The following is a 144,179-nucleotide window of genomic DNA, read 5'->3' on the forward strand; positions in this document are numbered from 1 at the left end:
AGGTATGCATACTTCTTCCATCGAGCTACTACTTATTCATTATCTTGGCAAATCCCTTGTTCACATAAATATCCACTTACGGAGCCATGTTTACAAATGTTTGGGTAGATTTGCTCGCATTAGTGGCCCTTGGAACCCTCGGTAGAATTTTTCCAAAAACAGATTCGAAAAAACGCTTCATTCTCACCCCTCTTTGCTTTAATTTATCTATCAAACACAGTCAGCGTAACTACCAAACTGTCGTAAATCGACTACAATTGATTTCCTTCCTCCATATGTTATCGACAGGACAGAACCAGAGAGCGGATAAAAACGAAATCAGATGCCCCCGATAACGAGGGAATAGAAACGTCATTACACGGAATTGAAAAGGCGCAGACAAACTACTGCTGCTGTTCATTCCCAGCGGCGGGTCCTCTGCTGCTATATTTCGAACTAGGTACTTTTTGACCTTTTCTCTACGGGAGATTTTGCACCATCGGGTCGCTCCCATCCGTTCCGTTCCGTGACCCTACGTTACGTAACGATCGAGATAGTTGTCAGATTGCAGCTTCCAGCATTTTTGTTTTTGTTTTCGGGGATTCAGCAATTCCGTGATGGTAAATTAGAATATTTTCACGAGTGTTTCATCGGAATAAAAAAAACAGAGGATATATTTTTGCCTGTATCAAGCAAAAATATGACACTCTGTTGACAGGCGTGCCTCATTGACATTGTTGTTGAGATGATTGACAGTTTAGCACGGCTGGATGTCGATTTTTGCACAACTGACTGGCACCAAGGAGGAAGTAAATCATCACAGTAACTATAATGGGAAACGCTTTGGGAAATGCGAAATTGGAAAAAAATGCCAATTGATCGGGAAGCGAACCAAAACATAGCAACAGAATTGATGCAAAGAATTTATCTTTTGTCATCTTTGTAAACGGACCTGGTCAATATATTGTCAATATGATGACGTTCGAGAGCATACTGACAGCTGACATAGCCGACGTTGATGAACAAGTCAAAATTTTCTGATTTCCGCGCATCAATATCATGACATTTCATATAAAGGCATGTTATTGAGGTTTTACCTCACGAGCTTCGAAATTTCATGGCCAGATTTGCAAGCGTGTCTGTGAATGTGTAGACATTTTGTTTTTCTAAGTCTTCTTTGCGATTGCAATTGACCTTAACAAACTTCTGAAATTCTAGGAAATATAAATGAACGCATTTGATTTGGAAAACTGAAATGAAAACTTTTAATAACAAAATGTGGTACTTTTCGCAATACAAATCAAAACCTCGTAAAGTAAGCTGACAAAAAGATGTTGAGCTTGAGCTTGAGCTTGGGAAAACCGTACATTTCGTAGTCACTCTCCGTGATTGGCCTGAACAAGCGAAATTGTACAAAGAACACACTGTATGACACTTGGGGGTAGCAAACCATTCTCATTGTGCATGTTTCGGTGATTCGAACTTTGGATAGTCAATAACGACGCCGGACACGTCGTTACATCTGCCGGGCGAAGGGTAGAAATGTTAGTATGATAATCGCCGCCCGAAGGCCAGAAGGGTCGCCTCTATAGTGTGATTATCACGATTATCACGAAAGGGATAGTTGTTAGTGGAGAAAGGTAAGAATCAGGATTCTCTGAGGTAAGTAATGCGGTTATGCAAACGCGAACTATCGACCACTCGATGAAACCAACATCCGAACACCTCATGTGTTATAGCACGCGGCAAAGATTATGTTTAGGTAGGATGGTAGAGCGTTTCCTAACCCCTTTATAACAAAACACCACTCCCGCATCTCTCTAGCTTCTTCCATCCTCCATTAACCGGTAGAGCAGCACCGAAGCTGTAATAGCCGCATCTCTACACTTAGCTTCTTGTTCTTCAATGGCACTAACGTTCCTAGAGGAAATTCGCCGTCTCAACGTAGTATTACTTGCGTCATTTTTATTAGTACTTAGTTAAGATTTCTATGCCAAATAACACGCCTTGAATGCATTCTGAGTGGCAAGCTCTAGAATACGCGTGATCACAGTGCAAGTCGGAGGAAATTTCTTTGACGAAAAATTCCCCCGACCAGAACGGGAATCGAACCCGAACACCCGGCATGTTAGTTATGACGCTAACCACTCGGCCACGGGTGCACCTCTACACTTAGCCCTACAGCTGAATATGTAGTTCGATAGTCCATCCAAAAAGCCAGAATCTGGTAAGGAAGTAAACACTATTGAACACTATAAATTCCTCAAACATCCAATTATTTGAATTACTATTACTTATCGTGCGTACTTTTCATTGAAATCACCACGGCGGAGAGTTAACTATGGGAAGCCTGAGAAGGTAACCGAGAGAAATCTTCTCAAACCAACAGGACTGGCTATATATTCCGTTATTCATCGCATTCATACGTACTATGTACCGAAATTGCGTCGGCCGAGTTATTTTTAGAAAACCTGAGTAGGTAACCGAGAGAACATGTGTAAAACCCATAAGTCCGAAAATATATATCGTTATTCATCACGCACATTCTTTATCTCTATTTTTGAAAAACCTAAGAAGGTAACCGAAAGAACTCATCTAAAATCAATAGGAACGGCAATATGTTCCGTTAATTATCGAGCGTACTCTTTATCAAACTACAACCGCGATGGCGGGAAGTAATCAATGAATTGAAAAAAAAAAAAGGAATTCATGAATTAAATTATAATTCATGACAAATAATTTCTTTAACAAATAATTTAAGAATTATAGAAACACGAGTTTCAAGAACTAGACGATGGGGGCCTTCGTAGCCTAATTGGTTGCGTGTCCGCTACTAAGCGAACGATCATGAACTCATAACTCAGGGCCCCTCAACTGACCATCTTTGTGTGTTATTCTAGCTACTACGTCCATGCAACAATCATCATGTGACGGTAATCCCAGTTCCTTACCGCTCACATTACGATCTGCTGCATCGGTAATTGGTGCTATTTCTAACACAACAATGGAAGCCTCATATCAACAGTCCCGCTGTGAACAGTCCAACTGTGAACATTCGAACAATAGGAATATTCTAACGCCGAAAAAGGCGGCATGTGTTGTGTATCGATAGAATTCGAATACTCGGCATGTGTTGTGTATCGATAGAATTTTAATACTCTTAGGCCTAAACAGCTACTGTGTAACAGATAAAAACAAAATCAAATGTTTATCGATGGATAGGTATCTTACGCTTAAAAAAAATGGCTACAGTGTAATATACAACAATAGTTATCTTAAGATAAAAAATGTATGCGAAAAAATTCGGCTCTGTTACAACTGAGTTGCTAAATGAGCCTAATAAACAGATGGGATAAAAAAACACTAGACGATGAAACATTTAAATAATTAAACAATTAAAGAACCAACAGAAATCCCTCCACTCTTCCCCCCTCAAAGCTCCGGCCACCCAAACGAACCACCAAACCACACGCCTAGCTACAAAAACGAATTCAAGAATGAAACCACCACAACCACAGCACTACTCTCCCAGCCGACGACAGGAAGAACCAGAGTAACACGGAAGCAGTGCTATCCAACCCTCATGGATCTTCAGGACCCGCCCCAACACCAATTCTATCCAATACCACATCCAAATCACAAAAGTAATCCTAAGGAAACCTACAAGAATATATTGAAACGAAGAAAACATATCTCATCATGCCTTTCATTCCTCTCGTGGTGATATCATCACTGCAGTACGCAAAAGGTCTTAACCGGTCGGACTAAAGTAGGAAGATTATTTGCAGTTTGCACCATTAAAATAAATAAAATTATACGAATTCACTGCTACAGAGAACACAAACACAACAAAACACTACTGAACACCATAACACACACTTCGACACCATGTATTCAAATACGTTTCGGAACGAGCTCCCTGAATTAATTGGAATGAATTGGATTGTACACACGCGACGAAGAGAGAAATATCACATCGCGTAACCGAAAGTGCGTCGATGAAGAGAACCAGTCTCCAGAAAACACACGTTGCACTGCGCTTGAGTTCAATTTTTATCAGCGCGCGTTCATAACAAACACGTATTCTCTCTTGGTACGAAGAGCGCCGAACTCAGAAACGAGTGAACCCAAAATCAGCACGGCGCAGAATTCAGATACTAAGCATCCCTTCTCACTTGTGTGATGACCGCCTCATTCTCTGCACACACATAAACATCAAATTCTAGCGCCCGATTTGTCTTCGCTTGTTCTAGGCTAAGCATAAAAACAACAGCGCGCCCCCATACCAATTGCCCAACAGAGAAAGCAAAGCAGACAAACCAGATTCGAGCGCGGTTTAAAATTGGATATATACACCGGTGTAAGGATACGGTGCTGTAAGGATGTTAGAACTTTAAGGCGAACGGTGCTGGCAACAAAACATTTCAACTTTATTTCGGTGCGCGTTGATTCGTCCGGGCGCAGGTGTGCGCAAGGAGTGAGAGTTCAACAAAAAGTTGCACATCAGCACCGCGTTGCATTCCGAAGACTGAAGAGAACAATGCGAAAACGAGAGCGCGACGATTAAGAGCACACCGAGCAGAGAGAAATCTCAATTCTCTGCCATACAAATGAAACACAAATTTCTGCGTTACTCGAGAATTAATCAAGCAAATGAAATCAAATTTTGCATGTGAAGTTTTTAGTGTACAATAAATGTTTCTATGATGGTTAGACTCTCCACCCCTCTATCTAAGAGGGGGCTGCCATACAAATGAAACACAAATTTCTGAATTACTCGAGAATTAATCAAGCAAACGAAACCAAATTTGGCATGTGGAGGTTTTAGGATGCAATAAATGTTTCTATGGTGGTTAGACACTCATCCTGCTCTCTAAGGCTGGCCGTTTATGTGGTGAATACACTCCTCCCCCCCTCTCTAAAAGGGGCTGTCATACAAACGAAACACAAACTTCTGAGAATAGTATAGATAATAGTATGCCTTTTTGAAAACTAATTTCGTATCCAGATGTTATAAGGTGAATATAAGCTATTAATTATACATAGTCTTCTTCATAGAGTAAAATTATTTACTTACAGATAACATCATCTGCATATATTTTCGCAAATTAAAAAAAGATTGGCATCTCTGGAACTGAAAGGAACAACCTGTGTTTGTGAAGCGAGTATTATGATGAGTTTTTGAGAAAAAAAAGAACTTTAGAATGAAAATTAACATTTCCGAATCAAATTAGTAATTTGTGTAAATGAAAACTTTTTTTCAGCAAGTGGTGAAAAAATCCGATACAAAAATCGTGTATGAAATTGATGTTATATTGTAATTATAAGTTTTAATAGGAATACCGAAAAATATATAGGAAATAAGTTAAGTTAGAGTCAGGACTACGTGCTTCGGGTAATTAAATAACACCATATTGAAATCTTCATTCAAATTTTATCAATTTAAAATTACCTTTGAGTCTTCGAATCTGATGGAGAATGTTTTCGTTCCCAAACTCGAATGTCGCCACTAGTCATCTCGCATACTTTCGCAGTCCCGGATTGATGACACTATTGACCGTGTAAGGTGGCAAAATATTGATTAAATTTAGATCAGATGTCGAAAGCCTGGCTGTCAAAATATTGAAGACAATTTTGTCAATAATTATAAAATAAGGTGTAAGGTGCCCAGCAGATTCTACGAGTGACGCTTCCACGATAGCACCCAATTCGACTAAAATTAGCCACATCAACGGCTCGCAGCTTGCTGCGTGCGGTCATTCGCACGGACCACTGACCGATGCGTTACGACCCACCGGACAGGGATACTGCTTGTTTAAGGATATCTTTGGAACCCACCTCGGTCCGGAGTCAACCCAGCGTGACGATGTGAGCTACAATTTTCTCGTCAATTTTCACGCACACTCACCGGTCTCTCTCTCTCATTCGGAGGGGGCGTTCTCTCGGGGCGTATATACCAATTTCCCCCCATTGACCTTAACGAGACTTCAATTGAGCGCAGTAACTAACTGGAACAAAGTGAAGCCAAAAGGGCTGTGCAGACGATACAGAAGGTGCCAAGGGAATAAAACGTTACATTCGTAATTATAGCCTTCGTCGGGCCCCGTAAACGGGAACAATTTCTCCGAGGCGTCGGGCAAAAAAACCCTGCTGATCGGTGCACAAAACTGTCAGCAGGATTCGGCACCGCTTGAGCACACGGAGCACATATTCCCGCGGTGAGCGCTGATTTTGTTTGATTAAAAAGTTATTAGGCGGAATTTCGGAATGGCAAAGGGTACGCGCGGATACGCTGGCCACCAACGGAGCGACAGCGCCGCCGGCGCAGATGTTGATTTCTGCTTCTCTACGTGACGATAGATGAGTGAGAATTGTTTCTGATTCAGAAGTGGAATTGTGGAAATGAGCCAGATCGGTGCTGAAGGATAACGGAGGAGAGAATATTAAAGCAATAATAAACAAACATCGCTTCAGACATTACAGAGACGTGAATGCTATAAACGAGGACTAGTTTTAAACGATTCACAACAATTTCTCGGCGCTTTATTGCTCACGATCGACTGATGCACCTTCCCCATTCTCGAGCCCGGCATAACATAAATCATCATCTGTTCCTAATGATCATGTTTAACATTTGACATGATGCTAGACGCTTCTTCCTCTTGCCCATGCCATCCCATCGTGTGTGTAGGATGGATAAGCTTCGAATAAGTTCGGCGCAGTTCAAAAACGAATGTTGTACACTTTGTCTTACTCGAATCCATTGTGGCAACAGTTGTTTACAGTTGTTAGGAAATAAAGTTGTTATGATGAACTGAGAAGGGTGTTCGAACGAAAACAGTTTAATGACATTTGTTTTGGTTCAGAAGAACCTTTTTTTATTTTACAGCGTAAAAACAACAAATATAACTCACTTCCACACAAAAGTTTATTGCAAAACGGTAACTTCACATGCGTCGGGTATTTCCAGTTGACTTGTTGAAAAAATATTTATAAAGCGCTCATTTTGATGTTGTTAAAAATAGCGTTACCAAAATATTCGATGAAATAAAAAATCTAACTTTCTTATCTTTATAGATAGAGGTAGATATAGTTCAACAATGTTTTAGCCAAAGTTTTGTTCTATCTCTTGAAATATCCGATATAGCGCTTTTTTCTAAGTTGCATTAGGGTCACCATGAAAAAAAAACATTTTTGTTGCTCTTTTATATTGCAAATTTGACATGCAGACTGTCTTCAGAAAACTTTCTGAGCTTAGTGAGACAAACAATCTGCGAATTAAAACTTGTCAATATCGCAACTCTACTCAAAATTATTGATATTTCTTCCCAAAAAGCACGCTCTCTTCATTCGCTTGTCATTCTTTGTGGGGCAAACATTAAAAATGTTCGTTAACGGCATTTGAAAGAGCATGCTTGGAGGGTTGTGTCCGAAATACAACCGCATAAGTTGACGTAAGATTCCGTTGGGCTGTCGATTTTGGATATGTTTGAAGAATTACATCGTTAAACTCTTTGATAATGATCTGGTGGCCTCCTGAAAAGGGCCGTTTTGTTTGGTTGTTCACCCCACCAGTGTTTACCGAGTGATGATGACAGAAGGATGGTAAACAGTCGTTGGATGGTGCGTATCAGATAAAAGATACCGAAGTGGAACGAAATATGATGAAAAACGCCCTCTGTGATCTCAGACGAGATGTCTCCTGTGTTATGTATGTATGAAATAAAGAAAAAAAACTCACCAATGTAATATAAGATAATTACCAATACCGAACACAATTATCAATTTTCTCATCAGTAAAAACATGTTACTTTAATATAGAGAAAACATATTTGAAATGAAAAAGATATTTTTTTAATAATTTTTACTTTCTGAGTGTTTATTCAACCTAATGCGAATTTTATTTGGACTAACAACACTTAATACTATAAGTATAGCAATCACTTTTTCTAATATTGCTTAACTTTTCCAATTTTTCTCGCCGTATAAACATTCCTTGTGTGAAAATGAACACAACAAAACAGACAGCTTAAACCAAACGACCCGTTCTCGAGCGGGAACATACCTTGGTGCGCTTATTCATGAAAATTTAAATAAATCGTTTTTTTAACACTTTTAACACAACTGCGACCATATATAATTTTACACTTACACTTGGGCCAAATTTTTCACAATACACGATCGCTCATTGATATGAAATTTCACGAAGCAACCAACATTAAAGTTCCAAATTTGAATTGTATTTGCTAAAATAAATCGTATCACTCACCTTACTTGCAATATAAAAATGCCCCCGACTTTCATATATTTGCAATGTCAATTTCCCCCAGGCAGCTTGATTTTGATGTCTCTGTTAGGGAACACATTTCGGTGGGAGCAAAAGCTCTCCCTACTTTTATGTATCTGCAATGCCGAATTCCCCCAGGCAGCTTGGTTTCGATGTCTCTGTTAGGGACCCGCCGCATGTGTCGTCAATTTCGACCAATCAGAAGTGGGTATTTCCGTTAGAATAGTGGTTGAGATTTTTAAATTGTTCGATAGTTAGTTTCATGACATATTGGGTTGGGGAGAAAGAAATGTCGTATTTCTGATCGAAATTTGACGCTTCATTTAACATACTTAAAATTAACCAATTTAAGTCAAATATGCGCCGTTTTGTTCGCAAATTTGTTGCCATTTAGAAGGCAACTTCATTATCCCCCCCTTGTAAACCCCCCACCCACTCCTTATTTGCAAAAAACTCAGACAGCCAGTTTTCGCAAGCCTCTTTTGAGGTCAACTTAGTATCACCAAGAGCGTTTTGCATGGACCGGAAGAGATGATAATCACTTGAAGCCAGGTTCGGACTATACGGTGGGTGTAATAGGACATCCCCCCGAGCTCCCGTTGCTTCTGGCGGGTCATCAAAGATGTGTGAGGCCGAGCGTTGTCCTGGTGGAAAACAATACCATTCCTATTGATCGTGTCTGGCCGCTTCTGGTCAATCGCCTGCTTCAAACGGTCAAGCTGCTCACAGTAGAGAACCGAGTTGACAGTCTGGCCATAGTTGAGCAGCTCATAGTGGATGATTCCCTTCCAATCCCACCAAACACACAGCAAAACCTTCCTGGCCGTCAATCCGGGCTTGGCGATGGTTTGGGCCGGCTCACCGCGCTTCGACCACGACTTTTTTCGCTTTAGGTTGTCGTACGTGATCCACTTTTCGTCACCAGTCACCATCTTCTTCGAAAATGGGTCGAGTTCGTTCCGTTTGAGCAGTGCATCGCAGGCGTTGATTCGGTCTTAAAGATTTTTTGCGTCAACTCGTGTGGCACCCATACATCCAGCTATTTTTGGAATCTAATCTTCTGCAAATGGTTCCAAGCGGTTTTATGGTATATACCCAGTTCCTGGCCAATCGAGTGAGTGCTTACATGCCGGTCTACTTGGATGATTTCAACAATTTTATCGGTTTCCACGACGATTGGCCTACCAGTACGGGGTGTATCTTCGACAGCCACTACACCAAAACGAAATTGCCTCCGACTTGCACTGTGTTCACGCGTATTCTAGAGCTTGCCACTCAGAATGCATTCAAGGCGTGTTATTTTGCATAGAAATCTCAACTAAGTACTAAAAAAATGACGCAAGTAATACTACGTTGAGACGGCGAAGTTCCTCTAGGAACGCTAGTGCCATTTAAGAAGAAGAAGAAGAAGAAGAAGAAGTTATTCGATTACTAAAAACACGTAATCCTGACGCTCACTCAACCATTTGGCTAAATATGTCCAAATATTTCGAAACATTCACAAAAACTCACCATAATATGAAATCATCATCAGACACAATTTTGGTTTAATATAATTTCAAAATGTGCGAGAAAACGTATTACTCTATTACATAGAATACATATTCGGCACGAACAAATTATTTTCATTTATAGTTTTTATTTTAAAAGTGTGTTCTTTTCATTCTGAGATGGTGCAACAAGAAGTCAGTCCTGTAACCGCGAAAATGAGGACGAAACGCTTGCAGCGTAAAACTTATTGAATTCAACCCATTACTGCCCAGGTGTACAAGAACTTGATCCAAATGGCATGAAACTTTCTAGTCCATCTAGGTTTGTTCCGAAACGGGGGGGAAACGGGTCCCGAAACGGGGTTTGGAGTTCTTTGGAAGTTGAGATATCTGACGTATAAAATTTCATACGCTGAAAATAGAAATCATTTGAATATCGAACAAAACGGTTTTATTTCATAAAATTCAACTTCAATTTCTCCTTTTAGCAGTGAGTACTTATTTGTCTCTGTGGTGATTAGTCCAACAAATTCTGCGTCAAATAGGTAATGGAACATTCGAACGGCAGACCATTTATGTTTCGAGTTTCAAGTTTTTTTTGCGACTCCATTAAACTCGAACTTTGCAAGCTTCAATACACAACAAAACAACAAAAATGGCAGATAAAATGACACTGACACAAAAAACACTTTTAAATTGTCATGTGGTATCATTTAAAATGCGCTAAACACTTTAGTTTCATCAAAAACAGTTTTACAAAAACGGGCATTTTTGCGTATTAAATTTCATACGCTGGTCACTAATGGATTGATGAACACGGTGACGAATATGTAATAAAGTATCAATGTGTACAATCGGATTGATTCACTTTTGTATAATTTTAAGATGGCTGCAGATTGCTTTTGCCATTTTGATCCACCTAATAGTGTACTAAGTATCTTGATCTACACCAATTTGAGAGTTTGACAGTTATATTCATTTATAATTTATCTTGTCTTTTGTATTTAGTGGTCTTCATATAAAGCGGTACGAATGGTGTGATTTGTGCTAATTCTGAGTTTCTTATAGCGCGGTTTCCATATAACGCGGTACGTACTCACCGCGTACACTTTTAAATACACTTTTTCAGGTGGTACCTGGAGGACAACAAATCACTATCCAGGAGCACTCGTCTCGACTTACTACATCCATGTGACATCAACCGCCAACTTCATCTGCTGCAAATTATATGCAGTACGTATATAAATAACAGGTTGGAAGTATATGCACAAAACTTCAAACCATCGAATAGACAGAAGCTAACGAAACTCGTTCTCTTCGAAGGCTGCTGAGCAAGTCTCAGGTTTTTTTTCCTCCGATTAGATGTTCAATTCCATTGTCAATCAATTTATTTCCTGAATTAAAATAATTTCATGTGCAAAAAGAAGTCTAAAACATTGAATTAAATCGTGTATCTTTCAAAATAAAGCAAAATATTTCAAGAAAACAGTTGAGACGTTTGGTTGGGAAGTACTTTCGTATGTAGTTGACTCACCAGTCTTAGCTCCATCCGATTACTACCTATTAGCATCTATGGAACGTGCTCTTTCTGAGCAGTACGTCACTGCTAGGGAAAACGATGGAAAATGGCTCGGTGATCGGTATGCTTACAAAGAGGAACATTTTTTTTCGTGTGGCATCCACGAATGATTACTTTGAGCGAACTAGTGGTTGGAGTGGTAAATTTCTGTACCATAAACGTCCGTTTTACTATATGAAAAAATCCAGTCCTTCATTTCAAGTCCTGATAAAGATCCTAATAACTGTCTAATCAACATAAAACGTTCGAAAAGCACAATAAACTGTCAGTCTTCGGAATACATATCATCTTCAAATTCTTTGGAAATTGCTGAAATAGATATCTCTTTCTTCCAACTATTAGAAATAAATCGCAACTTTACTAAAATCAAGCTTCTCTTTGATTTTCGCTGTTTCAAAAATTCCTCGAAAATCCTGCATCCTCGTCAAAGCACACACGAAGAGTCAGTGCCTGTTAGAGCTCCGGCTATTTATTCCTTAATTTTATAGCCCCATCAAAGGAAGGGACCGCCAAAGGCGCAAGAAACAAAATATTTGCCAGCGGCAGCAGCAACATCGTAAATGTATAATAATTTCTAATCCGACTATTCTTCTACGACCCATCCTTCTTCCCCGGATCCTGTACATACTGTCGAAGAAGCACCTACAAAGTTTGCTTATTTTCCGGGGGTTTATTGTTGTCCGTAAATCTGATCTTGGAGGAAAAGAAAGAAAGCAAGCAACAAGAAAAACACAAACTGAAAGAGACCCGTGAAATGACAATAAATCTCATTGTCGAAGAATTTTAATTTAACAAACACTCATCGCCGTCATCGTTTTCGTCCGACGGTGTCTCTATACGGGTAATAAATCTGATACAAGGTAACACATAGAACGAGAGAAGGGCTTTTCTGGGCTTCCGAAATGACGATGACGATCAAGATGTTTTTCGAAATTGGGCAAACAACTGGTCCAGCCATCATCGAAGAAGGAGAAGAAGCTGCGCGCAAACAAAAGGACAGAAATGACACGTTCTTTCAGCTTGCCCGAATTTCGCCTTGACGCACGGCCCCGCTCCGTGTGGAAGGTCGTAAGAATTAGATTAATGGATCAATTTTCGAGAGCTCTTCTATTCAAAATATTTTCAACTCGAGACTATTTATACACAGCGAATGAATGGTGTGTGGACCCTTTTGACTTCAACGGCTGCGCCTTTGACAATGCTAGGAGAGCTGGAAGCTGGCGAACGATCGAAAACAAAACGACGACGAAAGGATAGAGCGCGTCTCAATGAGCCTGAGTGGATTGGAAATTATCCCGTCATAAATCAGCAGTACATGAGTTATGCCCTGGACATAAATTTCGGCAGCTTAGAGAAGAGGGATGGGTAATTCGTTCGCAGAACCCGGTGATCGCTGAGGTGTTACAATGTAGATGTAATGACTCCCTCAAATTACCGAGGCGCAATTATCAAAAATGTGTTCAAATTATCCATAAACATCACATACGAGATCACTATCGGCGAAACGTGTAAATATAATATCAATTAGCTGCCGGAACATGGTATGCACCCGTCTACCCATCTTGTTGTCCATTTGCGAACGCGCCCCCGTTGAGTGCCCATGGAGTCACGTTTCCGGAACGATTGTCGTTTTACTCTACCTTAGTAGCGCTACCTTCTAGCGCTCTATACTACACCATTCTTCTGTATCACGCTACGATGGGCCGTTTAATTGACGCTTAAAGACCATCGCGCGCCGCGTCAACCGTCGTTCGCGTCAGCCTGCGTCACTCTTCCTCGCACCCCACGGGTTTACGCAGTTCGTAACTCGTGGGAGATGTCACGTTCCATCAAGCGTGTAACTGCTGCTTGTGCCACCCATGATCAACACGGCACTACATGAGAGTACTTTGATGGAAAGAAAATGAAGAAAAAAAACTAACATGTACAAATGTGATGAAAAATAAAGCAAACGACTGATGAATAAATTAGTTGAAAAACAAAAGTCAGCAGCTTAGAATGGAACAGCCCGAAAGAAAAAAAAAATCACCGGGAAAAAACCGAAAGTGATTGAAACGTAAGCTTTCCACGGATTATAAAGATTCCGATAGCGATACCAAATTATCCCTAATGAGGGGAAAATTTAAAAAAAAACGCTTGTGAGTGCTCACGAGAAAAAAATCACCATAAAAGAGTGTACACACGTGACTGTCAATGAGTTGATGAGTGATGTGATGAAGGTGGCGGAGGGCTGCTGCGTTTAACCGTTCCACGAAACGGGTGAACGCGTGGCACACTCTCAGCAGGTCGTGATGAGAGCGAGTCCCGCGTTTTGCTGCTGTACCGTCTTTGTTTACATTGCTGCACGTCGCTTTGTTTTGTTATGCCCCATCTAGATTGTCTTTTGTCTTGACTGTTTTTTGGGTTGTGTGTTGAAGAGCCGTCATCGGTCGCCTTGTAGTTATTGTAGTCGGGTGATTAAGATATGCTAAAGAGGATATTTTTTGAGACCGTTAATTGATTGATCATATATGCACTCGGTCGGGTGCGACTGGAGGGAGTGTTTATTGATAGCGCTTGCGTGCGCCGACAACGACGATGACATTAGTCAGGTAGATAAGATGTACATTAGGGTGCCAATGAAAATGGTGATCTCGAATTTCAAAAAGTTACCCCATAAAAAATGTTCACCGCCTCGAAAAAACACCCTATGCAGAATTTCAGCTCAATCGGACTTAACACGTTCGTCGCCCAAAGCGACTTCTCTGAGTTTCTAGCGGAACCCAACTTGCGGATAAATTATTAAATGAAGATCAAACTTAGTTTATGCGCATCTTTTACATGGTCTAGCAATATTTTATTTGATTTCAAGACGAATTGACAACAATAACACACGCCAAAGTGATATTATATGGGTTTCGCAAAAAGCTGCAGTGAAAACCATCCGCACTATAAATTATAATGATATGGTTATGATTTTATTATTTTTCTACATATTCGAAAGTTTCACTTAGGTGCCTATTCTATCGAATTCGGTTTAAAAATCCCATTCAATTTGAGCGAGGAATGTGTCACCCATATCTGGGTGACGGGGCGACGAAAGTTTTAAGGGAGAGTGGAACAAATCAGTCAAAGTTTGAGTTTTTTGAAAATTGAAAAATCACCCAATGGGGGAGTAGAGTAATTCGTTTTTCGAGGAAAAAAAGGGTTTTCGAAAAAAAAGTCAAAAAAAAAATGCATGAAAGAGATCTCGAGATCTACTGTCATCTCGAAAAAAAAATTTGTGTCAAAAATCGACACTCTGGGACACTTTTTTTTCGGAACACGAGACGAAAGGTATGGTTTTGGGTGCCAATAAAAACAGTTAACTCGATTTTTCATCCGGAACTTGCTGCGAAATGTTGATTTGCACAATAATATACCTTATGCAAAATACTAGCTCATTCGAACTTCATTCATTAGTATCACAGACATTAAAATTTGCCTTTTTTGAAAACCGAAAAATCACCGAAAATCGGGGTTCTCAAAAAATATTTTTGATGCCAAATGTCTGAAAATTTTATCACTCGTTGAGATTGACTGTTATCTCGAAAAAAATATGCCAAAAAAAATTCTTTTGTACTTGGTCGTTTTCCCGTCTGAAATGTTGATTTTTCACAAAAAAAAACTTTTTTTTAGATAACTGTAAATCTCGTTTTCAAAAAACTCAAATTTTAACGCCAGCGACACTAAAAAATGAAGTCCAAATGAGTTAATATCTTGCATAGGGTATATTATCGTGCAAATCAACATTTCGCAGCATGTTCTGAATGAAAAATCGAGTTAACTGTTTTTACTGACACCCAAAACCAGGGATGCCAGGTTTGAAGACATGTCGTCATTTTGAAGACATTTGACTTACTGTGAAGACATTCGATTTTGTGTAGACATTTCAGTATAATAACGTATATGAATTTTTGAGAGATATTATTTCCATAAATTTTCATCTAAAGGGTGTGTCACATCAAATTGCATCACGGAAAAAACACTGTAGAAATTCGCCCAGTAGACCGATCCTTTTGAAAATTTTAGACAGTAAAATAAAAACTATTAAACAACTTTTGCCATTTTCTTTTTATTCATACTTCGAGCCCAAGCCCGTATGCTCGCACCTTCCTCTTTACCCCGTCCATAAGGTTCTGTACAACGTCAGGTTGTAGTTTTTTTTGAACAGAAATCCATTTTCTCTTGAAGTCCGCCTCCGATTTGACAACTTTTGGGTTCTTCCGGAGGGCTTGCTTCATAATCGCCCAATATTTCTCTATTGGGCGAAGCTCCGGCGCGTTTGGCGGGTTAATTTCCTTTGGCACGAAGGTGACCCCGTTGGCTTCGTACTACTCCAACACGTCCTTTGAATAGTGGCACGAAGCGAGATCCGGCCAGAAGATGGTCGGGCCCTCGTGCTGCTTCAATAGTGGTAGTAAGCGCTTCTGTAGGCACTCCTTATGGTAAACCTGCCCGTTTACCGTGCCGGTCATCACGAAGGGGGCGCTCCGCTTTCCGCAAGAGCAGATCGCTTGCCACACCATGTAATTTTTGGCAAACTTGGATAGTTTCTGCTTGCGAATCACCTCCGGAACGCTGAATTTGTCCTCTACGGAGAAGAACAACAGGCCCGGCAGCTGACGAAAGTCCGCTTTGACGTAGGTTTCGTCGTCCATTACCAGGCAATGCGGCTTCGTCAGCATTTCGGTGTACAGCTTCCGGGTTCGCGTCTTCCCCACCATGTTTTGCTCTTCGTGGCGGTTAGGAGCCTTCTGAACCTTGTATGTACGCAGGCCCTCCCGCTGCTTGGTCCGCTGGACGAATGAACTTGACAAATTCAGCTTATTGGTGACATCCCGGACCGAACTTCTCGGATCACGTCTAAACTGCTTAACTACGCGCTTGTTATCTTTTTCACTGACGGAGCATCCATTTTTGCCGTTTTGCCGAGGTCATTCACTCGCTTTTTTCAAACTTTTCCAAGCAGAAAGTCCACAAGTATATAGAATGGATCCAACAACAAAGTGACTTTTACTTAAAATTCTGGAGAACTTTAAGCGATCTGATTACATTTTGTCTATAGAAGACATTAGTTCATTTGCACTAGAAAATTCGAATGATTGTGACATTGTATTTTTATTAATTTGAACCTACATTATACAATAGATTAACCTAGATTTTTTAAACGACCACTTCACAAAACGAAGGTTTTCCGGTTACATACCGTTTCAATAATCAGTTTTATGGATATGGTTTGAGTTACAACCAAAACTTCAAAGCTGAAATAAACAAAATGTTATCACAGTTATCACAGTTCGATTTTTGCGGAAAAATTGGGGCGATATTCACTCAATCAACGAATATCAGGCTAATTATCATTTCTAAACTCATGAAATTTAGTTCGCAGTTGTGAAATATATTCATTGTTCATATTGCAATTTGATTGGAATTATTGAATTTATTGAAATAAACTTCAAAACCTCAAGGCAAGTTTAGAGAAATGCGCTTCATAACAATGTCAGTTGAAATAAACATTGAATAAGCTATAAAACTTTTTCCAAATGTAAGCTATGAATTTTAATTTTTTTTTTCGATATGACTGTGAAGACATTCGAAGGGATTTTTTCGTACCATGTGAAGACATTTGAAAAAATCACCTGGCATCCCTGCCCAAAGCCATACCTTTCGTCTCGTGTTCCGAAATAAATCCCAGTCTATATTAATATATATTAAAAAATGAAATTCATTTTTCTCAAATTTATTTAGAACGATAATTATATTAATAGTCCATACAACTACCAACAAGACTCCCATACATCGGAAGAAGGGCACTGTTACGGGGAAAAAGTTTTTTTGACAGGTAAGCGGTCATTTTACCTATTTTATATATGTTTCTATTATGCATCGATATAACGTACAATTCTGTACAACGTATGATTTTGAAAGTGAAATGTACGTTATACCGAAATTGCCCTGTATTTGTAATAAATAAATTTAATACTTTATAGAAAATAAATGAGTTTTTTTTTCATGCCAACAAAACAGATTACAACGAATATTTTCGATGGTACAGATTATTAAAAGAAAATGTGCAGATGCAAAGATTTTTCGACAAAAAACTCGTCCGTCCTCAAATCAGTGGTTATTCCAGCGAAAGCCATCACAGATGCGGGATGAGTGTCGTCTGATATTCCCCACAAATGACCTATGCGAGAAAACTTCTGTATCGAGCGAGCCAGCCCTCTGCAATAGCTTAGTTTTTTCTGCAGTTTATTCGAAGTCAACTTCAGCTGTCCATCTTTCCGAATGCAGTCTTTACTTACTAGCTTCAATATCACCATATCATTCGTTTCAAGGCGAGTGTCAGGAACTGCTGGGAAATATTATTCTCGACCAACGTTTGCTCTGCCTGAGGTAGAACAGTTTCCATCCGATGCGAAGGCTCCCAGTTTCCGCAAAACATTATCTTTCCTCGTCTCCCATCCACTGTTGGTAATCCTTGCGGCGCCCATCCCCGTCGGCAGTGGTAAGCAGATTAGAACGGATCCCAATGATTTGATTGTTGACTTTACGTCATATTGAGATATCATTTCCGTGCTTTCGATGCCCCCGGCACAACCGGGCCCAGAAGAAGACAGAGGCAGTAAAACTGTTACCTTATTTGAGCGGATTATGTTCGGATCATTGAAATTCATAGCGCAGTGAGAATTCATTTTCGAAGTTTTATTATTTTTTGAGTGGGTTTTAGTGTGTGTCTATTCACGTGTAAGTGTATCTATGTGTGTGCACACAACAATAGGCATATATTCTCGCGGCGGTTGCTATAATTTACCGTACATCTGTTAATTAAAAATTATCATTATTTTGCTTCTCCGCTCGCGCGCACTTAAAGCCCTACGAAAATAGTTAGGAATCAACAGTTCTCGGCCCGTACTCTGCCAGCCAGGTGTGGTTTAGAGGACTTAATCGTATCCGTTAAAATCGCGATTAGTTTAGTTATATTTTGTGTGCAACTCGTTTACACTGTTCGCTTTGCCAACGACCATTTCATCTCACTAAACTTTTTTCTTGTCTTTCATTTGCTTGCTCTGTTATGTTTTATTATATCCGATTTTTCATTCTTTCATGAAGATTGTTCGAAGGCACTTTAAATCTGTGTTTTGCGTTGTGATTTTTGTTTCATTGTTTCCTATATAAATAATGCATCAAGCTTTCCTGTTTTGTTTTGTCTATTTCTCAATGATATCGGATTTTACTTTGGAGTGAAGATCACTTTGTTTCCCTATCGCTTATCTAGATGAACGGTTGATGATCTCGGGTGAGGATGCGCGTGAATGTATGTGTGTGTGGGTGTATTTACAGTTAGTTTGGCTCTCTAGATTCTAGATTCTAGAGTCTAGAAGTAGCAAAAGCCCATAGAAGATGCGATGATCTCTTTGCTAATTTGTTTGCCAATTTTATTTTTAGAATAAATATTGTCATTGTCCTGATTTTTTTTTGTTTTTGATGAGAAATTATTATCATTGTTTTAATGTGTTTTATCTTGTATACATTTGCGTGGTGTTCTGTTTTTCTCTATGTGTGCTCGCGTATAATTAGGCAATAGAGTAAGAGATATTTTATTTACATTGAGGCTTAGTACTGTCATGTTCGAACAAAAATTGTTAGCTGGAACATAGGGTAGAGGGAATACTATGAACATAAAATGTTTCTACAAAACAATATGTTAAAACTTCCGATATAATTCTTGTGTCGTGTTCTAAACAAGTTGCAAAACAAATCCAACTGGGGAAGACAACAGAAATAATGTGTATGCTGATTTGAAACAAAACAAAAACATCTACAAACTAAAACGGATTTGTACGATTTGTGGGTCTATTAGAATCAATAATGCTGATTGGGTTTGACTTGACAGAACGTGAAGGCAGTTATTTCATTAACTTTTTGCGTGTTAATGTTTGCACCACTATACAAATAAGGTTCCCGTTTTACCTGTGCATACAATGCTTTAGTTTTATTTGCATGCATGTAAGCTATAATTCATATCATAGTAGGCTGCGAGTGAATGAAGCTGATTTCCAATTGCACCATGACGAAGTAGCAGCGTATTCGTGATTTTTCCCACGCGCAAATGTCGACATTTCAGTTCTGAAATGACAGTCTGTACACTGAGACGAACGACAACGGCCAACGACGCGTAAGCTTTACAGCTTCTCGAGGACTGGTAGTCCGAAGTACATTCTTTCCCAGCAAGAACATCCATAAAGCCATATGGAGATCACCTGACCAATGAACGGCAAACCCAATTAATCCCGTTCTAGTCGATGAACGGTTTTTCTCAGACATCACCGACGTATGCACCTACCGAGGTACGGATATCAACTCAGACCACTATCTAGTAGCGATCTGTATGCGCTCGAAACTTTCGACTGTTTATCAGATGCGACAGAGCCGCTCTTAGCGTCTCGACATCAAGTGAAAGACTACGCGCAACATCTCGACGCGACACTTCCCACGGTAGAGGAGTTAGGTCCAACGCCTCTTGAAGATGGTTGGTGCAGAATTCGCACAGCCATCAGGGAGCCCACGATGAATACACTAAGAGTGGAGGCACTGATCGCCAGAAAAGTCTGGTATTATGGGGAATGCGAGGCAGCGGTGGCGGAGAAAAATCGTATTTGGATGAACTATCTGAGGGCCCGTACTTTACAAAATACAGACGGACATGGAACGACATGACCACGATTTTGTGACGAAAAAGGCGCCAGAAGGAGGATCGTGATCATTAACAGCTGGAACAGTTGTTCCGTGTCAATGAAACGTGGAAGTTCTACGCGAAGGCGATGTGGTCGACAGATGGAAGCAGTACTTCGACGAGTACCTAAAAGGCGATGCAACAAGCAAAAACGGAAATGTAACTGACCTGAATGAGCCAGTAACAGATGACGGTGTACTAGCCCCCGATCTCCGTGAGATACAGTGTAAGATTGTAAGGCTTAAATACAACAAAGCCACCGGTAAAGACATCCTACCAGGAGAGCTCTACAAACATGGTACAGAAACACTTGCTAGAGCACTGTAATGGGTTATTTCCAAGATCTGGGAGGAGGAAAAATTACCCCATCTACAAGAAAGGCGACAAGCTGGAATGCTGCAACTATCGAGCTTGAGGTAGTAGACGGGTTCGTGTATTTGGAATCGCTGGTGACCGCCGACAACAACACCAGCAAGGAGAGCTGTAGACGCACTCAAAGTGGAAATCATGCCTACTTTTCACTCCGGAAGACCCTGAGATCCAAATGGATACACCACCGCATGAAGTTGAAGCTGTACAAAACACTTATTAGATCGATGACTCTCTATGGGCTTGAAACGACCACATTGCTCGCTGAGGACCTTAACGCAAATGGTATCCCCAGTTTCCCCAACACAGTCCTCTAAACCTAGATGCCTGTAGAAATCGGCATTGCAAATGCATGCAATTCGGGGAAATTTTTATTGCCACCAGGATGTGTTTTCCTAACACAGACTTGAAAACCAAGGTGCCTGGGGGAGTCGGCATTGCAGATGCTATAGATCAGCGCTACTCAACCTTTTTTTCAGAGAGGCCACAAACACGTGTTAAACGTGATACCGCATCACACAAAAAAATGAAAAGAGGCACGACCGCATTGTGAACATAGGATTACAAGATTATATCCGGCGAAAAACAAACATTATAGAAATTCAAAAATGAAACTATTTAGTTCAAACGTTTGGTAGCATTTGGATGGCCGATGAATGAATTTACTTTCACAGAGTATGGGGCGCGAAAGCGATACATCGCCAATATGAACAGATTTTCAAATTAACTTTCAAGATTAGCATGTAGTTTTGTACTATTACATTTATAAAGCTCCAAAGAACACTCAGAACGGCAACAACCGCGTCGACATCAACCGTTGCGGGAAAAATTCTATTCCCCTTCATTTCCCCCCGAAGAACGCAGGTTTCACCGCTCAAAAATACCTTACTCACATTCGGTTTGAAAAGCGCTGCACTTTGATGCAATGACGCAAATGAAGGAAAGTATGCTCGAATTCACGCAAAATAATTGACCGATTTGAAGAAGTCACCAATAAGTCATCTACAATTTATCAATCATCCTGCTAGAGTACTGATGGTAACGGCAGCAAGGCTTCCCAAATAGTCTTTCACAAGGCCAAGTGTTTAGTATAGTTTTCCAAATGTTTTTTTCAAGACTAGAGACGAATGAACTGAGAAAGTCTGAGAGTCTGAGAAAACCTCTATAATCAGGAACATCATTACTACACTCTGTACAACTTCTGTACTTCTGTATAAGACCAGGTGATGATCTTGCTGCTTTGTGTCTTTGTAAACAAACAACGCGGTTCATTCTTTTTAATATTTCTCTTCTACTTTGCCTCTGCCCTTCCGTGCAAGCTCTGTACTATATTTACTTCGTGCATATTCTGACATTGCATTCTGAAGCAAAATATTTTGCATGTCCGTTCAACGAATAGAGATAGAAACTGAGACTGAAAATAGAAACTGAGGTTGACCAGGGCAAGTACAATAGTCATAGTGTTTTCTCGACCATCCGACGACATGCATCGACCGCTGACCAATCTGGACTTCGATGGACTTCCAAGGATACTTATAAATATTCATAATTTCACCAGTATTTCAAGTCTTTAGTGATTTCAATAGTTTGCTTTCAAATGTGTTTTTGAGCCATAAAAATAGTTTTTGGGTCAATAGGTTACAAGCATCACTCACACACCTTTCATTTTTCGAAAACTCTTGTCATACCACTTCGTTCAGCCGGCTAAGAGGTATTAACGCTCAATTCCTTGCATCCCAAACGTAACGCTTTCGTTTTCGAAATTTTTAGCTTACATCCCAGTACAGACGCAGAAATGATATAGTGCAAAAATACAGAAACACTTCTCGCCACACGGCATGAAAATCAACGCGGTGCCTCCACCGCGTAAAATTGCACCAATTTGTGCGATATATATATTTTCGTACTTCGTATCGGGAAAAACAGCTGTGTCTGACATCAAAATTGATAAAAACAGCTGTCCGCTAGCTGGAGCAAGACTATGACCTCAAAAATGATGAGCATGATTTGAATAATAGAGGCTTCAAAATGTCTCGGTGCATTCTCCTCTAGCTGTGTTTGTTATTTCTATTTCATAAAAATGTGCCAAGTTTTCTTATTTGTCACAATTACTGAAAGGTAATGAAAATGAATGTGAAACAGGTAACTTCTGAGGTTTTCGTCATTGTTACAATCACAAAATACTATAAAATAAAGTAACACTCGATGGGACAACCTGAAGAGTCCGTGAGGTCACATGCCGCATGAGTATAACTGGTTGGCTTAGTAATCATTTGTTTGTATTGATTATTGATTGTTGGTTATTGATTGAATAAAACAATCGTGCAGGACTCGTACTGACGAACCTAAGTAAACTAGAAGATTAATATGAAATAGGATGTGCCATGTAATCACTTTGGGCCGCATTATTTTAAGCCCGAGAAGAATATTCGCGAGGCATACTGACATAAATTTCATATTTATATTGTTCTCTCGAGAACAAGAATGAATTATGAACCACCCATTTTCAGAAATAGTTGAAAAACCACGCAAACCCATCTGCCTTTTCCAAGACCACCAAAACGTTCGACTAATGAGGTTTTTGAAAAATTTCGATGCATTCAAAAATAATATTCGAAGGAGTCAAAGCGAATTCATTTTTATATTTTCTCCCGAGAAGAGTAATGTGGCATGATGTTTTGAATTATAGAGGCTTTCTCAGACATTCAGACTTTCTTAGTTCACTCGCTTCCAGCCGTGAAAAACACCAAATTGGAAATCGAATCTGAACCCTCAGCTACAAGAATGGCCGCTAGCTGGATGACTAATAAATCGTGAATGATTTACTAGTAACTTTTTCCGGTCGATCAATAATTATCGTGAATTCGAACATTGTTTCCGGAATTAAAGCGGTGTCATAGTGTAGCGCATTTCAAGCCAGATCTTAAGAACGAATTTTCCAGCAGTGAGGGCTGAAAGCGGTTGTTGTCGACGCCGCCATCACACAACGGTGTTCTGACTGTTTTTGGAGCGTTGTTTTTGGGGGCGTTGGAATTGTACTTTAGCTAAGAGACCCACGTATTTTTTAAAAAATCGCCATTGCTCAATGGTGCAAACATTATCACGCATACGGTATACTCAGCTTTGCGGAATGATTACGGGTTGAGTGAACCACGGCCAGTGGAAACCAATGATGGGAAAAGGCGCAGTAATACTGGACAAATAAAGATCAACATTACCACCGAAGGATCACTGCGAAACACATCTTACATAAATTTTGTTTTCTATTGGTGTAAATGCACTTTTGCACTTGCTGAGACGACTTGCAAACGTCTCGGTATACTGCTATTTTGATCACGATTCACTTCCGCTCTCGGAAGATAGGATACCAAGATGGGATATGGGCTCAAACAGGAAGCACTCTCGGAACAAAAAAAAAACAGGGAAAAAATTAATCACAATTGTGTCTCACGTTTTCTTAAAGCGTTAAGTAAATCACCGTTTTGGATTGGCGCGATCGCTTCGCCTAGGATTGAGCTTGAAAGGAGGATCGCATTGATTCGAATTTTTCATCAATTGTCTGTTTTTTGTTCATATCGTTAAAATGTATCTTTAAAATTAATTTTATTAGGAGCGTTTTTTTCTAATTTTTTGTTTGTTGTAATTAAAATGTTCAGTCTTATTATTAATCATCTGTATCCAAGTAAATGTGTATTTTCGCGTTTAAAATTATCATTACGTTCGCTAGTAGCTTGATAAAAACAAAATAGGGTTAAAATTAAAATTATACAAAATTATTTTTGCTTGATTTTTCTTTAATAAATTAGTGACGTTAGTGGTGTGTATTTTTAAATAAGTCCTAAATTGATCGCACGGCGGCGGTTTTCTCATTTGCATCGCTCTCGATTGCACAAAATTGTAGAATTTCAAAACTCTGTCTCACGATTGAAGCACAAACAACTTGCAAAATGAGATTTAAATGAATAAAAAAACGCAAATAAACAACTGTCGCTTACCTCGTTGCTGGTGCTGCCATTTCTCACAGATCGACCATCAGATTTTGCAGCTGCTGAAGGTTGGTCCCAATCTTGGCGTTCTCGGGCAGGGTCCGTATCCTGAGCAGCCACGTTTTGCACTCCATACATTTGCTTACGCGTTCCTCGCGACTCACGTCGACGCCAATGGTACAGGCACCCCACGGGTCGGTATTTTCGCGAATCACCGGCAGGAAGGTCGTCAGGATCACACGCAACGTATCGCAGGCACGGGTGCAGTGGCTGGAACGAAACGAAACGAAACGACGTTGAATAAATCAATTTCAAAATGGCTGCGCCCTGAGAGTCCCCATTCGAAACATGCTAATAAAGCACTTTTGTGCCAACCCTCGAGAGAGATGATGATGAGATGGCAACAAATAATAACAGTGCCCCGGCCAACCCCTCGTCAGTTTCGAGTGTAATAGATATCCTCTTCTATTCTGCCTAAATTCAACTATAGCAGGAAAAAAAATTAATAATCTCCCATCACCACTCGAGAAAATCTCGCACGCTTCTTTTTTTTGTTAACCGTGCCTACTTCGATACTTCCATGAATGAACGAGACTCACAATCCTCACGAGAGGCGCACAGTCCTTCAGTCGCTCGAAGCGCGTTGACTGTTAGTAACAATATAAACAAGCAGCTTTCGCACCCGGCACTCTACTCTGTACTTGGGCCCCACTATGTATTGCTACTCGCTACTTTATTGACACTCTCCCTCTTCTCCGCCCGTGTTTTGCCCGATTGGGTTCCGTTTTTTTTAACAGGCGAAATGATGTGGCACGACGAATGAGGAAATTCGAAAACAGGAATAACAAAACATACAAAATAGATCATAATCGCATCAAAAGTGCCCGTTTTTCTTTCCTCTGAAACGAATCGTATCGAATGTCGGAATTACGCGCTCTTCCCGATAGAGAGAGAGAGAGAGAGAGAAAGTGTTTCATACGGAAGGATCAAAGAAAATGCGTTCGGAATAAATAAAATTGGAATGTGATTGGAGATGTAAACAGAAATTAAAGGAATAGTCAACCGGGAATACACTAATTGCGAAGCGGAAAGAGTATTGGGTTTTCCTAAAAGTTATAGTTTTCAGCAATAATATATTTTTATTTCGGTAATAGGGTAAATGATCTTGGTTTGCCCGATTTGGGGTGTTTTTACGCAACTAGTAAATGCAAATCTATTTTTCTTCATGAAAATCACATATAATTGATACGAGTTTGGGTTTCTTGAAAAGCCCAAAGTCTCTAGTTGCTAATGCTACCATAAGGTGTTGAAATTGTTAATTTTTTTATGTTTTTTCAACGTTTTCCTCAAAGAGAAATTATGATCATGGTTTGACCACCTCTGATCATGGTTTGCCGGTTTTAGAAATCACCATTTTTGAATGAAAACATTCGAATTCTCAAGTAGATGTTGCATTTATCAATGCTTTAGTTTACTGTCATCATATTGATCCATTCATAATTTACGCTTTCTTCAGAATATTGCCTTTTCTTGAGCATTTTAAAAGTGTTACCCTCAAAACACTCAACACAGAGAAACTTTATTTCTGCTATGCGCGAAGGACACAATAAACAAACTGCAGCGCGTCAAGCGGTTGTCATAGAAATCATGTGGACAAAACAACATTATTGAATTCTCATGATCATAATAGAGTTCATCAAAATGCATTAATTTAATGGTTTAGCTATGTAAATCTGAAATGGTGTGCAAGCATGATGTTTACAATATTTGTAAGTTTTATAATCCAGAAAAGGTCTAAATAAGTGCCAAATAATCATCTCGTGATCGATTAAAAGTAAGCTCAATGAAGGGCACATTGACACCAATAGAAGGTGGATTTTATAATCCTTTAAAACATGTGATTCCGTAGAAATATGCTATAAAACTACTGTAAATCATGAAAAAGACAATTTTATTTATATGTTTTGAAACATTCGAATACCTGATTTGATGAAGGTGCTCTGAAGTAGAGCATTCAAAAAAGTGGACAAACTATGATCATATGGACAATCTAAAATCATTTACCTTAGTACAACATGAAATGAAAATTACAGGACCTAGAGGAACCATCATTTTTCGAGATCCACAGTTTAGACTAGGGGTTTCTAAATGGTGCTCCACGAAGTTATAGCAAATACTCTCACTTGAAAACCCACCATGAAAAAAACCGGAAGTGGGTTATATCTATGGTATAACCGCAAGATGACGTAGGACTATCGTTGATTTAGAGATCATTTGTATGAAGTTGAATCTGAATTCATTCTGAATGAATGAATATTTGGAGAACTTCGAAAACGAGAGCGTTACGTTGGAGGCACAAGGTTTTATGCATCCAATATTGGATACGGAAATATCCTACTGATGGGGAAGAATAATCTTCAGAAGCTATCCTACTGATTGCGATTGATTGAAAAATCACAAAAACCTAATGTATTTGGTCACAGTGTTACATGGATAGAAAACATTAAAATAAACTCTTTCACATGAATGTAATTTTAAATTCCCAGAGTAACTGGCAGATTATTTTCAGTAACGATTAGATATTTCCACATTTTCCTCGATACTGGAAGCCCACCAGTGGTTAATGCTAACTCGATAACCATCTGTTAATAGCACTTGATTGAAACATATTTGGTCACAGTGTTACATGGATAGAAAACATTCAAATAAACTCTTTCACATGAATGTATTTTTAAATTCCTAGAGGAACTGGCAGATTATTTTCCGGATCTTTCTCGATCCAAACGGAAAGAATTCCGTGCGTGTATGTGTGTGTGTAGCGGCTGCTTCGAGATCTTCCCGGGGAACCGTTTGTAGCATCACTCTCCTCCTGATGGATTCCCTTCTGGCCTAAGGTGCACAAACAGGCTCTTGGTGGCACCGTTCATCCGCGCTTTCATGATAAATGAAGAGCTTCACCACAACAGCGACAACATGCTCCAATCGCTGTTCAATTAGAACTGAGTGGATTTCCGAGCGGCGCTCGCTTATATACCGATTGGTGATTTCAATAGCCTATTTTGAAAGCAAATTTAAGACTATTGAAACAAGTTTTTGGATCAGAAAGTAACAAGTATAGAACGCGTAGACATTTTATCTTTCGAATGAAGTGTTTATCATACCATTTCGTTCAGTTGTTTAGGAGCTATTAACACTCAAAATCTCGGTCTCCGGCGTAACGCTTTCGTTTTCAAAACATTGATATTTCACCCCGGTATAGAAATGAAAGACGTAGTCCTACGTCAAAATCTTTAATTGAATTTCACATGGCATATAAAGGTAGCAGATCAGATGTCATGTAATTACGATGCGCATCCAAAATAGATCTGTTCCGATTGCGTACATATTTTGTTTTTGAGAACGTGCTCCTTCAAATACTTTTACTATAAAAAGACGGGTGGGTAATGTCGTGGAAATAACCGGAGAGACGTGGAACCTTCTCACTTCCTTCCTCCACTTTTCATTCGGGGGAATTATCCAGAGAACGGACGATGTATACATCTATATCTCTCGATCGACTTACTCCATTTTATCTATGCATTCTTCATAATACAGAACGCTTTTACTGAGCGGGGCGAGCAATGGACACAGCAACAACATTCACAAATCAACTCTCAACGTCAATACATCAAGCTGATCGGAGCGTGAATGGATGCTGTATCGTCTTCTCTTATATATGCATCACGCTTCGAAGCAAGGTGATTCTCTATATGGGAATGTAGTTGCTATGCCCATTTTCGCGCCGCTCAGAGAATCATGTCAAACTCTGACCACTCATCATGCTGTTTGGCTGAATGTTGTATCTTCCACCCTGCTCTTATAGTTTAATGTTTTCTGTATTGACAAAACATTGTGTTCATGGTGAAATATCTTTATTTCGTGTTTACACCTCATTTTTAGTCGTATATCGCGTTATCCGCGATTTTCGTTATTCGCTGTTGAATGGAATGGAGAAATGATGCTTGTTGCATCAGAAAACATGTACGAGTAAAATCGATCTCTTTCTTCGTTACATTGTTCACTTATTTTACTATTTCCACTGTATATGTCGCGGATCAAAACATACGAGGGGATCTTTTCTCTTTACTTTTGTATTCTCTGTCAAAGTCCATCCATTAATTGAAGAGATATTAACGCTCAAAATCTTTCACTTTTTTCCACCCGAAACTTTGAAATAGGTTCCTATACTGAAAGGTTAGACGTAGTCCCACGTCAAAAAGTGCTACACCATTAAAAAAAATCTGAAAATCCCTGGTTTCGATGCAGATTCCGGTCACTGGAAAAGCTCCTCAAGTTTAGAAACAAATAATAATAGCTAGGGACAAGATTTTGAATACAAAACTTAAAAAATTTCACCAGCCTTCTGTTCGTTATTGGAACGGCTTCTGTCCACTTCCAATAATTCGGCAGACTACCGATTGAAGTTATTGTAAATTTATGGGAAATTGAATTGTACAGGAAATCGGGGTTTTCAAAAAAAATTTTTTTTTTATCAAATGTCTTCAAATTGCATGAATTGCGCTCAACACTATATAAAAAAGGCAATAGGTTATGAAATGTGACCTTTCCAACGAGCATAAGTTTGGAATTGATACTTTCAAATCTCTCTACAGCCATCTACAGAGAAAATAATGGATGCCATGGCCCCAAGCTCAAATATGCAACGGACGGAAAAATGTAACTGACAAGCTCCTCGACCCTGATCTATTCATATATAGGTAGAACACGAAAAACTCAAGCACAGAAATCTTGTTAGAGTAGAATTCCATTTTTGAAAAATTGAAATAATTGAAACTTATATTTATAGTAAGTCTATTGTTTTAACATCGTTTGTTACCATAGCCCAATTCTCGAACTTTTCTCCGATTATGGCTCATCATTCTTTGCATTCTTTGGCAGTGAAATTATATTTGTACAACTCCGTCTCGCCACACCAGCTCCGAGGTATTGACCGAATATCATTTCTTAGAACCCACCGTGAAGCCATCATTGTACCACTGTTCGGACGGATTTGAATAGTGACAATTTGCCAGGTCAGGCCAATTTGTATTTCGAAACTTCTCAAACAAGTCAGATACTTTCAGATTGCAAAACTTCAGCCATTTCCGCTGTTTTTCTATGTTCCATTTTAAAAAATCCACAACTTTCGAACGAGGTTAAGAGTCAGCAGCCTTTGCTCTTCTGTCATTTCCGGGTATCCTGTCGATGGTCGATACACTTCGTCAGGTTGAGATAGTGGGGGTATGATTGAATTACACTTAAGCATTGTTGATTTTATGCGTTATCACAGTGAGATAATGGTGGTGATGGAACAAATATCTAATCATATCAGGCCGCAGTGTGTCAGCGACGAGAAAGATGATGCCGCGGTAGATGTTGTTCTGGGTCTGATCTTCTTGAAAAAGAAGAAGTTTCGCGATATACATCCAGTGCAGTGCGCGTACTAACAAATACGAAACAGAAAGTGAGATACGAGCAGCTTGTGTATTGTCCTCGCGAGGGCGGGAATGAATCAATGAAATCTTGAATCAACCATTTCTAGCTACATCTACAAAACCACGCGCGCATTAGCCACCTTCAAAACCACCAGTCATTTTTGAATTTCGACGTATTCTAAAATAATATTCGAAGTGATGAACAAGGTAATGAATATAAAATGTATAACATAATATAAAATAATTCCATAGTCCTACGTCAATAATGCGGTCGTAGTATTCAGAACACGACCTATTTTTTGTTCAAATAATTTAATCCATATTTCAGAAACCAACAAACAATTATTTGTTTTTAGGCTCTTCTACCTTTGGTTCTTCTGTCGAGACGCATAAATCAATCGTCGGATTTGCTCAAATTTTGTTCTGGTCATAGATTTCCTTCTAATTGGTGCACCTCATTTCTGACTATGATGAATTTATTGTTTGTCTCTTAAACTCCCCGATCATACAAAATCAATAATCAAGTTTCGAACTTCTAAAAGGTGCATTTCGATTTTTCAAAATGAAAAAGCGTTCAGCAAAATAACTTGTTTGGAGAATTTAGCTGTCGTGAAAGAGACCTTGTGTACTTCAAAAATGAAAGATTTTCTAAGATTTTTTTTCATTTCAGATGAAGGTTTACATCTGCCAATATCTATAATTATGTTCGTTGACATCCTCGCTAGATGAGAATACGCTTCAATACAAAACTAAATAATACTATCACTCGAAAAACATCCGGAAAATTCAGTGACAGAAACAAGTCGTCATTGGAAAACTTTTTTTTCGAGTAATTCTAATGACAGGAAACGTCTTCCAATCGTTTGATCAAACATAGTATTTTATCAGCTTCAAGTAAACTACGTAATATGGGTAAACGACGTCATTAAATTTTATACGGACAGTAATACAAGTCGAGTCCCTATTAAATAGATTTACATACTAAACAACTTTCAGCCGTGTACATACCCTCTGTATTCAATAAACATACGACAACTCAACGCCTCATACCAACCTTTCTTCAAACATTTCGCACAGCGGGTATCCCCCTTCGAAAAATCTAACATCAAAATAAATATCCAAATCCACTATTCGACTCGGGGGTGGTGTCACGCGGGGCCGAGGGGGTTAACAGCATAAAAGCTTCATTGGAATTAACAACAAACTCTTGTACTCTATCCTTCTTGCGCAGCAGTTTCCCTCCCTTCACTACGAACCCGTGACATATGATGACCGAAAATAATAGCTGAGAACTGAACGTATACACAAAACATACATGTACAAGCAACATCAACCCCTCGGTAAATAGCAGGACCGAACATAAGCCAACATAAGCTCCGCCCAAACCACGGAAAATCGAGATGCGGCGCGAGTAAATAGCGCTGCTGTGAGATCGAACCAACGAGGGGAAGAAATACATTTATTCTTCCGTTCGCGCATACGGTGATGGAAGGGAATGCGACACGTCGTATATAAGGTAGCAGATTGTGAGACCTGTTATTAAAAATAGAAACTCTCGAAGCGTAAGACGCAATCAGGCATGAAAACTAGTTCCGGAAGAGAAAACGTATTGGGGAACTACGAGAGGGGTTATATGGCGCCATCATATACACATTGCCTATGACCGTGCGGGATCGAGGGAGAATTATCCTTTTGTATTTTTTTTCTCGCTATGTTTTGATCGAATGGACCGACTGGCTTCCGTATTTTTGATGAAAATTAACGGGAACATCGCGGAACTGTATGCAGTTTAGTGTACATTCGAAAAACATTAGTAATCTATTTAAATAAAAATGTATGGCCAAATGTGTTGCTAAGTGCGAAACCCGAAGAAGGAATCGTCCGATTTGAGCCATCTTTATTTTGATGTATTCGTCTCTACCCGTAGATCAATGTTATGGAGAGACAAATAGGAAAAAATTCGGAAATATGTTTTAAAATTACATCATGATAAGCGTTGTCGGTCCATTCGATGTTTGCGCTATCGAAGTTGATCTTAGTTTGAAGGTGGAAATGGATTTTCAGGCGGAATAACGCATTCCTAAAGTTCTAAAGAATTCATATCGAAACAATAGTTTTAGGCGGGACGTCAGCTAGTTATTCATAAATCCACCTAGAATAAAAAATGACGGAAAGTCCGATAAGTGAGACCTTGGGTATATCGTTAGTTGTTCATATAAATTAGATCGGATGCCAGTGAAAGTGAATCTAAACATCTACAAGATGATATAAAAATCTCGTGTCACGGTGTTTGTTACCGAAATGGCTCGACCGATTTTTTTGATGAAATTATGCACAAAAAACGTGGTATGCATGAGAATATATTGTGAACTATATACGATACCGCTAGGATACCGATCAATAAATATTGAATACCGAATAGAGTGCCTCTATGCAGAAAAAAATCTGAATATTTTTTTCTTAATAAAGCTTTAAACATTACATATAACCATACATTGGAACCCCTATAACCTTCAAATAATTGATCCGTCGGTCATTTTTCAAACATAACGAATTTATTTACGTTGTTAAATGACAGGTTTAGCGCCCCGCTACATCGAACTTTCATCCACACATTCGCAAGTAACCTCACTTCGTCTGAAGTCAAGCATATCGCCGGCGAGCTGGAAGTATTTTTGAATGAGCACAACGAATTATTGAAATACTTCAAATCACACTTGCTCGGTTTACAAAATGACAATCACGTTATTGTTATCAACTCTGATGAAACATCTGCTGGAGAGCACGTATCTACATTCAGTGCGCAAGCATTACTAATATCATAGAAGGTGTCTGCACAATGACGCGAGAAATAGTGATTCGAAGGAAAAACAATAATCTAGAATTCATAGTCGACGCACATTGTTTATACGATTCTCTCCATGTTTTTCAATAGTACTAACGTTCCCAACGTTCGCCTTCTCATTAGTATTAACCGCATCATTTTTAGTAGCACTTAGTTGAGATTTCTATACCAAACAATACGTCTTCAATGTATTCTGAGTGGAAAGCTCTAGAATGTGTGTGACCACAACGCCAAAGTCAAAAGAAATATCTTTGACGAAAAATGCCCGGCCGTTCTGAAAGAACAAGATGAATATTGCACAAATATTAGACAACGTGATCCTGCCATTGGTACTCCATTCATTATGAACATCATTACTCATTTTTAAAATAAAATTTATGAATAAAGGGTGTGTCACATCAAATTGCATCACGGAAAAAATGCTGTAGAAATTCGCCCAGTAGACCGATCCTTTTGAAAATTTTAGACAGTAAAATAAAAACTATTAAACAACTTTTGCCATTTTCTTTTTATTCATACTTCGAGCCCAAGCCCGTATGCTCGCACCTTCCTCTTTACCCCGTCCATAAGGTTCTGTACAACGTCAGGTTGTAGTTTTTTTTTGAACAGAAATCCATTTTCCCTTGAAGTCCGCCTCCGATTTGACAACTTTTGGGTTCTTCCGGAGGGCCTGCTTCATAATCGCCCAATATTTCTCTATTGGGCGAAGCTCCGGCGGGTTGGGCGGGTTCATTTCCTTTGGTACGAAGGTGACCCCGTTGGCTTCGTACCACTCCAACACGTCCTGTGAAAAGTGGCACGAAGCGAGATCCGGCCAGAAGATGGTCGGGCCCTCGTGCTGCTTCAATAGTGGTAGTAAGCGCTTCTGTAGGCACTCCTTAAGGTAAACCTGCCCGTTTACCGTGCCGATCATCACGAAGGGGGCGCTCCGCTTTCCGCAAGAGCAGATCGCTTGCCACACCATGTACTTTTTGGCAAACTTGGATAGTTTCTGCTTGCGAATCTCCTCCGGAACGCTGAATTTGTCCTCTGCGGAGAAGAACAACAGGTCCGGCAGCTGACGAAAGTCCGCTTTGACGTAGGTTTTGTCGTCCATTACCAGGCAATGCGGCTTCGTCAGCATTTCGGTGTACAGCTTCCGGGCTCGCGTCTTCCCCACCATGTTTTGCCTTTCGTCGCGGTTAGGAGCCTTCTGAACCTTGTATGTATGCAGGCCCTCCCGCTGCTTGGTCCGCTGAACGAATGAACTTGACAAATTCAGCTTATTGGCGACATCCCGGACCGAACCGTTTTAGTACTCTGCTGACCGTGGATTGGACGATTCCCAGCATCTTACCGATGTCCCGATGTGACAACTCCGGATTCTCGAAATGAGTGCACAGGATTTATTCACGACGCTCTTTTTCGTTCGACGACATTTTTCCAAATGTACGAAAAATTGACAGTGAAGCATGGCCAACGTGATCTATACACTCTTATCTGATTATAAGCGAAAGCTGAAGATATAATTCCTAAAAATTGAATTTCTACAGCGTTTTTTCCGTGATGTAATTTGATGTGACACACCCTTTAGCTATATCAGACGAATAAAACAAAGGAGTGCGCTCGATGGATTTTATGTGTATCATATGCCATTATATGATGTTGTAAGCTGTGCCAACAATTCATGGTCGACATGTACGCGAATGTAGAGAGCGAACGACTGCGACTGCGCCTGCGACCTAATCAACATAAGTGGCGTGAGGAAGAATACATTCACTTGGGAAACGCTATCATGAACAACGTCGACACAGCGTCTGAGTAAAAATTGTCGGAAAGGATTGCAATTTTGTATTTTGTAATCCGTTCGACACAAATCCAATCGGTTTGTGCTAATGTGACAACCTTACAACGCAATTCAACATAGACAACATGTAGCTCCGTGTTCCATTTATGTGAAGCAAAAATGCAAAATGGATATTCGGGAAGGACGCTTTTAAAGCTGATTTTTTTATGAAAAATTAATTCTACATATCAAATTCAATGTGAAAAGGCAACAAAGTTTCTGCAAATTATGGGAAAAAAACCTTGAAAAAAATTGAGTCTGACGATGATTTTACGTTATGAATATATAGAATTGATAGACAAAACAGTTAAGTTAGGGGCTGGACTATGTATTCTACATCGAGTGATAAATTTCCATTCAAATTTTCCATGCCTTCGGATCTGCCAATCTGATGGAATGTTAACTCGGATGATAAACGTCAAATTAAATCATTCGGATGATTTAATTTGACGTTTATTTTGCGTTGTCACATTGACATGGAACGATTGAACTTGAGTTGAACGGATTTCAGAATGCAAAAGTGGTTAAGTAGTACCATATTCGTCTCAGCATCCAAACATTCAATACTCATATTAATGTTGAGTTCTGAAAATTGGTGTAGAGCAATTAATGCATTTAATAGTCCGTGCATAACGAAAGCAATATGGATGTGTTTAAGTACCGATGTGAAAACTCCTAGAATGAATGACGACGAAATAATGTGGTTCCAAATGTTGTTGGATATTGGAGTTGTCTGGTGTATCGTTGGTTTCCAATTCATGAACGGGACCCGGCAGCAATAAATTTAGCCGTCCATCTTGAAAATGGCAAGCGCATATTTTCCACCAACGAGACAACGTTTGAAGGAAATGAATATCGATTTTATTTATTTCATTTTACTACTTTACGACCCAAATATGTTACTTTTTTCTGTCTTTACATTTAACTTTTCATAGATCGAACATGTCTGTTGCTGGACTAATTGAAAAACATTGAGTCAAGAAACATCATACAAACTTCCCTTCAATTCGATTCATTCGTTCTCATTAAATTAATTTTATAGATCATGAAAACATTTATTTAACACCCAAAATATTCACTAGAAATAATTTCTATGGCAGAACAACGTTTCCCGGGTCAGCTAGTCAGTACTATAAAAACAAAAAAAATAGAATTTGTTAGACGAACTGACGTAAGTTTTTGGATTTGTGTGATGTTAGAACGAATAAATTTTCATCATCACAAATATGGATTTTTTGTTTTATTCTTTACTAATGCAATTACAGTGCACTATGTGTTAGAAATAGAAAAGGAGGGCTGTTTATGACTGCGTGTTGCTGAATGGCGGACGAGATGCTAAGAAGCAATTTAAAGGCGACTTTCTTGTCTTTTTTTTCCTTGACCTGCTCGTGAGGCACTCAGGCTCCCTATTTTTGATAAATCCTATTCAATAAAGGTGATTGAGGTTCGTTTCATGATCGCAGTTCATTTTTTCCTTCAATACACGACTGGTTTGACGACCGTTCTTCTTCAAAAGTGATTCGAGACGTTCTTCATCAAATTCAGAATGCCTTCCGCTACGGAGTGTGGTTAGCGACGTCAAAGTCGCAATTTTATTAACTTTGCAAATCATTAACGTACTGTAGACTCGCCTATGACACCTTCTCCATACACGTCGCAAATGTCCCGGGCTGCTTTGGCAGCTTTTTAACCTCGATGTATTCCATTTCTAAGCCGCAAAACTAATAAAAAATTAAATAACTAAAAAATACAATTAACATAGTTTTGTAGAAAGAGTTCTATCGAGTGAATACATACCCTCTGGCAAAGGGTATAACTGTATTCTACTAGTCAATCGCTTTCATTTGATATCCATATTGATGGGGTTCTGAGAAAATATATAATCCGCTATTTTATAGTGGCCGACATCTTGGATTTGCATTTTTCATAAATAACTGTGTTCTACTAGTCAAGCCCTTTCATTTGATACCCATATTGGCTATTCAGTATGGAATTATTATACAAATTATTCAAAATTTCCGATAATCAAAAATAAAATACTCCGGATAATCGAGTCCGACTTTCGAGTACTTCGTTACACTACTGACTGTTCATTCGTGTTGATGGTAAGCTATCTAAACCAAGCCTTTTTGAGAAAATTCTCCCCAAACCATAAAAGTTCTATCTCCAAAACTGTGGGTCCAAAAACTAATGTGGAAGCTAATCCCATGAGCAGGGCCCGAAATCTTCGAAGGTGAAAAATGAAGACCGACTCTACTATCCATAGCTTCGCTTCGACTAGAACTTTTCGGCAGTCACCCACAATAAAAAGTGACTTGACTAGCGTTGACTAGCGAGGATGACTGTCGAACTAGTCCAATCAGTGGTTGTTTCAACTGACTCGAATAATGAATACAAATCTGCCTCTTCATTCAACTGACTTCAAACTCCATCAGGAAATCCCCCATTACGCCATTCACTGTCTGGAATCCTATCACTTGTCTTACCAGTTTGGCTGTTAGACTCTCACTGCGGAGCTGTGTGCAATCTCTTACTACACATCGGCATATACAGTATATAATGCAGGGTGACATACAGTAGTTATGTCGTGTCCCACACATCCCCCTTTTTCTCTAGAGAAAATAAAACAATTTGAAAAAAAGCTATACATTATACATTACAAAGTAAAATCATTAGGAGAAATCAAAGTCTGCATTGAAAATTTATGCTGACGACACAAACCGATAGTTTCCGCCCTGATGTAAAATTTTGTCGCTCAAGGAAACCATCCCTGGCCGAACCTATGGGATTAGATAATTCTGGACCTGGACCTTCTTGGTCTGCGTAGCATGACGCCTCACATGATGACCCCCCAGAATTACAAAGGATCAAGCTGCCGTTTCGTTCATGCATCACAGTAAAACGCATCGCGCTGAACCTACTTTCACCTCTATATCGGAAACGGAGTTCAACGATAACTATGTCTCCCGGTTTAACCTTACTCGCCTTTGCACCACGGCGAATATCCTCTCGTTGTTTGAGGAGGAGTTTAGTCTCACGATTTCTTGCATCCAGTAGCCGTTCATCGTGTTCTGATTTACCATAACTTAAAAGTGACAACCAACGCTTAATTTTGCGACCATTTAACACTTCTTCCGGAGATATTTTGGTTACACTGTGATCTGCAATCTGCAATTCTTTCTGGTAGCTTGTTTCTGTTGGAAATGCAGTATACATGGCTTTGTTTACAACTTTCATAAAGCATTCTACCAGCCCATTCTGCTGGAGCTAGAAAGGTGTCGAGAATATGGTTTGAATGCCACGCTCCGAGCAATATTTAACGTAATCTTCGTCATTGAATGGCAGTTTGTAATCTGACTTCATCGCCCTTGGGAAACCCTCCCTGTCAAAAATAGAATCCAATACTGCTCTCCTGTGCTCAAATTTTGTTGACTTCACCGGTCGCGCTATAGTGTACCTGGATCTAAGATATATGATAACCATAATGGATATTCCCCCTAGTTTTATGTATGGTCCGTTGAAATCAAGAGCGGTAGTTCTCTATACGACTTTTGGGGCAAATGCTCTTTGCATGGGAGCACTCATCTCAGGCCACCATACACGCTTACGAAAAATGCTTTTCATCTTAGCTTCAAGTGGATTCCTACATAAGCTACCTTCAGCGCTTTTTCACGAAGTACTGAGGAATAACAGCACAACCTTTCTTCATTATGAATCCACCGATAAAGACAAGATCGTCCGCTTCTGACTTGAATTAGGACGAACTTTTTGTGTGTGTTTCCATGGCACGGATTACACCCGTCAGAGTATCGTCTTGCTCTGTGTTCTCACGGATTCCCTCCTCAGTGAGGAATTCGCTCTCGAACGGTTCTAAGTGGCAAATTTCCCATGCACTGACCTCTTCATTGAATGCGTCATCATCTCCACAATATAGCCGCGACGAAGGGTCCGCTATATTGCCCATCCCTTTTATGTACTCAATGTCATAGTTGTACGGGCTAAGGCGTAGAGCCCATTCAGCGGCTCTTGTCAATGCTTGTTTCGGCTCTTTACGCGATTTATTGAAAATGATGGTCATTCTGCCCACACTGTGTTCAAAGCTTTCCACTGGTTTTGGGCATACTTTTCCACATGTTGATTTTTTCGTTCGAATGTGGCGTTCGAGTAATAGAAAATGAATCGTTTGTTTCTCAATGAGTGTCTACTTCCTACTGTTCAATATGATATTACGCCGAATTAACTTAACCATGAGCTAACAAGAAAAATAATAATAGACGTCACGATATGAAAAGTAGCTATGGCAGCGCGTGCTATCACGCACCCTACACTCGCAAACTTTTCCATCTGCTCCACCTATTCCTGTTCATGGACACTGTGTAATGGTGGCTCGCAGAAAATAATTCACACATTATACTTGTATCATTAAACCATTACACAAACTGTTATAAAGCAACCGTCATACGTATATGTATATTTTATTCAACACCATTACATACGGCCATAGTTCGTTTGTATCAGTTCCATATTCCTTCTTATAATATGCAACATGCCCTCATGTACATTACGTTATACAAATACTAATAAATGAACCAAATGGATCGTCTAATAACTCCGTGCTTGCTGTTCTTTTCTTTCTGCTGCAGATAATACATCACTTCTGCGGTACTCTCAACTCGCTATGTGTTTACGTTGGACTCCTCTCATGCACACAGTTCTTTTTTCCAATACTTTGGTATGCGGTTCTCACAACGCGCTTTGTGGGCTATGCTTGCGCACAAATTTTTCTAACCTTTTGTTATGCGGTTCTCTCAACGCGCATTTACAAAATTTAGGCCAAATTTTTTATCTTTGCGGTTCTCCCAACACGCTTTGTGTTCTTCTCAAGCACACATCTCTCTAATCTTTGTTATGCGATACTCTCAACGCGCATTCACAGAAATGTAATGCAATTGTTTTATGCGGTCCTCTCAACACGCTTTGTGGGCTTTTCTCATGCACACATTTTTTTTGCCTTTTTCTATGCTGTCCTCCAACGCGCATAGACCTGAATCACAACAAACAATGTTTTTTTTTGCGGTTCTCTCAACGCGCAATGTTTTCTCTCACTTTTTTGTTTTCACAAGGCACATTGTTTCGATTCGCAATGGAGGATTTCCTTTCTTCCTGAATATCCAATATATGTGGTTAATTTAAATGCTGCAAATTATCAGCAGCAAAACCTACCACGGTCGCCAAATGTGTGACATCAAACTCCATCGGGAAATCCCCCATTACGCCATTCACTGTCTGGAATCCTATCACTTGTCTTACCAGTTTGGCTGTTAGACTCTCACTGCGGAGCTGTGTGCAATCTCTTACTACACATCGGCATATACAGTATATAATGCAGGGTGACATACAGTAGTTATGACGTGTCCCACACATAACTGACGACGGATATAGTCATTCAGATAGCCAGCTGACTATCCTCAGTTGACTATGACTATTCAGAGCCCTGCCCATGAGTTTCACTTTTCAGGACGACTTCTCTGATAAAAAGAAATTCAAGATAGATAACTTTTCATCAACACGAATACACAGTCAGGAATGCAACGAAGTACTACAGAATCATTTAGTGCTGTTTTTACATCAAAAACAATGTGATAATTGCGTATTTGGTATCAATTCATAAAATCCTTCAGCTTCAGATTCTGGACTAGTCAGCTTGTTTACCAGATCAAAACCTTATCAAGGACTTATGAGGAGTGATCGTACGAATAGTAGATACAGCTTACCACCAGTATGAGTGATTTAAAGAGCTTAAACGAGCAGTATCTTCTGCGTAGAACGAAACACTCACTGCAACATGGCGCAGCTGTTTGGAAATCACCCCGAATGGGATATTTGAACTGATTGAGAACTAAATATGACCTACGAATTAGAAAATTATTGTAATTCATGGGAAATTGGCGTTAATTTTGTGTAGGAGTGAGAGTTTTTTGAATGTTTCGCGCCTGAACACAACAATAAAGTTCGAATGGCCAGGTTCATAAATGAAGATAGATATTATATCCTACACCATACAGCATTCAATTCAACCGACTTCTTACATATATCTGGAAACTCAGAAAAAATGAGTGCTTCTGTAGTTGTGAAATGCAGTGTATAGGCGACATCCGCGCGATGATCTGTCGTCTATAGACGACATCAGAGTGATACTGCACATCGAACACACCAGTGCAATATGCACACTTTTCGGCGCAATGCTCCGTTCAGCGGCATTACTCCAACGGAGCACACTGCCGTAGCAAAAGGGTTAATGATATCACGTCCTCTTTAAAAACTGTCTGGGGATGCATTCGCCTTGCACGGCAACTATGTCAGAAAAGTCCGGTACAACTGTACTGAATCTCAGGCCTCAGGAAATCTCAGGGAAATGAAGAAGCAAATGAACTTGCAATATGCGGCTCAAGCTCACGCTAACAAGACTTCAACACCTTGATGAGGCTGTTCTAGGGCTCAAAGAGGTTTGGTTTTTGTCGATCAGGATTATAAATTACATTAGACAGATTGTTCCTGATTGGCACCTATCTCTATATATAGCTTTCAGTCGATTCCTCCATCAATAAGCAGTAGATCATTTTGAAGCGTAGTAGAAAAAAAACCCAGACAGCTTCCATAGGTTTGAAAAATAAAACGTAAAGTGGCTGAATGAAATGAGTGGTGTTTGGAGACAGACAGCCCAAAATAATGCGTCGATCTTTACAGAATTTAACCGTAGCCGTTCAGCGTATTGTGCCACGTTGATTTTAAGTATCTCTTCACAAATTGGATGACCTGCGACGGCCATATCTTCTAGCCAACTCATGATCTCACGCTCTTAGGCGGCTATCGAAACAGTGGGTTTTCCAGCAGCATCTCTGCGATTAACTATGTTTTTTTTTGTTCTATCGTACAGCGTAGAAACAGGAATGTTCTACATCCTTAGAGGCGAATGAACTGAAAAGTTTAAAGCCTCTTTAATCCAACATCATCATCATCTACATCCTTGCTGCAGCTCGAAGACCCTCTATCCTTTCGGTTTACGACCTTTTCCATAGATTTACTTCAGAAAACCGATTTAGTAATTGTCGCTTTAAAAAATCAATTTTTGACCGTAATTTTCTGTAAATGCTTAAAATTATAAACGTCAAAACGGTACTAACATCCTAATAAAATTGAATGCTATACCCATCTAATGCCAATAACAGCCTTACAACTCTCCGCTATTTTCAATTGTAATACAATCTTCGCATTTTATCCATAATCAAAGTTCTAGAGCATTTAAATTTCGTTTCCATGCAATAATAACTCTCGGATGAGCACCAGAGCTGCGATTTGTCGTGAGAATCAAGTGATGGTACTCACACAAAGATAATCAACAAATTTTGTACGACGATTATCTTTGGTGACCATCTCAAAGCCAGTTCAATAGTGTGAGAAGAGTATTATCACAACACTAACACATGGTGAGCTTCTACTTGACAGTAGAAATCCGAGCTCTTTGGTGAGTGTCATGTTGCTGAAATGTCAGAATAGTGCGACACTCAAAAGTCTAGCTGATGGTTTGGTGTTTGGCGATATTCACAACATTCGCCTCTTTGTGTTCGTTCTTTTCGGCCAGGGATGCCAGATGTGAATATACAGTTTCATTTGAAATACAATTTGAAGAATATTGTATTTTCAGGCATGTATTTTCTTTTCATCTTTTCAGATGGCCTTAATGTTTTTAGTGGCACTTCGCCGACTCTACGTATTATTACACGTGTCATTTGTATTAGTACTTAGTTTGTGGAATAACACGCCTTGATTATCCCCTCTATTGCGGATCCCGATCGGGTTTGAAATTAGCAAAATGATGCATTTTGAAACCCGTTCGACTTCGATTTTTTTTTTACCAAATTTGTTTCTCATCGTTGCAACGATGCTAAATTTGTAGACATATTTTACTGATGTTTGATGTCCTGCCTATCCTGTTGCAGACTTATATTTTCAGTTGCAAGCTGCAGTGATATGGCATTTCTACTCTTTATTTACTTTAGAGGTGATGACATTTACTTTGACAAAGGCCAACACGAAAACAACAAGTCACCAAGTATTTTTGTATACATTGTACATCAAATATTTTTGTGTACAATGGCTCTCTGGGTTGACCGCTACCGACCGCGCCAGCTATCCAAACTGGACTACCACAAAACGCAAGTTACGTATCTGATCAATCTTTGCTACCAGGGAGACTTCCCGCATGTTCTACGGCCCTTCCAGGCCAGTAACAAAACTCGCATCATGTGTCTGCCGCGGAAACTTTACCAACCGGGCGCGGAACGGCTACGCAATGAGATAATGAATTTCACAACGCCCTCGAACCAGAAGGTGGAAATCAGGAGCATCAGCAGTAATTACCACATCGAGTTGAATTCATCGGTTGCCGTGATATATAACAGGGTGGTCGTGTCGAATTTGATCAAGCAAATTGATCCCAGTGGGTAGAGGGAATATGAGACTCGTCTTGTCCGAAGTGGATTAGCTGATCAAAGATACCCAGGATGCGCTGAGAAGAACCATTGAAAAGAATGTGTCTACGTGCAGATTGATTTTGTGCGCCAATTCTACTTCGCGGGCTATTCCCGCGGTTAGGAGTCGTTGCTTGAGTAAGAGTGCCGGCTCTATCTTAGGAGGATATTCTTAAAATTTTGTATGTAAGATTGTCATTTGTTTGTTTCTTGAATGTAACAACACTATTTGCATTTCAGCACATTCCTTCGGAGCTAACGAAAAGAATTACGCTATCCTCATGCTGGAAGCTTACAAGGTACAACTGTAACCGTTCACGGTCAACTATTAGGTGCCGTAAATCGACAGGCAAATATTCCTTCGAGAAACCGCCAATCAGATTGTCCTCGAACAAAGTCCACAGAAGCTGGAAGTGGTGACGAAACAGCTATACGAACTGCTATCCCAAGGCGTTCTATCGAATGTTATAATCTGTGGATTGGTACCGAATCTGGTTAAAAATTGCGACGAGTCTGAAGACGCAAACGTTGAATTTTGCCGGGTACTATGAACACCGGATGCAGCAAGGAAGCAAACATATATTCCATCTGGAATTGTTCGTGGCGCAGTTAATGGCACGGTATAAGAAGTTTCTCAATAAAGCCTCAATGCAAGTGGATGATTTTTAAGCGATTCTTTGAGATCGCAATTTTCTTTCGTTTTATGAAAAAATAAAATTTTTGTGTTCATCACACGTTTATTAACTAAACTTCAATAGTTCTGGTAATGATTAACTCAAAATAAAATAAACACGCATTGTCGGTTTTCAATCGGATCGTTTTCATGATTCGCAAAATAATTATGAAATGGTAAATTTATCAATATACTTAAATACTATTTCATTCAAAAACCATTATGCTGCACCATGTTCATTTGAAAATTATATTTAATGTAACTTTTAAAATCATGACACCATAATATTTTTTATTATATATGTCTGTTCATTTTAACTATATGAAATAAATATTCGCTCGATTAATCGAATACTGAAAGACAATTGTTCGAATGAATCGAATATTGGCCCCACTATTAATCGATAATCGAATAAACGAAAAATTTAGACATCTCTAACAACAATAACAACTTCTACTTCAACAAACGAATCTAAACAACCGTCGCGATTGTCAAAAATGATTGGAACTGTCTGATCACTCACATTTCTACTACCATCATACGCCACAACCACCGCTCTCGTAACGTAAAGTTGTAAACAGAGCGATCGGCAGTGAGAGGCATTGGAACCAACCGTCATTTGGTTAGGTGTCAGAAACAAAATAGTGAGTATCACTACTGAATATTTGGATCTCACGTGCCGTGAGAGGAATTGAGTGACTATGGTCAGCTTTTTTGTGACATTGACGGTGATGGATTGCAGCTCTGATGAGCACATACATCTTTAACACCCGTTAAAACATCTGCCAGTCTCATATTTTCCCCTTTTTTCCAATACCCATATCAAAATCAACACGCGAAACAAATGACAAGATAATTAGCTCAAAATGATTTTGCATGCAAACCACTTATGTCTATACGATAGTGTCATCCCCTCCTGGATTAAGAGTACTTACAATTTGAATTCGCTCTGCAGCAGATCGTAGATTTTTGGCAACAGCAGAACGCACATGTCCAACGTGAATTGTGAGCTGCAAGCGAAATAACAACCATTAGCGCACATCTGCAAACCATCATCGTCAATAACACTTACGACTTCTCCAGTATCGCACCGAGCAGGTCGACCAATATGTTCTGATCGTTCATCCGCACGGCCACCTTGAGTGCCGTGTTGACATCCCCCGACTGGGTATAGTTGCGAATTGCCGACAGCAGTGCCGTCCGGTTGCAGAGCGCCTGGAAGATACTGTCGTGCTCGTTCATCAGCAATCGTATCTCGAAATCCTCGTTGAAACTTATACCGATTCCGACCCCGCCTCCGCCGCCACCGCCACCTCCTCCATCATCGTGCGAGTACCGAATAAGCGGATGATGGTGATTGGTAATCGACGCAGGTGGTGGAACCGAAGGAGCAGGCATCATAATGGCATCCCTTCCGATTTCATCAGCGATTCCGACGTGGGTTAAATTGTGACTGCTACCCACCCTGCTGCTGTTCACACTATGGCCACCGCCACCGCCTTCATTATGATAAATCACACCCATCCGACTCATGGCCGCGCTGCTGCTGTTGTGATCGGTGCTCCCGGTGTTGCGCTGCCGCCGCAGATCCAGCGAGGTTTTCGACCGGACCGGCTTGGTGACGATCTCCACCTTGACGTTGGCGTTGTGTTGGGTATGGGTACTGTGCCGGTTGGTGGCGTTCTTCATGTTGTTGATTTGTGCTGTGCTTTCGCTCTTGCGGATCTTGCTGCTGAGCGAGCTGTTGTTACGTATCGGAGAGCTGCCCCGGCTGATGGGCTTCTTGAATGTGACCTACAAAAAACGAAACCAGAGAAAAATGGGTAATCCAGGGTGGCAACTCAACCAGGAAAACCGGGAAAACCAGGAAATAGCCAGGAATTTTGACGTAGGACTACGTCTTACATTATGGGTGCCAAATCAGAAAACAGGTCACGTTTTTATGAAATAAAGTTAACGTTAATAACTATTTTTGCTGCGAACGGATTTTAACGTTTTGCACACCAATTGAATCGGAATTTTTTTTGATTTGCTATACATTACAATCCCATAGTCTGTACATGGTTTAAATTGATGAAAATTGGAAACATTCCCATTTCCCCATTCATTTGCTGTCCATTTGTATGCTTTCCCTAACAAAGCTGCCAATAACACGCAACGGGCCGCTAGAATAGAAACAACAAAGGGGTATAGCGAAAAGAGAATATTTGCGTAGTAAAATCCAGCCTTGCATAGTAAGTAAGCTGTCGGTTGCGGTATAAATATTGCATCTCCTCTGTGGAAAATTCTCAGAATCTTTCTGTGCCCGAAACAACAAATGTCGTTTATTTTGCTCGTTTTGTGTTTTATGTTTTCCCTCGAGCTGTAAACGCTAGCGAATATTACACTTGAAGCACATCTGCGATTTTTCATAAACGGCCATTCTCGCAATGTTTCATTTTTATCGCTGACGGTTTTCGCGCCAACCCGTCTATGGGATTGGCATGACCCTCTCAGAACTTAATGAAACTTTCTGGGCGTGAAGACCTTACCTAATTAAGCAACTTGGCATACAGGGTAACTTCGATATAACGTACATTTTACTTTCAAAATTGTACGTTGTATCGAAATGTACGTTATATCGAAGCATAATAAAGAACTCTGAAACGTAACTTATATTACTTTATTGTGTTGCTGTTTGAATAAGGTTGATGAATAAAATCAATAGGAAGACGAAGCCAACTTTTTTTCTCATGATGTTTCCCTTCGTTCTGTTGATTGAAGTTTGATTCATTTAGAATCCGGAATCACAAAACAGTAGTATTTCGGGATTGGTTAAAGTTACAACACAAGCTTTGGTATCAAAATACAGATAATCTATTGTTCTTTCAGAAAAAAAATATTTAAAAAAATATTTTTTTAGACTTTGATCATGTGTACGTTATATCGAGGTAAAATGTACGTTATATCGAGGGTACGTTATATCGAAGTTTACCTGTACTTACATACTTGGCGAAAATTCTAGACTGACATATGGAAAGTGCTAAATATTTTTGGTAATTTTTTTTTTACTCGAAAATGGTAAGTTCTACAAAAAAAAAGATCAATGGAAGTGTTTTAGGAAAATTATTGAATATTCCGAAAAAAAATACTGAAAAAATATTCTTTTAAATTATGCACTGAAAAAAATCGATTTCAAAAACTAAAAGTCGATTTTCTTAAAATGGTCATCTCAGATTTTGGTGAAATGATAGGTAAATTGTAGATAAATATGTGCCCTACAACGCTTCCATGCATCGCAACTTGTGCATATTTAAGGCAAAAAAGTTTTCCTAACAAAAATTTTTTCAAGATATTTTCTTGAAAACTTTCATTTTTTTTTGTACAGCAATACAAAAAATGAATAACAGGTAGAAACGGATTTATGGTGACCCTTGGATGCTAAAGTACAGCTTTCAGCTTGTTTTTGTAGTCAAATACAATATGTTTCAATTCAGAGAACAACGACAACTCTTAAACAATAGCCATCTGCCAGAAACATCTTGATCGGTCGGTCTGGTATCGAATAGTTGTTGTAGATTCAGGTATCTATTAAGAGTCACTGTAAGTCACTGTAGATATGATAATAAATGGATTGTAGAGATACCTAACGGATGAGTAAAATGGCTCTGCAGTTGTTTGAACATTATCAATCATAACCGGCAGCAAATATAAAGTGAAGGATAATAAATAGCATTATTTTGTTTCTGCGTAATCATCAGAATTCAACTAAGAAAAGTGTGTGAGTCAAGTCGTGATCTCTAGGATTTGCAAGGATTAAAAATGCAGTGCTAGTATTAACAACCCCGAGTGTAACCGTAATAAAATACGTCGGCTAACAGAAATAGGACAATACAAACACAATGCGAATTTGTTAATCTTGTTGCACAATAGGTGTGTTCCAAAGAAAAAACGACGTACAGATGAGGATAAAACTAACCAAAATATTGCTTTTTGCTTGCTTTTTCAGGCGGAAAACCGACCAAGTGCTAAAAAAACATTTTTTTTTTGATAAAAAAAAATCCTGCTTCGCACTCTGTTTCTCTAATTTTTTTTGTCGAGTGTATATCGGAAATAGTCAGAAGAGTTTACCACGGCAGCACTGTACATCAAACTTTGTTAAATTATAAGAGCTTTCTAGTAAAAGTATACAAAAAAATATCGAAGGGGGGGGGGGGGGTGTTTTGAGATATATACGTTTCTAATAATAAATTATATTTTTGAGTAAGATTTTGACGTAGGACTACGTCTTTCATTTCTATACCGGGGTGTAAATCCAACGCTTCGAAAACGAAAGTGTTACGCCGGAGAACGAGATTTTGAGCGTTAATAGCTCCTAAACAACTGAATGAAATGGTATGATAAACACTTCATTCGAAAGATAAAATGTCTACGCGTTATATATATTTTGATCCAAAAACTTGTTTCAATAGCCTTGAAATTGCTTTCAAAATAGGCTATTGAAATCACCAATCGGTATATAAGCGAGCGCCGCTCAGAAATCCACTCAATTATGATTGAACAGCGATTGGAGCATGTTGTCGCTGTTGTGGTGAAGCTAACTTCGTTCATCATGAAAGCGCTGATGAACGATGTCACCAAGAGCCTTTTTGTGCACCTTAGGCCAGAAGTGAATCCGCCGGGAGGAGAATGATGCCACTGAAAAGGCGACCAACAAAGTAACAGCATCGAAAACTGGTTCCGCTTGAGGCATCGAGGCAGCCGCCATACACATACACCCGCGTAACTCTTTTCGTTTGGTGGTTATCGAGCATCGAGATCCGGAAAGATGTCATCGTTGTTGAAAAATAATCTGCAAGGGGTACTCCCCTTGGAATTTTAACGTTTCTATATAATACTGCGATCAAATGCATTTCGTTTTGTGATTTTTCAATCAAGTGCGATTGACAGGAAAGCTTCTGAACATTATTCTTCCCCATCAATACAATATTTTCGTATTCAATATTGGATGCATAAAACCTTGTGCCTACAACGTAACGCTCTCGTTTTCGAAGTCCCCCAAATATTTATTATTCATTCATTCAGAATTAATTCAGATTCAACTTCAAACAAATGATCACTAAATCAACGATAGTCCTCCGTCAACCTTGCGGTTATACCACAGATATAACCCACTTCCTGTTTTTTAACAGTGCATTTGAAAAGTTATTTTTCCTGAATCGTTCATTGATTTCCAACAATTTGTCGAACTTCATATTTTAATCAGACATCTGGATTTCGAGTTACCATTTTTTGAAAGAAAGACCAATGATTTTGATTACGTCCTTTTCAAAAATCAGTCGTAATTTAGATTGATCATATGATAATGAAAATTGTGTTTTTGGGAAGCTTCCATCATAATTCCAAATTTTAAAAAAGGTCGGAGAAGGTCGAGTCAAATTCTGCTGTATTTTGGCTGATTTGGCGTGGAATTGCTCTATATCTAATAACTATTGCCATCACGATGTGTTTGCAATCAATTTCATTTTCAACCGTTGTGTAGAAGTAGAAATCAACTGTGGTACATGAGCTGGCTGATTGTTTCTATAATTGAACATTTGTATAGTTCTATATCGCATTGGCAGTGCGGCCAGATCATATAATTGTAATCTATTGTAAACTATTAGTATGATGAGTAATAATGGATCACTATACCAACATGTAGTCTTTCAACCACCTTACGATTGTGTGTCGATTCTAGTGGTTAACTATAATTCAAGAAGGAAATTTCAACAAATGGTTTACCTGCTCATCCTGCGATAGTTTGTTCAGTTCAAGCGTACTCCTGGAGGTTGATATCCGCCTGGACAGGCTGTTGATGGTTGCTGTCCTGACGGAGGCAATATTCGGTTGGGAAGGGCGCCTCTGCTGCAGATTGGTAGTGGTGGCAATTTCAGTTTTCTGTCTCACAACCGTCGTTTTCGATGTGGAAACCGTGCTGCTGCTGTTGCTGTTGCTGCTATTAGTGCCGGATATCGTCAGCTTTGGGGCGTAATCCGGAGGTTGAGCATTTTTCACGGGGAAATCTTCTTTCTCCGCATCGGAGGGTGTGTTTTTGCAGGGGTAGAAATCCAGATCGCTCGAATAGCCCGTCGAGCTGCTAATATTATACATCTTCATCTCTTCCTTGACCAAATAGTTGCTGTTATTGAGCGGACCCTGATTTGTTGCTGGCATCGGAGCGACGGAAGGAGGTACAGGATAGGGTTCGTAATTTGGCATTTTGTTCCCATTGCTAGTGCTAAAATCAAACGCTTTCTGCTCCGTCATCATAGTGGACTCTTCTTCGTCGATCATTTCAATGCTTAAATTTGGGGACAAGCCTCCGTTGGTATTTTCCTCCAAAGTATCTCCCGATTGCGATCGGTCACCGATTGATAGTCTCACTTTGCCGCTCCCGCGGCTGAAACTCTTTCTCGAGCTTTGATGGTGATTGAAAGGCTGATTTTGGGGATTGTAGAACGGCTTCACAAGGTTTAGGTTAAACGCATGTATTGCCACATTCCGATTCTCGTATGTGCCACAAATCAGCTTCTTCCCAGCGGTAATCATGTCCCCCAAATTAGTCCACGTCGAATCTATGTGATCAAATTCCTGATCCGGTTCCCAGCCGATAACCGAAATACCGGCAGACGTCCCCACGAATAAACTCGATCCACCCTCATCGAAAGCGATACATTTAACCGTATGTCCTTTCGAATGCGTTTTGTCGGCCCTCGAAATGAGTTGCTTCTTCTCCAAATCGTACAAATCAACGCTCCCGTCGTTCCTGCCGGCTGCCATCAGCAAATCGGACGGATGATACTGAACACAGATGGCTGGCGATTCGCGCTCGGTGAACTCCATGAACTGCTTGCTCATGCGGATATCCCAGATGATGACGCATCCTTCAGTGCCAGCTGAAGCGATCCACAGCCCATCGGGGGAAAACTTTACCGAGTTGACGTGCGAAATGTGCCCCCGGTATCGCTTGATACACACACTCTGCCGAACGTCCCACAGCCGGATCGAGGTGTCGTGGCTCCCGGAGACCACATACTCACTGTACGGATGGAAATCCAACGTCCGAACCGTCTTCATGTGCCCGAAAAAGGTCGTGCATTCCGTGTCCGAGTTCAGATCCCAGCGCTTGACGACGCCCGTGTCGTCCGCCGAGTAGACGTAGTCATCCGAGTAAGCAAACTTCACACATTCCACCGGGGCGTTGTGTCCTGTGAGGGTCTGAAACAAGATTCGCAATGGCAACACATTTTGACTTCATAAATTTCTCTTCGACTCACCATAAAACATTCTTTACTTCCGAACGTCCACAAATTGACATTCCGATCCTGACCGCCAGTGACCAGAACTCGTCCAGTTTCGCCGATATCCAGGCATGTCACCTTGTTGCTGTGGGCTTGGATGTCATCTGAAACGTAACCACGAATAGTAAAATGTGCGTTAGATCATGACGGATTTAAATCACAACAGACAGGCAGACAGCGCGTAAAGCAGAGCGACAGCAAATATTTGAAATCCCGTGTGCGGTATTTTTAGCACAGAGTTGTGTTTTTGAACCAATTCTGCATGCATCCAGCCAAGCGTTTCTCGTACGCTAATTAAGACATTTTTGCATGTTCACACTTTCACTCTCAAGGTTCCCGCGTGATTCGCAATGTAGAGAAAAAACTTAACTGGTGCAAACCAGATTTCGATGGAAACTATGTAGCATCAGAAAAACAGAACTCGATAAAACTAATATGTACAGGAAATGGGAAGTCCTGGGTCTGAACTAACAAATTTTTTTTTTTAAAACCGATCTCCGTTAAGATTGGTATCATTTCAAAAAGCTTTTTTCCATAATAAAGCTTGATTCATTTAGAATCCGGAATCATAAAACCGGTTGTATCTGGGAATTAGTTAAAAGTACAAAAAAAAGTTTTTATACGAAAATGCAGATAATTTATTGTTCTTTTCAGAAAATAAAGTTAATCCGTTACTGTTTTAATGATGATTTTTTTTGCTTCTCTTCGGATAGCCTCTATCAAAGTTTGGACTCTCTTTTGGTCAACCTCAGCAGCCATTTTATTCTTTCATGTCAGCAGCATCCCGTGTCACTTTAACACCCTTCTACAATTTCCGCCTGACAATTTCCCAATATTTTTCCATTGGGCGGAACTGGTGGCAATTGGGAGAATTGATGTTTTTTTTCTCAACGTAATCGACCTCATTGTCACGATACCACTGAAGCACCTAACGACTGTACCGACCTTTGCGAGCCTTAATAAACGTAAGGGGACATTTCTGTAGGCATTTTTCCCCACTTTCGAGTCCTTTGTTTTGTTTTTGACGAGAACCTTGAATCTCTGTCCACAGCTGCAAAACCCTTGCCAAATCAAGAATCTTTTGGCAAATTTATCAGCGAAAACGAACTTAAATTTGCTGGGGACATCTCTTCTAACAGTGCCACTATAGAATTTCAGGCTTTGGAGCTGTCAAAAATTCATCTTCACGTGCGTTTCGTCAACCATCAGCATGCATCTTTCGTACTTCGCTAAAACCTTGTTGCATAACCTTCGAGCGCGTCTTTCGGCCACCAGAAAGACACGGGGATTACGATAATCTTCTCGCATACGGATTCTTCTGATGATACTTTGGTTATAGTTGTGTTTTTTTTTGCGCTGGTTTGCCTAAATTGTTCTCAATACCTTCAAGTTCCACTACGACGCATCTTCTGATCCATCCGAAAAACAATTGTACGTTCACGGAAACTTGTCAGCACATCATGCACGATCGATTTAGCCACTATCAGCGATTTCGCGATTTCAGTCAGTGACACAAATTATCAAAATTTATTCACAGATGGAGAATTTAACTGCTTCCCAGTGTCGGATGAGTTCTCTTCTGTTGAAACTCAACATCATATCTGTCATAATGAGTATAACACAAGAGTCGAGACGCGTGAATAAATTTCGGAAAGCCTACATTCAGGCACTTTCCTTACTGTCAATCATTTCAGATGATTATCACGAAAGCCAAATTGATCTTCATCGCTTGCATAGAATTTTCATTGAGAACGTGTTTTATTTCCATATTTAGAAAAAGGACCAGGGATCCGGAAAAGGCAACATTATAAGTTTCGTCGAGCATTGACTGTTGTGCAGCGGTGAGCGGTTGAGCGGCCAGAATAATATCGGAATACGATATTCGTGTTCCGATTGCCATTCTTCTGCTTTTGAAGCCATTTCACCCAAAACCCATATCGTAAGGGTTTCTATCATTGCTGGTCATTTAGAACCAGTATCATTAAAAAGGATATCGAAACAAGATTAGGTTAATTTCCCGTTCGTCTATTATTTTCACCCATTGCCCATATGATTGGGGGTGTACGTCGTTTCCGGAGAGTCGTGAGAAAACATAGTCTAAGATTTATACTTTACAAGTTGCATAAGTCACCAATAACAAGAATTTTATGTGATGAATGGGCCTTCCCTTAGTATTAATCGATTTTACTCTCGATTTGTTGACCAGGGTGTCGACTCAAAACTCAAAAAAGAATTCCCTGAAATTCCCTTATTTTCCAGTAATTTTTCAGAAAAAATCCAGATGCATACCAGCAATCAAATTATCTACTAGTTCTGTACTTATAGTTTTTAAAACATTTTGTCAGCTTAAACGATGAAATGTTCGAAGGCCCGTTCGGATCAATTTCACGAGACTGCAAAACCTCCTTTCCTCCAACTATCCTTGTCTTCTAGATAAAGAGAATGAGAATTTCGAGATCGACATTTATATTGATCTCCAAAGTGAAACATAGCATCATAAACTTGTCGCATAGCACAACCGTTTCAGTGCCACAGTCAAGAGCTTCTCGAATCGTTTTCCAGCCAATTTTTGATCGGAATCAATGACGAAAACCAGTAACTTCCCTTCGCATACCAGACGAAATTACAGGATTTGTCTGTCATAAAATGTTGACGAGTTTTTTGTATCCATCCATCATTGGTTGCACCATGTGAAATATTGTGGATTGCACCTAAATTCAAAAGCTTTTCTTCTCCATTTTGAAACTCCAGGCTCCCCTTCTCCTCTTCATCTCAAAATCTGACATTCAGATCTATTTGCAACCTCTTAGTACACTCCTTCAAAGAATCGTCGAAACATACGATAATGTATAGCTTGAAAATTGACTATGAAAATTGCCAAAAATCCATTCTTTCGCTTCAGTTAACAGTTAGGAAAGAATGCCAGAAAAATTTATGACTCTAACGTAACGTGCGTAAGCAGAAAACGCATACATATCTGCCAACTGCCAGCAGAAACAGCGCGAATGTAGAAGCCTTCTGAAGAACTAACTTCACCTACTGATAAAACCAAACTACATACTGAAAAACCTACGGAGAGTCAAACTAGTCAAATACATTTTTTGTATCATTGTCTTTCTGATTACTGCAGTAATCAAAATTATAATCGTCGGAATTGCATTTTTTCCAGATTGGTGACGAAATTCCCTGACATTTTATAAATTCCCTGATATTCCCTGATTTTCAAGGTAGTCGACACCCTGTTGACGTTGAATTTTATGCTTTGATTAGTGAAAAGTGATCTTTGCAGTGATCTTCAATTCGGCTTCATTTCCGTCATGATATTCGCGACGAGTCGAACGACTCGGAAGTACAATTGAGGGGCTCAAAATGGAAGGGGTGTAAGTGACATAATCGATTTCTTTACATCGACTCTCTCTTTTGGTCATAACTTAGCTGCAAACGCATTCCCAGCCGTGCTTGAGTTCATTGCATCTGGCATTTTTTTACTTACATCAATTCTTAGAATACCAAGACTTGCGCGAATTGAATGTCACGTCGTGAAGCGACTCTCAAATAATCCCAATCTTCTCAATTCAGATTCTTGCCTATCTCCATTCACCGGAAAACCCACAGATTATATCCAACATCTATTCTCTCCTACTGTTTTGCAGCTGCCGAGAGTTTCATCACTCGTAGTGATAAAAATCATTCTTGATTCTAGTCCACTCCAGCTGACTGGTAGTTCTGAGACTCAAGATTTATTTGTTCAACGCAGGTCCTTTTCACCTCTGGATTCTCCTAGCCGTGAATGTTGAACCGACATCCGATTTTTTCCACGCCTCGTTGTTGTTGTTTTGAATTATAGAGACCTTGATGTGTATAACAGTCATTCGTCTCTTTTCACCCTGCTACACACCCAGAACCACTCAAAGTTGAACGCGACTTGTAGATAATAACTTTTTTTAGTTACGCTGGTACATAGTACCAGGCTGCAAGCGTAAATATTGATTATATTATCAAATGTACTAAATCAGTTTCCCCTTTTTTGGGAAATGGAGAGTATCTTTCTTTCCGTGTGTCGTTTTCCAAAACGATATCTAGGCCACCGGTTAAGCCGTACCTCCTTCGTAGGTCCGCAGTTCGCCTGCATTCCGTTAGAATATGCCCCACTGTTTGCCGGTTGATGCATTGATTCTACGAAACTGCAAGTCTCTTTCCCGATTTCATTCAGCCTCCCAAAGAGAATGGAATTGTTCGCCCTTCGAATGAGGTTCTTATCATGTATACTCATACTGGTAATGGAGCCTCTCCGCCATTCGTTAGCAAGCCGATCGGCTTTCTCGTTCCCTGGGATCCTGGTGTGACCTGGAATCCAACATAGAGTCGCATCAATACCCCTCAGCTGCTCTCCAAATTATTGAATGATGAACAAACTACGACGCTATTGGCATCGGTGATGCTCTCTAATGCCAACTTAATAACTTAAGGGCCTCTCACATCACCGCTTGCACTTTCTGGGGGTTATCCCTAGCCATAACGTGCCGTTTTATTCTCCAAGTAATACTAGGAACGACGGCATCGTAGGCTCTGGTAGAGCAACGACTTAACCGCATTGGACGAGGCAGTATCTCACCTGCTGGGTTTGATATTTTTGCCTGGTCCTTACCTCGTAAGAGGTAACAAGCAATAGGTTGGCTGGACACTCTTCCCACCTAATTAATGCATGAACCTCTGCACGCACACCATCTCAAATGACGGTTCACCTATTTCAGCTAATAGACTTTTAATAGAATTACTATAAAATACACCCATGATTATGCGTATTCCGCTGTTATAAGCTAATCCAAGCATCTTGAAATAATTCTCCGCTTTACTTGTGACGACGATACCATACACTAATTGGAAATTATCCAGTTTTTGAAAATACTCAAGAGAGAGTCTGTCTGTCTGAGAGTGGGCTGTCTTTCACCTTTTCTTTAATAGCTTTTAGAACGTTCAGATCTTTCTGTTTATCATTTTCGCATTGAGCTTGCAATTCAAGTTTCTATCGATCAAGACACCGAGGAGTTTAGAGTATATCCTTCGGGAATGGATTTGTCATTCATAAATATCGGAGCTTGTTGAGCACAAGCGATGAAACTCGGAGTCCCCATGATTGAACAATTAACTCAATCTGCTCAAAAAAGTATTCCACAAAAGCCTTAGCATCAGTTTTGCCTAATATCCAACAAGTTTGTCTTGTCTGATAAAAGTATCAAGCCATAACAGAGATGAAAATCCGAACCGAACGCACAATTCCGTTAAGAACGCAATATAAACAAAACGAGTTGCGCATTATTTCCTCTCAACTAGCTATCCGCGTCTTATATTACCCTATGCTCCCCTGCGCTAATCTGCTGCTTTGCAGATGATATTGAAGACATAAGCAAAGATCGCAGCATTAACTCGAGAGGAAAGAAGAGAGCGTGAGTGGAGCGGTGCAGTGCGGCGAGTACGGAAGCAGGGAAGGTCGTGTGGCTAATAGTGGCTCACGCTCTCAGCTGTGTCCAGAATGACATTTTTCAGGAGCACTGCCTACAAATGTGCTTCCAAAGCAACACCAAACAGCTCGTCCCGACCGCAGATACCCATATCCGATGGCTGAAATGAGAATCTCATTCTCCCCACACTCGCCACAGACTTACAGATTTTCGATGATGTCTTTCGGGCTGCTAAGGCCATAATCCACTCCGCAGACAGCACACAGATGATAGATGGCAGGCTAATATAACAATAGCTAAATTGACGATCACTTTTGAGGCGGTGCGATTCCCTTAGATCTGCCCGTGAGGTTTCCTCTTCCTCATTCGGGGAGCCGGTGCGATAAAACTACAGCGCGAACACTAGGTTTTCCTTGGCAGGAAAATTTTCACTCCGCTCCCGAGACAGACTTTTTATTTTATTTGATTTCCTATAGTAGCAGTCTACTGCTCGTAATACTTCGTTTTCTTGTCTCGCTTTGCTTATTGTGTCCAACGATTTCTGACAGTTGTTGCAGCAAAGGGGACTCAGATCTCAATATCGCTCGCAAATCATCGCACGGTGAGTCGACATTGGGAGTGTTTATTTGGTTCGTGCACTCAGAATATGATAAATTTGGTCGAACGAAATGCGCGAGCTTATTTTTATTGTATTCCTTCAAACAAGTCTGTATAAACAAAGTAACACCAGAAACGTTAATGCACTAGTGATATCGAAATCGGCATTTAGTAAAACATGCTTATGAAAAACTCAACGAAGTATGTCGCGTAGGAACGTAGGAATGTCTTCGATTGTGACATTGATTTTTATGTTAAGTTTGACTATGCAAATGTTTATAAATTCAATCCTTTCAAGACTGCAAATGGTTGTTGTCTTTATAAGGGCTGTGTATTAACGAACGTGTCATAATTAACGGGATTAAATTGAAAAACTTCTCTGTACAATTTCATCAAGTTCATACAATGTTTTTCTGAGGTGTGAAACAATTAGACAGATAATGCTCTTCATCTTCAATATTCCTCAAGATTTCCGGAACCCTCGTCATAATGGTCTGGACAACATTGAGGACCACTTTTTTCGCACATCTGGTGATACGGGATTTCAGTTGCCGAGCTGTAATGGCTATGATTCAATTGGCCGCGTCTAAGATACGTTTGGGGGGTTGTGTTTTGGACTGTCAATCAGTCTTTGCATAATGGTACATCCCTATGGTGCTTTTTTTACAAAAGCAGCCATTTTCGGCAAACAGTTCTCCCTTTAGCCACCTCCAATTTCAGGTGCTGTCCAAGCACCCGAAAGCCGCGCTCTCTTCATCGCAAACAAACGAAAACACACTTAGCACGAGCAACTCCCACAAAGAGGAGAATAAAACCACACACAGCCGTTTATTTCTCACTAGTGCGTGTGGCGGGACACAAATTTAGTCCCGCTACTTATATGAACAGGTATACTTCAAATGTCGCAACTCTCTCGTAGCTTTTGAAAAAGCCATTTTTTCTCAATTAGGTTCTAGACCATTGAGCAAAATTCTAAAATGTAATGTACAAATGACATCTTTTATACTCTCGCCCAGTAAAATGTGCATTGTGTCTGGTTATGTCGTAATATCTTCCTTCCATGTTTCAATTCATGGATAGTTTGAATTAGCGTGTTTTTCATGGAAATGCTGTCTTAGAACTTGTGTATTGTAAGGAAATTTTCAGAAAAAAACTAGATAATAATTGAAGAGGTTAAAAGCGTTGTAAAATAATTTACAAAGGTATCAGCTGTAGAATAAAATAGAGCTTAAGTGACGAACCAGCTAAATGAGTTGAAAATCACTATAATACAGATAAAAAAAAATAAATAAAATAGAGTTTAAGATATTATAATTACAAGAGTAGCATAACGAAAAAAACACAATGAACCTGCGAAGATCTCCCTGTGAAACAGAAGTCACTGTATACCAGAAGACAACAGACTTCAGATTTTAGGCGAGAAATTGGTTTCTCTACAAATTAGGGTTGAGAGGAAAGTGTCTCTCACTTGAGCAAGAACTTGAGGAAACTAAAGCTAGATTGATTGAATACTTAGAACGATGACTATCATTTGCTGATGGTTAAATGGTTGACGGTCGATGGTCATCTCTTATTTGGTGTGACTGATCATATACAATATATATACAATACACAAGTTGTTCTTTGCTTGAATATCTTTGAATACGAAAAATCAACTTACACAACGTCTAACATAAGATGACAGCGACAATGCTCTATAATGGTCGATTCATTATATGGGGAAACAGTCTTCGAGGTGAACTCATTGTCATTTGCTGTCGTTGATCATGGCAAACCTCTTAATACATATTTGAATGCAAAAGTATACTTATTGCAAGTTTCGCTTTCGAAAATCAGATCTAATTTATTAAGTATTCTAGTCTAGAAATTTCGAAAAAATCAAAAAAAAATCCTTCATATTTTTGTGGTTGGGCATTCAATAATATACCCTAGAAAAAGTTTATCGATAATCCTATTATTTACCGAGTTAGAGCCATTTTAGTGATGCGAAATCTAACCTGGAACGGCCATAACAATGAACTTCAAACGCGTTTTTCTCGAAACTAGATTTTTCAAACTGGCGTTGCCGATATCTCAAGTTCTACTGAACCGATTCATGTCGAATTTATATGGATACAATCTGCAGACATCTCTCTATCGCATGAACCTCTGATGTTTGATATTTTAATAATATATTTAATGAAATTTAATTATATTTTGATAATGATAATGATATTTTTAAAATTTTACTATTTTTAAAAAATCGGTAAACGTTTTAAACCACATTTTGTTTTTCGAACGGCCGCCATTTTGTCAAAGAAGATGTTTTTTACTTGTCCGAGGTTCATTCGATAGCGGCATCTTTACTGATTCATAGCGAATTCGTTTCTAAAACTGAGTCAGTGCCAAACTGACTCTGTAATAAAAAAAAATGTTTTCACTTTCACGAATGCGGTGGTTAGTTGGTGTGCATTATATAGTCTGATTTGTTTATATTCGCGACGACAAATGTAGAGTGTCGATGTCTGGTGGCGATATTAGTGCTTGGGATGTAAATTATTTTCTATCAGATCAGAAGGGCAAAGTGCAGTGTAAAAATATAAAAGTTTGAGTGAAAATTTTTACTTTGTATTGTTTGATTACCTAACACATGTAGTCCTGACACTTACTTAACCATTTGTCGATGCATTTCTTGTTTGTTCCGCAAATAATTACTATTATAATATAAAATCATCATCAGACACAGTTTTCGTTCAATGTTTTTGCGATTTCGGAAAAAAACCCTCTTATTTCATCACATAAAATAAATATTCGATACGTTAAAGTAATTTTTCATCCATAATTTTGATTTTGAAAGCATGTTTATTTCTCCTGAACATCCATAATAATTTTCGCACAAGAAGCATAATGCCGTCTACGCGAATATACTCCCAGAATTCGAATCCGAATTGGATTACGATTCTAATAATACAAAAGTAAAAGCAGCAGGTTTTCCATTTTCATAGTCTTTATTTTTAGATTTTCCAAAACAATACTCGGAACTTGACAGTCCAGTATAGTTGTATTGGTGAATCCGAGTGCCAACCCGAGAAACATCTCATTGCCAAACTAACAGCTTTCGGGGCAAACTAGTGCGAAACTGAGTGAATAAAAAAACGTTTTGACAGCAGTTAGTGTGGAGTTGAAACTGAACAAAAACGTATTCGCTATCAGAATCTGTTCGATTTTTTTGGTTCAGATAAGGGCTGGAGGGCTGGAATTGTGTACGTCATGGCACAACTTTTTTTAACTCTCTTACTTCATCTGCTCTTAACTGTTCTAGTAATGAATAGTTTTTCTCCGTTCAATTTTTGTTTTATTGTTAAGATAAATGAACAAATAGTGATATAATGGATAGTACAAATATTCTTTATTTTACTTTTATGGAGCTCGAAAAAACGTCCAAAATTCGTGTCGCTACACTAAAATACCCCCTTAAGACGAGCAAAAGATTGTCAAGAGAAATTCCTTGTTGTAATCTGCTATTATTGAGCTGGATAATGAGAAATATAAACAGACTGTTCCGATTTATTGAAAGTTACAGCTAGAAGAGAATATTTCTCAGTTAAAGAATAGTATGTATGCCAGGAATACCAACATATTAAGGTGATACTCTTGATCATTTTCTTATTATATACTGTTGATAGGTCCAGGATACTTGCCCGATCGCACACCGTCAATGCCTAATTAGCTGCAAAATGACTCTTTAGCACAAAAATTTCATTTGTGTCTATATAACCATTGTTGGTAAGATATGGGACAAATGAACAGTTGTCCAATTAAAACAACCGTCATCCCAGAATGTCTATTCGCTTTTAAGTTGAATTTTTGTTTTCATCTACTGTTGATTGGCATTTCTTGAAGTATTTTATACTTCGAATCGTGTACAGGTTTTTCAAATAAACATTTAAAAGAAAAACGTCGAATTCGAACTGATAGAATTTTGATCGCTGCATCCTCTATGAAGACATGAAGCTTGTGTGAGGAGTTAGATTTATTAGAATAGATTTTCAAAGTTGAAACGAATGAGAATTCCGTTAAATAACTCTAAGATCCGAAGAGTAAGTACTTCGGATTACTTCGGCCAGACAGTGCTTTGCTTTACGCGAATTTCCATGTAGCTACGCTTAATGACACCTCACATAATTTGCGTCGTCATTCAATTTGGCGTTTGTTCTAGATTGCTTGCATGGGATACATTAACGGACCGTTTTTGTAAAAAAATCAAAGCTGTTGAGAGAAAACGTGAAACCTCAGAGAATCGGTTTTGTACCATACGAGTGATTTATGTTTCAATGAACATTTATAATGAAACCTGAACTCGCAGTAGTGAGTGGAATTTATCAATAGCAGAATTCGAACATCCCTCCATGATAGGCAAATTCGATTAAATGAGCATATGGAATTTAAAAGAAAATTAAATTAAAATGTATTGAATTAATAAAGAACAATGAGCACTCATAGTAGATGAAACATTGGCAACAAATTAACAATCCCCACAATAAATGGCGATATGGGTGGTCAGATCGATGGAGACTTAATTTTTAAACAAATGCTACGAGTAGCATAGTTTGCTGCTACAGCAACAGATGTTCTCCATAGCCAGTCAATTGTATTTTTAGTTGTAAATTATATTCGTTGTTTTGATGATTTGCTTTGTAATTACAAAATCCAGACTTCATCTATAAAAAACTAAGTTCAATGAATTGCGCCAGTCAGGCTTTTTCATACAGAATGCATGTGTTGATACTTACCGATAGGGAACGCATAACACAACATTGTGATCCCGACTTAATGTCTTTTGAAAACGATGTTATTCGTTGTATTGTGTGTAAAACATCGCAGTACTATACCATATACCACTCCGAGTTTTAGGATCCGTCTCATCTTACATATATGATTGTTTTGATTGTTTTGATTGTTCCACCGAATGGAAATGTAATTTAAAATGTTTTGTTGAATTAAAGTAGTTTGAATGACTACACAGCCAACTGACCAAAATGTTTGCGATTAAAACTGGATTTCTTGGCATCGGATTGATATGCCACAAACCGACACTTTCTACATGCGCTAGAGCCATTCATCACAAGTTCAATCTCGGTCAGCCAAATTACGACACGGATTATCTCCTCAATCGGGCCAATGTTGATGCTATCCAGTACAACATCGAACACCGAAAGGGCGTTGGAAACATCCAATTGGTTCATGAATTAAGCGACAGACTAGGGGCGTTGATCGCCAGCGATGTGAACAAGCGCAAAGTTTTGAACGATCAGTTGCAGGCAGAACTAAGGAAAATCCCAAACCGAACCCACCCGGAAGTGCTAGGGTATGGGGACAAACCTAGGCTTGTTCGAAATTACGGCGAAAAGCCAACGTTCGATGGTTCGAAAATATTTGAGTTCGCCGAGATGGCGAAAAAGATGAACATTTTCCGGATGGAAAAACTTGCCAACTTTACCGGTCATAAATCGTACTATTTGACCGGAGAACTGGCAGAACTGGTACTTTCCCTTTGTTTGTATACAATCAATGATATGTATTGAAATTAAATACTACTTCCAGGAACAAGCCCTCATCCGGTACACCATCACGAAGCTCCTGGCAAACAACTTCAAGCTCATCACCGTTCCGGACATTCTGCCAGCGCGAATAATTGAAAGTTGTGGCATGAGCACACACGGCGAACGAAACCAGGTGTACAAGCTGAACTGCTCTCCCCAGCAGGAAACCCTCTGCCTTTCGGGCACCTCGGAAATGGCTCTCGCCGGATACTTTGCGGGGGCCCAAATCAACGAGGCAGACCTCCCACTGAAGCTAACGGCCGTAAGCCGTTGCTTCCGAGCGGAGACATCCGCTCTGCAAGAAGAGAAGGGAATCTACAGAGTGCATCAGTTCACCAAGGTGGAAATGTTCTCCGTCTGTCGACCAGATCAGTCCGAGGGTGTACTGGAAGAGTTTCGAGACATCGAGGTGGGTTTGTTCGATGCGTTCGGGTTTCACTTCCAGCTGCTAGACATGCCAGCTTGTGAGCTGGGCGCATCAGCGTATCGCAAGTATGACATCGAGGCGTGGTTGCCGGGCAGGGAGATGTACGGGGAAATTTCGAGCTGTAGCGATTGCACAGATTATCAAGCGAGGAGGCTGGGTAACGCAAATAGTTATTTCAATTCCCCCACATTATTTAAGTAATTGAAAATTTGTCACGCAGGAATTCGTTATCGGAGCAAAGTGGATGACCAACTCCACTATGCCCACACGGTTAATGGAACCGCTTGTGCAATTCCTCGTATGTTGATAGCGCTGTTAGAGAATTTCCAAAATAAAGACCTCACAGTGACGATACCGCAACCGCTGAGGCGGTTTATGCGGGGGAAGGACACAATCCGAAGGAAAAAACAATTACCCGAGTTGAAGCTAACCAAGCGGTTAGCCCAGGAGGAAATTTGTTGAATGTTGGTTAGGAATCTGTACAATAACTAGTCGCGAAACTGTGGTTCCAGAATGTAGAACACTCCTACGAATGCAATCTTTCGATGGAGAGGCCACGTACTTCTCGGAAGGAGGAGAGAAATAAAAATAAAAGTGTAACAGAGCGTGAAATATTTGGGCATTATTGTCGTAGTACTCCATCTGCTCCGTTCCGAACGATATATGAAAGCTGTTCAATAACTATGCTGCGAAATTCGTACATTAGTATATGCGTATAGGAACGCAAATAAATGTTATGCTTCGGTTCGTCGATCGTCTTCTGTAGGAAGTCATTTAATTGCGTTGCCAAATGAAACGTAACGAATACTCGACTACAGAAGACGCCAAATGGGTGGTGTCTCTGGGTGCCCAGACTGTTCAGTGAATTGTGGTGCACTATCTCAAGAAATGATCTTTTCATGAAGTCGAAGCAGCAGGTTTCTTGTATGGGAAACTACCTAATAATGTATCTTAGAAGGATTAGTACTAGTAAGCTCTAATACCTTAACCAACTACACTCAACCTGCGGCCCGCCGGGCTCTTCTGGTTGGCCTGCCTGGCCCGATACTATTTGTATGTTTAGCTCTGAACGGTATTTTGATGGTTTGCATTCCAACCGAGTCGGAAATTCTATGAAATATCCCGGTACATTATATGTTACGGTTCCCAAACCAATAACACTTATTTTCCAACAATAGGATTACAAATACTCTTATTAAGTACCTTCTTGAAAACCGTATTCAAATTCAATTGTTTTATAAATATATTGAAAGAAAATCTCACGCTGATTAATTATCACGAAAACCATATAAGAAAAGCAATCAACAAAATAGGTTCTGTACGCTTTATTTTGAAATTTATGACTCTGCTCTTCATATCGATTCGTACTGGTATTATTTCTGAACATTTCCACTGATTCATTGCGCTGCTTTACCGTTTCATGTAAAAGATCAGTTCATTTTTATTGAGTGTAAATGTACGGGGCGGATTGGTCATACCTGCTTGGGGCAGTATGACCAGGATGTTTTCAACATAACCTGTAAATACAGCTGTCACAATTAGTAAACATAGTTGAAAATAGCTAGATGTGGATTCATGGTGCGGAGTGATACCAGAACATCCGATGGTAAAAATTCACAGACCAGCTTGAACGCGGCAATGGAAGCAGTGAAGAGTGTTACGTCAGTGCGACATGCAGTCTTAGTACATTGTGTCCCGCGAGAAACACTTTAACGTTATTCACGTTGTTCAGATCCTTTGCAGCTCCAACTGCTCGGATCATTCGATGGTTTGATGGTTGATGGTGACACAAGGATTCAATCGAATTGCAGTAGGGAAATTCTGCGATTTACTGGAGGGCGTAAAGCAAAAATACGACATTCCGCCATTAAGGCAATTAAACGTCGATGAAACATCAGTGATTCCAGTAACTATCTCTTATCAATAAGAGAAGCAAGTAAACTAAAAATTATTATCGTCGTTCAACAGGCGCAAACCAAAAATTCCAAAATTCTAGCAATGCAGGGAAAAAGGCAGTTGAGCGCTGGGTGCTTAACACGAAATAACGATCATAGAATCTTCCACCTGATGTTGCTACTGTCGGCACAATTCAGTTCCTCTGCGGGCGGCGATGGATCCAATGCTATCGATGCCACTCGTGGGTACAGAACGGCACAGATATTGTCTGCTCCTGCTTTGAGTAACGAAAAATTGCAGTCCAATCACTTTGATCACATTGTTATTTTTTATACATGCTTACTGAATGAATCCCAATGAAATATACGCGATAGTTGCAAAGTAGAATAAACTTTCCTTTTATGAACTTGTTATGTTATTTCCTAGTGAAAGCATGCCTAAAAGATTGAATCAACTAACATGGTCATATTGCCCCGCATGGTGGCCCATTTTGTCCCGAAGTGCTTTCGATCCACGGAAATGTAACATATTTTTAAAAGTGTAAATTTTTCACACAAATCGTTTTTAAAGCATATTCATACAATTTTCTCAAGGCTGAGTGTGTAGTTTAGTTTTCCAAATTAACTTTTTTTTTAAGGACAGATGCGAATGAACTGATCAATTTTAAAGCCTCTGTAATTCGAAACATCATCATCATCATTCAAATTGCTCGCTCCAGCTATCAGACAGCAGTCTTTCTCAATGCTGATTTCACAGTGCTTTTGCTTTTCGGCCTTGAGAAATACCATTTGGAAAACCGTGTTGCCATCCGGTAGCTAGCTGGATGATTGGTGAATCATGAATGACTTATTTGTATTTTTTCTCAATCCATCATTCAATTTTCGTGATTTCAATTATTCATTCCGTGTTAAAAGTGACGTAAGATGCCTTACGTCAAGTATGCCTTTTCAGCATTGAAAATTGTGTTCTCCGGTCGGAAACTGAAGATGAAAATTTAATTCGTTGCTGTTGCTTTTGCCTCCACCACAAATTGCTTCGCGAAACGTTCGCGTATTGCTGTCAAATATTTGTATCAAAGAGTTTTATCTAGTGATGAAACAGATAATAGTTTGGGCGGATACCGAATACGGTTATCCGGATATCCGGCAAGTTTTGAGGCCTGATGGCCGAATATCCTGCTCTTTATTTTCCAATACGAAACTGGAAGAAACTGCATTTGTGCATGGAGCAAAGCAACGCTTTTAAGAGAAATAAACACATTTTCACATAAACATAATTAAGGATGATTCGATTTTCCGTTTAGAATAAATATTCTCCAACCCTACCGGTTGTATTGAATGTTGATATAGGTGTCGTTTTTGTCGGAATTTCACTTGAAATTGATGACTTAGTGATATTATATAAAAATTACTAGCTGACCCGGCAAACGTTGTTCTGCCATTTAAATTATTTCCAGTGAATATTTTGACTGTTCAATAAAAAATAACTAATGTATTGTAAGTGTGTTTAAATGTCTTAACGATCTGCAAAATTAATCGATAGTGATCGATGAAGGATAGATTCCACGTGGATATCGAGCAGATACGTGAAGGTTTGACAGTGTATTGCATTGGACCGTGGGAAAGTGAACCCGAGTGTGATGTGGAGATGGAGATGGGATGACACGACACGGAAGCAATTCTAAATTGCTAAAGTTTGAGTCAAAATCATTACTCGATGTTGTTTAAATACTTAGAAGACAGTTCTAACTTAACGTTTGTTCTAGAAATCTCTTTGCATTTCCGCCAAAACTTTATCCGTAATATGGAATCATTATCAAAGACAATTTGTGAATGTGTTTTCCTACACAGAACACATACTAGAGACTATCTTCATTTTTTCCGTAGAGTCCTTGGTGAATCACACCATTAACATGGCGGATCCTTTGGCTGAAGGATGGCTAGATTTTGATAGCTCAGGAATCTGAATACTCGTTGCACTTTGGTTTTATGGAAGCCCAAACCGTTTGGATGCAGCTTGTTGAAGAATTAAACACTTGGTATACTATCTAAACACAAACTTGATTTATTGCGATGCTTCACGGTTACACGTTGGAATTGGAATCGTGAACTTGGACTATTAGATATGGAATGGCGAATATGGTATTGATATTGATCGATTTCATGCACATATTTGTTTGTGTGCGTTTCATGCTTTATGTTGGTATTTGCTGATGTCTGTTGTTGTGTTGTACACCACACATTGCATTCTAAATTGGAAGGAGTGATTTGGATGGGGATAAGGATTGGGATGGAATAGGGTATCTATTGTATTTCACACTTGCTCAACATTCGCGCTGTCGGTTGTGAACAGTGTTTTTTTCATTTATATTAGTTTGTTCTAGAAGCGTGTTTAGAATGGTTTCATTACCATTTTCGCTCCACAGAAATAGCTCAATGTCGAATTACATGGCAAGGCTGCCACATTTGCACAAATCGATTGAACATAAGTTGCGATTCGTACAGGTTATTCTGATTCGATCGAATACGTCCATCAACATGTTGGGCGGAAAACATGTAATTTAGTAATGGAGCTAACTAAAGACATCGTTTCTTTTGTTTGAACACACGTGCTGTTGTTTGAACAAAGGCTGTGTCGGTGTTGCTCATGATAGCGTCTCGCTAGTGTACGTATTCTGTAGATTGTGTCATAGGAATCGCAGTCGTTCGCTCTATGACTGCGTCAATTCATCATACGACACACATAAGAATCTATGGAGTGCCCTCTCTTGTTTGCATCGTCTCCTCCAAACACACATTTGAAAATATTGTTTAAAAATTAGTAATTATGTTCTTAATGATCAAAGAAACTGTGGTGCGTTGGATCTACACACGTGTCGGGTTTTTTTTTATCAAGATTGACGACAATAACGTGATTGTTATTTGGCATTCCGAGCATGGGTGTGTGATTAGAATAATTTCAATAATTCATTGTGCTCATCCAAAAAAGCTTCCAGCACGCCGGCGATGCGCCTAGCTTTAGTCGAATTGAGGTTACTTGCGTATGTGTGAGGAAGTGCCATCTGGTATTTAACAACGTAAATAAATTCGTCTTGTTTTGAAAACGAACGACGGAACAATTGTTTGGTATTCTTTATATCAAAATACAAATATCGCGATTGAAAATAGGAGATAGGGATAAAAATTGGTTATATATGGGTATATATATTTTTTCAAGCCAAATTTATGCAAAAAATACAAAAACTAAATTATTCAGATTTTTTTTTACATAGGATGACCCTAATCGGTATTGAATATAAAGTAAACGGTGTCTTATCGGTATCATATATAGTTTACGACCTATTCTCATGCTTAGCAATTTTTTTTGAGTATAATATCATTAAAATCGGTCTAGCCGTTTCGGAGGAGTTCGACCACGAACATCGTGACACGAGATTTTTATATATATAGAAGATATTTCATAATTCACGAATAGAATACCTTGCATCGTGACTATCCTCTCATATTTCCACGTTAATAATCTTTTGATCATACCGGGTAGCATTATCTGTTATTCATGGTAGATTACGTAGATTTGGTAGATTTTTATGCGGCCCACGACACCATGACTAACACGTTTTTGTGGCCCAAATGAAAAAAAGGTTGAGTACCGCTGCCTTAAACCAATGCCCAAAGCACTGATCAAGCAATGGCTGGAAATGTCTCTGAATATCCGAAAGGTTACCAGAGATATTGTTATTTAATCTGCAAAATAAGTCAAACCAATATAATACTAACATTCTCTAGAAATCAATCAAAGAGAACCACTAAGAAATTTATAGTCCGCTCTAGGATGAATTCAGATTCAAGCATTCATGTTCTTCGGTATTAGCTAGTACTATTTGACTACGGAGACAGCCCATTGAACGGCGTCATTGGCATTGTGGTTGAATTTGTTATGTCTTTGTAAAGATTAAAAGATTATTGAGATTCTGGAACTATTGAAAACGGAAGAAGACAGCTCAAAACTGTCATTGTGCAATTAAATCGTTTGTTTGAGAAACCCCATAAACGTCACTTTTGTCCAAATTGACTTTTTGGCAGTTTTAAGTCTATGAAGGTACCTACATCAACTATAAAAAATTCAGTTGCTTCTACGAACCCCCTTGAATTGGGGCTGCAAATATTCGTTTGTTTGAGAAACCCCATAGGTCCTCGTTTTAAATTGTTACCACGGACAACGCTGCGATAGATATACAATTTCATTCATTGTTTTCATCCGAGTAGATGTAAATATTTTAAGTATTGGTTGACAGAAAAATCTGGCGCTGGCAATAGCTGGCACAAACTGGCAATAACACAGATGGTAAGCGCGTCGGTTTTTCGAGCCGAAGCTTGGGGGGTTCGAGTTCCGCCACTGTCTAAAGTTTTTTTTTCGGGTTGGAAATTCGTTCGACAATCCTTGAGCAATAAGCATATCGTTGTGCTTGGATACTGGAAAGGCATACACCCTCATTCTTGTTTTCGAACGAATAGAAAACGTTCGAAAGTATGCCCCATTTTTATTCTTGTTTTCGTACGAATCAAATCCATCCATTCGAACTTTCGAAAATTGAACGATTCGAATGAAACGCCTATTCTAGTTTTCGAACGAATGTGTTTTTTATCTCTCTACCAAACGTCAATTTTTTCATGCGAGTTCCGCTCGTTTGTATAATCAGTATTCACGTTTTTCGGATAATTCGAGCTCAAGTCGTCTTGGTTCTACTGCTCAATCTATTATAGAAGCAATTGAGTTATTTTGCAGTCCAGTTAGCGACTAAAATTCAATAATTGGATTGATTTTCCAGCCCAATTAACGAACGATCACTGTATGGGTGACACTCTCATCGTTGCTTTGATGAAAACTTGCATGAAATTTTCATCTTATTACTTCAACATGTTGACATTCGAAAAAAGTCTTGTTCGAACGGATTGGTACGAAAACAAGAATGTATTTTTCGGAATTGTTCGAATCAAGTCTTCCGAACGAATGTCCGATACGGCCGTAAACAAGAATAAGGCCGATTACACATTATCCGGTTTCTGCCGGACCGGTCTGAAACCCAAATGGCAAATTTCAACCGTACCAACCTATTTACGGCGCCGTGATGCAGCCGTCTACTGCGACTACATGTCCGGCGATCGGACAAGTATTATACGCGATGAAAGTAGTATAGTGTCGACGTCTGGTGGAGACATCAGTTTGGGAAAGCAAATCATTCTCTATAAGATTATTAAACCTTAAGACAGTTTTGAGTTGTTTAAATTTTTAATGAAAATTTATTTCATTACTTATTTCATTTCTTAAAACCTGCGGTACTGATTCTTGTTTAATCATTTCTGTATAATTTTCTTGATATTTTCACTAAAACTCAATATTGTAATATAAAATCACTATCAAACATAATTATTGTTCCGGGGTATTTCCTCTCTTGCAAAAAACGTGCTACTCTATTACATAAAAACATATAACATATAAGAAAAAGTTAATTTTCATTCATAATTTTTTATTTTATATATGTGTTTACTGCACCTGAAAATCCATTATCACTATAATTTCCCACAAGCGGAGCATAAAGCTCAACGCGAATTGACAGTTGTTTGTGATGTCTGTTAGTGTTAGTACAATTCAGGCAATTTTTCCTCTCATGCATTAGTATGTGTGGTATTGACGTTTGTTTGTTTTGGAGTCAATTCAGAAGTCGCAAGTGATATGGATGCCGAAATTTTTATTTCGCTGCTATGGAACAAGTTAAGTGATGAACCTTTCTGATCAAAGCGAAGCAATGGTCACAGGCGCACGAGGGCATCATGGAGTATATTGCCATGGATTGTGTTATTAACGGTGCGTAGTGTCTTTCGACAAATTGATCGAGTTCTTAATTAACCTCTGTTTTTGTTTTGTTCACAGACAACTTCCCTTATTCGAAATCAGTATTGATCGAGATCAAGGATGTGAAATAAATTTCCAACTGGTTCATCAAGGGCAAAATTTTGAGCGACTTCATCGAGCTGAATGTGAAGGTCAGTTTTTGTTCAATTAAACACACCAAAATAGTTCTCTCTTCTAATTCTTATACGGTATTCCACACAGTTCGTCCTGACCCGGAACACGATCGACGATGAGGTGTCCGCAACTCGACTCGAGGAATTCAAACCAAAACTGTCCGATCTGTGCTCGGCGATCAAGATGTTCCCCTGTCCGACACAAAAGTATCGGTTCAGATAGAGCGAAATCATCCAGTTGTTGGCATTTCTGATTCGTCATTCATCGCCCAGGATCCGCTTATTAACAGCTGTGCGTTGAAGCGAAATGCGTTCGAGAAGCTGTCCTTGCTCCAGGAGTACGTGCACCAGGAATTGCGACATATGTATGCTGAGCGCCTTTCTGGACGAAGAGATAGTGAGATAGTGTTTGAAGGAAAATTACTATGTAATTTTAATTGTAAGAATAATTACTGCAATGGTGGAATAAAATAGACAGTCTAGAATGGATGAATAAGCATATACTCTCTCGTAGGTAAATTCTAAGGATAATCACAGGAACTGAACACATATCACATATAATTAAGTACCCCCCCCCCCTTGTTACGAAATGATATAATTATTGGTTCATCAAATTGTACACTTTTTTCTAACCGTGTTTCTGAGACTGTTGAAAAAATATGTGGCAACAGAGCGTGTGAAATAAAACATGCTAGTTGTGTATGTTTGGAAATAAAAGAACTTAGCGTGTGGATAAGTACACCGCAACTGGACTAAAGTTAGTTTTTGAAAAACTGTTTATTACACCCATGTTTTTTGTCCAGTAGGTTTTTCATGTTTATTTAACATAAGAACACCGCTCTGATGTGCAAGTAGTGTACGCGAGGCCTGGCGTACCAAACCCCGGCCGAATGTACTCTCCAATGGACACAAATTTGGGAAGGCTCGTGGTTGCCGCAGCAGTTGTGGTTTCAGGATTTCCCATATGCAATCAGCTGCATGTAGCTGAAATATTTGCAATGTTTACCTGTCATTCCACTATATTAATAAATGCATGTATGTGTATGTGAATGATGTACGGTTTTGTGTAGTGCGATGACTCTTTCACATTGTTATCCGGTTATCCGTCCAAACCCAGCGGCGCTTTTTGAAACCGGTCCGGCTGAAACCGGATAATGTGTAATCGCCCTAAGGGTGATTAACAAATAGGAGTACCAGGTAAAAATTTTGAGAAAACAGTTTTTAGTAGTTTTATGGCGAGCGGTCAAAGCATTGTGGTCAAAGTAATGAATTTATTTAAGGCACACCGGGCAAATTGAAACAATTTTTTCGAAGCTCAACTTGAAAGCTATCTTAAAAAATAATCAAATCATAAAATTCAAATCTATTTGCAGCATATACAAGGTATGCGGAACTTTCGATCAAAAAAAAAAAAAATAGAGGTTCACACTGGATGTTCCGAAAAATACATATTTTCAAAATTTCTATTTTACGCTAGCTGACCCAATGACCACATTCACGTTTTCTTACTTAGCACACGTTCATGGGTCCAATCGCAGAACAGTTCATTGATTGATCTTCTAATGTACCCTTTAATCATCTCTTTCTATAAAATTCCTAGTACTTCTACCAAACTCGTCATTATAATATCAGATTATTTTCAGACACAATTCTCATTCAAGATTTTTGAACCAATTACAAATAACGTGTTTCTCCGTTACATGGAATAAATGTTTGATACAGAAAATATAATAGAATAAAGACAGCCGTAAATCGGAAAAAAAATTATTAGAGAAAACCTAGAATGAAGTAATATTCTTGTTATTCTATGCACAAAATAATGTTTTGAACATTTTTTTTACTTCTTCGATCTTTACATATCCAAATGAAACGCTTCTTGAAAAGAGCCATCGAGCCATCGAGCTGCTCTGAGCCGCTCACTGAAATGAACCGTTTTGTCCATCTCTAGCCGACGAGGAATGTGGAAAAATTCTTTATACGCAATTTGTCTTTCAAATAGTGTGCCTTCGGAAGCGCCTTCCTTAGCTTAGCATATAAACTATTGCAAAAGGAGATTTCCTATAAGTTATATATGGTGCGAGGGAGGAGTCTGATACACTCAAAATGGACACTACATACTAGGGATTAATATCCGAAACAATAAAACCAAGACTATTTTAGGCGCTTTCATGTCAGAGTAGAGTCACTCTAAACGGCCACTAATCAGCTTTATGGGAACATTCAAATGCGGTCCAGAGCGACAACATACTCTTTTGGATTGATCTTCGTTGATAGGTTATGACCCACCAGAAGGTTTTGTATAAGCACTGTATCGCCTATATCGAGTGAATGCTTTCTAGCATGGCATCGCAGGTCTCCTGATTGTTTGCCTTTATTCTTCAAAACCAGATCCTTGTCAAGAGCTCCATTACTGAAGGGCATTGTCTCAATGGCACATAACATCCGGCACCATTAATTAGTTCATACATTAAAATCTGCAGCAAAATTGAACAAATGTTTCAATCAAAAATCGTTGCTGTTTCAACTTACCCCAGGGTTGAAAAAAACGTGGGGTGAGTTGAAATACTTGATCTGCTTATGAGTTCTATACGAAAAAAAAACACGAACGAAAATTTTGATTTCACGAACGACGAAAGGTAAACTAAGGCGCGGATTGCATAGGCATTCCAATACTTTGATTATGACTGTAATTAGATGAGTTGGAAAAATATATCAAGTCAATCCATTATTCCTAGTAAAAGTTATTGCTTCCGTTTTAACTTCCCCGTGTTTCAGCGTGTCCCTGTGTACCCTTTATTTTTTTTTCATTGCAATCTTGACTGATTCAATCGTAAGGAGTAGGGGCGCATTAAGGTGTGGGAGAACTCTGGTCAAATTTGTCAAACTCCATGTCCAATGTAACAGTTTTTTTTTCTGTTGCTCCACTAGCACAACTCAGACACGCAAAAGTTGGATTGGAAGCTGCAACGTGGTCCGGAATCAAACTGGGTATCGTCGGAGAAGGACACTTTGGACCCTCACTACAGACCTACAACCTACAGGCATCCGACTTTTTTTTTCCTTTGTAATAATTGTTTTTTGAAATAATTTTGTTAAAAAACACCTGGGAATTTAAACCTGGCATAAATATTTTGACAATTACATAACTTCCCGAAAAGTTCTGCCCTAACGCGATCTACCCAATCGACAACTCACCGCACCACTTTGCGTGGTGCGAGTTCAATCATCCGAACACGGGACCTATCATCACGGGTTTGGCAAATCAGTGAATCGCGACCAAGTGTGTGACAGTGTTAGGCTATAAAAGTGCCATCGATGCCGTCATCTCGTTCATTACCGTGTGCACCGGTTTTCCGAACAGAGCGTTGCTTTTCGTCGCGATCCGCGCAACATATTAATCGTGAAGTGAGTGTGTGTTTTTGTCCTGAAGTTTATGTACTGATATGACTTTGTGAGGTGCCATAGATCAACGGGTAGAACGTGAACACGTGTCCGTGACTGTTAGGATAAATCCTCACGAACAAACGTGTGCCTGTGTGATTTGGAACTAACAGATCAGTGAAAGGACAAGCTAGTCGGTTTGCAGATTATGTCTTACATCGGCAATGCCTCGGACGTGGAGCAGGAGAAAAACATGACCGAGTACCGGCGGCAGCGCAGCTCCAGCAATCTGATGCCGACCGGTTCGAAAGCCGTTGGTAGCCCAAAGTTATCGGATGTGCTGTGGAATGACAAGCGGGCCAGCCAAGGCAACCAGACCGACGACGACGATTCCGAGGTGTCGGATACCGAGAATTTTCTGGCCAAAGGGGCCTTCCTACTGACACCCTCGCACGAGCTCTCGATGGATCGAGCGGCTCTGATCTGCGAGAAGATGAACTTCAAAGGTTGCTTTAGTCTAACGAAAACGGCCACTGGAATACTGTTCAAATTCTCTAATCCAGAAGACTACCAGGCCGTGTTCAAGAAGGGCTTCCACAAAGTGACCGGCGCGCGCTTCTACAAGAAGGTGGCCATCCCGTGCCGGCCCCAGAAAACCTTCATGCTGTACGTGTTCGACGTGCCGGAGGATCTACCCGTGGAGGATATCCGCCACTCGTTGTACCGGTTCAACTCGGTGGTCGAGGTGGTCCGCCTGGTGGTTAGCTACCAGAAGCAGTCGAACGCCCAGGAGGTGGAACAGATGCAACCAGGTGGGTTAGGGTCGAATCAGTTTGCGAGTGATGAGAAACGTTTCGTCTTAGAATACATGTGAATTGTTAGCGTCGATTCACATATAAAGAGTGGTTTTTAATGCGTTTGGTCTTAATTTACAGGATTAAAAAAGCATCCTTGTCATTTATTTTTGAAAGATTATTTAATGGAAATTTTGGCCAAAACTACGTTTCGGGTGATCAATATCGGCTGGTATCTCGCCAATAACACGTGTGTACGATGTTGTCTTCTGGTGCTTGAATCGATGCTGGTTTATTTAGTTATTTGACGTACACCCAACCTAAAATAATCTAACGGCGCCGAATCGCACGATCTGGAAGGTCTTGTCCAAAACGAGAGATGAATTGCTCACAATTTGGTTCATTTAAGCATTTGGTTCATCGTTTCGTGTCCTGTGTGGCACCGTCTTATTGAAAGTGATTTGGTCATATGGGGTGATTTGGACCACCCCTTTATCTCAAAAATTACGGCTCAACTTGGATTTTTTATAATGTCATTTCCTTCTATTGTTGGATCGTATGTACCTAAAGTAAAAAAGCTTTGGTAAAACTTCACAAGTAGAGGGAAACGGTAGCATAAACTCAGCAAGCACTTTGATCGTCAAAAAGTGTGAGTTTTCCGATAGTGGTTTTAAGGTTTTTCCCGCTAATTAAACAAACTGTTCGTGTATTGTGCAGTTCAGTTCTGTTCGCCTACAGAAGAGGAACAATTTGATGTAGCGAAACTGTAAGTTTGATAACAATAAATGAAAATAATTGCATTTTATGTTTTGCATGTTGTGGTGGGTGACGTGGACACGTTTCTGTGGGGTGAATTGGTCCTACAAGTTTGAGACTTTTTTTTGTCTAATTGATTCCAGATGCCGCTGAAGCAACTTTTCTGGTCTGGAATCTGGCCAAGACATCTGGTATTGATCCCAAAACATTGTTACTGATTGTAACATTATCCCAAATCACTTTACATAAACATAAGTATGTTCTTTTCGATGAAACACACACTGGACCAAATCACCCCACAGACGGTCCAAATCACCTCACATCAAATTTTAATGTCCAAAATCATCTCTTCATTTTATGATATATTTGGTAGATTGAAGCTTTATATAATGATTAAACATTATTTATTGAGAGAAAACAAGTGTAGCTCAGTATACAAGGTGACATTTTTGATTTAGACCGTATTGGTTTGGAAATATTAGGGCGATTTGCTTAGGTAGTCCAATTTCCCCCCTTTTCCCCTACATGTCAACCAGATATAACTAGTATATATTAGAGGAATGGGTATGAGAAGTTGGAAACCGTTGTCACCTTGATAGTAACATTGTGCTCATTTTCATCTTTAACTTTTTGAGTGCGGAGCGAATTTTGTGAGCATTTGTCAAAAATGCGGATGAGTTTGGGTTAATTTATATGGACTGATGGTTAGGTGCAAAAATCTTCGAAAAACGGATGAACAATAAGCGATAGAATCTACGTTTTTTTTCAATTTGTGCTTCAAATATGTTCCCGAAAGACGGAATCCTACGCTCCCCGCAGTTTTGGTATATGATGAGAGGAGCGTTATCGAACTTCTCCGCACACTTCCTGGTGAATTTCCTCGTTAATTATGCTCGTGCCGAGTAACGTTTTCTGCCATAAGTGCCAAACAGGGCCCTATTATAGAAATCGAGGCGTAAGAATTTCAGTCGTCAGCTCTATTTTTCTATTATAGATACCGAACAACTCGATATGATCGACCCACTGAAAGCTATCGGTGCAACTGTCAGAATTTTTCGAGTTGTTTGGTTTGCTTGTTGCATATCTTCAGAGAATTGTTTTGTTGTGGTTTGTGTCCTTGATATTTTCCTTCGGGAAACATTTCAGAAACGCCTAAATATATCACACTGCAACACATGAAATTCGAGCTCGATAAGTAATTATCTCGTTTTACAAAATACGAAATATCGCTCGGTGTGATGGTGATGGTCCTTTCGATAGCGAAACTTTCTGAAATTTTTTTAGCACACTGTAAACAATAAATTTTGAAAAAACTATTTTTTACCAGGTTGACGTATTGAAAGATCGTGCTGTGATAATTTGACCTGTGAAAGAAGGAGTCAAACATACAAACAAAACACAAATATGTACATAACTCAAGAATCAATAGAGAAAATGGAACCTAAAGTGAAATGTGAGGATTCTGGTGTACCGTCAAGTTCCCTTATACCAGCCAGTGCATAATTCCGCTCACTTGACATAGAATACTGTTTTTCGCACTTGCTATCAAATTTCTTCTGATAAATTATATTTGTGTATACTCGCACAACTATAAATATTCGAAAAGTTGGTAACCAAGTATAAATTTCAGCCAATATTGCTCGTCGCACTGTCATTCGCCATGTTTGTTGTTTTCCTTAAGGCTGATTTAGACGATGCCAGTCAGCGCTCTAGCTGAAGTATCCAGTGAATAGAGAACAGACACTCTGTTCAAGTTAGAGGCCAATTACTTGTTCGATACTGGTAAAAGTAACTTGAACAGAGTGTCTGTTCTCTGTTCACTGGATACTTCAACTAGAGCGCTGACTGGCATCGTCTAAATAAGCCTTTAGTAAAGTAAAGTAAAGTTAAACAGCATTGTGCACTGTTGTTATCAATTTACAAAGCGTAAACGATTGAAAATCTCCGAAAGCAAAGAAAACTGAACAGTACAGGTACTCTGCTTTGATTCTTAGTTTGTTCATTGCAAATTCGATAAGTTATGAGCAAAAAACATGGCTAGAACAAGGAGGCCCATATTTCTACTTGTTTCTTATTCCACCCAACAGATCTCATTTGCTATATTGAGATGAATAAAACAAACGCCGGTAAGAAACTCATGCAATAGGAAAGGTCGAACATAGCAGACGCTGTGGAAATGGTGAGAACCACATTTCCCGTTCGAAAGGCGGCCAAGTTGCACGGAATTCCGTATTGAACACTGCGCGAGAAGGTCTTGGGAAAGTATTCCAGACGACGTCCTGGAAAAGCAACCGATCTCGATGCCACAGAAGGGTGGTTGTTAGCCAAAGCAAAGGCTGGATTCCCCGTGAACACAAAGAGATTACTGTTAATCCAGATTTTTAACGCTACGTAATTTGTGCACGACACCTTATTGGAAAACCCAGTAAAGCATCTCCATCACAAGCTGTGTTGCCAATAAATAAACGACATATTACTTATGTAATTCATTCGATTATTGATTTCGACTCATTTAACTTGTTTACAACATAAAACATTATCAAATCTACTATTTGAAACGATTCATTATTATAACAATTTGATTATTGGAATTAGAACCACCAATTAAGGGAATTAGGAAAATGTTGTTTCTACCGTTTGAAATCAGGACCAAAAGGTGCAAAATGTTTTCCATCATTATAGGTCGTATGGATATAGCAACACTCACATTCGAATGTTTATCTGTAGTGGAACGAATACCAAGCAAGTAGTCTTAGCTGAGCGTTATATGGGTACTTCACGGCACAAGAAATGTTTCTATGATGGTTTGTCATCCTGGAAGAGAGGGATCACACACCAATGGAACACATATTTCAACTAAATATGACGATTGGAATTTTTTGGAAAGCTGTGAAGGAAAATGGGAAAATTCAGAAAATTGAATTCCAAGCGTAAAATTCGAGAAAGGATTTCAGCTGTCTTTGTTTCATTATATTTGAAGGTGATTAAGGAATCTCGAACGAAAATTTCTTGACATGCCATGGACGAAACGCACTCACGTAATGCCTCAATTTGTTCATTTGGTAAAATTACTATGTCGGTGACCAAATCAGTCCGTTTATTATTATTTTTTATTATTATCTTGCTTACTGGTTCAGTTATATAGGAAAATTCTCATATTCAATTATTTTCAAGATAACTCGTCCTTTGTAGGGGAATAAGGTGAGACCATCATTATTATTAAACGAGAATTGTGTCTGAAACAATTTTATATTATGATGACGAGTTTTGGTGGAAGTACTAGGAAATTTATAGTAAAAGGAAACGGTCAAAGGGTAATCAATCAATGAAAATTGCTACAATTGGACTGACGAACGTTCGCTTAGTAAGAAAACGTGAATTTTTGAAAGTATTCATATCAAAGGGTCAATTTTGGGCTGGATGAAGTTCGCCCGGTCCGCTAGTATCAACTAAACTAAATAAAAAAAAATATTTCCCATTCTTCCATTTCAGGCACAGCTACTCCCAAACCACAGATGCCCAAACTGTCCACGGCAAAGCCAATCGACGAGCAGGATGTGGCCCTGCAACGTGACTCGCCGCCACCTCCCATACGGATCACGCTGGCCTCCATCGATGAGTATCACCATCTGCTGCAGAATGGGCTTGACTTTTACGGGGCGACATTCTTCCCGACGGAGCCCACCCTGCCGGCTCAGGCAGCGAAAATTGCCACCAAAAAAGGAAGGTACTAATAAGCCACTCATGTGGGTGTGTGTGTGTGTGTTCGTTCTCCTGAACTCTCATTTTGTAACGTTACTATTTTGTTTTGTGTCAACCACAGTCGCATGATCGACGGCAGCATACCAGGGCGTGTTCGCGAGCTGCTTCCGGTGTTTGATGCAACCGGGTTTAGCAAGATTCCACCGCCGGCTTCCAAGACGATCAAACCGCGCTCATAAACTGTGTATGTGTGGCGGGTGTGAGGGCGTGCACGAGCGCCTGCCATAAAAGGCCAAACCAGACCGATTTACTTTACTCGCACTAGCGATGATATGATTTTTGCTAGAAGGAAAATGAACCCGAATATGCTGTTATTATTAGTAGGAAATGAATCCATTGTTATATCCAGACGGGATACAGTCGATTAGTTTTCTTCAGACAATGATGAATCGTTAGATGAAAACATATATAAATTGTAGCATTAACGATAATTGTGGTTTCAACATGCTTGTTGCTTGTACGTTTTACGCATTACGGTTTGCTCCACTGATAAATCATTATTGTAGGCTAAGCACAGATTATTATTTGCTCTATTCTGATAAGGTTTAGTCTGTAAGCCAATCAACAGTTCCTCTTCTTTACCTATGAATGATTTGAAAATATGTTTAATATCATGCTTTTCATATAACTATTATCATAGAGAGATAGTCATGTAAGTCAAAGGTAAAAAAAATGAAATGAAATCACGTTTATCCGTAGTAGAAGTAATACTATAACCCCTCCTGTAGGCTGCTGATGATGACAAAAATATTGATGCTGTGGACGATCCTAACAACTGCTGATGATGATGATGACGACTATAGAATAAAACTTTCAAATGCCACCTTGAAAAGAGTAGTTTGTTTTGAAGTACATTATTTGCAATGTTTGCACCATCGTACAAACAAGATTCCCGTTTCACCTGTGCATTCGTATGCTTTGGATATCTTTGAACGCACGAAAGCTATATTTCATATCATAAAAAGCTACGAGTAAAAGTAGCCGATTTCCTCAGTTTGACAGTTGCACTACGACGAAATGGCAGCGTATCCGTGATTTGTGCCATACGCAAATGTCGCAAAAAGACATTTCAATCGCCCTGGGAGTGTCCCAGTGGACCGTGAACAGAGTCTTATAGACCGAGAGAAAAATAAGAACAACTATCCGCGAAAATGGTTACAGGTCGTCTGAGGTCAGCTCGGATTCCCAGGGTTATCGCTGCCATCAAAAGGAAAATTCGAGCGAATCCAATGTGTTAAATTAGATATAAGACTAAGGAACACGGGATCAGCGACTTCACTTCAAGAAATATCGTAAAGGAAGATTGCGGGGCAAACTCGAGGGCACTCACATGATTATCAATCGCCACGAGTCGAGCGATGCAAGAAAATCTTGAACTTTTTCAAGCCAAAAAATTCGGCGATACTGTGCAAAATCCAGAACCGATTGCTATTTGCTCTTCCGGAAAAAACGTGGCCGGCGAGCATAAATAGGTGTATACTGAACTAGATTTTTAATTGTGAAACACATGAAGCACATGACATGAACTGGAATCACAGATTGATTTGCTGTATAACGATTTGCTTCGTTTCCGTTTGAACAAATAGTAGTGACGTGTGCGCCAGATTGTGATTACGAATCCACTAACTGGGTAAGCCGGGCGTCATAGCAAGCGTTGACAGCCAACGCAAACGCGTCATTCTGAGCCAAGCACTCTCTAGTATAGTGCGGAGCGTAACAATGCGATTGAATCGTGACTGGAATGAATCGCTGCAGTAAAAAACTTCAACAGAAACAACCGCTTAGAAAAAGTGTGGTAGGCTATAAATATTATGGCGCGGGAAAATCATGAGTATAAATGCCTCACATTTCTATTATAAAATTATTATTATGGTTGTTTCTGTTGCAGTCGTTTTCTACAGCGATTTATTCCGGGAGCCCGATTGAATATATCCTATTCTTGTTCCGTTGACCCTAAACTGACCTTTTTTTCGCGACTCTCGGCTATATTTCCATTCTCTGGTTCTCGCCTTCATCCCATTCGCGATGCTCTTGTGTTTTCAACCGTTCTGTACGAACCCTTCTTTAGAAAGTTGTTGTGTTGTGCTTCCGGATCGTATCAAGGATCCGGACTTCGAACTCGGCATAAGACTAGGATACATTCACATGGACAACTCTACATAAAATCTTAAGAAAGAAACGCAATTGCCACGTTCCGAGCATTGTTTTGGGAAATCTAAAAATAAAGACCATGAAAATGGAAAACCTGCTGCTTTTGCTTTTCTATTATTGGAATTGTAATCCAATTCGGATTCTTATTTTGAAGAGTATATACGCAAAGATGGCATTAAGCTTCGTGTGATTTCATTTGGAGGCGAAAATAATTATGGATTTTCAGGTGGAATAAATATGCTTTTAAAATATAAATTATGAATGACAGTTTACGTATAGAAAATGTATGTTATGTGATAAAATAAGAGGTTTTTCTCAAAATTACCAAAACAGATCAAACGAAAACTGTGTCTGATGACGTTTTCATATTATAATGGTAATTATTTGTGGAACAAACAGGAAATGCATCGACAAACAGTTGAGTGAGTGATGATGATCATGATGTTGGATTTAAGAGACTTTTAACTCTGGGAGTTCATTCGACTCTAGGAGTTGAGTGAGTGTCAGGACTACATGTGTTATGTAATCAAACAACATGAAGTAGAAATTTTCATTCAAACTTTTATAATTTTACACTGCACACTGTTGGAACTGTTCAACTCAAAAACGAATTCGCTATAACTATTTCCAACTATGTTTACAAATTTTGACAGCTGTATTTACAGGTTATGTTGAAAAAATACCTGGTCATACTGCCTCAACCAGGTATGCCCATTTACGGTCAATAAAAATCTAAGTGGTGCGGACTCAATCCACTTCATTTTCAAGCAAATTCATGCATTTTTTCAAGCGATTTCTTGCAATAAATTCTCAGACCACCAGAGATGCCAGATTTACATATATGTTTGTAAATTTACAGACATATCTGTAAAATACTTTTGACATGGGGCTATGTCTTTGATTTTTATATAGGGGGTTCACTCTACAAAAAATATAATGATTCATTAAGTGTTTTCAAACGCATAATACTCAAAATCGTTATTGTGACATATATTGTGTTATATACCATTAAACAGGAAATTTATCCAGTATTTTATTGCTTGAAATAAACAAATATAGCAAAACAATTTGACTATTAAAATGGTTATGTTTTTTCGATTGCACTAACCACTCGCTTTCCTCCCCGACGGCTACATTCGGGCGTTAGCTCACAATGTGAGTCGGGCGTATCACAAGCTATTCTCCATTTTCGAACAAACAGGCATTTATTGTTGGCAGAATCAATGAAAGTATAATCTTGGAAGATAGTTTTACTCTATTATCCTCAAAGTTCAATCAATTCGGGCTCAATTAACGTCTTTATCGTGTAGGTCTTGCTACTAACAATTTATGTGATTGTGGTCAAGGATTTCATAATATCGAGCATGTTGTTTGGTTACGTAAAAAATACAATAAATGAATTTAACTGGCTGATGATTCAGAAATTCGAAAGGGTACACTCACGCATATCAGATTATAACATCTTGAGTAGTCGCGATCGTAATATTATGTTCTCTATATATGTCTTCCTTAGAAGCTCGAATGCACTTGCCCTTTCTCCTTTCCCTTTTCTATACTTAAGCAGAACTCAGCATCCAATGAGATCAGTTCACTACAGCAACTACACGAACTTCCCAAGAGAGCACCCAATAGGATACTCAATATACATCACCTGGCCATAATGTTATTACAACCCCCTACAAATAATGGTAACGTGACAACGAAGGAGTAAATGCTATTATTATCCTTAACACATTTTTGTAGTCATAGATTTACTTGGATTAGGCTTATATTTATGAAGATCTTAACTATTTAGACTTGTGTTTAAAAATGATAAATGATGATGTGCACATTATTGAATAGAATGTGGTTTTGGATTCTACCACGTTATCTCATCTAATCCGTAAAGGATACAAGTTCAGTTTCAGGGCTTCCATTTGGTGTATCCAAATAGAAAAAAATACAAATTTTGAACAATAAAAAAAATCAATTCAAATGCAATTACTACACACAAACACAGGCCTATGTCAAGATCCCGTCCGTGCCCCTAGGCTCAGACCCATCAATGTTTTATTTTTGTAGCAGACTTTTTGGATATAACAATATTTCACAGGTTTCTGAAAAATGAGAGGCTCTACCCAGCAAACATTAAATCGTATAATTATGCACGTGCCAAGTCTTACAAGAAATCCGAATAAATCATAATCGCATATAATATCAATCAAAGTATGCATCGTGTATATTTGAAATCGCATAAAATGTAAAAACTCGATTTTATATACCATTATCAAATTAAGTCGCAATTCGCAACATCAATTTTATGATGTACATTGTCGTAAAATATATTTAATCCGCATCATATGCGTATATTACGCTGATGCAGTTTGTGTGTCGTATAAGCGTATAATTTAAATCGATTCAGTACTGTAGTAAATCGTGTTGCATGCTGAAGAAAATCATGAAACAGTAAATCATATTAGATCCTAAGAAAGAACAGTTTACATCATATTGAAATGTCAATGAAATGCTGATGCACTCGAAAGTTTTAACCGCTGTTGAATTAAATTTCAGATAGCCGCGCGATACAGCTGGTGGATGATAATTCAGACGACCGGAGTTCGAACCCACATCGGAGCAGTTTTCACCAAACATCAATCTGTGCCATTTTAAACATTCATATTCTACTCCCAACACAAGTCAATCAAATAATTATTATTTCTACAAACATAAATACTCATATATAAAAATGGCGATTTGTGAGGCTATAATAAACATTTCACGAAAATATTTTGGGCCATTTGTTTTTGTTTCTATGTCTTTAATAAATCGTATATGAGTATGGCAAAAGTCGTATTTGGTGCTTTGACAATTCATGAATATATTCATACTAGATCGCAATTCAATTTCAACATAATCGCTATTATAGCCGGTCAAAGTTGCATATTCATCCAAACAAATTCGGTGAGCATTTGTCATGTATGTATATGGCCTCCACTTTTGCATGCATATGCCAACCAAATTTTAGGGCATATGATGTTATATATACGCTTGTTATGCGATTTAATGTTTGCTAGGTATTCATCAAATCACAATATTTTACTCACTGTATGACATTTTTCATAGTTTTAATACATAAAAAGTTTTTATATTCAGTTTATATCAATACACATGACGTTAGTCCTATTTTTTGAGTCATTCATTAACATTTTGCCGCCCGGCGTAACGACAGTGGTTATGTGCTCAAAATAGGTCGCACCGCAGTGATGTCGTGAGCATAGCATCGCTCAGTGGCCGATGACAGTACTTCGTATCTTTTGCATTCTGTTGGTGTTTTGTTCGGTAACAATAGCCTGTACATGTCCTTGTACACAAACCAAGTAAACCGAATTAGCGCTGCCGGCGCCCAGCAAATCATTTTCTAGCAAATATGCGGATGGCACATGTTGCTAATTTCCTTAAAAATGACTCTCCTAGAGGGGTATCTTTTGAGCAAACGACAATGAGTTGATTCTCAAAGCCCTAACTGAACATCTTTGAGAAATATTAAGATTGACTACATCCAAGCGATAACGGAGACCGTTTCTTTCCAGTCCTTAAGCATCCCTTCAACCTCGCACTGTTAGCCTATATCTATCTATATAAATAAAAATGGAGGCCAAATCTATTCGTAAGCGGAAAACCCGAAAAAGGGATGGTCCGATTTTAGCCTTTATTTTTTTGTATTCATCTCTTCCCGTAGATCAATATAGTGGAGAGCAAAATCGGAAAATTTTCGGAAAAATCTGAAGGAATGTCGGAAAATTGAATTCCCATATGACCGAAAATTACAGCGTGATAAGCGTTGTTAGTCCATTCGATATTTGCGCTAGCGAAGTTGATCTTTGTTCAAAAGTGGAAATGGTTTTTCAGGCAAAACAACGAATTCCCATATCTTCTATCTATCCATATATCTATATAAATAAAAATGGAAGGCCAAGTGTGTTGTTAATCGCCAATTCCGATTAAGGAAAGGTCCCTTTTGAGTCGTCCCGACATTTTGTTGTATTTGTTGTATTCTGCCCATAGAACAATGCTATGATAAGAAAAAGTTTAGGAATTCGTTTTAACGAATTCATATCAAAACAATAATGTTGTGTGGGACGAAGTTAGCCGGGTCAGCTAGTATATATACAGCCATCCCATGTCAAATCGATAAAGTGGTTCTCAATGGGAAACATGATTTTTCGGACCACCGGTTAACTTTGAAAAACTATATCTCAAAAATGAAAAAATATTGTCTCTGAAACCGAAATATGTCATGTAAAACATCCTCAGCTTTCTAGAAAAATATGAAAAAATATAGAACCCTCTAGTCCAAAGCCACGAAAACAGTAAAAAACAACTACAATCGATCATTACGAAAATAAAATCCATTTTTTTGCGAGTTCAATATTTTTTTAATAAAGAGCTAGCTAATTGGCTTCAATTAGATGTGTCGATAATCGGTTCAGTGGGGAAAAACAAAAGATTTTTCGGACCACCCTAAAATGGAAATGGTCATCCTAACGAAAAAATTAAAAAATACGGGTCTAATATTTTGCGATAAAGAACAAAACTACCACTTTTCATCATAATCTGAGAACCACTATATCGATTTGACATGGAATGGCTGTATATATGCAAAATACACATATACAAAGTATACAAGAATATACAAAAAACAATCTTACGTGCATTGCGATGTACAAAGTATTAATGAATCTGTGAGAATCAACGTTAAGAGACATTTCTACAGATCCGTAACTTTAACAGACATTTCCACATTTTTAACAGACTTTCACATATGTTTACAGATATTTTTTTAAAAATCATCTGGCATCTCTTCGTTCCACTTTTCATCGAATGTTTTCAAAACGCAGGAGTAAACATTTACGTGACTTTGACTTCGTTTGTTTTTATTTCGTTCGGAAAAATATTATACCTGGGAAAGTGGACATTAAAAATGCGTTACTCAGTGAAGGCTGCCTGAATACGAGTGAAACGTTTTTACAAACGCGTTCAGAAACGTTTTTACAGACGCGCTGGGTCGATTTTTGCGGAGATGACAAACTAGTTCCGAATAATGGTTCCCGTATCTGTGGAGTAAGTACGATATTTGAATTATTGAAAACCAAAAGTGTAGCAAACCTTTCGTACATATTTTCAGGATTATTTTGATACAAATACATCGTTACATTTCAACCGGAAAGGAAACCTCGTGAGAAACCGTAATGCCTTCTCCACTATTAAGCCGGTAGTTGACTCAGAAGATTAAGTCCATCATCAACACGAAGCGCAGATTGCTTCACCGTTACATTAATCACCAGCACTAGCGGATCATAATTACGTGGATTTCATTTGGCCAGCTTCATTAGCAAAGCTGTTTTCACCGACGTTAGAAAAAAAACGTCCCCAAAACATTTCACTATTGATATGTATGTATGTATCAAAACTCGCCAATGTCGAATTTGGCTCCCACATTAAAATCTTGGAGTGAACTAAGCGTTATTCGTAGGTTATGATATTATATCAAGTTCTGATGCCTTGCAATATGAGATGCTCTTTCAGAAATGCAATGGTCGATTAAACAATTGACGGAAAAATGTAATTCGTTCATCTTAAAAGTTTAATTATTTTTGCCTTTGATAACAATACCTTTTTTATAGTGTTGATTATCATAAGAAAAATAACACTCCTGATCGTTGGATCTTTTTTGACATTTCAATTGGATCTTTTTTGACAGCCGTTTTGATTCAGTCCGCACTACCTAGATAAAAATGAACTGATCTTTTACATGAAACGGCAAAGCAGAGCAAGAAAACAGTGGAAATGTTCAGAAATAATACCAGTACAAATAAATATAAACCGCAGCGTCATAAATTTCAGTATGAAGCGTGCAGAGATCATTTTGTTGACTGCTTTTCTAATTTGGTTTTTGTGATAATCAGTCAGTGTGGGAATTTTTACAATATCTTTATGAAACAATTGAATTTGAGTATTAATAAGAGTATTTCTAACACAATCGTTGTAAAATAAGTGTTATTGGTACAATAACAAGCCTAACGAAGGGTGGTCCATTTCGCCCGCCTGTTCATACTGCCCCTATCTACCCTATCTGTTTCCAAGCACCACAGGATCTCAGATTTGATAGTATGGTTTTCAAAAATGAATTTATCGATAGTTTTCGAACAAGAAAAAAGAAGGGAACAGCGCTAATATAGAAGCCGTCTACTTTTGCGCTGTTTACCCTTCGGAAGGACTAAGTTCACGTACAGGCAAAACACATAGTGTCAAACTAGTCAAATACAACTTTTTTGGCATCATTATCGTTATAATCAGAATTCTGATTGGCGGAATTTCATTTTTTTCCAGATTGGGGACGAAATTCCCTGATTTTCAAAGTTTTTCGAGGTATTCGATACCCTGCTTACCCTCTCACAAGTCGTGAATTACTGACAGTGTTATACAGGCCCGGCTACCGAGATATTCTTATCGAGTTTGGACTTTGTTCGTTTGCAAGTGAAAGTTCATCACCAAACCTGTCAATTATAGTCTTTTTTTTTAATAGAAATTCAAGGTTTTCCATTTGAAGAACCGATCCTGATCAAATACATAACCGCCTTGTAATGGCTTTCTCTAAAAGAACGAATCCCAACAGAAGCTTCGATAAGGTCATGAGCGAGACTCTTTATTATTGTTCACACACGCGCAAAGGTAAATAAAATTTGACACATTGAACTATGGAGGAATTACGCAACACAAACCATACTCACATATCGTTTCTCCATATTTTCACACAGTAATCGCGCTCGTCTTTCCCACTGGTAACAATTTGGCCATCGTGTGTGCATCCGACGCAATAAACACAATCTTCAAACATATAATTCCATGCTGATTGCGTCAAATCATAATGTTCTGATGGTTACTCACCGGAATGTACCCTGAACTCTTTTTGCACAATCCCTTCCAGCATGTTCCACACATGGAGCACACCGGTTCGATCTGCCATCAGCAGGAACGTGTCGTCTTTCGTCCAACTCAGACATCCCACGACGGCCGGCATTTCCCGCTTGAAAACTACCATGCCCGTGTCAATATCGACAATATTGAACATGCGATCTTCACCACAACTCACAAGCAGTGTGCCGTTCCGATTGAAATTAGCGGCGCACACGCCGCCTCGATGTTGCACAACCAACTTATGCTCTTGTGATTCTACGTCCACTGGTCGTTTGGTGCCAGCACTAACCAGACGAAGCGTCCAGAGAAAAACTTCCCCACTTTCTGTGCCAACCACAATGCTTAGGTTCGCCTCCGACTGGAAGGTGTCCAACGAAGCAATTTTATCCTCCAGCGGAAGGTAACCGATTACGGCATTGATTTGAAAATCGTTCCAAATCCTGAAAGAAGCTATTATTGCAATTTTCTCCTGCAGGTTACAGGTTTTGAGTTGTACTTACTTAACGCTACAATCCCAGCTACCGGACACAAGCAAACCACTCTCTTTCACTCTGGACAAACACGAGACGGCATCGTCATGGGCTGGGATTGCTTGTGTTATCTTCCCGTAATCTAAATTGTAGATAATTCTGTCAACGAAAAAAATGAGCATAGTTTCACAGAATTTAAAGCCATACTCACAAACTATTATCCCAACAGCTCAGAATTACCGATTTCTCATCAATCAGCCGAATTGCACTGAGCGGCATGTCACTTATCTGCACACTTCGAATTTGCCGCCTCTCGGACAGACTGTAACACTTGAAGGTACCATCCTTACTGGTCGTGATAATGCTCTCGGTTGGCTCATCCAACAACAGTGAAGTTATCTCATCCTTATGGGAAAAATATTGCACGTCAAGCTCTATCCGGAGCTCGTTGTCCGGGAAGCCAGCGTTTAAGTTGCGCAGCGGGGTATCAACTTTAAGCAGCTTCGAAACGTGTGCCGTGCGGAACAGCTGCTTCGGAATCTGGCCAAACTCGGAAATCTGCACCTCGAGGGCATGCCGTGAAGCCAAGTCTTTAATTTGGTCCAAATCAACCGATCCCTCGTAACAGAGGTGATAAAACACTGAAGAACATTTGATTTATCGTATTTGGAGTGCTTTCAAAGCTAATACTTACGATTATCCGCTTTCAGCGCCTCGTCACCCCTCTGCTTGCAGCCGAATATCAAGTCGATCCAGTGATGTAGCTTACTCGAGACGTAGTCGGATTCCAGCGCCGCTCTGAGCGTCTCCACAAACCGCTCAGGGGATCCTTCGGTCCACTTGGGCAGTGCCACGTGGTTCACTGGTACACCATCGAATCGCTGTCCGAAATTAATTTTCATTCTGTTCAACAGAAAATCCCCTTTCGTTTCCGTATCGTAAAATTCCGGTATCAGTTCCTTGAAATCAGCCATATTGTTCAGACAATTGTTATACACATCCTCCACCTTGTTGAACATCCGATCCGGATGATCGAAGCGACCGTTCTGCAGGCAAAGCATCAGCTTCGGGTGCTTTCGCACAAGATAGAACAGTACTAATCCGGGCGCGGAATAGTGCGACCCGTAGAGAAACTTCGGTTCACCCATCTCCTCGCAACGTTCCCTCAGTCTACGTAATCTCTCCTCGTTCAGGGCACCGATCGGTTTCGACAGATCCCGGTACACCGTTGGATCACTCAAATCCAACCGCTCCGAACTGTAATCGCTTATCACCCACGGAAACACGGGATACTGCGTCAAATCCTGATACGTTCGATCGGCCAGACTGTTCAGGTACAGCAAGTAGTCGTAATTCGATATCAGTCCGTTCTGCCACTTCAGGGTGATACTTTCCGGTATCTGTTCTACCACCGAAAAATCCCCCTGCTGGGTTACCTGACCGTAGAAGTCATCCCGTTCCGACTGGTTCCGGAACGACACGTACAACAGCTGCTGTTGCTCCCGTTGGTCCGCTTGGGACCATTTGATTTCGAGTCCCACGTGACGAAGGAGGAAGCGCCGCTTGATGAAGCTGCTGATCGCTTTCAGGCGAATCTTCAGTACTGGGTACTGGAGAGAAAGTGGCGAGGAGAGAAAGGGAATATTAAGTTCAGTTAAAAAACGCATGGAAATAGGTTGATGCGATGAACTTTAGTAACAACTTTACTTTAGTAATAGCAATATTCCTAAAAGTTTGAAGAAAAACTTTTAAGAACAACAGCATGATTTCGTTTAAGGGTTGTTAACGAACAAAACACTGAATCGTGGATAAAATCTTTAACGTTAATAACTATTTTCACAGTAAACGAATTCTGATGATTTGCATACCAATCAAATCGGAAGTACTCTAAGATTTGTTTGGTATGATATGCATTACAATTCCCTAGTCCCTAAATGGTTTAAATTAAAAGGGTAGTACACTATGGAAACTTGGAAAAAATATAAAATATATTTCTGACCTAAAATGTTCTCTGGGATGTCTACTTTACTGTTGTTTTTGTCCCAGGTTTGTCATTCAGAATCGACATTCTGGGACTTTTTTGGGGTTTGAGACAAAACGTATTGTTTAGGGTGCCAATGAAAATGGCCATCACAGTTATGATTATGACCCAACCATAGATCTCACTATAAATAAAGGCACTAAAAAAATCGTGTCCAAAAGCGCGGTGTAAGTAAACAGAGAATGCAGTGAGCAATGATTGCTGCGAAGACAAAATATGCACGAGAACGGTGCGGTCGTAAACAAATGAAAGACTAATTTCTATATGACTCGAAAATTAATCAAGCAAATGGAGCCAAATTTGGCATGCGAAGGTTTTAGGTGACCCTCAGTAAAAAACGTGAATGTCTGAAGCTATTGATAGCAAAAATCAAATTTTGGGCAGCACGAAGTTTGCCGGGTCAGCTAGTATCTTAAAACTATGTAAATTTTGTTATATTTTTTGTATCGCACATGTATTCCATGTAACGGAGAAACATGTTATTTGCAAGTGATTAAAAAATCTTGAACGATTGTATCTGAAAATAATTTTATATTATAATGACGAGTTTTGGCATAAGTACTAGGAAATTTATAGTAAAAAAAAAATGTGCAGGGTCGTTTAGAAGATCCATCAATGAACTGCAATGAACTGAGTCCAATCTGCGATTGAACTCAGATACGTGAATACTTGAAGGTATTGATAAAAACCATTTTGGGCGAGACGAAGTTTGCCGGGTCAGCTAGTTACTCATAAATCCTTGGCACAATATGATTTCACAAAAAAAAGTTACAGGAAGGTTGTGTCCGAGACACGACCGCATAGTTGACGTAGGATTCCGTTAGGATATCTGTTGATTTTGGATATGTTTGAAGAATTACATCGTTAACCTCTTTCATAATGATTTGGTGGCCCAGAAAAGGACCGTTTTGTTTGTTTGTTCACTCCACCAGTTTGCCGAGTGATGATGATAGAAGGATGGCAAACAGTCGTTGGATGGTGCGTATTTTTCCACAATACACGATGATATGAAATTTCAAGAAGCAACAAATTTTAATTTTGATTGCTAGAATTAATCGTATCACTCACCTTTCTTGCAATATAAAAATGCCCTCAACTTGCATATATTTGCAATGTCGATTTCCCCCGGGCACCTTGGTTTAGATGTCTCTGTTAGGGAACACATTTCGGTAAAAACAAAAGCTCCCCCTACTTTCATGTATTTGCAAATTTGATGTCTTTGTTAGGGAATACATTTCGGTAGGTACTAAAGCTTCCCCTACTTTAATGTATTTGCAATGCTGATTCCCCCCAGACAGCTTGATTTTGATGTCTCTGTTAGGGACCCGCCGCATATGTCGTCAATTTCGACCAATCAGAAGTGGGTATTTCCGTTAGGTGAGGGGTTGAGATTTTTCAATTGTTCGATTGTTAGTTTCATGACATATATTATTTTCTTCAACATAAAAAATTGTTATGGAGTGCCGAAATCGAACGACGCAAAAATTTCATCAATCCATCATGAAATGACTGAGCAATATTTTGAAATTGGACAATTTTCACGATGTGCTCGATTTTCGATTTTCAATTTGTACCCCAAAATGTTCCCGAATGACGTAATCCTACGTCAAAAACAACTTCAGTAGAACCCTCAATCCCAATAGATACGACTACAGAATATATTGACCATATTAGGCTTTAAAAAAAAGTACAACTCACCGGGTTGATATTGTTGTAAGGCTGAAAATACACGAAGGCATTGGTCAACAGCAGTCGACCAGGATTCACCACCAGGGGGTTGATTTGATCCACTTGATAGTCGACGCAGATCTTCTCGTACAGATTGTCCAACCAAAAGGGGTTAAATTTCACCCGATTGTGACGTGAGAATACAATTGTTGCTATCTAGAAATAGAACACAATAAAAAAAAATAAAACATAGAGGCAGTAGACTATTGCACGTGAAAGCGACAACTTATAACGCAGCGCAAATCGCGCACACACACACACATAATCCTTTGCTTTGACTAGACCGAATCGCGTAAGTGACTGCGACTCACCATACTATTCTGCTCGTACGCCGCCAAAGTGGAGGCCCGTTGAAGCTGGCAAAGCTGCCGGATGTAATCCTCAAGCGCTGCGTAGTGAAAATTGAACAGAAACATCCGTCGCTCTTGTATGAACCGATACGGCTGCACCACATTGTCATTCAGCATCTCTGTGTACTGGCTGCATTCGATGGCCAGCACGTTACATTCCATCAGCTGTAGACTGTGTGATTCCCAGCGCCGTATGTCCAGGCAGTCTTTGTAAGCGATTTTCGCCAATGGTAGTCGTACGTTTTCCTTGGCTTCGAACACCACCGATTTCGAACACATCTTGAGCCGACCGATGGTCGTTGTTCCTATTGAACTGTTCCCATCCAACTCGAGTAGATCCACGGAAAAATCCTCAAAGTAAATCTCGCCAGGCTCCAGTAGAAGTAGAGAAAATCTGCGTGAATGGAAAGGGATGATTCATTCAGATTAACCATTCTTCGTCTGTTTTTCATGACAAACCTTTCTTTCTCCATAATTAGTTTTTAAAAGAGAAACCCTATGAAAATACTCGCTTAATTGCAAATCACCTCATCAATAATTCGAATCTTAACACTACGTGATGATCGAACTGAAAACGTAAATGAATGTTACATAGCCAGCATACGAAGCCACTTATGGTATTAAATTTCAGCAAATAATAACAACACCAGAAGCAACAACAGCGGCAACCACAATCCAATTGGAGTGTATTGTCATCACTGATCACCAGCAGCAGCTTATGCCTGCGCTAATCTTATTTTTTCATATTTTTTGCTCATTGCATCTACCGTTGTTTGTTTTCATTTGTTCTGTCCGGCTGCACACAGTGATATTGCACAGCACACAACAGCCGCGCAGCTTGCGAATTGTCAGCTGATGCGACCCCTGTGGCGGTTTTAGGCGCAATGAATTTCGAGACACTAGGAATAACGTGCAGTGGAGCGAACTCGTAATAGATTGGAGTTATTCCGATCACATTTCTGAAAGAGTTTTATGCAGGACTATGTCTATCATCAACCCTTCTTCCATCATAACATTGAATGCCCAGAAATTATATAAAATATCGTGGGACCTTGATTTATTTCACCAATAAAGCAAAAATCATGCAAAGAAGGGTTAGGTTAAGGTTACATTGGCTCGGAGTACGCACGAAAACTTGATTGTGCAATAAGTGACAAAGAAAAGAAACAAACAATAGAAGATAGAAGAAAATTTTTGTTTTTTTTTTAGTAGGCCATGTACTTATCGGACTGCCCTCGTATATAGAAGAATGTCCACGTTGTGAACAGGGGAGGGGTATAGTCAATGTCCATGCTTGTTCACGGTGAGGGAGGAGGGAGTCTGAAATCGTGCTTTTTCTGTCCACGTGGTATATGGACAGCCCCAAGGTCCCTTCTTATTTCTGCCATTAGTAGAAATGGTCGGTGTTAAGTCAGAGGGGACCAAGTCGCAAAGCTGAAAATGTCGAGTTATTGATTACATTTGGTTAAGCATTATGTAAGCTACGTACCAAATTTATCAGATTTGGAAAATCACGCATACAGCAGGAATAATGAATCTAATTACCATGGCGAAATGGCTCTATATCATGTGCAGACAGAGTGGACCATGTGACATCCATTTGTATAATAAATTTAAACAATTTCCAGTCGCCGAATTCAAATCAACAAAACTTTTTATTGAAGCTAATAGGTACCTTGTTAAAATGTGCTTAAACCCGTTAGTGTAAGATGTGCACATTTGAGTATATTAAAAATAAACTCAGTGAAAAATGCTGGTCTTCAGTGTGAATGATCGCAAAATATACTATTTCAGAGTGCGATTTAGGCTGTAGCGATGACAATCAAGCAAATCAAATTTGATGATTCTATTGACGAATACTGTCTAAGGGTGGATTTAGACTAGTGATATATTCATGTAAAGAAATATGATGAGATTTATAGAAATCGCATCAACCGTTTACACTAGCGTGAACTTCTAAAATGAATATATTCATATTTTCGGTGAATTTATTCACCTAAAGTAGAACTGCATCCAACCTTAGTGATTTCTCACCAGTGAGAAATTCACAAGCGTTTACATATGCTGAATTTATTCAAGTTATATATACTTCGAATAAGTGTATCATATTTTTTCTCACCCGTTTACACCTATTTTCAGGTGAATAAATCCATCTATAGCTATAGATCTCCCTAGTGTAAACCCGCCATAAGATGATTGAAAATGGGAAGTTTATGCTTAACAGGTTTGCCGTGCAATCATATTCACGCCAGCAGTAGATGGCAGAGAATATTATGCTGATTGCAAACAAATGTTTATGCAGTTCCAAACCTACAATCCTTCTCGCTCTAATTTTCATAGCAGAATGGCACACTTTGACTCACAAATGTGAATTGATTGAGACATATTGCGAAATTGTTCAGTCATAGTGAACCAACTCTTCAAAAATGCTTCATTTAGTTCAATCAGAATGGACCATGTTCGTATAGGCGGCCAAATAATTGCCATTTTTGGGATGATACTTGATGTTTTTTTAGAACTATCATACTTCAAAGTATTGCCAGAGAGTAGCTAACATTTCTGAGAACAATATTGAACGAAAAAATTAAATTGCAGAGTTTAATATGTTCGTTTTTCTCGAAATCATAAAAATGTCACATGGTCCGGTCTGTCATAACACCGACCAAATAAGCTTGAAGATTAATAGCTGTCTGAAACAATGAATTCTAGATTTTTTTTTCTAAAGGAGGAAGGAACTGTAGTGACAAGGTCTACTCGGTAAAAAGGATAAGCCCGCTGGTAGAGTTCTCAGTACCCAGCTCAATATATAAGTAGCAGTGGTATAGAATAGGGATTCAGTTACGCATCGACGAGAATTATCCTCCTAGAGTGATCCTTTTTAACAGTTTTCCTGGCTTATTACGCAGATCTCCGTTGCAGACGAAAATTTCCTCAGTTATCAAAGTCTATTGGAAGTTCCAATAGACCAAGATATCACAACTAACTGGTCTCTCCGAAAGCATCGAAAAAAATGAAGGTCCCATCGAAAAAAATGAAGGACCTTTAATCAGAAATTCAAGAAATTGGGTAACATTTCATCATTATCATCACTTGGCATTGGTATTTAATCGATTGTGCTCCCGTGGCCGAGTGGTTAGCGTCATAACTAACATGCCGGGTGTTCGGGTTCGATTCCCGTTCTGGTCGGGGGAATTTTTCGTCAAAGAAATTTCCTTCTACTTGCACTGTGATCACGCGTATTCTAGAGCTTGCCACTCAGAATGCATTCAAGGTGTGTTATTTGGCATAGAAAACTGAACTAAGTACTAATAAAAAAGACGCAAGTAATACTACGTTGAGACGGCGAAGTTCCTCTAGGAACGTTAGTGCCATTGAAGAAGAAGAAGATTTAATCGATGTCTCCGACTTGCTTATTTTCCTTCGAACTGGAAGATAGCTCAAGTTATACCAACCTTGAAACCTGGGAAAGATCCTTCTAAACCATCTAGCTATTATCGTATTAGTCTTCTCTCAACTGTTTCTATGCTATCTTAAAAAGCTGTTTTTTCTCGATTGCTGAGAAGAACAACGTCTTTTTGGAGAACAATTTGAATTCCCAAAGGGACGATCCACTGTTGATCGTTGATCTTTTTTGTTGATCATCTGACAAGAGTCTGTATATTATCAGACGGAACAAGTTGGTCGCATAAACATCTGCTATGGCATTGTTTCTGCGAGGTCTTTTACCTTGGTCTCACCGTGACTGCTCTTTGAGTCGCTTGAAGAAATCAACACTAAGTGGAATGCACTGATGAGGTCACTACTCGACTCAACTCGAGTCGGTCACTAAAGAACAAGCTTGCTGTCAACATACAAATGAGCCTTGCATTACATATGGTGTGCCGATCTATAAAAAGAAGTACAAATGAATCGTTTGTTTGAGAAACCCCATGAGTCCATCTCACGCACATGCGAGAAAACGACAAAAAACTGTTTTTCTCAATATTTTGACCTGGTTCCCCTATTTGTTGGTATCAGGTTCGAGTATTACGCCCAAAACATATAATGTGAAACCATTTTTTCATCAATATAACAGTTAAGCAGCGGCACATTTTGCAGTTTTGAAGTGATTCAATTCAATTTTATGTACTTTCAATGTTCATACCAATTAGGAATCGGAAGAACACATGCGACGGTAGCCGACTTGTATACCCGACTGAAACACGAAGCAGGGCTGATTGGGCTTGGGATCAATGCGTCTAAGTCTAAATACATGCTAGCTGGAGGGACTGATCGCAACAGAGTTCTTCTTGGTAGTAGTGTTGTGATCGACGGCGACGAGCTCGAGGTGGTAGAGGAATTTGTCTACCTTGACTCGTTGATAACAACTGACAACAACAACAGCCGTGAAATTCGAAGACGCATTGTCAATGGAAGTCGTGCCTACTATGGGCTCCGCAAATCCTTGAGGTCCAACAAACTCCGACCCCGTACGAAGTGTACCATGTACAAATCCCTAATTCGACCGGTTGTTCTCTATGGGCACGAAGCATGGACGATGCTTGAAGAGGACTCACAAGCGCTTGGAGTTTTCGAACGCCGAGTGCTCAGAACAATATACAGTGGTGTACAGGAAAGCGGAGTATGGAGAAGGAGAATGAACCACGAACTGGCGCAACTCTACGGCGAACCCAGCATTCAGGAAGTCGCCAAGGCTGGACGAGTGCGATGGGCAGGGCATGTTGCAAGATTGCCGGACAGCAGCCCTGCAAAGATGGTGTTCGCATCGAATCCGGTAGGAACAAGAAGGAGAGGAGCCCAGCGAGCGAGGTGGTTGGACCAGGTGGAGCAGGACTTGGCAAGAATCGGTGCAGCCGGGAGTTGGAGAACTGCAGCCATGGATCGGGATTATTGGCGAAACATTGTGAAGAAGATCTAATCTCTCAATGGGATGTAGTATCATTATAAATAAATAAACCAATTAGGAATGGGACTGTTTAAAAGTTATGCTCTCTATTGAAGGTGGGTGGAGAAGGGGGATCGGAACATGTATCTTAAACGGACATTTGACCAGATTCGAAATCAAACTAATTTGAACCATTGGTATTCAATCGAAACAAGCGACATTTTATTCCAAAGGAATTAGAGATATAATTAAACATACCACGAATCTGAAAATTAGACCATTCTTTCCCATCCCAAGCATTACTTCTTTTGCTTTTTCTTCTCTGCCTCTTCCTCTTTTTCCTTCTCAATGATCGCTACGTATTTCTCGATGGTCCCGGAGTCTAGCATCAGCATCGGTTGGTTTCTCTTCATTACCGCAACCTCGAGGTTCTTCTGGCCAGACTGCACCACCTCGAGAAGTGCTTTTATCGCCAGCTTAATCGCACCTTCCTCCGTCTCGACCTGCTCGTTTGTGTAATACTTCTCCAGAAATTCGCGTACGGTTTTGGCCGACCGACCAGTAGCGTTCGCCTTCCACTCGTAATAAATTCCCGACGGTTCGGTCTGGTACAGATGGGGCTGGCCGTCGTAGTCGAAGCCACCGATCAGGCAGGATATACCGAAGGGACGTCGTCCGTTGCTTTGGGTGTATTTCTGCTTCAGTCCGGCGATGTATCGGGTGATGTACTCCAGCGTAACCGGATCCTCCACATTCAGCTTGTGGCTCTGACATTCTACCTGGGCTCGGTTAATGAGAATGCGAGCATCGGCAGTGAGACCCGCGAATGCCATCACAACGTGATGGTCAAGCAGGCAAATTTTGCGCACCGTTCGTTCCTCTTGCAGCTTCGCGACGGATTTTTTCTCAACGCCCAACACGACCACATCCTTGCCGCGAACGCCGACCTAAAAGCAAAAAAAAAAACGTCTCACTATTTTATTGAAGCTCTGCATTGAAAAACATCGTCCCGGTCAATGACAAGCAAAAGTGTACACAATTAGGAAAGTTTGAGGTTAACCCCCTTCTCTACTTACGGCAGTGGATCCTTTGCGAACCGCTTCCTGAGCGTACTCGACCTGCAGCAGGTGACCATCGGGCGAGAAAACCGTCACGGCACGATCGTATCTGGCCGACATTACTGATGAGTGTACACTGAAACGGGGAGCGCTAGCGAAACGATTTGCTTAATTCGAACAAAATTGCTTAAACTGTTTCTCTGTTCCGTAAGTTCCACCGCTGACAAGTGACGATGATGATTTTTCGATTTCTGCTGTTTGTTTGGATTCTGGACGTTTGTTTGGTGCGCACAGTTTGACGGCAACTTGCTGCCGTTCAGTATGCAGCCACATTGATCGTTTTGTATGCTGGAGGTTGTCTTGCTATGGGTGACGGCGGGATTAAACTAATTTTGGTTCGATTGTGCAATCGCCATCGCTAGGACAAAAAGGGGATGAATCTACCGAGAAATACTTTGAGCAAATTTCTTATTATGAGGAATATGTAATACAGAATAACGGAAGCCACGAGAGCTTTCAACACGTGCATGTTTGAAGAAGGACTGACAGGCAGTCGGAAACTAGAATGCCTTTTGCTCTGTTGCGTGACTGTGATTGCACAATTTTCTCCCATGGGACTATTTCCAGGATATGATAAAATTAATAAGAATGATTTATGAGCCGGGGGGTCTCCGTAGCCACATTGGTTGCGCGTTCGCTTTTCTTTTTTTCCCCCTGTTGGATGTGAACCACTGCGTCCATTATTCTGAACTATTGTGGTATATCCCATTTTTTTATACTCCACTTCAAGCTTACCTACCGCTAATTGATGAAGAAGTAGACTGAAAGCTATAGCGAGATAGGTGCCAATCAGGAATACTCTGTTTGATAAATTTTATAATCCTGATCGGCGACGCAGACCAAATTTCCTTGGGCTCCAGAAAAGCCTTATCAAGGCATTGAAGTCTGCGTCTAGTTAGAGCTCCACAATTACAGAGCAAATGTTCCGAGGTTTCGCTTTCGGTATTACAAAAACGACAAATATCATCTTGCAGTAAACCTATGTTTTTGAGATGGTATTTACTCGGACAGTGTCCTGTTATAAGGCCTGTGATTGTGCTGAAGTCTTTCTTATTAAGACTCAGCAATTGTTGAGCAATTTTAATACTCGGCGTGATAAATTTTTTTGACTGGCCAACCAGTTGGCTAACACTTCCCGGTCTTCTCAGTTCTTCAGCTCACCTTTCAACACACAGTCAGAAATTCCACAGAATGGTTCTGGACCAGTGAAAGGCGAGCTTGAGCCGTTCCTGGCAAGTTCATCTGCTCGCTCGTTTCCCTCTATGCCACAATGGCCAGGAATCCAGTACAGTTGTACCGAACTTATCCGACTTAGTTGCCGTAAGAGGAGAATGCATTCCCAGACAATTTTTGAGGAGCATTTAAAAGCATTTAGAGCTTTAAGTTGCCCTCGACTGTCTGAGAATATGCAGATGTTAGCATGTCTATATTTTCTTTTAAGGCAGACATTTGAGCATTCTATTATCGCAGCTATTTCTGCTTGAAAAACTGTTGGCCAGTTTCCCATAGCTACAGAGATTTTTGTTCTGGGACCATACACTCCAGCACCTGTTCTGATTCCCATTTTTGACCCATCAGTGTAGAACATGATTGAACCATTACGAACACTGGGACCGCCTTCATCCCATATTGAACTAGAAGGTTCGATTACACTGTATGGAATGTCGTAGTTAGTCCTAGGTTCCATCCAATCACTGTTCATCTCTGAGGATGGTCCTACGGGTAAGAGATTCAGGATGCTCAAGTGACCAATTTTGTCTCCGTCTAGTATTTTTTTTCCATTGTTTAAGCTTTAGAGCGCTTTTCTTAGCCTCTAGCTGAACATGTTGGTTCAGAGGTAGCAAGTGAAGGATAGCCTCCAGTGCCTTCGAGGGTGTGCGTCGCATTGCTCCAGTAATTGCAACGCATACTAGTCGTTGGAGTTTGTTTAGCTTTTTTGTAGCTACAGTCTCCTTGGTCTTTGGCCACCAGACTAATGAGGCATAGGTTATCCTAGGCCGCACAATGGCAGTGTAGACCCACATTACCATTTTTGGTTTAAGGCCCCTTGTTCTTCCTATCATTTTAGAACATGCCCATAGGGCTGTATTGGTCTTACTGAATATTGGATCTAAGTGCGCATTCCAGTTGAGTTTAGCATCTAGGATAACACCTAGATATTTCACTGAAGCGCTGCATTTTATTTCCACTCCCCCAAGATATAAAGACTGCAGATGCTGTTTTTTCTTTTTGGTGAATGGAACAATTGTTGTTTTTGAGGGATTTATGCTCAGACCTTCTGTGGTACACCAAGTTTGTGTAAGGTTTAAGGCCATCTGCATTCTGCTCGATATCACGTCGTCGAACTTGCCTCGTATCATTATGACTAGATCATCGGAGAAGCCCACAATTTCAAAACCTTTTGCCTCTAAACTTGTCAGAAGGTGCGTTCGCTTAGTAAGCGATCGATCATGAGTTCAAAACTCAGGGCCCTCATTGACTATCTTTGTATTGTTACATAATAACTACATCCACGCAACAATCATCAGCGATGGAGATCGATCCACGGTCGAAATAAGATCGATTCATCCATACAACTGCTCTGCTCTGCAAGACACATCGGGCTGCTGTTCTATAAATAACTCAACAATGATCAATCAACTGTCTCCGCTGTCCGATCTAACTGGATGATGGAAGAACAGAAGGAAAACTCTTACGCCCAAATGGCTACTGTGTAAATGTGTACCATAGGGGAATACTCTAACGCCGAAAAATGGCAACTGTGTAATGTGATGATTATAGATACGATAAACATGTGACATGTACACGATTAAAATTCGGCTCTGTTACAGCTAAAATGCTAATGAGCCTAAAATAAACAAAAAGGGATAGAAAAAAATTATGAGCCGATTTTCCTCCGACCGTACACTGCAGATGTGTTAATTTCGATGTCGAGGTTTTATATAAGGAAAGATATTCAACTTTGATTCAGTTAGGATTAGGAAGCACAGAACGTGTTTAGAAAATCGGTAGCTCACATTTCATGCTGTACACGCTTTACTCGTTCTACCTCAACTTTTGATGTGACTTGAAAGTGTACCAAAAGACACTACCCTTAGAAAAATCCTCGAAAACTACTAAATACATTTGGTAATGCAAAATTGGTAGAATGTACAAATTTTTTGTACATATTGTCAACAAACCCACATCCCTACCAGAGATTAGTATATTTTACTCGATAACATTAGTAAGCTTGGATATTGTCATATCTGAAAATTGGTGAGAAAAGCGCGTATTAACCATTTTCATTGTTCCCATAAGGCAATACGGAGGTATAATAAGGATATAATTCTGATACGTGCATTTTCGGCGAGAAAATGTAGCCGATATTGGGCTTCCGAATCATGGTTCTGCTTGACATATGTGTTTATTAGTACGGTCGAAAATGACTATAGATTGGTAGTATTTACCAAAAAATTCGTTATATTTACTAATTATTTCTCTCAGTGTAGCGAAAACGCTAAAGATGGTAAACATCAACGAGTAGAGGCGTGCAATCCAGCTCATCATGATGAGCAGCTCAGATCAGCTCAGCTCATCTAAAAGAGCTGCTCTTTATGAACAACTCTTCAGCTCAGTTGTCAGTGTCGACGTCTGGTGGCTTTCAATTTGGGTCCCAAACTCGATAGTGTAATCTTTATCAGATTAGAAGACACGAAGTCAGTTTTAAAATGTTAAAATATAAATGAAATTTTTCACACCATGTTATTAAATTACTTGAAACACGTATTTCTGATTCTTATTTAACCATTTGTCTATAGATTTCCGATATTTTTACTGAAACTTTTGATTATAATATAAAGTTGTCTTCAAAAACAATTTTCTTATGAGATTTTTTCACCGCCTGTAAACTAAGTGTTCTTCGTCGAAATAGAATACTAATTTGCTACACAGAAATTAATTTTCATTCATAATTTTAATTTCAAAAACGTGTTTATTCTGCCTAAAAGTCAGTTATTATTTTTGCCGCCCCCTAAACTGGTAAACAAAGTCCAATGCCGTCAACGCGAATATAACAGTTGAAAAGACAAGGAACAAATGAAACTGAACTGATGGCATTACACGAAGAGCAAGAGGCGGTCAATTCATTTGAATCTTACCGCTCACACACTCTGCAATTCTTCATCTCTTTTCCCTTCTGCATCATTATCAAAGTGAGCTGAAGAGCTGTTTGTTTTTATTTGCGAGCTGTTCCGTCTCAACTCACTTCAAAGAGTCGATTCTTCGGAACAGCTCATGAGCGGATGGCACATCTCTATCAACGAGGATTTGGCAGGCATGTGGGTAACTAATAATTTATAACTGGTTAACGAAGGTTTGGGATAGTTGCATTTCACTAAAAAAACATTTGTGGCTGTGGGTGTTAGAAAATGATTGTGGGAAAAGACATATTTGGAGGGTGTAATGACACACTTTTACACTAGGAATTTCGGGGACAGACGAAAGTTGTTGCCTAAGCTATGCACTATGCTCAGAAGTGCTTAGAAGTATTGAAACTCTACCTTGATGTTGAACTTCAGAAGACTCCATACTCCATATCCTATGAAAAATGTGACCTTTGAAGCCCGAAGCTTGAAAGAGGCGAATGGTTTACATAGTTTTGTAGAAGCAATGGTCAATTGACTCTCACGAAAACAATACACAAACGTACCATATGTCGCAATTTTGTTCCTTATGTCAATCCACGCACTGCACTGAGTATGTATTGCGAACGTTCTTCTTCTACTTCTATATGTTCTAGAGGCTTCAAACTTTAAAGATTATCTCCTCTAGCCTTGAAAAAGACCCATTAGAAGACCGGAACCAACTCGCTACACCCAAAATAAATAATTAGCACACTAAAAGTGTGCATCTCACAAAGTGACATGTATAACAGAGCATCCATAAGTAGGGGAAACATTTTAATTTACGCATACATCATAGACGGTAACGTTAATATACTGTTTTACGCTCTCCGTTTTGCTCTCAGCAAATATTATCCCTGTATATCTATAAGATTTGTTGCATTTTATAATGTAGGGTAGTATTCACGCGCATTGGTATGTGTGATCACGTAACATAGAGTGGAAATATCTATAGGACGACTTTAGATGGACAGTTTGATTTAATGGCTGATGTGTTTATATGAGGTGCAAAAACGAGAAAATTACAGCGCACGAAACGATAACCAGTGGGTTTTTTTTATACAACTATTTTCATAGTTATATTTTGAAAGAACTAAGAACGAGTCTCAAATGTGGTGTGATTTTGAATGTGAATGCTTGAAAGCAGTGGTAAATTTCAATTAATAGTTTCGTTATCACTACTGCCGCATATTCAGCGCAGCATTACCAGAAACAACTGTTACGCGTTCAGGTTGCACTGACGCACACATATGCAATTGACAACATTGATACCCATACATGTACAATTTCATGCTGACACTCACACAACTAAAATGAAAGTTTAACCAATACATATGAGAAGTCTGCTCTATACATACAAGCATTTCACTCTCTCAAAAAGATCATATCTGGGATGCTTTTTTCTGCGCATTTGCCTTCTTAAGGCAGGAAAAAGCATGTTTTGTGCTTGTTCTTTTTCGTGAGAACAAACACCGTCTTCGTAGCAGCTGACTTAGCAGCTTCAAAGCTGTAATTTATTATTTCAATTAGTTACAAATTCAGGTAAGTATTCTAATCTTACATTTCAGTTTTCTTCTGTTCTTTTTACAGGTTCGTTTAATCCTGGATGGACGATTCCAGATTGATCTAAAGGTAAGTACATCACAGGTTATGTCCGTTTCCATTTCTCTTTCAGATTACATACCTCGAATTCAGTAATTTTCCACTTACTACGTAGCACTACACTACACTATTTACTCACAAATTCTAAATATCTATCTACTCTTTTAACTCCGATATAAATACTTTTTCCACTTGTTTAATTTTACTCAAAGAACTTGATGCAAACGCTAATTCACTGGTGCAATTGTTTTGTTGTTTACATCTATACGTCATACCGTTCACTTCGCCCGACAATGTCGTTTCGCTCGTGAGGGTTCGGCTAATCGGTTCACCACCTTTTCGCCGCAACGAGGGGTATCGGCGACATCCCCCGCCCCGTGAACCATTTCCGTTCCCGAATCATATACGTCCGACTTCTTGTCGTTACCTTCTACATCTAAAACCGCTAATTTAACCGCAGGTCTGGCGAAGACTCCTCTAGCTGTCTGAACGGTAGCCCGTCTCACCTGCCCAGATTTGTCTGGAAAGGTTTCCAGTACGCGTCCTCGCTCCCAGCTATTCCTCGTGTTTTCGTCGACTATCACGACCAGATCGCCAGGTTTCATCGGCTTCACGGCTTCGAACCACTTCGTGCGTCGTGTCAACATTGGGAGATACTCCCGTACCCATCTACGCCAAAAGTCATCCACAATATGCTGCGCCAGCTTCCAGCTGTCACGAAGGATGTTTCCACTCACAGGATTGGCGACTGGTTGCTTGATGCCGGTTGATCCACACAGCAAAAAGTGATTTGGCGTGAGTGCCTCATCGTCTTCCATATCCAGGGGAACGTAGGTCAACGGTCGCGAGTTAATAATCGCTTCAGCCTCCAACATTATCGTTTCCAACACCTCATCACTTGGATGTCGTGGACTTCCCGATATTGCTTTCATCGCCACTTTCACGGACTTGACCATACGCTCCCACGGTCCTCCCATGTGTGGAGCTGCTGGAACGTTGAAGTGCCACTGGGTATTCGCGTTGGTGAATGTGGCGGCACAGTCCTCAACGATGTTTTGTATTTTCTGCTTCTCCTCTGACAACTGACGATTGGCTCCCACAAAATTCGTGCCATTGTCGGAGAACACTTCTAGTGGAGCACCACGTCTGGCAACAAATCTCCGGAAAGCCATCACGCACGCGTTTGATGAGAGACTGTGGGCCAACTCCAGATGAATAGCCCGTATTGTGAGGCAGGTGAATAAGCAAATCCACCTTTTCACAACACTGCGGCCGACTTTGACTTCGAACGGACCCATGTAATCAACACCAACGTAAGTAAACGGTCGGATGAATGGTGTTAGACGTACCTTCGGTAGCGGGCCCATCAGCGGAGGAACGGGAGTCGCTTTTTTCACCTTGCAGTGCTGACAACTTCGGCTGACTTTCCGTACGAGAACTCGAAGTTTTGGTATATAAAACTTCTGTCTTATTTCATTGCAGACTGCTTCCCCGTTGGCATGCAGGAACCGTTCGTGGAAAGAATGACCCAAAAGCAAGGTGATACGATGTTCTCTAGGTAGTACTATGGGATATTTCACTGCGAAGGGGATGGTCGGGGCGTTCCCGATTCGACCTCCTACCCGAATGACTCCGCGTTCATCCAAAAATGGAGCCAACGACTGCAACGGACTTCCCTTTTCAATGCCGCGTTCGCTTTTCAGCCTATGAAACTCCTCCGAATAACCCTGTGCCTGTGCCTGGCGCCAAAGCGTGTCTTTTGCCTTCACAAAATCATCCTGATTCAGAACGTGCCGTGCATCTCTTTCGCCGAGGGTTCTTCTCCAGATTCTCACGGCCAGGTAAACATAAGCCAAAGTTCGGACTAAGCGATTCCACTTTGAAAAGCGTTCGACGTTGATGATTTCTTCAGTTGTTTGGTGTACCGCTACCACTCGAAGTTCTTCGCTTGCTGCATCCGCTCCATTCACAACTACTGACTGCCTAGGCCACATTTCTTTCGGTTCTCGTAAAAATTGTGGACCTTCGAACCAACGGCTTCCTGGATCAAACGATGGTCCCGAATTCCACTTAGTGGCATCGTCTGCCACGTTGTACTTCGATGGTACATAGTACCATTCATCCACGCTGGTGAGCGAAAGAATCTCCCCTACCCGAAATGAAACAAACTGGTGATATCGGCGACTATCCGAGCGAAGCCATGCCAGAACTGTTGCCGAGTCCGTCCACAGAAAGCGCTTCCGAATATCAAGGGTGAGTGCTGAACAAACATTTTGCAACAAACGTGATCCCATCATGGCAGCTTGAAGCTCCAAACGAGGTATTGAGAGCGTTCGAAGTGGTGACACCTTTGTTTTTGCTGCTACCAACGATCACAAGTTCCCCCTGGTGGACGATATTCTAAGATAAGCTACGCACGCACATGCCACTACGCTTGCATCCGTGAAGACGTGGATTTCAATTTCGTCAACCTCCTGTGGTCGAAGATTTCCGAAGAAGCAACGAGGAATTTTCACTTCGTTGATAGCCGCATACAGTGCAATCCATCTACTCCATAGATCATGTAGTTGTTGTGCAATGGGCTCGTCCCAGTTGGTACCCGTTCGCCAGATCTCCTGCATAAGTATTTTGCCCTGCACCACAAAGTGTGCCACGAAGCCTAATGGATCGTACAATTTCATCACGGTACGTAGAACTTGTCTCTTTGTTGGAACTGCTCTATTTTCACCCATGATTCCATCCAACCCTGTCTGTTCGAAGGTGAAGTGATCCACTGCACGAACCCACACAACTCCTAAGATACGCTCATAGACTCTATCCTTTTCTAGGTTGAGCAACTTGTTGGTTGGCGATCCAGTCTCCCCTAGAAGATCAAGCACCTCCTGCGAATTGGATGAAATTTTTCCAAACTCGAAGCCTGCGGCTGCATGGACCAACTGCACTTGTTTGACAAGCTGCACAGCTTCTTCCACCGAATTGACACTATCTAGAAAATCATCCACGTAGTGGTTTTTGATGATCGCCTCTACTGCTCGAGGATATAATTCCAGGTAGTCGGAGGCATTTCTGTTCTTAACAAACTGCGCCGTACACGGCGAACTGGTTGCACCAAACATCGCAACGTTGATCACGTAAACCTGGATTTCAGCGTCTGGACTGTCTCTCCATAGAAAGCACTGTGACCATTTATCTTCCTCTCGAATGAGGATCCTCAGGAACATTTCGCGAATGTCAGAGCACACCGCAATCTTCCCTTCCCGGAATCGTAACAAGACTTCCACCAAAGATACGAGGAGATCCGGACCCTTCAGTAGCATGTCATTAAACGACACTCCGCCAGCCTTCGCAGCAGCATCCCACACCATTCTGATCTTGTTCGGTTTCTTGGGATTCGTTACGACACCTAACGGAAGATACCACATTCGCTGTCGACTGATGTTTCTTAGTACTTCTGGTGGCACTTTGCGCACGTACTGCTTCTGTTCGTAACTATTGATTTGTTCGTTGACTCTTCTACGCAGCTCAGGATCCTTGGCCAATCGTTTCTCCAAGCCCTTCAACCTACTCATTGCCATTGGAAAACTATCCGGAAATTTTACATCGTCATGCCGCCAGAGTAAACCCGTCTCCATACGAGCTCCTCGTCTCACCGTTGTTGCTTCTAGAATACTGCGTGCCCGCTTGTCCTCTTCGGCTTCTAGTTGCTTCGTCACTACAGCCTCCTCCACTGCGAAAAACTTTCGCATAGAGTCATGAAGGTCGCAATTGCTCATCTCACTGCAAGCGTGGACATGCAGTTGTTCGAAGGACCCTTCGTTTCCCGAGTTCCTTCCATACACGCACCATCCTAATCGAGTTTTTGTTGCGACTGGTTCACTGCCGGTACCTTCACGAGTCTTCAAGCTTGTGAGAAGCTGAACGTGCTCTAGACCTATAATCATGCCTGGCCTGGCATCGATATAACTGGCCACTGGAAGTCCTCGCAGATGCGGGAACGTACTACAAAGCTCCACGTAATCCAACGTTTGACTTGGGAGTCCCAGCTCCCGAACCGTTCGCACATTACCTAACTGGAACATTTCCTTCTTACCAGCCCCGGATACGTTCACACTTAACCGCCTGGATGTCTTCTCATGCCGACTGATCTTTCCTGTCCAGCTCAACAACAGGTTGTCTGGTTCACCTTCGATACCCAACAGTGATGCGATTCCTTCTTCTAGCAACGTTGAAGACGATCCATCATCCAAAAATACAAATGTTTCGACTTGTTTTCCGTTTCCATAGAGCGTGACTGGCAGATAACGGAACAGGGAAAAGGATTTCATGTGATGATGATACTGGTGAACAGTTTCGGTAGATTTGGTACCGTCGGCAGCACCGTTGCGATTACTGTGAAGCAGCATATGGTGTCGAATACGGCAACCGTCCACTCCGCATTCCTTTTTTGACCGGCATGGCCATTTACGATGCGGTATCAAGCACAGTCTGCACAGATTCTTCTGCCTCATTGCCTTCCAGCGGCCTTCGACGTCTAATGACCGGTAACTGTAACAGTTGGCGATCTGGTGACCGTCTTTATCGCAATAGGAACACGCTTTCGAAATGCCTTCTTTGCCTTCATCCACCTTCTTTGGCACCACTGGTGACTCATTGGCATGAGTGAATAACTTCTCCTTCGGCTTCGTCCTATCCCCTCTAGGTTGCTTGTGGTAGTTTTGTGCCGAGTCGACCCCGATGCTCAGATCGGAGGCCAGATTCACCAGCCCTGACATGAAATTGTTGAATGTCTCCAGGTTGACGTTCCCGAACGATTGCTTGTAGGTCCCCCATTGCAGTTTAAGCGAAGTGGGTAGCTTGTCGATCAACTCCTGGAGCAGCATCGGATTGCATAAATGCGCTTGTTGGTCGGTCAAAATAATGTGATCCACGAGATTTTGAATTACTAGACCGTACGTGACAATAGTGTTCAAGTTGTCCGACTTTGGTGACGGAACGTTCCTGACCTTCTTCAGAAGAGAACTAATCAATGTTTCTGGCCTACCATAGAGCTTACGCAGCGTTTCCATAACATATGGAACAGATGCCGGTAGGAGCAGACGACTCTTAACTGCCTCCAATGCTGAACCTCCCAAGCAACGCTGCAGCCTAGCTAGATTCTCGGCATCCGTATATCCACAAACCTCCGTCGTGTTCTTGAACGAACTATAGAACATAGGCCACTCCTCGGGATCCCCGCTGAACTTCGGCAACTCCCGCGGCATTACTTGCCGGGCTGCCAATTGGGCACTAGTTGGTCCTACCGAAACGATGGAAGAATTGAACCTATTCACGTCTGTTTCCGGCATCGTTGGCAACACTGAAGGCATCATCACCGGCCTTGTTACTGGATACGAAGCAGAAATTGGGGGGAGAACATTCGGATTGCTTGGAATTCCTGGAAACGAACTAACAGTAGCAGAGATCAATGGTGGATACCCGGGTGGAGCCCCATTAGAGACCGAGGGAAACGACAGATACGGCATTGAACTAGCAGTGCTTCGATCCAAGTACTGCTGCGGATTTCCATATACACCACTATAACCACTGTCTTATATTTGCTTTATACTTTTATTCAAAAGGGTTTTATTCATTTCTCGTCACCCCACGCGTGCATCCGCGTCGAGTGTCATACAAGAACTGTCTTAATGCTAGTTACATGTGTCTTAAGCTAACTTAGCCAACAGTTTGTGGAGAGTCTCATTGGGAGGAGCCAAGTCGATTTCAAAGGGGAATAGCCAATCAATCGAATGCAGTGTTCGATGTGAATGGTGTCAAGAAATAAAATTGCTTACTGCGCTCATAAGCGCGCATATCGATTTCATGGGAAATCGTAAAGTGTCACGACGACTTTGTGTACGGTCGCGTATTTAATCAGAATAGAACTGGGTTTGTTTTGGTTTCTGGTTTATTGCCTTTAGCTGCGCGCGACATGATGTAAGGGTGCATTCATATCGCCCGCGCATGTTGGCATGGACGAATGTGGGAGAAAAACAATTAACGAAATAATGCAGTTGCGCTTGAGGAATGTTTCGTGGGAATCGTAAATTGAAGTGACCACGCATGAGTCATTTATTTTGAAACAATCAACTGCTTATGAGGAGAAGGATAATTTGTATATTGGGAGTTTTAAGATGGACTTTGGAACGGGGTTTGAAATCATACTACACCATCCCTCTTTAAGAGAATGATGTAATGCAATGGAATCATTCTTAGTATTCAGATTATGGATTAATTATTCCTTGGCTTCTCTCAATGTTACAAATATTTTATAGACTTTTTATAGGTTTCTAAACTTTTATTTTCCAAAGCTGTTGGTATATTGTAAACAATGGTATGTGGTTTTGTATAATATTGGTAATTTGATATATTTCTAAAGATTTCTATAAATAATTGTAATATAATTGGTTTTTGCGAATGAAGTAACTTCTCTAAAAATGAATGTTGTTTGATTTTATATTTTTATCAATCTGTTTTTGTGTACTGTCTGTGTATGTTCTGTTTTGGGGTTCTGAATCCTGCAGTTTGTATCTAGTATTTCTTGAACTATATATGGTCCGTCATAGAATGGATCAAGTTTTCTTCTGTTTTCTATTTTTAGATAAACTTTGTCGTTTACTGTTAAATGAATTGGATTAATAACATTTTCTGAGTTTTTTGCTCTTTGAATTTTCTGCTCAATTAATTTGGTTCTTGCTATTTCATTAGATCGTTGTAATTTAAATTTTAGTTCTTTGCTATATTGTTCAAAATTATATATTGGTTCAGTTCCTTTTTCAAATAATTCTTGTGGTAATTTAGCTTTAGTTCCAAAAATTAATTCATGAGGGGTAAATTCATGGTGTGAATGTGGGGTTGTGTTATAATTGAAAGCATAGAATTTTAACCATTCATCCCAATCCGATTGATGTTCGTTAACGAAAGATCTCAGGTATTCATTTAAACATCTGTGATTTCTCTCCAAAGAACCAATCGTCTGAGGGTGATAGGCTGTACTAAATTTTTGTTCAATTTTAAGCATTTCACAGATCTGTTCAAAGACTTCGTTATTATACTCAGTTCCTTGATCAGAACGTAAAGTTAAAAATGTTCCGTAAGTTAAAATAAAATTGTCTACTAATGCTTTAGCAATTACGTTTGCTTCTTTAGTAGGTACTGGAATTAATACGACATATTTCGTTAAATCGCATTGAATACTAACTACATATCTATTGTTGTTGTTACTTTTTGGTAATGGTCCAACTGTATCTATTGAAATACTTTCGAATGGGTGATTTGGTGTTGTAGTAACTACTTGTTTTTCTTTTGTATGCTTTATGACTTTGTTTCGTTTGCATAATTCACAGGCCTTGATGAATTCTGCAATCGATCTTTTCATATTGCTCCAATTATACACTTCTCTAATTTGAAGGTACAACTTATGTTGACCAATGTGACCTCCTGTAGGGGTGTTATGGTAATCATTCAATACTTTTTGGATGTCTTTTATTTTTGTTAAAAACATTGGTGGATTGTAAATAATAATTTCTATTGAATACACTTGAGTATTCGCTAATATTTTAAAGTTTTCAATTGATATCATTTTAAATATTTCGTCTTTTGTCGACAGCGCTAATTTCTTTTGGTTCATTTTAATCATTGTTCCTTCTATTTTCAGAAGTGCAGATTCTAATGTCTGACTTCCATGTAAAATTTGTTGATGCACTTGGGCAATAATTTTATTGTTTTTCTTTAAATAAAATATCATTCCATATTTGTCGACGCGTGTTTCGAGTTTAATTAATTTCTTCGTTTCTGATGGATTATTTGTCATGTACGTAGAGAAGTGATCAGTTTCTCGTGGTACAGAAATTTGATTATCAGATGTTTTCATATTTGAATTATTTTTCGAATTACGAGTCATCGCTCTTGTGCTTACTCCTAATATATTTAAATTTTTTAATTCATCAGAGGAGGTTACTATTCTTGATAAAGCATCTGCTCCTACATTTGATGTTCCTGCTATGTATTCAATTGTAAAGTCATATTCTTCTAAATCAAGACGCATTCTAGTTAATTTTGAAGTTGGATTTTTCATACCGAATAAGAAAACTAACGGTCTATGATCCGTTTGTACTAAAAATTTTCTACCGTACAGGTAAGGTTTGAAGTAATTAATAGCCCAATGTATGGCTGTTAATTCTTTTAGAATCACTGGTTTATTCTTTTCACCAGGTGTAAAAGTTTTGCTTGCAAAAGCTATTGGTAAATTTCCATGTTGTGTTTGTTGAGACAATACAGCTCCACAACCTATATCTGAAGCATCTGTTGTTAATATAAATTGCTTCGTAAAATCTGGATATTGTAATAATCTTGGTGACATTAATGAATTTCTTAGGGTGTTGAATGCATTTTGACAACTATTGGTCCATATAAATTGTGAATTTTTCTTCAATAGTTGATTAAGGGGATTTGCTATTAATGCAAAATTTGGTACGAATTTACGATAATAATTACAAAATGCAACGAATCTTCTAACTTCGTCTGCATTTTTAGGAACTGGATAATTTTGAATAGTTGAAAATTTGGAATCATCTGGTAACATGCCATATTCTGTTATTTTATGACCTAGAAAGGTAACTTCAGTGCTAAAAAATTTGCATTTCTGCGCATTTAGCTTCAAATTGTAATATCTTAATCTTTCAAAAACTTGATTTAGATTTGAAATATGATGGTTTACAGAACATCCTACGACTATAATATCGTCGATGTAAATGAAAGCTAATTCTGGGGTTAAACCAGCCATTGCAATTGTCATCATACGTTGAAAACTGTTTGGACTTATATTCAATCCAAACGGTAATCTTGTATATTGATAATGTCCGTTTTGTGTTGAAAATGCCGTAAATTTTCTAGACTCATTGTCCAAAGGTATTTGATGAAAACCTGACATGAGATCTAATGTTGAAAAATATTTTGCTCTGCCAAGTTGATCTAAAATATCGTCAATTCTTGGTAGAGGAAATTTGTCTGCTAAAATTTTTTTTATTTAGTTGTCTAAAATCAACGACTAAACGCCATTTTTTGTCATTATTTTGGGATTTTTTCGGTACTAGAAGTATAGGAGAGTTGTATGGTGAAACTGAAGGTTCCACTATATTACTCTCTAACATTTTGTTTACCTGTTGATTAATTTCGGTTTGTTGCGCATGAATCGTCTTGTAATTAGGAATATATACAGGAACTTTATCACTTAGAACAATGTTCTGTGAATAGAAATTGTTTTGAGTAACATCCTCCTCTGGAAGACAAAATATGTCTTGATAATCATTAATTAATTTTTTAAATTTATCTTTAGCATATGGAGGAATTTTGTCCGTGTTTATGCTTTTAAAAATCTCTTCGGATCTCTTATTATTAATATTTTTGGTATTTACATTAAGAATAGAATAATCGTTTAAAATACTTAATGTAGGCTTAAATTTAGAATAATGTATGTACAAAGGTTTATTCGTAGTATTTACAAATTTTACATAAGGCTTTAAAGGTGAAATTATAGTGTTACCACAGAAAACTCCTGGGTAAATTTCTTCTGAATGGACTACCATATCCTCTCTAATGTTTAAATATGGTATCCTTCTGATAACTTCACTACGACTTGGTAGCATGAAGCCTTCATTTAAGTTGTCTTCTATTGGTACTGAAATTTGTATATTGGCTATATTAAATGTAAGTAGCCAATGTTCATAATCTATTAAACATTTATAATTTATTAAAAAATCTCGACCTAGAATACCATCAGCCGTAATTGGTAAGTCTGCGGTAACTAGGTGAAAATCGTGATTTAAAGTTAATGTATTATTAAAGCATAAAGATGTATTTGTTAAACCTAATGTTTCTACACTATTTTCCGTAATGCCGGTTAATTTAATCTTATTGTTAGTATTTACATGTTGATTTGGGAGAATATTTCGTGCTTTGAACAACGAAATATCTGCACCGGTGTCAATGATCAAGTTGCATATTTTATTTCCAGTCATGTGCACTTTGACTTGGATAAAATTTGATGCATTTAAATTTAATGTCAAAATCGGTATGCCTGTCCGTAACAATTGTTCAGTTAGTCGACATCTGTTAGCAATTGTTACTGGTTGGCTAAAAAATAATCGGTATTTGCTTGATTGTTCCCATTATTTGCAATATTGTTGTTGAACGGTACCATAGCTTGGCAAGTATTATCTGATTCGTTTTGTGGGTGAAATCCATTATTGTTTGCATGATTATTCAGTCGAGGAATGTCTTGCTGATTTACTACGTACATTCTCGCTGGTACATTATTTCTATTGAAATTTCTGTTAACGTTTCTGTTTTGATTTTGATTGAAATTTCGTTGAAAAGGGTATTGTTGTAAATTTTGATTGAAATTTGGTTGTTGTCGGGAATTTTGGATTGAATTTCTATTAGTAGGATACTGATGGTTAATGGGATATTGTCGGTTGAGGTTTCTATTGAGGTTATTTGGATATCTTGCTTGATATCTTCCATGGAAATAATTTCTTTGACTATTTCTTTCATAAACCATAGGGTTTCTGTAATTGAAATTTCGGTTTGTGTTATAATGATTTGGTTGTCTAGCCTTAATCGACTGCAGTACGACTGCGTTTGAATCAGTATTGTCCTTTTCATTTTCTACCATTACGTTGATGGCCTCTTGTAAATTGTCGAATTTGCCAATTTTCAGCATCATTTTGGTCTCTCTGTTGGGTGTTTCTTTGATAAGTGTTTTGATCGCTACCTTTTGAGACATTTTCCTTGCGACTGTGTCGGGAATTTGTTCTCTTATATAGGTATCTTTGAGCTTATCTGTCAATTCATCGAGTTGTTTAGTGAATTTCTCGATTTCATTTGTCGATTTGAGTCTCAAATTCATCAGATTAGCTAAGGCTATGTCTGAATTTGATTTCTCTTCGCAATTTGTTTGGATTTTTGCGACTATTTCGTCATAATCCGTTGGAGATATTGAGAATAAATTTCTCGCTTTTCCAGTTAATTTTGTTAGTATAATTTGAATTGCGGCTGCTTTGCTTTCGATTGGAACTATGGTCTTTGCCAAGTTCACCGCGTCTATAAATGATTTAACACCACTTGCGTTTCCGTCATAAGTGGGTATCAGCGTTGCTAATTCAGCGGCTGTTTTAATATTAAGAGCCATGTTGGATACTTTGTGTATTTTAATATACCAAATTAAAATTTTTGTCAATATTTTAAATTTAATTTTTCTTTGTTTTAAATTAATTTCACTTTTCACTCTCAATAGTGAATCGTCAGTGCTTAATTTATAGGGTTTTAGTAAACCACTTGATTTACCAAGTGTCTCTGGTTCACTATCGTATTCCCTTTGTATTACTTCTGATTCATCTAAAATTTTGATGGCCTTCTGATATATTTGTTTCAGTGCACCATAAGTTTCAACTTCGTCATTCCAGACTGAAGCTCCAAGTCTATACTCGAAAGATTTTAGTATTGTTCGATATTTGGCTAAGTTTTCTTGTAACTGTTGCCTTTTGACTTCAATATTATGTAAAGTTCTTGGTCTGTTTTTATTTTTGTTCAAATTCTGATATCCCTTTTTCAGATATGATTCAATTTCTTTGAGTTGTTCCATTTAGGAAGACTCATTTTTATTCATAAATTCTCAGAATTTTATCTTTTCGGACTAATGGTAAGAACAAATTTGCGAAAAAATATATATATTATTTTATTGATTATTTTTCATTTGCCTTCTATTCCTTTTTGCTTCGGCCAATCTTTGTCGTCTTCTCTCTTTCTGGCCGGGAAGTTTTAGCCACGTAATCGGATCACATCCGGGTAATTCATCTATTCTGTCTAGTAATTCTTCATACGATTCGAGTTTAGTATTTTCTCCAAATACTACTATATCAGGTGCGAAAGCTCCTTCGCCCTTTCCTTTGCTTACATCGGCTAATAATTTCAGAAAATCTTCAAAATCGTCTTTAATCATTTTTATAAGATTTTTGAAGTAGAGGTAAAAAAAAATAATATATAATTTTCGTTATATTATTTTCTTATGATATTATTTCTTTGCTGTAATTTTTGTATATTAAGTTATTCTATTAGCGGCCATTCATATATAGTCTAAAGCTTTAGGCAATTGATGCCATAGTTTGTGCCGACTGTGCAGCTTTCAGTGCTTCTTTACGTACACACTGCTTATAATTCTTGTATAGTTTAATGAAAGCAAATATTAATAAAATCGCAAGTATAATCCATAATAATAACTCTTGCGTTTCGTGGAATAAAGTGTGTTGTTCCACGTGGTTTAGGATATTTACTTGTGGGTCTCCTGTATTTTGAATAGTTTTCTTGTCAAACAGGCCCATTTCTACTTTCTCGAAGCATATTCAATTAATTACATGCATTGTTTTTCATTATGCATTATACATTATAGTCATTGGTAAATGTATCGAAATTTATTGTTTCTATACCGAATATATTATTATCAAAACTCATTATTTGGAAATAATTTTTATAAATACTTTGTAACCGAGGGTATGTAATTCGAACACTTCATAAAGAAACATATAATCATTCTAGCCTATGCGTTCAGTTCGATAAGTGCTGTACGTTTTATTTTGATATACATCAGTTTCAATTGCTTACTTCATATCGTCGGTTTCATTCCAGATTTAGCTCCTTCTGCTCTCTGTTGGTCCCGCCTGTCAGTTCCTTATTGCTGACAATGGTCTCGCCTTCCGATGTTCCTGCTTCTGTTCATTTATCTTCGCGTTACACTTTCCGCTGCTGCTCTTGCTGTTTCTCCTTATTAAGGTTAACTTTTCATTTTATTCACATGGGAAAATAAGTTGTCTCTGTTGATTTTCTCCCAGCACTTTTGGTTTGATCTTCATTGAAATTATTTTCGTAAGGAGTTTTTTTTTTTTTTATTTTGTTTCCCTCCTATTCAGTGTCAGTATTTATATTACACCGCTTTTCTGGCACTTTTCCGATCACATTGTTTGTAACACTTTTTGAATTTCTCCCAGCACTATTTGTTTAGATTTCGCTATTGTTCCAATGTTTGCTGTTCGAATTATCACTCGCCTGTTGGCACGACACTTAATATTCACTATTTAAGCTTGTCCAGTTGTCCATAATAAATATATATTTCATATATATTTTTTTTTTTTCAGTCTGCGCTAAAGTTGATTACACAAACTTCGGGGATTTTTCTCCCTTTCCTTAACTTTTCTTCTCATACTTTTATTTTGGCTTTTCCATTGAGCTGTGGCGGTAATTGCACTCAAGTTTACCACTCGCCATGTAATTATATAGTTTATATTGTAATGCCAATAATATTGTTCACATCACCAATATTGTTCATCACACGCGGCCTTGTACTTATTTTCAATATTCTTCACATAAATCACTTCCGAAGATTGCAGGTTTTAATTTCACGGTCGCCATGTCTTATATTTGCTTTATACTTTTATTCAAAAGGGTTTTATTCATTTCTCGTCACCCCACGCGTGCATCCGCGTCGAGTGTCATACAAGAACTGTCTTAATGCTAGTTACATGTGTCTTAAGCTAACTTAGCCAACAGTTTGTGGAGAGTCTCATTGGGAGGAGCCAAGTCGATTTCAAAGGGGAATAGCCAATCAATCGAATGCAGTGTTCGATGTGAATGGTGTCAAGAAATAAAATTGCTTACTGCGCTCATAAGCGCGCATATCGATTTCATGGGAAATCGTAAAGTGTCACGACGACTTTGTGTACGGTCGCGTATTTAATCAGAATAGAACTGGGTTTGTTTTGGTTTCTGGTTTATTGCCTTTAGCTGCGCGCGACATGATGTAAGGGTGCATTCATATCGCCCGCGCATGTTGGCATGGACGAATGTGGGAGAAAAACAATTAACGAAATAATGCAGTTGCGCTTGAGGAATGTTTCGTGGGAATCGTAAATTGAAGTGACCACGCATGAGTCATTTATTTTGAAACAATCAACTGCTTATGAGGAGAAGGATAATTTGTATATTGGGAGTTTTAAGATGGACTTTGGAACGGGGTTTGAAATCATACTACACCACACTGAATTGACGGAACCAGCCCAGTTGCACTAGAAACCATAGTATTCATTGCAGGGTACGCGTAAACCGGTGCAGTTCCCAGACTGATAGGAGGATTTAGGATTCCCGCCCAAGAAACATTTGGAATCTGTGGTACGACTGGCACTATCGAAGCTGTAACTGTTGGCGTAATTTTTCCAGACGTAAATAATTCTCCACTCGCTGTTATCGCAACTGTTACTGGATCCGTTGAACTCAAAGGAAGATAGGATTTTATTCCAGGTACCGTTGGCACTACCAAGGATTCGTAGGATTTTGCTAGAGCTGTGACGCTGCCACCAGGAACAGGAATAGTCGGATCCGGGTACAGCATACCCTGATTCAATGGAGTAGGGCTGCTAGAAGATCCTACCTTCGACGAAACAGTCATCGATTGTGTGACTCTGGGATTTGTTTGGCTGATGTTTGGAACCGGCAGAGTAACCTTTTCTCCGGGCGTTGACGATTTTAGCTGCTCAGCTCCGCCTACTTTGGCTTCCTTACTAAGCCATTTCTCCATCCGCTCACACCTATTCTTCACACTTACTCCGCTTCTTCTGCTTGACGAATCCTTTTCATCTTCTATACGCATCAATAATGCATACCTCTGCTTCAAGTATTCCTGCTCTTCGTCCAGCTGCTTTAACTTGGCTTCTTCTTCCAGTTTACGGATCCTTTCTTCTTCATCCGCGCGCTTCTGCTTCAGTTTCCGTTGATCCTCAAGCAGTTGTAGGCTGAGCTGCAATCTCTGCGATACTCGACTGCTTTTGCTGACAGACGACTCATTAAACGATACATCAGACTTCGCTGCACCCTCACAGTCTGCCAGACAATCGCTGCACTTCCAACTCTTATCCGGCTCCGCAATGGATTCGCCAACACCTGCGCAGTTAAAGTGAACCCACGACTCACAAGCATCACAACACACCATGCCTTCCTGCAAATCTGGACGATCGCATTTCTTACAATACTTCTCCTGATTTCCCGGGACTGTATCATTTCCCGTTATTTTATTCTCGTCCGACATATCGAGATCAATCTAATAGACCCTAACTGTATTAAACTACTCTGCTATCTACTACTTTTGATTTAGCTAGCAGCAGCGAATCTCGCGACCGGTGGAAGTGACAAACTTAAGCTAAGTGCACTGACTTTATTTGCTGCTTTCCTACTCCGGTTCGTGTTTCCTGTCACACTCTGGACTCGCTTTGGCTCGGGTTGGCTCTTCAACTATAGGTCTTCTTCAAAATGTCCCTCTTCCAGGGCAGATAACCGCAACAACAATCTCCAACTGGCAGAAAATCATCCAACTTCGGATGAAATCTTTGAAGAAAATGTTCTTTTTCGTGAGAACAAACACCGTCTTCGTAGCAGCTGACTTAGCAGCTTCAAAGCTGTAATTTATTATTTCAATTAGTTACAAATTCAGGTAAGTATTCTAATCTTACATTTCAGTTTTCTTCTGTTCTTTTTACAGGTTCGTTTAATCCTGGATGGACGATTCCAGATTGATCTAAAGGTAAGTACATCACAGGTTATGTCCGTTTCCATTTCTCTTTCAGATTACATACCTCGAATTCAGTAATTTTCCACTTACTACGTAGCACTACACTACACTATTTACTCACAAATTCTAAATATCTATCTACTCTTTTAACTCCGATATAAATACTTTTTCCACTTGTTTAATTTTACTCAAAGAACTTGATGCAAACGCTAATTCACTGGTGCAATTGTTTTGTTGTTTACATCTATACGTCATACCGTTCACTTCGCCCGACAATGTCGTTTCGCTCGTGAGGGTTCGGCTAATCGGTTCACCACCTTTTCGCCGCAACGAGGGGTATCGGCGACAGTGCTAAGGATGACTTACTTTCTATCAATGCTAGTTTGAGTGTAATAGCTTTAGCATCATAACAATCATTTTAATTTATCTTTGGCAACACATTAAAACATAAGCAATGTGTGCGTGTGATGTAAAAAAATACACAAGCCATCCTCACCAGACGGCATGCAAACCGGCGCGGTGCATCATTTCATCGACCTGCTATTCAGGATATAAATCGCACCCCGGTCGTGACATCTCTCATTTACAACGCATTATCGAAAATCCGGAATGATTCCGCTCTCGACTTTCGTATCAATCAAAAACGCAGTGTGTGTGACATTTGCATTAAGAAAGACTGTACATTGCTCGCTGGCTAGAGCGACATCAGGAAATAAAGTTTTCAACTGATTCATTCGCCTCCATCCTCGATAAGGCCATTTAGAAAACATTCAATGAAGCATTCAGGGGTTGAGCTCATGGTCGTTAGGCGGACGAGTAACCAATTGGCTACGAAGACTCCTTCTTTCAGCCTTTTCGAGAAAGGCTTGAGCGAGACTGTATTATAGAAATCACAAATGACCTCTTCTATACTCTCGCACGTTGCAATAACTTGCAAATGAACGGAGTTTTAAATGCAACATTTTCTCTCAATGTTCGTAGAACAAACACTTTTGCAAATCAGACCCACACCAAGGCGCCTAGAAGTATATCCTAAGGTGGACCAACTTGCTAAAAGCACTCTTCAGCCATCTTGGTGGTCTACTGTGTTTTGTTTGTAAACAAAACACACTTCGCTAGTGCCGAAGCTCGCTCCTGATCAGTCTGTCTCTTTCACGCTTCAAGCTTCCCCTTCTGCTTTCTTCCGTACTGTTTTCATATACCGCTCCCCTAACCAACTTAGTGACGAAACGGCCTCACCTTAGGATATACTTCTAGGCGCCTTGACCCACAGAAAAAAAACGAAGACGACTGACCCCGTGAAGGTAAGTAAGGTGAGGGATTACTTCAAGCATAATCCGAACCTTTCGATTCGAGACGTGACCAAGAAGGTCAATTCTTCCGTCTGGTTCGTCCAGCAGACAATAAAGCGGGTCGCACTCCATGTCTTCAAGGTAAGGAAAGAAAGTCCAACCAATCAACAAGTTGTATATAACGACCGGCCCCATAAACGGCCAAATATACGAAGAAGAATGCCTCCAGAAGCGACTGATGCCCAACCTCCGGTCTCATGAAGGTGACACTCTGTTTTGGTCGGATCTGTCATCGTGCCAATACGCGAAACCAGTGATGAAGTGGCACGAAGCCAACGATGTTGTTTTTGTGTCGAAGGAGGCATATTTGCCAAACTTGCCAGAACTTCGACAAAAAAAAAAAAAGTTCTGCGCGCTTATGAAAGGCAAGCTCCGGAAAACAAGGAAGGTCTTCAAAAACGACCAGAATTTGAAGAAAGGGTGAATGAAAGTGTGTATGAAAATGGTGCAAGTGCTGCACAGGATTTGATGGGTAGCATTAAACTCAAGGTTCGGGCTTTTAGCCTAGGAGAGGAGGTTGGATAAACCAACTTTGCAAAAACATACCCAATATATGTTTATTTATTCCATGAGGGTTTCAAAAACATCCGACTTAAAATGAATTTTTAATATTATTTTTGTCTGTTGCATTTTTTTTCCGAAAATGATCTTTACCATGGTGGAAGGACAACTTTCTTTTGTCTATTTCAAAAAAACTTTACCCCCGAATATCGTATGAATATTAAAATCTAATTTTTAAACATAACGATCAAAATGGAATCTTTTCAATATTGCTTGTTAAAACTAAGGCTTAAGTAACAATTACACGTAGAAGTGATCAGCAAAATGGACCGAATCAATCAAGCGAGAATCGAGCGAAGGGACGATAAGAAGCGCAATATTCAAATGCAAAAGGCAACGATTCGCTCCGAAACCTCTCGATCTCCGATTGTGAGCCAAGCACAAACCGCTTACTCCTTAATCACCAACGGCATCACCACCAAGGGGGCATTAAACTTCGGATTGTCGGAGTACAGTGACCACGTCCGCCGGCGGCAGTCAAAGATTCCGACGCAAATGGTCTTCACGATATCTTTTGCGTCTCTCTCGCGAAACACGGTATGATCTTTACCGCTCTGATCGCCCAGCATTCGGATAACATCGTTCAGGGACTTCGGTGCGTTGAACGAATTGAACGTCTTCATCCGTTCCACGCTGGAGTCGATTATCAGACCGGTGACCTCGGGAACCGTCAGCCGGAGGTACTTGTTCGCATGCACGATGTACTCGCCGGGGCTCGCCGTCAGAATGTTCAGCTGGGATTGGTTCTTATCAGCGGGCCCCATCTCAGCATTGTGGAACAAGCGATCACCCTCTTGTCTACGGGAAAGAACAGTGTTATCTCATTAATCCTAAACCACCGTCGGGTTTCAAACAACACTCACTTGAGGAATGTCATATTAATGGAGCACCCATCTGCGGCTCCTACCCCGTTATCACGCAGAATTTGTTGCGCTTGTACAAAGTTTTCCGCCGATAGTAAGGCACGGGTAATAAAATGTCGAGCTGTAAAGTTGCGAGAAATAAAAATAATGAGATGTCACTCGAGATAAACCACCACCAAGCACCACTCACGTGTCTTTCCACCGTGTAAATTTTTAGCACTCAGCGTGTTGATCGAGAAAACCAGCCCGTGATGGTTGTAGTTCATGGTGTAGCCCGGCAGATGGCCGGCGTAGCATAGCGATGTGAATCGTTCCTCTGTCACGTTGTACTTGCCTTGGGGCGCATCCGAAACGATATGGGCCGAGACGAAGTAATAGTGGTTCAGCACCTCACTCAGAGCGTCCTCCGTATGGGCTAGAATTTCCTGTGGATCAAATGGGACATTATGAGGCGCTTGGATCTTTTTCCCGAATCTCAATCTTACACAATCCGGTTCATTGACGCAAATGGTGGAGCACCCGATCGGTTGGTTGATGCTGTTCCTACCGTCGACGGCAATCGGCAAAATATCGTCCATATGCAGCAGAAATAGCTGCAATTAGAAATACAGCGATGTAATCAAATTGTAATCAAACGAAACGTCGCCACCGGAGACTGGATCAAGGATTCACTCGGTCGAGGTGTTGTGATTCAGGTGTTTAGCATACCGGGTGAATCTGTCCGTCAATTGGTGTGGGATAGATGAGTTTAATTGTTCACAAATTGATCGGCCCTCAGTATGGTCAAACGAGTGAATAATCCACTTCATTCAACGGGTGATATCATTTGATCTGTTAGTGTCGTAGGCTCAATTTTCTAAAATTAATACTTTATCGAACGGTCATTAATATTTATTAGAGTGTCTCGCCGACACGTCACGTTATTACCGAGCAAACAGCGCGCGTTATGCGGATAGGTGCATTCCCCCGGTGGGAAAATGTCGGTCACCGTAAAGGCTGGCACGCAGGATATATTGGCGATACATTGCTTGTTTGTGCAACAAAGCGTGTCCTCGTTCGACCTCAAGTTCAAGCCACCACACCATTCGTGGAACGCAAGAGAACAATATTCCGGATGTTTTTATAATATTTTTAAAATCCTAATAGGTTTACTTTGGGTAAAAACCACTGATGTGTGGTGTCATTGCGAGATTACACAGCATAAGTTTTGTAGGGTGAACCTGCGCGAATGGCTTATCGATCACGTCACGAATCGACAGGTAAATTACTGCATCATTCTGTTATTGTTGTAACGAGCAATGAATGATGTGTATAATTGGAACAGACGATAAATGGATAGCTTATGTGGGATGACAGCATGTGCTCCGATTTTATGCCATAACAGCCGAGTTGCACGTTGTATCACACGCGCATACACACGCGTCTTGGCGGGGTTTATAATTTCATCGATTAATCCAATCAAAGTGATCTGTGCACAGCTGTCATTAGAGCAACTTTGAAGGAAGGCGTGTGCCGCGGGACGATGGAATGGAAACATTGTTTGTTTTCTTCCTAATTGCTGAAGGCACACATTTGTTGTCGTTGCCCGGAGTTTATCAACATTCTTCATCGATGCAAAAATGCCGGACAAATCGCCGGCTTAGTAATTATTTGTACAAGGTGCATTTTAAAGTAAATACAAACAGATTCATAGTGAGTAGTATGTAGCCAATAACAGAGCTTGGGCTTGGGTAGACCGTTCACTTCGTAGTTGCTCTCCGTGATTGACCTGAACCAGCGAAATTGCACAAAGAACACGCCGCATGACGCTTGGGAGTAGCAAATTATTCTCATTGTGCAAGTTTCGGTGATTCGAACTTCAAATAGTCAATAACGACGCCGGCCACTTCCTTATATTCACCAGAGGAAGGGAAGGTATGTTAATATGATAATCGCAACCCGAAGGCCAGAAGGGTCACCTCTATAGCGTGGTTCCCTAGCAAATAGTTCCCACGATTACCATATAAGTTAGAATCACAATAACTTTTGATTATGCTGATGGAAATTTACATAAATAGAAAAAAATACACAAAAATAAACATTAAAAGATTGAAACAAAATTGCTAGACAAAATTTTTTTTTCGTGCACTTGGACCTTAGTCAAGTTACTAAAGACATGTTGTGAAAAAAAATTATGAGGTCGATTGATGAACGGTGAAAAGAAAAAAAAACTTAGCTGTTGTTTCTTAACCATTTTTTCCTAGGTACCATACTTCAGCCATGGTGATAAGACCACTGCAAGAATCAAATGCTATGAGTAGTATGTAGCCAATAACAGACTACACAAAGGTAGATGCTTCTTTAAATTCTTTACTGCAGACGTTCTTCATGGAATGCGACCTGAAAACGGCCATCAAGTTTGTGCGCATTATAACATTATAAATGTTTTCTATCACTTTCCCTCATGGTTTAAACACCAAAGTTTTATTCTAAATTTGCAGTGATTGGCAAAATAAAATACCACTTAATTTTTATTCATTTCTTGCTTTTTTTGGTTAAAATAAAAAGTAAACTCATCGTAGTCATTCCTAAAGTCAAATTCTTAAATTCCTCCGTTAGCCTTCAAGACCTCCTGTAAGCACTTTGACATGCTCTCCACAAGGTTTTTCAGATTGTGCGTCGATTACTTCGACTCTAGCATCGAGGATGGTCCATAGGTTTACAATAGGGCTAAGATCCGGACTTTGTGGAGTCCATTCAAGGGGTTTGATGCGACACTGAATGACTTTGTTATCTTGGGCGTGTGCTTCGGATCGTTATCCTGCTGAAAATCGAAGCGCTCATCATGGTGACGTTTTGACCTCGAGATTTTCACGCAGGATGTTGCAGAACGACTCTGCCGTCATGATTCCGACAATCTTCACCAAGCTGCCCAATTCACCCCATGCAAAGCACCTCCACACCATCAAGTTGTCTCATCTGAGCTGCTTTTCACCCGACTTGCGCCGAACACGAACCCACCTCTTTCGATTGAGAAGCTTGAATTGGGATTCGTTAGTCTACAGCACCGTCTTTCAGTGCTCTAGCGGCTTATCTTGTTCGCCTTGCTAATGAAAGGCTTCTGAATCCATGCGCTTCGATGCGACAACGGACAGTCTGATGCAAAACCGAAAGCTGAAGCTCTTCCTGGATCTACCGGATAGTAAATTTCGGATTTTTCTTCACTTCCAGGATGATCTTCTTGCTGTTCTGGCATCTGTTTTGGGTTTCCTTCCTCTGCCTGGGCGATTCACCACCGATCCGGACGTCTTCAGCATTTTGAAAATTTTCCAACCACTGTTTGGCTGATGTCGTACTTCTTGCCAACCGCCCGGTGCAATTCGCCGTTCTCGACATCTCGAAGGACCAATTTTCGGATGCATAAAGGAGTCATTTTTGAATAAACTGCGTTCTCCCTTCTTTTTGACTTCACTAAGTGCGAACAAAACAAATGCAAAACAAAGTACAAATGCTCCAGAAAACAAAGTACAAATCTCGCGTAACTTTTGAAAAGGTCCTAAGTAACAAATGTAAACAAATCGAGTTAATGGATGCACACCATTAGCTCTCAATCATTGAACGCATGGCGAAAACATCCGTTCAAGTATCTATACTTTTCATCTTTTTATCACCGATACAAAATATGTCCAATGTACAGATTCTAATTTTAAGCACTCAACTGTTACTTTGGACGCCACTTTCCTCTGACGCTCGATACGTCCGAAGTAATAAAGCAATCAAAACAACACGAAATTGCACTTTGGACAATTTGAGTTTTTGTTATTTTCGGGTATAGATACCGTTTTTAGTTCAATTCTACGAGTGATAACAATAAAGATCTGCTTTTAGCACGAAGTGCAAGTGTTTGGATCGTTGTTCAGTAGTTATTTTCAAATTTTCATTGTGCAACGTGATTCGTCCAATGTACAAAGCTGTCAGTCAAAACGTCCAATGTAACATTTCTCGCTCGGAGGCTTCAATTTCAAACTAAAAACACATTACAACAGTTACGATTGGTTTTTCAAAGGCATTATTGGATGCTAGTGGTAAAAGTAGTGATAAAGATCGATTCCTTTTGAAACAATTCGCGGAACAATGTTCCGGTCTTTAACTTCGTTTTTCTCGAGTTTATGTGAATGTTACATAGGACCTTTTCAAAAGTTACGCGAGAAATGCTCCAGAGCCAAGCCAGTTGTTTATAAACATCAAAATACTCAAAACATAAACAATCGAGGGGTCTTAAGGCTGATTTAGACGATGCCAGTCAGCGCTCTAGTTGAGGTATCCAGTGAATAGAAAACAGACACTCTGTTCAAGTTACTTGTACCAGTATCGAACAAGTAATTGACCTCTAACTTGAACAGAGTGTCTGTTCTCTATTCACTGGATACTTCAACTAGAGCGCTGACTGGCATCGTCTAAATCAGCCTTTACGATAGAAACTTATCGAAAATATATCGATTTTCACTGTGGGTACTTTATTTTATCACTGTTTTTTTGAATACAAACTTTTTTTCTACAAGGAAAACTTTTATCTTTCTCAGTGCAACATAACGAAACATAAAAAGAATATAATAAATTAGATTTTAAGACTGATTACGATGCGTTTATTTTTTATTTTAACTTTAAAAATGAAAGAAATAAAAAAATGAGTGGGCACTATTTTGTGAGTCACTGTATTTACATTTTTGTTCATTTGCTTTCTTTGTGTGTTTATAATTCCAATCATCAATCAAGGTCGATCAAGGTCGAAACTTGGCTCACGGACGGGCTCAAGAAACGTCCCAATAACTGCTCGATACCTAGTGCCTACCAGAGACTTTTCAGCAACATCTAATGGACGCTTCGGCAGAACTAGTCTTCGCTTCATAAAGTGGAAACGATAATTGTCGACCTACTCTTCGGGTTTTAATCCAATGCTCTACAGCATCTGACCAATTCTCGAGGTCAGTTAGTGTGCTGTAGACCACAAAAATTTGGAAGAGTTGAAGCAGGTTGGAAATTTGCTCGACATGTCATGGAAATGCGTTCAGATAATGGCTCAACCTGTTCTGTCAAGTATAACATATTTATATGATACAGCTAGTTCGATTTTTTCCTTATAACAAATTTCTTTGTACAACTATTAAAAAGAAAACTCGTCCAGGGAGGACCATCATCAATCGTTATTGTCTGAAGCTTGCCCGCAAGTCTGCATTTTTCGATCCAGGCCTATTCTTGCAGTTTCTCTTTCCTTCCGTGTTATTTCTACGAATCATTTTCGCCATGAATATGGAGGTAAAGACATCTCATCTAGCATCTCATCTGAGCGCCTTCCTAAATTACGTCCGGGAACATTATAAAGATTTTTCCGTGTTCTCTTGAGCCCAAGTATTTCTTCCGCTTGTAATTGCGATTGATGTAGTGTACGTAGGGTTTAATTGCAAGATATGCCTAATTGTAATTATTAAATGATGAATCTTGTATCGCAAGTTGGAATTTATGATCTACTCAGAAATACTTCCACAATACTACATTAATCGTTCGATAACTGGACTACTTTTTTTAATCACACCTGTTGTCGCACTCAATGCAAAACTACCAGTGGAAACCTTTTGTTTATCCAATTTTACGATCAACGCGAATCAAACAGTTCATTGAAATTTTCCTCGATTTTATTTGACGTTGAAAATACCGGTCCAGTAAGCAAGCGAATGTTCGGTAACTGGGTTTCCTCTTCCGCCCAGTTACCGAACGAACACTGTAGTAGTCGCGTTGTTCATATTTTTCGAAAGCTGATATTCGTAGTTAATTTTGAAGTTCAACTGCACCATACATACCTTATGGAATTCGACCTGTGCACCATCTGCCGTTCCTTCGAGTTCACGAATGTACTGTGGGAAAGATTTCTTCACCGATTCCAACGTTTCGTTGTAAACTTTTCCTGGGAACGAGAGATTCAAACGATATTGGTATTTAGTTATGGCAAATGTTGGAGGAAATATTACATGGCATATCAAATAGTACATGGTCTGAAAGGTCTAACGAAGAAACTTGATAGCCCAACGTTAATACTCGTAAACTCATCTGTTGAGTAGATGGTTATAGCGATATATTTCTGGTTTGTGGCAGATCTGATTGCGATTTCCAGTAAACATTTCTGTGACCCGATTATGAAGAGCCTGAAGTGTTGGCTGGAATAAGACTTGGGTTTGCTCAGCTGTCTGGACTCGAGAATGGTCGCATCAGAAGACGGTTTTCGGGAATCTAGTAAACCGGGAAAACTCTGGTAAATTCACGGTGATTTCAATGATTGTGGAATCAAGCTAATGGATGCAGGGTCTTTTCTAGTGCTCTGTCGTCGCTGCGAAAGTGGGATGGCTTGGCCGAATTGGGAACGGCCCTTAATGGAAATTCACCAGGAAACTTCAATAGGGTCGAGAGTTTCAATAGTTTTAAGAAATGGAACAAGATGATCAATCGAAACAAGAGTGAGAAATATTGGAGGAAAGACAGAAAGTTGAGATAATCGAGGAGTCTTTGCGAAGATTGAACACGGACGCAGTTGATACCACTGCAGAAAGTCTTTTTGAACGAGATCCCGGAACCCAAAAGGGATGAGATTATCCGTGTGTGGGAGCTAGCAAGACGCTTTTGCTAGTCTCCTAAAAGAGTGTTTCCGGAACCGGAAAAGAGAGTGGATTTTCGCGAGTTATTTGGTGCGAAAACCATCAGCCGACTCGATCCTTTGATCGATCAGTGTCGCCGGCCATAGTGTGAAGCTAAATACAGTTATACCTCGATATAAGGCAACTTTATTTTTTTTTTTTCGTTACGTTATATCGAAGCAGATTTTTTTTTTATTTGAATGATGCAAAACTGTTCATGGTTACTCAAAAATGCGCAAAAACTAATTTTCTATCACCCCGCAGTATTTATAAACCTTTCTTATGCCCATTTAAGATAATTTTCGTAGACAAACATAATCAGTTTTAAGTAGAGGAAAAGGTTTGAGAAAATTGAAGTGAAATTGGTATTAATTAGTGATGAAACGGATAGTAGTTTGCCCGAATACCGAATAGCTTCAAGGCCTGATAGCCGGATATTCGGCTTTTTTTCATTTGTGAATACGAAACTGGATGACACTGCATTTGAGCATGAAGCGAATAAAGGATTACATTTTAGCTACTCGATGTCACTCATTCATCATGGAGCAGTGAATGTCCCATTTATCTAAAGCATCTAAAAAAAGCGAGACAACGAATTGATTTCTCGATTTAGCAATCAAACATCGATCACTTCGATGGACTATACGCGTGTTCTTCCTCTAACCAGCCGGATGTACTGGCTCTCTCAGCATCGAACAGTTTATCATCGTTGGACATCTCAAACCAGCTAACAGAACTGGCTGGTCCAGGTAATGCTACATCAAATATATGTCCTGCCGAAGCATCTGTGGATACTGCACCTCTCCTAAGTTGTATCAAACCATTACAGGTGAGGTTGGAATCCGTCTCCGATAATGGTTCCTCTAAAGCAGCAGGAGCAGCATCAATTCCCGAGCAGGATAGTAATCCACTCCGCGCAACACACTCCAGTAAGCTTGAAATCTATTACCAGAACGTGCGAGGTTTGCGTACAAAAATTGAGGATTTTTTTCTCGCAATCTGCGAATCACATTACGACATAATTGTGCTCACCGAAACTTGGCTCGACGAGAAGATATTCTCTTCTCAGCTTTTCGGTAATTCCTATAATGTGTACAGGAATGATCGTAACCATCTCAATAGCACGAAAATTCGCGGAGGAGGAGTGCTAATTGCCGTTTCAGTCTTACTAAACTGTTTTCTGGATAGAACTCAAGTTATTCATTCACTCGAGCATCTGTGGGTTACCCTAAAGTTGTCCGATCTAGTTGTATCTACCACCAGATCGTAAGAATGACCTGATCAGTATGAATGACCATATCGATTCTATCAGAGCCATTTTCTCCAATCTCAGAGTGCATGATCACGCATTCCTATTCGGGGACTATAATCAGTCGGGATTAGTATGGAACTCAACCAGTCCCGATTATCTTACTGTGAATGTTTTGGAATCGCATATTTCTTCTGCGTGTACTGTGCTGCTCGACGGTTTTAATTTGAATAATTTGAGACAAATCAACAAAATTCACAATAGATTAGGACGTCTTCTCGATCTAGTGTTGATTACGGACTCATTGATTGGACAGTGCAAACTATCTGAAGCCATCGAGCCGCTTACCCTCAATGACTCTAGTCATCCAGCCCTTTCAGTAGAGATTGAAGTGCTAATTCCTCCTATATTTGAAGAACTGCACTCAAACACCGTCGAACTAAACTACCGTAGAGCTAACTATGTAGCGTTGAATGAAGTTTTCCATCAAACAGATTGGACGTTTCTTGAACTATCAGCGAATGTGGACGATGCCGTCAGTCATTTCTCACAGTCGGTAAACGAAGCGTTGGCGGAACATGTTCCTGTTCGAAGACCTACTCCCAAACCGCCATGGGGGAATGCTCATCTACGACACCTAAAACGTATCAGATCAAGAACTCTTCGTTGGTATAGAAAAACCCGGTGTCCTTTTCGTAAGCAGGCATTCGTTTGCGCCAGCAACAGCTATCGCCTTTACAATCGGTATCTGTACAAACGATATTCTCTCCGCACACAAGACAACCTTCGAAGAAATCCTAAGCAGTTCTGGAATTTCGTGAACTCTAAACGCAAAGAAAACGGACTCCGTGCTGAAATGTTCCTAGATCATGATGTCGCTTCCTCCTCTTCTGAAAAATGCAGGCTTTTTGCCACCCACTTCAAGAGTGTATTTAACAGTTTTATCGCCTCCGCTGAACAAGCCGCAGCTGCATGTAGAAACACCACTATCAACGCATTTGAATTGAGAAATGTTGTTATCAACCAACAACAGGTTGAACGCGCCATCTCTAAAATGAAATTCTCATCAACTAGTCCGGATGGGATTCCGGCCTGCGTTTTAAAACATTGCTGGAGCTCACTGATTCGTCCTTTAACGCTACTCTTCAATATGTCCCTTCGTGAAGGTATATTTCCTTCCAATTGGAAATTGTCGGTTATGTTCCCTGTTTATAAAAAAGGAAATAAGCAAAACATTGAAAACTATCGAGGTATTACATCGTTATGTGCATGCTCCAAAGTATTTGAGATTATCGTCAATGAAGTATTGTTTGTAAGTTGTAAAAATTACATAACAGCTGATCAACACGGCTTTTACCCCAAGCGATCTGTCTCGACAAATCTAGTGCAGTTTACATCATTCTGCTTGCGCAATATAGATGCCGGATCACAAGTTGACGTGATATACACTGATCTCAAAGCAGCTTTCGATAGAGTCGATCATAAGATACTGCTTATAAAACTGGACAAGCTAGGAGTTTCGAATGACCTCATCAGATGGTTTAAATCATATCTCACCGATCGAAGACTATGTGTGCGAATTGGATCTGAGTCATCTGAATTTTTCACCAACATATCAGGTGTCCCGCAGGGGAGCAATCTAGGACCTCTTCTATTTTCTATTTTCATCAACGAGTTATCAAAACTACTGCCACCGGGATGTCGCCTTTTCTACGCGGATGATGTCAAAATATACACAGCCATAAATCACATCCAAGATTGCTACACTCTACAACAAAAGATCAATGAATTCGAAGAGTGGTGCACAAATAATTTATTGACGATCAGTATCCATAAATGCAACGCAATATCGTTTCATCGAAAATTGAACCCAATCATCCACAATTACAATATTTCTAACGAGCCTCTAGTGCGTGTTGATCAAATACGCGACTTGGGAATCATCCTTGACACAGGGTTGACTTTTCGCCCCCATTATGACAGCATAATTGCAAAGGCTAACCGACAACTAGGATTTATATTTAAAGTATCCAACGAATTCCGTGATCCACAATGTCTTCGGTCACTTTACTGTGTACTGGTGCGCTCCATTCTGGAATCAAATGCAATCGTGTGGTGCCCGTATCAGTTAAACTGGATAAGTAGATTCGAATCAATACAACAAAAAAAATCATTAGATACGCGCTCCGTAGTCTTCCATGGCGAGATCCGTTGAATTTACCACCGTATGAAGAGCGATGTAGGCTCCACGGGCTTGACACGTTGGAACGCAGGAGATATGTTGCCCAAGTTATGTTTGTCGCAAAAATACTTTTGGGCGATATTGACTCAGCGGAAATATTGACACAACTAAATATATATGCACCTATTAGAGCCCTTCGACAGCGGGACTTCCTGTTACTAGACGGTCGTCGTTCAGCATATGGTCAATACGACCCCATTCGATTTATGGCGACAAGATTCAACTAAGTCTATCAGATGTTCGATTTTAACTCTTCTGCTGCAGTATTCAATCGAAACCTATTAAATGGATAACACCCAACATTGGAATACTGAAGAACCACCACGATCAGCAGCTTCACTGTATACATTTTATTATTCATGACTCTAATTTTATTATTATTTTTTTTTATCCAAAATATATATTTTTATTAAGGCTCATATGGCGTCAACCTGACGGGGCCGGGAGTTCAATATTTCGACAATGTTTGCCTTATTACTATGTTAGTAATATGTAACCGATTACTCGCGGTTGGCTCGAGGTTAGTATTACAAGTGTTTTCGTAATTGTGATGTTGCTGTCTTCAATGATCTGTACCTGTGCCCGACACGGGATACTTCCTATTGGGATGCAGCTGACCATTAATCAATTTTATTATTATGATTTATGAGAATGTTTGTTTTTATGTTTTTTCTCTGTACTATGTGCTTAGTTATTGTTAATATTTTGTAGTAGGAATTATGAAAAGATATGAGGTTTTTATGCCCTTTTGTGTAAAACATCCAACAACTCAAAAGGGCTTTTCCTCATTTATCGGTACATGTGATATCATTAAGGCAACTAGCCAGATGAGAAATAAATATATAAATAAATTTTAGAAGAAATAAAAAAAATTCTACATAAAAAATAATGAACTATGAATAAATTTCCCGTTTCCGTGGATATCCTTTAATAGAGATTCAAGTTTTCAACAAGTAATATTCAACATGGTTTTTTTTCTGATAAGGATTCAACCACTTTTTAGACCCGAGGATCAAGTCAGAATATTTAGGAGTTCTTGAAACAGTCTTGCTGGCAAATGTTATTGGAGTACAAAAAATATCCTGCGACGAATCTTCTGAGAGTAACAGCTCATCGTCGTCTTCAAGACCTGTCAATGGAGCAAAAGAAATGGAACTGTATCAAACCTTATACACGAAACTCACGACACTCCTTTTAGGATTGTTCCAACGAAGTGACAAATGAAAATAAAAGTCGCGTTCAGGAAAAAAAATCCCGTTGCTAACGAAATCGACGAAATATGAATCATGTTTGCGATCGATTCTAAATTTGGTGGTCATTAAAATCTAAGCAGTCAATCGAGGGCAAGGATTGCTAGAGTTTATCTTTCAGCTCCTTGCAGTAATATTACAGTGAAAACTGTTCTCTGAAGCTAGCCTGGTTTACGAAGCTAAGCGTAATCGGTTGTCATCATCAACTTCCGAAAATTTATTATTTATTCATCATCATAATAACCACAGGGTAATTTTGAGTACTGTTCATAAATTAATATTATGAGTAAATATTAATTTAATAAACCATTCATCCATAATTTAATAGTTTTTAATTATGGATAAATGGTTTTGCTATGCTATGTTAGCTAGCCAATGTGTTATTTTGTTATGATCTATGCTGTCTCTATGCTAGACTCAACAACTTAGAGGCAAACCAACTTCTTTTTAGTCCCTTCCGAAGGAAGACGTAACCAGAGATTTTTCGCCTCAGAAAATCTCAACGACGCCAGCTGGGAACCCAGGGCGATCGGATTGTGAGGCTGTTACGCCAACCATACAACCACTGGTTCCGTCCGTTATTTATGTTATGAGAAATTGTGGTTTTTTTCCAATATCCGGTATCCAGCCGCATAGCAAATATTGGCCGGATAGGCCGGATATCCGTTTCATCTCTAGTATCAATGTTTATTTTATAATTTCTATGTTTAACTTACTTTATCTCCAAATAGAAATTCCACTGAATTTTGTTCTTGAAACATGTCCAAAGTTAGTGGAAAGACCGCTCAAGAATATCAGGTTGAAGGCATTCGTATTCAATTGGGGAAATTGTCGTGGACCAATTCTCAAAAGCAATGTACAAAACAATCCGTATATTGCTTTTCCACGAGCTCCTTTTTATTAAAAATAAAATTGAAATCCAAAATGAAAACTACCAATGCTACCCCATTTTACGGTACTTACTAGAAACATTTTTTCGAAATAATTTATACTCTAAAAACTATTTCTGTATTGTTTATTTTTACGTCTTAAAAAGTTACGTTATATCGAGGTAAAAGTTACGTTATATCGAGGTAAAAGTTACGTTCTATCGAAGTTGCCTTATATCGAGGTATGACTGTATTGGACCCGTATTTTTTAATGTTTTTGTAAGGGTGCCCATTTCCATTTTAGGGTGATGTGAAATATCAATTTTTCCCCATTTTTTCCAATAATGTCTTTTTTCAAAAAATCATAACTCTTGAATCAGTGAATCGATTGAGACACATCAAATTGAATCATATTTTGCAATCCTCGGATGGAATGAAGTCAGTAACGGAACAGTCGTTGCGCTGCGAGTGATCTACTGTGACTGTGACGTAGCTTTCAACAGGAGGGTTTAAGACGAAAATTTAATAACTAAGCATGTACTGAAAAATTACAATTTTTGTACCCTCATAACCTGAGCGGTTCCACACATGTCACGTTGCATCGAGGTATAAATTTTACTTTTATTTAAGTTAAGTGATCAGTCAACACCATATGGTGATACTGAGACCTAATATTTAAATTATCGAGCAATTTTTGTTAAAATAATATTTTTTTTATCTCATTTATTTATTTATTAGGCTCATTAGCATTTTAGCTGTAGCAGAGCCGGGTTTTAATCGTGTACATGTACATATGTTTTTTATGTTTCTATTAATTGTAAATTACATGGTAGTTAGTATTAGCCATTTAGGCGTTAAGTTTTCTGTTCCATTACATTATGGTAAATTACACAGTAGTAGCCATTTAGGTGTAAGGGTATTCTTTCTGTTCATCCATTGTTCAGCAGACCGGACAGCGGAGACAGTTGATATTGATCATTGTTGAGTTATTTATAGAACAGCAGCCCGATGTGTCTTGCAGAGCAGAGCAGTTGTATGGATGAATCGATCTTATTTCGACCGTGGATCGATTTCCATCGCTGATGATGGTTGCGTGGACGTAGTTATTCTATAACAACACAAAGATGGTCACAATTGAGGGCCCTGAGTTTGAACTCACGATCGATCGCTTAGTAAGCGAACGCGTAACCAAGTGGCTACGAAGACCCCCTAAAAAAAAATAATTTTTGTACTGATTCACTTTTTACATAAATGGGTTTCATTCATTGTACAGGTCGGACTCGATTATATATAATCGCAATTTCACTTTCAACGTTAATTTTCGAATCCAATACATAATCGAATCACAAAAAAAGATATTTTTCTATTAATGTTTGACATTCATACATTAATGAAATTTTCTTGAGAGTCGATTATGTATAAGCTTTGAAAATAGTTGTTGAAAAAAAATGGTCGACTATATATAATCGAGTCCGACCTGTACCAAGATGTTTCGAATTTTATTGCGATGAATATGAAAAAAAAAACTATCGCCTTCATTCCACGCGGCGAATGACGTGAGATGACTGAACTCATGGTGTCCCTGCAGGCGAATGGCGTGACTATAGTTTGTCACTTGATTCGGAGTCGTCTCCTCATATGTTATCGACTCGGGTATCAAAAAGGAGCTGAAAAATTAGGTGGGTTCCACAATGCAGCGAGAAACTTTGCTATCTCATCATATTATAACATCATAACATCATATTATAAGGTAATTTGAAACCGATTCAGAGGCGATAGCTGTGGATCATATTTATTGAGTCGAGTTCCCAGTGAATATCTCAGATGAAGAAAATGGTAAGAAAGGATTCTTTTCTTTCTCAATTTGATATTTTTCGCATCAGCTTATCATCGGGCAGTATGGTATACCCTCGATCGGGGCAATTTGTTCGCTTTCGGCCGTAAACATTCTCACGAGAGAAATAGCTTTTATGTGAGGGATGCCACATGATTTTTTCAAATATCTCTGCATGGCACGAATAAATATCTTCAAATGTAATCATAATGAACAAAATGAGCAAACCATCACAATATTTCTAAATCATGTTCGATAAATCACACAAACAGTTGTTTTCACATACTTTGAAATGACCTCAGTATTAAATGTCTTGACAACGAAAACATGTCTTCACATCTGGCATCTATATTATGTGCTCAGAGAATGCAGGAAAACAAGAGCGCGGACTGGAGAATTAATACACGAACACTGGGAGAACACGCTCACCGGAGGAACGGTTTCTTCTCTTCACTGGTGGGCATGAAGGAAATAGATTGATGGAATCTCTCATTCATACAAGTTGTTTCGCTGAGTCTCTGAGAGAAACAACTCATGGGCATATTATATTTCTGCTGGGCCATTTAACACCGTATGATTGGAAATTTACAATTATAAAATTAAATTACAAAATAAAATTCGTAGCACTTTTGTTATTCAGTATCTAAAATACAGAACGAGTACAGATGTCTGAGGGTTAACTAATCTACCCTCAGCTTCTCGCTTAGGGGGTGCATATTACACACTTCTCCTATAACTGTTAGGAAAAACAAATACAAATAGATTTAAAAGTTTTCGTTAGAAATCGTAGATTAGGTGAATAAATATTAGTCCCAATAATTGCATAATAACGAGAACCCGGGGCGGAATACTTGATTCGATTTGTCGATATCACCCGCACTCCCATTTATTTCACCTAAAAGCATAAATTTTTGTATTCTATCAAAATTCGAGTTCTACTCAGAAAATGATCAGCAGATACTGCAGAATGATTCATGAATAGTTCAAGGGAGGTTCTGTGACGATGAGAGGCCTTGGCAATATGAGGAAATCCTTAGGGTGTCGGTTTTACCCTGATTTCCCCCACATATTTCTTTGAATTTGGGTGGAGCCTAAATTGCGCTTTTGAACCAACAATTACATCGTCGTTGACGATTTTATAATTTTCACTAATGATGCCAAGGCAAATCGGAAATTGAAATCGTTCCCTCACGACCGCTTTAAAATGAAGGATCTTTGCGAAGCAAATTTCTGCCTGGGACAGGGTATCGTTCAAGATCGGTATGCTAGCACCACAATATCGACTGAATTCTAGGACGGTTCAACATGGAGAACTGCAATCCTGTATCTATACCAGCGAATGCGAGCTTGATCTGGACAAGTAAAAGTCACCAACAACATCGGACGAGATCCGGGAAGTGATGGTGGTCTCTTACTCAGATGCAGTGGGTTGTGTCATCTGCCTGCAAATACAACCGGACATAAACTTTGCGGTCAACAAATACTTTTGCTCCTTTTACTGTGGTAATAAGCATGTTTAGTACAATTTTGAACAAAATTTAGAATGGAATTCCTTTTGACGTAGGACTACCTCTTTCATTCCTGTACCAGGTTGTAAGGGCAAAGTTTCGAAAACGAGAGAGTGGCGTTGGACTGCAAGGTTTTGAACGTTAATACCTCTTTTCCGGCTGAACGGAGTGGTATGATAATCATTTCATTAGGAAGACAAAATGTTCACAAGTTATATGATTGTTAATTGTTGACCCGAAAACTTGTTTCAATAGCTTTCAAAATGCTTAGAAAACAGGTTGTTGAAACCGTATATAAGCTCGTATACGCTCTGGAAATCCATTCAGTTGATTCGGCGATGTGAGATGAGGACGGTCGCACTCAGACGCCTATGCATTATGGTCTTCTTTTCCAATTCCATTCCTCATTTGATCAGCATCAAAACAACAGCAAAGAGTTATGGAAAATTTTGAAATCCTTATTAAAGCCTAGCAATATCAAACCGCGGTCCATAACTTTTAATGGCACATTTGAACAGTCTGAACAGGCAATAGCATCTAAGTTTAACGATTATTTCATCAATAGTGTTTCATTGATCAACCAATCCATTGAACTGGTCGATGAACCTGATGAAATAAAACAGCCCGTCAATAGTAGTTGTAGATTTGAGTGTTTTCACCCAATTACAATAGACAAACTTAGAAGTATTTGCTTTTCTTTAGGAAAAACGGCTGGAGTAGATAATGTTAACGCTAGAGTTATTCAAGATTGCTTCCATGTCATTGATTACATCTTGCTGGACCTTATTAATAAATCTTTATCAACTGGGCATGTGCCTCTGGTATGGAAGGAATCCCTAATAGTCCCCATTCAGAAGGTTGCTGGAACGATTAAATCCGAAGAGTTTCGTCCCATCAACATGTTGCACACATTAGAGAAAATATTGGAACTAGTTGTTAAAGGCCAGCTGTTGGACTATTTAAACCGCAACGCTTTGCTAATACCAGAACAATCGGGATATCGGGAAGGTCATTCCTGTGAAACCGCATTGAATTTGGTGTTAGCAAAATGGAAAGAGAAATTAGAATCTAAAGATACCATCATTGCTGCTTTCTTGGATCTAAAACGCGCTTTCGAGACAATTTCTAGGCCCTTGTTGTTGAATACGATTAAGCGCTTTGGAATTACGGGTACTGCATATAAATGGTTTGAAAGCTATTTGTATGACAGAACTCAAAGGACTATTTTTAACGATTTCATTTCCAGTCCCGTAGGGAATAATCTTGGAGTACCTCAGGGAAGTGTATTAGGGCCCCTTTTATTCATTATGTACATTAATGACATGCGACGAGTTTTACGATTTTGTGACATCAATCTTTTTGCAGATGATACTGTGTTATTCATTGCAGCTAATGATTTAAATCAGGTCGTGCTACATTTGAATGGAGATTTACATTCTTTAAGTAGATGGTTGAAGTATAAGCAGTTAAAATTGAACATAAGTAAAACTAAATACATGGTAATCTCGCGAAATCGTTCTAATGAAAACGTCTCTATTGTAATTGATGATGAGACTATTGATCGTGTTCGGGAAATTAAATATCTTGGCGTGATTATTGATGACAAACTCAAGTTCAACACTCACATTGACAATGTCATCAAGAAAATTGCCAAAAAGTATGGAATCTTATGTCGATTGAAAAACGATTTGATCATTCACAGCAAAATACTACTGTACAAATCAATCATCTCTCCTCATTTAGACTTTTGTTCTTCCATTCTATTTTTAGCCAATGACACACAAATATCGAGGTTACAGCGCTTGCAGAATAAAATAATGCGATTGATTCTAAAATGTAATAGGTTCACTTCCTCATCTTTGATGCTGAACGCTCTGCAATGGTTATCCGTGAAGCAAAGAATTGTTTATTTAACTATGGTGTTCATTTTTAAAGTAGTAAACGGTTTGCTGCCTCGATATTTGAGTGATCGAGTTGAAAGAGGAAGTGATTTTCATAGATATAACACTAGAAACGCGAATGAATTAAGAACACCTCATTTCTTGTCATGTGCTTCACAAAATTCGTTGTATTTCAAAGGAATAAATGCTTTCAACTCGATGCCAAGCCATATTAAATGCGCAACAACACTAACAGAATTCAAGAGGCACTGTATTTCTCACATTAAAGCTGTATTTTCTTAACAGCCGAATAATGTTTTTTCTTATTTTTGACGAATTATAGTAACTGACGAAGTTTTATACGAACGGATAACTTTGTGTGGACAGTTTATTGTAGATTTTATTTATACATTTTTTTTTAATGAATACTTTATCTGACGAAGTTTTTTTAACGGATTATATGTGGAATTTGTTTTTTTTTCAATATTATTTGTTTTGTTAATTTGTATTTATCAGTATTATGTCTGTGATGATCTTGGTGATGATGGACTATTTTTATTTTTCATTTTGTTGTTTTCTTATGTATTAGTTTAAAAAAAAATAAAAGTAGTCTACATAAGTTTGAGCCTCGCGCGCGTCTCACAGATATAAAGGATATAAAATAAAAGTTTTTGTGAGAGCCGGTCTAGGATTTTTCCGTAATGGAAAATTTCTCGACTTCTCTGGATGGGGATAGTCATTGTCTGTCCAAAACTAGGCTGGCGGTTGGACTCGTGCTCTGGTGGACCAATTGGCTGCAAGGGACTCGTCGGGACCGTATCGGCTCAGTGGAGGATGAGACTGAGTATTGGCTTCTCTTTTGATAATGTAATAAAATAACATTTTTTGAATTTATATCTGTAGGTAAAATCAGTTCGTTTTTTTTGGTAAACTGATTTCAAAGCTAAGAAAAAAGTTAATATCTTCTAGATAACTCGTCTTGCTCAAACCTCTGTAGGGGAAGGTGGCGGGACCATCATCATCATCATCATCATCATTCTGCAGTTGAACCGAACGGATGGGTATGAAACATGACGCTTCCTTTGCATTCGTTCATTTCTACCTCTACTCTCGTACCGTGAAGACTTGTTACATTGGGAACAAGCAGACAGCTCGTAAATCTACCGGTGTTAAGGCACCACGAAAACAGCTCGGAAAAGCGCACCAGCCGCAGGAGGTGTGAGGAAACCACATCGCTACCGACCGGGAACAGTCGCTTCGCGTGAAATTCGTCGCTATCAGAAGTCGACCGAATTGCTGATTCGCAAGCTACCTTTGCAGCGTTTGGTTCGTGGAATTGCCCAGGACTTCAAAACCGGCTTGCGCTTCCAAAGTTCCGCTGTTATGGCACTGCAGGAGGCATGCGAGGCATATTTAGTCAGCCAATTTGCTAAGCCACGCAAAACGCGTCACATCATGCCAAAGGACATCCAGCTGGCCCGTCGTATCCGAAGAGAGCGTGCTATTCTTCTTCTTCTTCTTAAATGGCACTTACGCTCCTAGAGGAACTTCGCCGTCTCAACGTAGTATTACTTGCGTCATTTTTATTAGTACTTAGTTGAGATTTATATGCCAAATAACACGCCTTGAATGCATTCTGAGTGGCAAGCTCTAGAATACGCGTGACCACAGTGCAAGTCGGAGGAAATTTCATTGACGAAAAATTCCCCCGACCAGAACGGTAATCGAACCCGAACCCCTGACATGTGAGGTGTGACGCTAACCACTCGGCCACGGGAGCACAGTGCTATTACCTTAGCACATAATCAACGACCCTTTTCAGGGACACCAAATTTGATGGATTAGAGCTCAGAAAAGTTTTTGCAGGCCGAACTGAAAGAAGCATTTAGCGAAAATCGTGGTATCGATGATAATTCAATACCAATGGGTGCCATTGACTATGGATTTGCTGACATGGTGTAGTGGATATTATATTACATATCGAAGAAATCACATTAATGGAAGCAGCGTTTTAAAATTATTTGTTCACGAATGCTGCAATCGATCGTCGTTCTTGGGAAGTTGTAATTGTTGAGAAGGCGGTCTTATTTTCATTATGTAATTCCGAGGAGGAATCCATTCCTTCTCAAGTGTTAATAATCCTGGCCCGGATCAATGATGTTTCAAATCGTCGGGGCTTGGGGAATGGGTACTATTTGCACTGGGTATTTCCGAGGAGGAATCGATTCCCCCTTTGAGCGTTAATAATTCTTTTCCGGCTAAACGAAGTGGTATGATAATCACTTTACTCGAAAGATGAAATGTCTAAGATTTATATGCTTGTTACTTATTTATTGCTAAGTCAACGTTAGCCCTACGTCCACCTTGCGGTTATATCAGAGATATAACCCACTTCTAGTTTTTTATTATTTTCTTCTCAATTATTAACTTGTTAAAACTGGCCTTCTTTCTTACAATATAACATTCTTAGAAACGAAAAAAAAAATTCTTGAAAACTGCTCGTAAAAGTCCCCCCTGAACCTTGAATAAATTCACCCGAACCGGGTTCGCTAACCACACAGTTGGGTGGTACTTTCCCCCGTGCCGGATAAAATCTGTGGAGTGCAATTAGACAAAAATAACGCTGCCGCGCTACACCATTAAATTTTATGGTTCTCAAGCGGGCAAGCACGAGCACACGATACCCCACACAACAACAAGAAAAACACTCACTTCCTTCATCGGTGTTGTACAGCGGCAGGTAGGTCTCGTTCAACGGTCCGGACAGCTGGAGGAAATTCTTGATGAGCGCTGCGAAGGTGCGACCCTAGGGCAAGGGGAAAACAGAAAGCGAAAGCGATAATATAAATGAATAATCAATAAACGATGCTGTGATTAAGATACTCCAATAATGTTGACGTGTGTTGACAGCGTATTAAGTTAATGAACGATTATTGATTGATAGAGTGGATTAATCTATTTGAGAGGCGAGTTGAACGAAAGACAATATCC

General features: G+C 39.5%; 8 protein-coding genes and 1 long non-coding RNA gene across 13 annotated transcripts in view; 3 read left to right on the forward strand and 6 right to left on the reverse strand.

Annotated features, from left to right (window-relative positions):
• Nucleotides 1-18,046: 18,046 nt before the first annotated feature.
• LOC129775210 (katanin p80 WD40 repeat-containing subunit B1) lies at nucleotides 18,047-57,120 on the reverse strand. Its single transcript, XM_055779610.1, has 7 exons — nucleotides 56,785-57,120; nucleotides 51,095-51,222; nucleotides 49,560-51,035; nucleotides 44,869-45,590; nucleotides 44,732-44,806; nucleotides 24,458-24,718; nucleotides 18,047-24,401 (listed from the first exon to the last, which is right to left on the reverse strand). Exons 1-6 carry the CDS (start codon nucleotides 56,819-56,821, stop codon nucleotides 24,481-24,483), a joined length of 2,676 nt encoding a protein of 891 aa, XP_055635585.1. The 5' UTR covers nucleotides 56,822-57,120; the 3' UTR covers nucleotides 18,047-24,401; nucleotides 24,458-24,480.
• Nucleotides 57,121-62,043: 4,923 nt separating this feature from the next.
• Nucleotides 62,044-65,478, forward strand: LOC129771102 (serine--tRNA ligase, mitochondrial). 4 transcript variants are annotated; one of them, XR_008742286.1, is made up of 5 exons: nucleotides 62,044-62,699; nucleotides 62,761-63,343; nucleotides 63,407-64,847; nucleotides 64,919-65,092; nucleotides 65,155-65,478. XR_008742286.1 is itself a non-coding variant. In XM_055774447.1 (3 exons), exons 1-3 carry the CDS (start codon nucleotides 62,196-62,198, stop codon nucleotides 63,646-63,648), a joined length of 1,329 nt encoding a protein of 442 aa, XP_055630422.1. In that variant the 5' UTR covers nucleotides 62,044-62,195; the 3' UTR covers nucleotides 63,649-65,146. The 4 variants fall into 4 exon arrangements, 1 of the variants encoding a protein (XP_055630422.1); XR_008742285.1 differs by having other exon boundaries at nucleotides 63,407-65,122; nucleotides 65,183-65,478; XR_008742284.1 differs by having other exon boundaries at nucleotides 63,407-65,092.
• Nucleotides 65,479-70,474: 4,996 nt separating this feature from the next.
• Nucleotides 70,475-94,308, reverse strand: LOC129771362 (protein FAN-like). 2 transcript variants are annotated; one of them, XM_055774924.1, is made up of 9 exons: nucleotides 93,958-94,308; nucleotides 93,460-93,892; nucleotides 93,119-93,304; nucleotides 90,074-90,989; nucleotides 89,591-90,020; nucleotides 89,410-89,538; nucleotides 88,880-89,349; nucleotides 88,723-88,819; nucleotides 70,475-71,486 (listed from the first exon to the last, which is right to left on the reverse strand). In XM_055774924.1, the coding sequence occupies exons 1-9, from the start codon at nucleotides 93,969-93,971 to the stop codon at nucleotides 71,339-71,341; spliced, it is 2,823 nt and encodes a 940-aa protein (XP_055630899.1). In that variant the 5' UTR covers nucleotides 93,972-94,308; the 3' UTR covers nucleotides 70,475-71,338. The 2 variants fall into 2 exon arrangements, with proteins under 2 accessions (XP_055630899.1, XP_055630908.1); XM_055774933.1 differs by having other exon boundaries at nucleotides 70,475-71,490.
• LOC129771388 (uncharacterized) lies at nucleotides 70,671-72,845 on the forward strand. The gene is made up of 3 exons (XR_008742360.1): nucleotides 70,671-70,947; nucleotides 71,014-71,126; nucleotides 71,197-72,845. It is a non-coding gene; the product is annotated as an uncharacterized LOC129771388 (long non-coding RNA).
• On the forward strand, nucleotides 72,910-80,619 carry LOC129771374 (uncharacterized). The gene is made up of 3 exons (XM_055774960.1): nucleotides 72,910-75,301; nucleotides 79,532-79,766; nucleotides 79,863-80,619. Exons 1-3 carry the CDS (start codon nucleotides 74,698-74,700, stop codon nucleotides 79,978-79,980), a joined length of 957 nt encoding a protein of 318 aa, XP_055630935.1. The 5' UTR covers nucleotides 72,910-74,697; the 3' UTR covers nucleotides 79,981-80,619.
• A 4,275-nt stretch (nucleotides 94,309-98,583) lies between the features above and the next one.
• Nucleotides 98,584-99,720, reverse strand: LOC129771381 (proteasome subunit alpha type-7-1). Its single transcript, XM_055774970.1, has 2 exons — nucleotides 99,460-99,720; nucleotides 98,584-99,330 (listed from the first exon to the last, which is right to left on the reverse strand). Exons 1-2 carry the CDS (start codon nucleotides 99,559-99,561, stop codon nucleotides 98,683-98,685), a joined length of 750 nt encoding a protein of 249 aa, XP_055630945.1. The 5' UTR covers nucleotides 99,562-99,720; the 3' UTR covers nucleotides 98,584-98,682.
• Nucleotides 99,721-105,141: 5,421 nt separating this feature from the next.
• Nucleotides 105,142-107,616, reverse strand: LOC129771370 (uncharacterized). The gene is made up of 3 exons (XM_055774946.1): nucleotides 105,349-107,616; nucleotides 105,226-105,290; nucleotides 105,142-105,171 (listed from the first exon to the last, which is right to left on the reverse strand). The coding sequence occupies exon 1, from the start codon at nucleotides 107,561-107,563 to the stop codon at nucleotides 105,545-105,547; it is 2,019 nt and encodes a 672-aa protein (XP_055630921.1). The 5' UTR covers nucleotides 107,564-107,616; the 3' UTR covers nucleotides 105,142-105,171; nucleotides 105,226-105,290; nucleotides 105,349-105,544.
• A 22-nt stretch (nucleotides 107,617-107,638) lies between these two features.
• On the reverse strand, nucleotides 107,639-110,788 carry LOC129761629 (uncharacterized). The gene has a single exon (XM_055759365.1). The coding sequence runs from the start codon at nucleotides 110,786-110,788 to the stop codon at nucleotides 107,639-107,641; it is 3,150 nt and encodes a 1,049-aa protein (XP_055615340.1).
• Nucleotides 110,789-122,975: 12,187 nt separating this feature from the next.
• The window catches only part of LOC129766510 (beta-alanyl-dopamine/carcinine hydrolase), a 41,335-nt gene continuing 20,131 nt past the window's right edge, over nucleotides 122,976-144,179 (reverse strand). The window contains exons 2-7 of the mRNA XM_055767078.1: nucleotides 143,901-143,994; nucleotides 129,529-129,632; nucleotides 124,177-124,284; nucleotides 123,882-124,116; nucleotides 123,692-123,812; nucleotides 122,976-123,626 (exon numbers count right to left, since the gene is read on the reverse strand). Of these exons, the coding sequence (XP_055623053.1) occupies nucleotides 123,218-123,626; nucleotides 123,692-123,812; nucleotides 123,882-124,116; nucleotides 124,177-124,284; nucleotides 129,529-129,632; nucleotides 143,901-143,994 (1,071 nt within the window). The 3' untranslated portion in view covers nucleotides 122,976-123,217. The remainder of the gene's footprint in view (nucleotides 123,627-123,691; nucleotides 123,813-123,881; nucleotides 124,117-124,176; nucleotides 124,285-129,528; nucleotides 129,633-143,900; nucleotides 143,995-144,179) is intronic.

The sequence above is a fragment of the Toxorhynchites rutilus genome, chromosome 1 (assembly GCF_029784135.1).
Source record: "Toxorhynchites rutilus septentrionalis strain SRP chromosome 1, ASM2978413v1, whole genome shotgun sequence".
Lineage (NCBI taxonomy): Eukaryota > Metazoa > Arthropoda > Insecta > Diptera > Culicidae > Toxorhynchites > Toxorhynchites rutilus.

What these genes read in the sequence shown, in the direction of transcription:
- LOC129771362 (XM_055774924.1), bottom strand. An exon ending in CGTACGAGCAGAATAGTATG is followed by an intron (nt 93,305 to 93,459) that starts GTGAGTCGCAGT and finishes TTCTATTTCTAG; the next exon opens with ATAGCAACAATTGTATTCTC. An exon ending in AGCTGGGATTGTAGCGTTAA is followed by an intron (nt 89,350 to 89,409) that starts GTAAGTACAACT and finishes AGCTTCTTTCAG; the next exon opens with GATTTGGAACGATTTTCAAA.
- LOC129771381 (XM_055774970.1), bottom strand. Translation starts at nt 99,561, where the DNA reads ATGTCGGCCAGATACGATCGTGCCGTGACGGTTTTCTCGCCCGATGGT. An exon ending in TTCGCAAAGGATCCACTGCC is followed by an intron (nt 99,331 to 99,459) that starts GTAAGTAGAGAA and finishes TTTTGCTTTTAG; the next exon opens with GTCGGCGTTCGCGGCAAGGA.
- LOC129761629 (XM_055759365.1), bottom strand. Translation starts at nt 110,788, where the DNA reads ATGCCGTATCTGTCGTTTCCCTCGGTCTCTAATGGGGCTCCACCCGGG.
- LOC129771370 (XM_055774946.1), bottom strand. Translation starts at nt 107,563, where the DNA reads ATGATGGGATCACGTTTGTTGCAAAATGTTTGTTCAGCACTCACCCTT.
- LOC129775210 (XM_055779610.1), bottom strand. Translation starts at nt 56,821, where the DNA reads ATGGCCTTAGCAGCCCGAAAGACATCATCGAAAATCT. An exon ending in AACTATCGCAGGATGAGCAG is followed by an intron (nt 45,591 to 49,559) that starts GTAAACCATTTG and finishes CGTTTTTTGTAG; the next exon opens with GTCACATTCAAGAAGCCCAT. An exon ending in GGTGCGATACTGGAGAAGTC is followed by an intron (nt 44,807 to 44,868) that starts GTAAGTGTTATT and finishes TTTCGCTTGCAG; the next exon opens with CTCACAATTCACGTTGGACA.
- LOC129771374 (XM_055774960.1), top strand. Translation starts at nt 74,698, where the DNA reads ATGTCTTACATCGGCAATGCCTCGGACGTGGAGCAGGAGAAAAACATG. An exon ending in GGTGGAACAGATGCAACCAG is followed by an intron (nt 75,302 to 79,531) that starts GTGGGTTAGGGT and finishes CTTCCATTTCAG; the next exon opens with GCACAGCTACTCCCAAACCA. An exon ending in ATTGCCACCAAAAAAGGAAG is followed by an intron (nt 79,767 to 79,862) that starts GTACTAATAAGC and finishes TGTCAACCACAG; the next exon opens with TCGCATGATCGACGGCAGCA.
- LOC129771102 (XM_055774447.1), top strand. Translation starts at nt 62,196, where the DNA reads ATGTTTGCGATTAAAACTGGATTTCTTGGCATCGGATTGATATGCCAC. An exon ending in CCGGAGAACTGGCAGAACTG is followed by an intron (nt 62,700 to 62,760) that starts GTACTTTCCCTT and finishes TACTACTTCCAG; the next exon opens with GAACAAGCCCTCATCCGGTA. An exon ending in TTATCAAGCGAGGAGGCTGG is followed by an intron (nt 63,344 to 63,406) that starts GTAACGCAAATA and finishes TTTGTCACGCAG; the next exon opens with GAATTCGTTATCGGAGCAAA.